The sequence below is a fragment of the Pseudocercospora fijiensis genome (assembly GCF_000340215.1).
Source record: "Pseudocercospora fijiensis CIRAD86 unplaced genomic scaffold MYCFIscaffold_3, whole genome shotgun sequence".
Taxonomy (NCBI): Eukaryota; Fungi; Ascomycota; class Dothideomycetes; order Mycosphaerellales; family Mycosphaerellaceae; genus Pseudocercospora; species Pseudocercospora fijiensis.
The window spans coordinates 4,539,897-4,654,830 of NW_006921534.1; the positions used below are offsets into that span (position 1 = coordinate 4,539,897).

Below are 114,934 nucleotides of genomic sequence, written 5' to 3' on the forward strand. Positions count from 1 at the left end.
AGCCTATCTAACAACAAAACGTGAACCCGCTATAGCTCTTATATATACGATTATCGATATCTTAGAGCGATGCAAGGACAAGCACGTATAGCTTAGCGAGCTTACGAGGCTCTTAAAGTGCAACTATACCGCCTAATTCTCGCTATCGAATTTTACATCCGCTATAAGAGTACTCCGAAGGTACGGGAGAGTAAGAACAACGAGAGAGGATCTTATCTATCTTACGGGAGTTGCTCTAGTTGCTAATAATAGCCCAGAATCTACGACTCCTAAGCTACTCTAAGATACGCATACCGCTAATATTAACGCCGAGCAAACTAGCAGCAGACTACGAGCTAGCATAACAGGTCGAAATAATAACTAGCCTTATATGCTGCGCTAGGTATAGTAGCAATCTTATATAGATATACGAGGTACGAAACGCGATACAGAGATTTAGGGCGAATTGTAGACACCTCCTAGAAAGAGGCAGAGGAGATTTGTAATATACGAGACACAGAGCCTATTAACACTTCTACCTAATATCCTAGGCATTATAGCCTCGTCTAACTATAGCACCTTGCTAGAGATTCTATAGAGCTCGCTAGATTAGATCTAGGAAACCCCGCCGTAGAAGCTAATACGAAAACCTACGGTAAAACCCTCTTAACCTACTTATAGAACATCTGCTATAGCTAGCAATATACTAAATGTGCCGACGAGCGTGCCTATCGCTCCTAGTCGTAATCGCACTACTATAGGCGGGCGTTAGTCTACTTAAGCATTATCCGATATAGTCGCTTAAGTACTCGCTCGGGCATTAATTGCACCTACGTAAGCTTATCGCTCTAATCTAAAGGCGTATACCAATTAGGCTAAGGGGGATAGTGTCGCTACAATTACTACACCTACGGAACATTCTCTATAGTACGAGCGACGTAAGCACATTAATATATTAGCGCTACGCGAGATATCCGTAGAAGACTTCGCAATAATAACTAACACACCGAAGTGTATAATATAGATATTCTTATAAGACATCGTATAATAGCGCTATAGAAGCTTTACCTAGTAATACTTTACCAATCTAGGCCTTAATCTGCAATAGCGTAGAGAGTATGCGATTATAGAGGCCGACTTCGAAAAGATCCAAACCTTCTGTTACGAATTTGGCTGTATGCTACTACTTAAGAGGGACGGGATAGCCGCTAAGCAGACTATAGGCAATAGATTAGTCTTCTCGCTATATAACTTCTATATATAGCCCCTCGACCTAAAATGCATTTGTAGCGGGTTTTACTCGCTAACCGCTCTAATAGCTAAGGTAATATAGATAGGGCTGTCCCTATATACAGCTAATGAAGTCTAGGATTATTATAAGCAATTATACCTATATAGGAACAATTGTTGTAGGAATCCATTCTACATTATAAGAGAGAGTTACAGCGAAAATCTAGATCGGAAGTACTATTATAATAGAAAGGGTCGCTCTCGTAAAGGAAAGGACTATCGCTATAACCCTCCCTATCTAGATCCATTATAGACAGGAGTTACAGGAGATACTAAATACAATAAAGCCCGTACGTAGATAAACCTTCTTATTATATAGCGTAGACTAGACTATCTCGAGTGCCGAGAGGAGGGCTACGACTTTAAAGGAGATCGGCTAGCATTTATTAGACATATAGTTCTTAATTACATTGTATCGGATGAAAGAGCAATCTATAATCGCAAAGCATTGTTTTGCGACAAAGGATGTAGTGCCGACCTTATACGATTATCTACCGGGCAATTAAGGAAGCACCGTACTATAAGAACTACTACTATAGCGAGAGATAGATATATAAAACATCGAGAGACTAGTTGCGATATAGACTTAGTGTTTAGAATAGGTAAGGAGTAACATCAAAGGTCTGAAATACTTGTAGCTATAGTTAGCATTTATTCGTAATAGTTCTTAGTAGTATAAGGGACGGTATTAAATAAGAGGTAGGGAGCAGCTAGCTACTATAGATTACAGTCCTACTAGCGCGTATATGCAATGCGAACCCCTATTACTAAGCAAACGGTTTCGTAGCGGCTTTACTTACGTAGATGCTAAATTAACGAAAGCTTACCTCGCTAATTTAGAAACTTAAAACAATACCGGGTCGCTACAACCGCGACAACTATACCTTCGCTTTAACAACCGTATACTACGGCCGCCGCTACTATAGCGGAGCCCGCTGCGACGCCGCTACTACTAGCTCTAACACCTTAGCGCCGTTACTTTATAGAGGACGAAATCGACACACTCGTTATATAGTTATTTGTTCCTAATAACGACGCGCTACCCGCAAATCATTCCGACTATATAGTAGGAAATAGCATAGCAAAGCGTTACGTCTACGATTAGTAGGGTCTCCCGGACGGGAGCCTAAAAGGGGACAAATAGAAAATTCTTAATCGCTATATAAGAAATTAGGGCCCTTAGAAGGATAATAACAATAAGAAGGAGCAGCATCGCGCCGCTATAGAATTTTGCCTCCGCTACCTAAGCAGCGCTATTAGTCTAGGTATATCGGACTCTAAGATCCGTAAAGGGTAGTCTGTCTTTATTAAGCAATAATAGACTAATAAAGATACGCCTAAGCGCGAGCCTAGTTAAACACCTACGCTATTATCTAGCCGCCGCCTAAGACCTATACTATTATTAGCGAGCTTATTAAAGACAACATCAAATAACAAGGCGGCGAGTAAAGTCCTTCTAATAAAAGCAAACCCTAGCGGCGGGGATATAAATAGCGTCTAGGATTAGGGTAGTCGAGACTTTACTACTAGTCGAAAATTACAAACATAGTAGCCGGGATCTACATTCCCTACATCTACTAGAAGACTCTAGACGCCCTAGGCTAGGAATACCTATACTATTACGCTAGCTGTAGTCGATCGGTTAGACATAGTGCTTATCGCATAGCTATTTGGCTAACTATTTTCGATACTATAGGTAGGATATCTTAGGTAAGCGCCCTCTACGACTCTAAAGAAATTTGTTTATAAAGGTGATTATCGATTGTTATACCTAGATTTGTCGTATAACCTCCTAGAGGATTAGTTAAGGTCTAAGTTTCATATTACTAACTAGTTAGACATCGTAATCGTAGTAGTAAACCTAGGGGAGGACGATACGAATAAGATTACCGATAACGGTAAGTTCGAAGCTACCGTTACTAAATACAGCATAGCCGGTAGATACGGCGCCGCGGGTGTTGAAATACTGCTATTTATCGGCTACTAACTAGAGCTACAAGAATACGAGCTAGATTTTGTCGAATAGGCAAACAAGAAATTCGATAATAAGGCTTGCGCGACATTTAGCCGAGACATTAATAGGCATATCGAGAAGAAGCGGAAAACGAATGCGAGTAGTCCGATCGCTATAGCTGCTATAGCTTTAGTAGAGTCGGAAGACTTATAGCTAAGAGAGAAGCTGCTATTTAGCCTAGAGATACAGGAGCGTCGTTATAAGTAGCGCCGATAGCGGTTAGGTCTCTAATCTAGCGAACTCTTACGTAGCGCCGCATTTAGTATCCCTCTATTATCGAGGGTATCGACACTGTCGCCTAACGATAAGCGCTCTATTCTATTCGATAGAGCTCTACCGAAGGTTATTAAGCTTAGAGATCTTGAGTTACTGCCTGCCCCTACGCCGGTATCTTTATAGCAGGCTTAAGGTTCTAGACTTAATATAAACAGTTATACGTCGACTATAACTACTACCGCGCCGAATGCTCTAGCCGTACCCTCTACGCCTTAAGAGAATGCTTAAGAGAATGCTTAAGAGAATGCTTAAGAGAATCCTTAAGAGAATCCTTAAGAGAATGCTTAACAGAATCCTTAAGAGAATGCTTAATAGAATCCTAAAGAGAATACTTAAGGTTCTAGACTTAAGGAAAATAGTTAAGAGAATGCTTAAGAGAATGCTTAAGAGAATGCTTAAGAGAATGCTTAAGAGAATGCTTAAGGTTCTAGAGTTAAGGAAAATAGTTAAGAGAATGCTTAAGAGAATGCTTAAGAGAATGCTTAAGGTTCTAGACTTAAGGAAAATAGTTAAGAGTCGACTATAGACACTACCGCGCCGGGAGCTTTGCCTAGGATCGTTACTCCCCGAGAAAGTTATCTATATCCTTTAGGTTCTTAGCGTTCTATAGATAACATATCGATGTAACTATATAGATCGAGTAAAGGTCTTAATAATAGTCTAACGAGAAACGGAAGAGGGTTAGATACTAGTAAACGTATACGAGATCCTTATGCTCGTACTAGGCCGCTCGACTCTAATACTAACTCGGAGCCTATAAGGAATAGCAGGACTGCTAGACGCGCTTAGCCTATAGTTAATATAGATACGTATACTCCGGAGCCGGACGACCTAGAGGAGTAGATAGAGGCGACCCCTTATATTCTAAGTTAGACCTATAAAGAGCTCCTCGACCGTATTAAGCAAACCTAGGCAGGGGATCTTAACTAGAGTTATACTGCCGAGCTAGAGCAGATAACGTACGAGTACGTTAAACGCATCTGCCTCTGTCTACGTCTGTCGCCTAAACTTTTCGTAGATCCCGAAACACCTATCGCCCTACCGGGCTTTAAGACAAAGCTATACGCCTACTAAGTATTCGGAGCTGCTTAGCTTATATTCTACCGACCGTAGTATACTCGAGAAGCCGGAGGAATCTTAGGCGACATTATAGGTCTCGGTAAAACTATAGAGCAACTTTTAATCTTCGTTTTTTATAAGCAGATTACCGATATACTTAAAGACTACGCTAAAAACAGAGATAATCTAGAGAAACACCTTCTACGGGGTACGGAAAATTCGAAATACCTATCTGCGAATAAGTTTTCTGTCCCCTATAGATATAAGTAGCGCGACCTATAGCGTAGTTTTAGGCTTCGTAAGGGCATTATAATTCTGTGCCTAACTACCGGTTTAAAACCCGATACTATAAAGAAATTCCTAGCTTATACGGACTTTAAGGAGCTAGGCATTAAACTATACAACTTCAACCCGCCTAATATAGATAATACGAAAGAGGAAATAGATAGTATCAAGCTCTTTAAAAGGGGAGACGTAATGCGCTTTACGCCTAATCGCGTTGCGACTCCTAAAGTAGACAAGTACCGGAAGGGAGTTAACTATCCGGGCTCTACGCAAAATCCAATTATTACTAAGGCGCCCCTCGGTCTATATAAGAAGCTCGTATTCGTGCTAAAGGGTCGTTTCTACGTATTCTACGAGAACTGGAATTTCTCTATCTCGACCGTATAGTTTAGGAGGACCTAAGAGGGCAGGCCTTACGCAAATAGCTCGACTAATTTTAAAACCGCGGCCTATAACACTCTACTAGTTAGAGCTATCGTAGTAGACGAGGCTAACGAGGAGTATAGAATATATACGAATAGCATAAGTACGCTTCGCAAGCTAAGCGTAAACTATAATACGAAATGTACGGTATATTTCGTAATAGGCACCCTAATCGCTAGAACGTAGAAGCCGATAATTGAATAGTTTAGAGTCTTCGACGCCTTAGCTCGCTATAATAACAGGGGGCGATCCGACCCTAACTACTAGAAGGACTTTAAAGCATAGAACGAGTTTAGAAGTAAGCCTCTAGGCGAGGGCTTTAAGAGGATAATCAATCGCTACGAGAAAGCTTTAGGCGGAGAGTATTAGAAAAAGGGTTCTATTAAGGAGCCTAAAATCCTAATAGCTAACTTACTTATACTAGTGTTAAGGCACTTTCTTATACTACGGACATACAAATCGGTCTAGCCGTTTAACGCAACAAAGCCCGAATAGAAGATGCGACTATTAGATAATACAGATAAGGAGCTAAAGAACATTAAGCTGCCTTAGGATATAATTAACGAATTGAATAATTAGGTAGAAAAGCTAAAGCGGAGCATTAACTAGAAGATCCGTTTAGGAAAGATTAACGCTAAGGCGGTTGCGTAGAGGCAGTTTTTCCTCGGCTCTTATAGGATACGAATTCGAACTACCCTATCGCCTCTACTATCTAAAGATAAGCGCGGCCTTACCTTGCCGACTCGAATAACCGACTAGGTATAGAAGAACTGTAGCAAGGCCCTTAATAAGTTTATTAAGGCAAGGAACAATAATCTAGAGCGTAAAGGCTACGCGCCGGTATCTGCTAAGGAGTAGGAAATAGAATTTACTATAAAGGAGATTAAGTCTTTCGGCTAGCTTTTTAAGCCCGATATAGACCTATATACTTACTTCCTTAACGAGCTTATAGAAAGCCTACGTATTAAGGACATTATCGCGGAGCTTAAGAAGCAGACGGCTAATACCGTTAAAGATAACAAGGGCCGTAAGGCCGTAGTAATAAGCTATTCTAACGTAGTAGCTTACACTATTAATCTAGTAAGCTCTGCCTTCGTAAATAAGAGCTAAAGCAATATACTAATACTTCTATCTAGGCGTATAAGAAGGCTAGTCTAAAGTCGTAGCTATTTAACTTAAGGGTGCCGAAGGACGCTAGCTAGCGATTATAACTAATCGTAGAGTTTAATCGGTCCTAGACGTCGGGCGTAGACATTCTCGTCTACTCTATAAGTATAGCTAAGCGTAGCTATAATATAGTCGAAGCGAACTTGTTGCTTATAGCCGACCTTAACTAGAACCTTATAGCGAGTAAATAGGCGAAGACGAGGGAGAATCGGGTAGGCTAGAAGCGTAAAGTAAGAATAGTTTAATACTACTCCTATAGCGTATAGATCGAGCATTAGATGCTAGATAAAGAAGAGCTAGGTAATACGGCTCTAAGATCCTTCGATACGAAGGTTAATAAGATACGAGTAAAGAAGGCTATAGAGGAAGATTCTATTATGCTCGACGATTCGGATAAGGGCGGTGCGGGCTTCGTAGGAGACTAGGATAATAAGCTTTAGTCCAGAATAATAACTCTAGGCGTCTTCAACACATCCTCCAAAACATGAAAATCCCGTACCAGATTTCTTTGTACAGTAGTGTAGAAGTGGCTCCAGACGTCTGGACCGAGTCAGATGGCATGCCGTCTTGGAAATGCCAAGACCTGCCCGGCCAACTGGGCCCATGGGGGACGAGAAGGCACAGGAAAGACCAGCAGTCATCGCACGTACGAGCGGCGTACGGAGTTTGTATAGGCCGCGCTCGAGAAGATACATCAGTGAGAAGAAAACGAAGCGTCTTCCTTCATCGCTCGAACTTTATTGGTGTCAAAAGATACATCGGAAACCAGCAGCGCCTCTCTCGCCGCCTTGCGCATCTACACCTTCTTCCTCCGCCTTTTCGACCTTCTTATTCTCTCGCTGTTGTATGACTCTCGACATATCTCTGCGTCATCCGGTATATACTGACGAGCTGCTGAGCTTGGATACATGGATGAAGCGTACGCTGAAGCGGTGTTGCCGATCATGTCCGCCATAGCTGCGCAAGCTGGACGGTCTCTTGACGAGTGGTCGTGAAAACGAGTTCGCGACCCACGAGACGATGGTATGCGCAGAGACGGCCCCCATTGGCAGGCATCGGGAACATGGCAAAGAACAGCGTTACCTGGATAGAAGCAGCTACCGATGAGAAAAATGGCGGCAGGAAAGGAAGGCGCTTCCACAAATCTGCGAGAAAATCAGCAGGTGTTGGGCATACGCAGACTCAGAGCGAAGCTATCCATCAACAGATTGGCAGAGTCAGTCAGCTGTGCGTCTCTGCAGCACGTAACAACGACCAAAGCGGTGACTGTGAATGTGTTGCTGCGGCAAAGTATAGAACTATCAATGGGCGAACTCTTGTAATCAGTATACCGTATTGCTCGGCAGCTGCATGAGCAAGCCAACGAAGAAGGAAGAAGATTCGTTGCCAGGTTGAAATCGGTGCCTTGTGCCAAATTCGGCCTGTTGAGGAAGTTGAGAAGATACTCTACATCACGATATCAGATCAGCAATGGAAGCAAGTGCGCCTAGACTATTGCAGGAAGCCGGCGCACGTGAATCGAATGTCAAAAGCCGACACAAGCCGACGGGGGAAGAGACATCATTCTACCGGCGCTGTCATCGTACAGCTCCGTGGCGTGTTGAATTGCGTTGGGGGCACGAGAGTTGAGATTTCTGTGGAAACTAATCCGCACCACAATCCCATTTACAACTCGGAAAGCACCATCTCCAGTCCGCACCCACCATCACCACACCTGACCATGAAAATCCTCATCACCGGAGCAGGAGGCTTCGTCGGCCAACTCCTCGCCGAACACCTCCTGAACGACGGCCACAAAGTCATCCTCACCGACATCTTCGAACCCCCAATCCCAGCCGCAGCCGAGAACCAAGAAAATGCCACCGCCATCCAAGCCGACATCTACGAATCCCCAGAATCCGTCCTCGCCACAGACCTAGACGCCATGTACGTCTTCCACGGAATCATGTCGGCCGGCAGCGAAGCAGATTTCGACCTAGGCTACCGCGTAAATCTCCACAGCACTCTGAACCTCCTCGAAGCAGTGCGCAAAACCGTGCCCGGCCTACGATGGATCTACGCGTCCAGTACGGCGATATTCGGCCAACCGCTTCCAGAAATTCCGAGTGAGGAGACGGTCCCGACGCCCCAGGGTAGCTATGGAACCCAGAAAGCCATGGTCGAGTATCTGATCAACGACTACAATCGACGGGGTTTCATCAACGCCTTCACGCTCCGCTTCCCCACGATTTCCGTGCGACCGGGGAAACCGACTCAAGCGGCGAGTAGTTGGATGAGTGGGATGATTCGGGAACCACTGCAAGGCAAGGAAAGCGTTTTGCCTTGTGATGATGATTTCAAGGCTTGGCTTTGTTCGCCCAAGACGTTGGTGAGGAATTTGATTCATGCTTTGACGTTGAAGAATGATGCTATGCCGCCGCATATTCGACAGGTTCTGCTTCCGGGCATCACGTCGACGGTGAAGGATATGCTGGATGCTTTGAGGGATGTTGGAGGGGAGCAGGCTGTGCGGCTTGTGAAGAGGGAGAAGCCGAGTGCGGAGATCAAGGCTATGCTCGATAGCTGGCCCACCACTTTTGATGTTTCGAAAGCTTTGAGCTTGGGATTTGTTGGTGATCAGAGTTTCAAGGGTGCTGTGGAAGATTTTGCCGCGACTTTGAAGAAGTAAAGCATTGAGTAGCTTGGGATGGATGATATGCAGCGAATATTATTATATTGCTTCCACGGTGCTGATCATGCCTTTCCACTGCTGCCAATAGCGTCCATCCACTTCTCCGTCAACTCTTGTATGAGATCCGTACCCTTCTCCATCAATTGTGTCAAAGGCACCTTGCCAGTGTTCTCCGCAACATAAGCATTGTACTTGTCGAGCACAAGCTTGTTGACATTGATTCGTGTCACACCACGATCGATGCACTTCGCCATAATGTCAGGAGGAAATTCGTTCGTACCATGCAGGACGATCTGCACCCGGCCACCAGCCTTCTTCTGGATCGTTTCTAGTCTGTAAGAGAAGTCAATATGCAGCACAGTCATGCTCCTTTGGTCGGCATCCTTACCGATCATAGTCCAAGTGAATATTCTCAACACCATGATAATCTCCATGGACATTCCCGAAAGCCGGAGCCAAAAAGTCGATACCAGTCGCAATGAAATCATCCACCTCTTCTTCCGTGGTCATCATGCCCTCCAACTCAGCCGTGTCCTTCACACCGTCCTCACCGCCTTCAATCCTCCCCGGCTCAGCTTCTGTGGAAATACCCCTCGAATGGCATAAAGCAACAAGCTCTTTCGTCTTTGCCAAATTCTCCTCTTTCTCGTAATGTGACATGTCAACCATAATCGAGTCGAAAGCAGGGGTACCATCAGCAGCTTTAATCTGTGAAGCTTGCTTGATGATCTCTGGATCTTGTGCATGGTCCATGTGCACTGTGACGGGGACTTTGGCTTTGCGAGCGGCATTGGCTGCGAGATCGACGAACAATGGCGAGTATTGTAATGCCCATGGGAAGAGGAGGATTTGAACTGGGGAGCGTTTCTTTTCTGCTGCTCGAATGACTGCTACTATGGTCTCGAGATTGTAGGATACGACTCCGAGTACACCATATTTGCCCTCTGCAGCTTGATTCAGCATCTGCACTGCGCGGTTGTTGGAGAGTTTGTCGAGCGTCATGGCAGCGATTCCGGTGATCTTGCGAGTAGAGGCTGGGTGTCTTCGTAAGGATGTGTGTAGGCTGTAGAGACTGGACGTGAACAGAGTCAATAGCTTCAATTACACCCACAAATTGCGTCGTTTCGAATCACTATCAGATGTCAGTCCATGTTTACACTGGTTCTCCACCGCCGGCGGGGCAGGTCGAGCGGTTTCGCTGATCTCGCTCAAATGCCGTCCGATGCCGAGCGCATTGGCTGTTCAGCCGGTTGAGGACGCAGCAGCATCATGCTGAGGCGGACTATGGCCATTTACTGCTCTGATGGTAAGTAATCACCTCCGTCTGCGTGGAAGCTGTCGTATTGTGTGGCAGAAATAGGCAACGATGAGTATGCCGAAAGAGATCTGAAAAGGAGAGGTCGGGTAATCGATCGAACCTTGATGGGCGCCGTGAATGCCAGCCACATTGCACTCAGCATCCACAATGGGTCGCTAGAGCCAAGAGCCAGAGAAGTAAGAGAACATGCCTGCTCTTGCAAGCAAAATGCTCGTTTGATGCATGCCGAATTTCCTGGTATTTCATTACTGATTCTACACACGATATTGGCTCCCTAGACGCCTTGATTTGTGGCGTTTTTGAAGTGGTACCGCTCTCGTATGGAGGTCCTCGATGCTTAGGTCGAAAACATTCAACGCAAACGTCTCCTTGTCCATCTGAAACTCATAGCTGATGTGACCCGTCGTACCACGGATTCGTCACCGACCTGATGCAGTGGCGTTCGGCGCCTACGCATCCAGGGCGGTAATCACTGGCGAAAGAGAGCTTGGCGATCATCGTCAAGATGACTTTTAGTTCTTTCAGCAGCCCAGCATCTGTCGAAATCCGAGGTCGCTCGAGGCTTTCTCTATTGCCAGTACGCGACAAGGTTGCATGAATATATGTAGGCCGAAGCTCCCTTGAACTTCCTGACTGTGAATCGCTGAAGCGAGAGCAGTCGCTATGGCTCCAACGACGTCTCTTGATGAGATTATAGTCCCTATATGGTACTCCGCTGTCGTTGCGACGATGTTTCTTGGGACTCTACCTCCTAGCACCTCCACCGCGATAGTGATCTCCTCTGATGCCACCTCTATCACCGCGGCCTCGTCCTCGGAAGCCACCTCTGGCTGGCCTTCGACCAAAAAGACCAAAGTCTGCGCCACCATCAACAAGCCGATCACCATCTTCAAAAGTGTATCTTCGAAGTTCGCCCTCGGCATAAAGGGATGGATCAGCTTGCCGATCATCCCAATCGCGACTTGTACCCTGAGCAAGCTCCTGGAGGCGACTCTCTACCAGCTCTTGAGCTACTGGCTGATAGTAGATCTTGGGCTTCGACTCCGTGAATTTGTAGTTTGCATCCAGCGAGTCGAATGACTTAGACTGAGCCGCTCTTTCTCGTTGCGGAGTCGGTGGCTGCAGTGATTGTGATGAATATCTTCGTGGACCTGAAGGCGCGTTTGGCATGCCGTCTCCATGCCGGGCTGGTGGTCGCATTGATGGAGGGCCGCCAGCATTTGAGGGCTTTCCACCAGGGCTAGCTACATCTTGGAGAGATGTAATCACGCCCGAATCGGAATCTTCATACACGACCTCCCATCTTACGTTTCGAGCTTCTCTGTTGACTTCAGTGTCGATCCATTCCTGCACTTTTTCGTTTGGGATGTAGTCCACCCATAAAGCCTTGCGTTGCGGCTCATCCGGCCACACCTTATCGTGAAGAGCGGCTCTTACTCGGGTAGCCGCTGACTTGGAGCCGAAGAGGACAAAAGCGTGCGTGCGGAGCTTATCCAGATGGAAGATCTCTATTGCCGAATCCTCAGAGGACGATACAGCGAGCAAATGCTCACGGAGATGTTCAGGCTTTAACGGGCGGACGAGGTTGTTGAGATATAGAGCGCGGGTAACAGGGTGTCTCGAAGGGGGCGATGAAGTATCCATTTCCACATCTTCATCTTCAGTGGCATCCGGACGAGGACGAGACTGCGTAGCTCCAGCTGCACCGACTGCTTCAGTCATGGCGGAGTCTGCCTCTGGCTCCTTCATTTCCACGACATCATCACTGCTGCCATATGGAAGCACTTTCCTCTCGGCTTCGGTATCTTGGTCCATAGGCACCGGGGCTTCGGCAGCGACATGTTCAGGTAGCTTGACAGGCTGCTCGTCGGCTGTCTTGAGCTTCTTGCTGACGGTCTCGTCGCTCAATGGCGGTGTCGCGCTTCGTCGCTTCCGCTTGTTCGACACTTCAGCATCGCTTCCACTGCGCTCATCCTCCGCATTCCCTGACTGTTGTTCCGCCGCAGTCGCGTTATTGCCGCTGCCATTTTCTCCTGCAGTCTCTGCCGGAAGCTCCGCGTCCGCCTCCTCTTCCGCTGCCGTCTCTACCTCTACCCTCTCGGTCTCAGCTGCCTGAGCTCCCTCTCCAGACTCACCTTGTGCATCTTCCGCTTGCAGCGCATCGATGAATTGCTGCTTCAACTTCAGGCCAGTAGAAGTGATGCCGCGCTCCTTCACCAAATCTTTCAGGTCAGCGACCTTGAGCTTGTCGTAGTCGGTCATGGCGATGTTGAAGGAACAATGGACATGGCCAATGGATATCAAGCTAAGCAGGCAGAGAAAAGATGCCGGAAGTGGTAGGGAGGTCAAGTGTGAGAAAAGACTTTAGACTGGAAATGGAAACAAGACGAGACGGGAACAGCATTGACGTACCCTGCAGCTGCCACGCGGAAGCTTAGCGGCAGCACTGGAGATCATTGCATGCAGGCGTCGGGAGCAGCCGAGAGTCATCAACATGCCATGCCATGCGTATCAGCTCACTTCTGCGCCTCCAGCCGTCATTATCGAAGGAAACATTATCGGCTTGGCAGTCGCTGAAAATGGATAAATCAAGGGTTACTACATAGACAGAACTGCTTTATTTCATACGTACCAGGTAAGACATTGTCCGGCTCCTCTCGGCGAAATGCTTGTCTTCTCGGCACTATGCGAAGCAATACAATGCGTCAACATACGCAAATGAACAAGACTCCAGCGCGAGCGATCTCACTCAGATCATGATGAATAGAGACAGAACTGTGATTCACTTCACCCTCACGCTCTGCAGATACCTCGAATTCCGTAGCAGCCATCCTCCCACAACAGCAGCTGAAGCAACAGCACCCATAAGTAAAGTGCGATCGCTCACAGTCGTCTCCTCCTTGACTCTTCCAACGTGCAGCGACTTCTTCTTGCTTACAAGATCCGTGGCTCCATCCGCCTCGAAGTCGTCATAGTTCACGTTCTCGACCATCTTCTGATACTCGACGACAGTCCTACTCCAATTGTTCGTGATCAAGCCTGCTTCATTCTTGTACCAGCTGTGACAGTTCGGATCGTTGAATGTGGTGTTCTGTAGTTCGCTCTGGATCTGCTTGTTGAATTCTTCCAGGACGTTTTTCTTCGGCCGCAGTGATAGTGCCTTGCCACTCTTTCTCGCGTCAAGGACGGGCTTGATCAGGCCATTGATGTATCGACTTTGAGCTTCAATCATGAGAATGATGCTGTTGTGGCCCAAGTTGGTGTTCGGCCCGTACAGCATTCCGAAATTTGGCATGTCTTCGACGACCATGCCGTATAGAGCCTGAGCCCCGTCTTTCCAGATGTCGGAGATCTCGCGGCCATTCATTCCAGTGAGCTTGATTGGATGCATGAAGTCGACCGTTTTGAAGCCCGTAGCACAGACTACGAGATCGTAATCACTCTCCGCATCGACGACTTGCTCGGGCCCAGCCGAAGAGTCAACAACCTTGACTGCTCGTCCCTCAATGCTGGAGATTGGCCGGGTCTCAAGCACGACGTTGGACTGGTTGATGGCCGGGAAATAGTCGTCGCTGATGATGATACGTTTGCAGCCTAGCTTGTACTTAGGCGTGAGTTTTTCCCACAGATCTGGTCGGTCTGGGATCTGAGCTCGCATCATTTCCTCTGACATTTGCTGGAACGTCTTGCCAACTTCACCATCAGGTTCACCAACGAAGCCGTATGTCCACTCGCGGAAATCCATCAAAGCCGCTCTCTTTCGTGCCAGGACACCTGGTACGTATTTGTATATCGATCTCCATAAAGGCGAGACTGGACCATCTTGACGAGGCACAACCCAGTTTGGTGTGCGCTGGAAGACTGTGACGTGCTTTGCGACTTTAGCAATCTCCGGCAGTATCTGCACAGCTGTGCAACCTAGATGTCGGGCATTGTCAGAGGCAGTACATCTCAACAAGGAGCCCGGATCATACCATTGCCAATCAAAGCGATCTTCTTGTCTTTCAAATCGTACGACCAATCCCACCTGGCAGAGTGCATCTTTTTACCTTCGAAATTGTCCAGCCCCTGTATGTTCGGCCATTGAGGCACGTTCAATTGGCCCACAGCACTGACGACGAAGTCGGCTTTGATCTCGTACTCTGGGGTGTACTCTGCCTCTTTCGAACCTGGCGCGGTCTTGACACTGACTTTCCACTTCTTCAGCTCATCGTCCCATTTCGCATCCTGAACCATAGAGTTGAACCTGAAATGTTGCAGAAGCTTGTAATCTTGAGCGACTCCCAACAGGTATTGCAAGATTTCTTCTTGGCCTGGATAGTCGCGAGTCCACGATGGGTTCTGGGCAAAGCTATAGCTGTAAAGCTGTGACCACACATCGCAGCAGCAGCCTGGGTATTTGTTGTCGTACCTAGGAATGGTTGTTCAGCTTCATGCGGTGCTTGGGGGTGTTGGGTTAACGTGAGCTCACCATGTTCCACCGAGAGATGCGCTCTTCTCTAGAATGATGAAGTTACGACACTTGTTCCTTCTGAGAAGGTCAATGGCAACGCACATGCCACTGAGACCTCCTCCTATGATCACAACAGCGGCGTTCGCATGATTCTGGTTTCCGATGGGAACCTCTGGCCAAGGGACCTCTCCAGTCATTGTTGCTAGATCCCTCCTCCCGAAATGTAGACTCAATAGCTCCACAAAGCCAAGCAAGCAGTTGTGCCGTCCTAGTCAAGACCTAGATCAATGGGAATGTACAGGGCAGAGAAGATCATACAAGGAGCTCGGTAGCAAGTGTAGAGGAGTGCCACTTACCAGCCCACGAGACGATACCCTCGGGTGAGAAGAACTACTCGTGTATCGTGACAGAGCTCTCGCGAGCGCCATGATGCACACACGCAACAGCGTGACCTGTGCGGGTTAGCTTGCTTGGTTGGTTGGTTGGAAGGGAAGAGCCGAAGAGGAGGTTGGCGGAGACTCCGGAGAGGTGGCTGCCAGGTTGTTGGGGAAATGCGGAGACCCGGATCGGATCTGATATCTGCGTTCGGAAAGACAGCGTCGAAATCACCCAAACACAGATGTTCAACGCGACCTGCACTCCCATACACGCGATCAAGGAGCTGTCGAACAGTCCACAAGAGAGACATGTCAATTGCGATGCTGCCATAGCTTCAAAATCCTTGCTGTCTATGCCACTTCGCTTCCCAACCAGGATAGAAGGGAGCTTCGTCCAGCGTCCTAGGCTGCCAATTATCCTCAATCAATCCCTTCTCTCTTTGCTCACGCTCACACATCTCAAGATACGGGATCACAACATGCTCTGTATGCCATGTGCCCTTGTACTCCATGAGATTCTTCTTCCCCTCCCTCAACACCTTCAACACCAAACTTGGAACATACGGTTCATCTCTAAACTCAGTCACAGGTGTGAATAGTGCTTTGAAGTTGAATACGACAGCACCAGATAGCGGCAGTCTTCTGAGAGTCTGCCAGTCCACTCGGAGATGGATGCGATCGATTCCATGTTCAGGATTCTGGCTCTCGCGATGCAATTCACGAGGGTCTCCAGGCGGCATGAATAAAGGCTTATCAATCTCTAAACCCCAGGATCCTCGCTGAATGGGCTTTTCTGTGGGCTTCTTGGAGAAGTATCGATCCATGGAGAACTGCATCTTCTCCTTGTAATCTGGAATCGGCGCATGGATCTCATGCAATTTGAGGCCGATTTTGCTTCCGAGAGTCCACCCCAATGAAGACATAATGATCCCGCCACGGAAGGAGTAGATGCCGGTTTCTGGATCTCGGATCATGATCGCGAAGTCTTCTGGGATGTTGTGGAGTAGCACCTGCATTGGTGGTGTGGACTGGAGATCGGTCTGTGTGTCGAGAACACGATTTCGGAGGACCAGGTTCGCAGCGTCTAAGGAGAAGTAATGAGGGTATCGGGCGCAGAGGAACTGCAGGCACATTTCCATGAGCTCCTTTGCTGCCATCTCGGATCCTGGAAGAGTCTGAATGACGGCTGGGCCATGCTTCTCGAAGAGCTCTTCTCGAAGGCGTATCGTCTCCCTGTAGTCTCTATCAAGTTCGAGCCACCAGTCGGACTCCATCTTTGTGAGCGCTATGGTCATGTCAGCACCATACTCAGGCATCTCGATGGCAAGCTTACACATGGTCTGGTGATATGCCCATCGAAATGGTCGATACGGTCGAGGCAACGCTGTGTCGATCCTGAATTCCTCGAAAGGCTCTGGAAGGGGAACTCCGCTCAAGGTAGCATAATCCGGAAAGTCGCCAAGTCTCTGGACATCACCCACTGTGAAGCCTGTGGCAGTGAAGTGATGGAGAAACTCATCCCTCGTTGGCGTCGATTTATCAGGAGTGAGGCGGCTGTAGTCGATAGGCTGCTCAGCAAGCTCTTTGGCCGATCTTCCAGGTCCCTTTAGAGCATCGGCAGCGAGCTTTGCGAAAATGTGCCTCCGGCTTGGGGGAAAGGCATCTCCATACGCTGGACTTGACGTGTCCAATGTTGTTCGGTTTGGAGGGAGTCCTTGCTTCTCTAGCGACAGTTCTCGAGGTGGAGTGAAGACTGTAGAAGGTGTTCGCGCTTGTGCGCCTAGCTTGGAGAGGAGCCCATTGCGTGCCTTTGTGTTCAGTATGAGGTAGACAATTGAGCCGATGATCGCAGCAGGCAACAAATAAAGAGGAAGCTGGAACATATCGCTCAAGGTCTTTCCAGCTCTGTTGTAAAAAGCGACGCCGCTTCTAACCCCAAGTTAGAAGTAGCTTGTATAACTTTATGGTACAACAAGCTCCACGGAGTATATCAGTTCTGAACTCAATATGTTTGCACTTGACAGGGTCATACATCAACCACCCATTGATTTGATTAGTCCTCTATTGATGACCTTGCGAGGATCACATGTAGGGAGCTCAATGGTTAGCAATTCATACTACACAGGACGAACTGAAAGTCAGGTGAGAGGACAAACCTGCCTAGGTCGGATGGTGAAGGGCTGAAGCTTCATGTGTTGTATCTTCTACTCCTCAGCTTGTCCAATCAGCGGCGTCTACACCTTGATAAGTGACGCCCTCACGCTATCTGTGCGTGCAAGCAATCTGTGGGGTACTACAGCTTGGCCGGCTATTCTCTGATTGGTAGTGCTGTCCTCGAACACGTGCTCTCTTGGCTTCTGCCTCATCCTCCGCTCAGCCTTCTGGATTGCCACCGAGGCTTCTGGATCAGCAGTCGCGAGCGCCGAACTTGTAGTTCTTTGGAGATGAGGGCTTGTGCCGACTCTTGTCCCTCAGTGTCTGCATGACACAGTGCTCGCATCGGCAGAAAGGTGCCTTCAACTTGGTAGCTTCGACAACTCCATCGTCCACCCGCAGTCCCATCTCCTTCATCTTCTTGACAAGCTTCTTCTTGACAAAGCGGAGTTGCTCATTCCGAGAATACACAATATGAAAGGATGTGATCTTGGAGGCGTTCTCAGGACCGATGGATTTCAGCCACCTCATAATGACACCTCTGTCCTTGGGCGTGTCAAAGATAGTTGCGAAGAAGTGGTTGCTCGCGTGGAAGATGCCCAGAGTCTCAGCTCTAACCGACTTTGAGACCTGGGCAATCGCGAGCTGGACGGATCTGGCAACGCGCTGATGGGAGTGGACGGCGCCGCGGCATGTGCAATCGTGGTGCGAAGCAGTCTTGCCTTGCCTATTGACCCAGAGCAGAGTTGAGCGATGCGCATGACCACAATGCCTTGTGCCTTTCTTCCACTTGCAGCAATCGCGTACGATGTATGGCCATCTGTAAAACTTTCGGGGTGGGCCGTCGGTCGTTCTCTTAGACAAATGCTCGTAATGGATTGCGCCGCAGTCACCAAAAACGGTCGTGCTGCATATGCGACATTGATAGACCTTCAAACAGCCGCTCAGATCGTAAATGCGGTTGCGAAGCTCGGCTGGCAGACTCATGAAGTTGACTGGTTCGTTTCCTGCAGCAGTAAGCACTTGGCTTGCCAGGAGCATGTCAAGAAATCACTCACTTTCTTGTCGCTCAATCCTGATATCCAGTCGGCGAAGCTGGGACAGCAAGTCTGCGCGTTGCTGCCGCAGCGCCTCTAGGCCGCTGGCATGTGGTGTCACGAACTCCATGTCTGGCAGAATATTGTTGGTCTAGCCTCGGAAGCCGATGGGTCAACGCAACAAGTCGAAAGTGAGCTGGTGTTTATTTTGTGCTAGGCTAAGTTCAGTGCAGCACCGTGAAGGTATGGCCAGGTGAGTCTTGGCACGCAAACAACGCACCTGCTCACTTCGCCTTCCACATCCTCGGCGCTTGCCTGGACAAGGGACTAGAAGTTGGAGGGTACACTACATAACAGTCCGTTCGGCTGATCTGGTCCAATGTTAAGATTCGCAGAGTCACAGAATATCACAGTCTCCAACACCCAGAGCGACAAGGTCTGCGTTGATGAGGGAAGGCTGTCGCGCGCAGTCGCATTCCGACTCTTGCAGGATATGAGTTCGATTCTCACGGTCAGCCATACATTTACTTACTTACATGCTTCTTTTTAGCTCCTTTCGCGTCGAATAGTCGGTATTTTGTAGCTCTCCCGCCTTGCTGAGAATGCCCATAGTCCAAACATGATCGGCCTGAAGCTGAGTCAGGATATACCAGTAATCCACAGGATTCATCTGCTGAAGCAGATATAAAAGTTCACTAAAACTCAGTCCTTCCGGTCGATCTGGTTCAACGGTCAGATTCGTGGGGTTGGTCCGTAGGCAGTTCAGAGAGACCTACGCGTCTGATGGGCTGCAGCGCTTTGTCGCATCTCGCGCCCACGGAATCAGAGTTAGAATCCCTGGGTTTGCCACCTCTTTTCGAACTTCTTTTTACTCTCGATTGAATATTCCCACGAAAACTGACTGCTTTGTTTTTGCTTCGTCGGTGGCTGATCAGCTTCAATGATAGAGCACCTGCTTTACTTCCCATCAGAAGGAGAGCCCTGAGGGGCACCAATTTCGTAAAAAGAGATGCGTGGCTCGACGCCCGGCGATCAGCAAGGACTTTTTGCTGGCCGGTTCATGACCATTCCACGACCCAAGTCGCGCCATATACAGGGCCTGCTAAATCATCTGCAATCCTGCTGCTCTCATTGCCATTTCCAATTTCTCGAGGTCACCGCAATCAGATACTCAAGACGCTCGATCGAACATTTGACCTCCGTGTCCATAGATTGTCACAGGCATAGATTTCTCGAGTCAGTTTCGCAGCTTTACCAGGCGCGTCCATGGTTGAGGTTCGTGTTTGGCGATCACGGAAGGCTCCAACGACAGAACAATCTGACGCCTTCATCCGATTGCTTCCAGCTTGAAGCCAAAACGTGAGAACGATATCATTGCAAGTGTGCGTGTGGAAGTAAGTTGTTCCGTGGAAAGTGAAGTGTGAAGTCATCTCAAAACTGCGGCTGCGGCCGATTTGCGGCCGCTCTCGACACACAACCGCGTCTCCGCGACACGAAACATCTGTAGCATCGGAACACACCCCAAGATGTCTTCGGACGAGGGCAGCTCTGGCTCAGAGATTGAAGATGTATCAACGACAGGTCTCATCGCCACGCGCACAAAGCGAGCCACAGCAGGAAATCTGTATGCAACTCTTCGGCATAATCTCGACGACGAGGAATTGCAGAAGGAATTACTGGCCGAAGATGAGGACGACGTCGGCGACTACGAAGGCTCCGATAAAGACGATGACGATGCCATGAGCTCGTCTGGCGATGAGGATGATCAGGGACCAGCAGCAGAAGGCGACAAGGAGGATTTGGAAGGAGAGAAGGAGCTGAAGAAGGCAGAGCGAGCACAGAACAAAAAGAAGCGCAAGCTGGAAGAGGCCAAGAAGCGCATACCAAACTGGCAAAAGAAGCGCGTCAAGCTGGCCGACGATGCAAAGGCGGAAGATGGCCAGCCTGCGAAGCCAAAGAAGAAGAGTGAGCGGTCCAACTGGCTGCCGACTGCTGCTGATGCACCGACACGGCAGTCTTCGCGTACCTCAGCTGTGGCGAATCGGGAGATGGTGCATACGAATCTGAAGGAGTCTAACGAGCGGAGCGAAAAGCAGAAGACGGTCATGAGCAAGCACAAGGAGAGGCTGAAGGCCAGCCAGCGAGCACCCATATCGCAGGAGGAGAGATTTGCTAAGGCAGCGAGGATCGAGAAAGAGACTGCGAGAGAATTTGGAAGATGGGAGAGAGAAGAAGCAGAGCGACAGCGGATTCGCGAGGAGCAGCTGGCAGCAAAGAGGAAGAGAGGCATCGATGGGCCGGTGATCAGACACTGGAGTGGCAGCGTGCTATGGGAAGGCGATAAGATTAAGAATAAGCGATTACGTGCCAGTCAAAATGTTGACGACATTGAGGACAAGCCGAAGGAGACAGAAAGCAGTGCGGATGCCGCAGATGGGGATGTGAGCATGATCGATTGCACTGCTGAAGGTAGCACCGAGAAGCCATCAAATGCTTCATCCGCCGCTCCTACAAATCCTCCGTCCACGCCAGTAGCCATGAGCGTCGCAACGCCTGGATTTGCTGGCAGTCAGCCTCTTAGGCCAGCAATACCTGCTCCGCATTCACAACCTGCCCAAACAGAGACACCATTCCAGCCGTCATGGCTTGATGGTATACATGCCTACGCAAATCAACCAGATCCTGCCGCATCGTCCTCGTCTGCTCCTCCATCGCAACCTGCTGTCACGGCGAGTCCATACACACCAAGCGCGCCCTCAATCAATGCTCCTCCAGACCAACCTGCACCACGGCTTCCACCACTAGCTCCACAGCCGACTCCTGGACCGTATTCGACCCCGTCACAACCATCCATCTATCATGGCTGGCCAGCAAGCACAGGATACGGTCAATTCCAGATACCTACCCCGTATCAGCAACCACTACCACCAGCTCCTCCGCCTCCACCAATCAAAGAGCAAGCCAGACGTTCTCTGATCATTCTAGAGCAGTTTGAAAACCTCGAGACCAACGACAAAGGCAAAAAGTCCGCTTCAAAGTCCAAAGATGCTTCTCTAGAGCCATCACAGACCGCCTCCACGCTCTTGCCAGACTCATATCCTTCCTTCAACCAAGAACAGACCCGCTATCTCACAGGCAAGCTGAAGCGACCCACGACCACGAATAAAGCTGCGGACATAAGCCTCTTGCCAAATGCCCCTGTCAAGCAGAATTGTGCTTTCACGCCCTTTCCTGCAAAATTCAGAGATCCCAAGACTGGCTTGCCCTATGCTGATATGCTGCAATTCAAGAATATACAACGTATCTTGAATGATGGGTGTCAGTGGTCGAGTCTGTTGGGATGTTGGGCTGGACCTCGGTATGGTAGTATTGGCAGGTCGGCAGTCGGCGTACCTGATGGTTTCTGTCGGCCGATAGAGGAAGAGCACGAGGTAAGAGCTACGGGACAGGATGTGATGAAGGTGGAGAATACTGGATGAAGAGTTATGATTTGTATGACTTGTAATGATTAATGAGTTGGACGCGCGACAGGGGTGAGGTAAACGATCCATCGTCCACACGCTTCTTTCTCTGCATGCTGCTACAATGCCCCTGCCTGGCTCCTGGATACCCTCGCCATCGGCTCAGATTGAGAGTGCCTTGCAAGAGTTACTCAATGATCAATGGATTGGATACTGGACCTGTCGAAGACTTACAGACTTTGCTGCTCCTTTCATGCCTATGTAGATCTGCAAGCTCGAAGCACTGGCGACACGACCAGACCTAGGTCGAGTTGCTGTTGTCTGCACAACTCCAAGGACTACTGCGATCGGACGAGTTTACAATCCCCAAAATGGCACCATAGGTTCCGCCAACGGTGATGAAAGAGCCGGCACCAATCATAAAAATAGACATGCCCAGACCAAAATACCATTTCCAGCTCCGCTCTGGCCTCTTGAAGTTATCAAAAAGCCACATCATTCCTGAGGGCTGAAAGCACGTTACCGTGGCAAGTAGTGCTCCAACAAGTGAAAGGAGTTGATCGAAAACAGGGATTCCAGATCCAATGAGGTATGCAACCACGGCGATGGTTGCTGTGCATGTGAGCCAGGCCATCCAATGAATCGGGGTGTTTGTCGTCAAGTGTTTGGTGCCTCGCATAAATCGCATGAAGATGGTTTTAGCAGGCATATGCACAAAAAGCATGCAGCTGGCTGTCAACCCCGGCAAGGCTATGCCATAGCAAATCTTCTTCATGAGAGAGCCTGCAGATCCAAGAGCCGGTGACGCAACATAAGAGCCGCAATAATAGTAGACTACGACGCCGATCACAAGGTAGACGACGGTAATGGCGCCCTGAGCGATGAGGAGCGATCTGGTGTAGTGGTGTGGGTTTCGCATCTCGGAGTTGACGGAGAAGAAGGCTGGCAGGCAAGAGAATGCGAAGACAATCGTTGACACAGCCGAGATAGCCTCAGGAAAGGTTGACGAGCCGAAGACCTTGAAGTCGGATTCTGTGACACCAGCAGGAGCATCTGCAGGCCGACCATTCACTCCTACAGCAATGGTGAGAGTGAAAATGGCACTCAAGATTCCGATAACACCCGCCCAGGCGATGAAAGAGACCTTGCCCAAGGTCTGAATACTGCCGAACAGGAAGCCGATCAGACAAGCAACAACCACGAAGATGGCAGTGCAGGCGCCATGTTCCGACAATGAGTTCAGGGCGATGGAGATGCTCAACATGGCTGAGGCCGCAAGGAACGTGAAGTCTGTCTGAAGTCAGCATCGATGTTGATTTGTACAGGCAGGTCGAGCTTACGAAGCACAAAAGCCCAGAAGAAGAACTCGCGACCGACTTTTCCGGCCATGATTCGTCCAGCATCGTCAATTCCATAGACTTGAGCATGCGTCAACTTGAACCGGCCCACCATCCAAGCAGCCCAAGTAGTCATGAAGGCAATGACAAGAATAGTGATAACTCCAGGCACCATGCCGAGGTGGTCGAAGGCACCAGGAATCCCGAGAACCCCTAAGCCAACTTGCGTCTTGAATAATAAAACAACCGTTCCCATCCAGCCGACCTGCTTGAACGTTGGCAATGGCTCGCACAGTCATTCGTCTCGACGATACACTCACATTCCGATAGTTCGGTCCATCTTTACGGAGCTCGCCGAACACAGCATCCTGCGTAGAGGTAGCATCCTCCGGCTTGACACAATCCTCTACCTCGCCCAGATCACTCGTCGGCACCGGAGCCAGATCATCGTCAGATTGCTGCTGCTTCTTGTCCCTGAACATCGTCGCAGATGGATGGCTCTGGAAACTCGGACAGTGCGAAAGTGTGTTCTCAAGAATTGCGGAGACTTGAAAAGAAAACCCACAAGGTGCGAGCGCACTATGTGGAATCTGTTACATGAGAATTTCATGACGGCCCATGGGGAAGGCTTCCATTTCGGATGATTGATCATTGCTTGCTCGGCTACCAACGGGTCGAAGAATGAATGGGACGTGCGAAATTCTCCACAGTATTGAATTCGGCATGTTTTGTCAGTGTGTGGACTAAGGCTTGGCAAAAGCGATTATCATCGTCTTGTTCATGTTTTCTGGAATTGTAGTGCTTTGCAAAGGTCTTGGCTGTCAATTGCCCAGCAGAGTGGTGCGTGTTGTTTCGAGAGAATTTCCAAATTCGCTTCCGAGAGAAAGACCGACGCTGGTCTTGCCGTGGTTGTGCCGTGAATCAAGCAATGCTTTCCGGTTCGCTTCGCGCCAAGAAATATATGGAACGAAGTTGCGCCTTCTGCCATGGCGCGATGATGTCTTGGCTTTCTTCACTAGCATCGGCATTTGAGAGCCAAGTGTCGACTCGATCTGTCAGCCGGCTTCTACAAAAGGCCCGCACACAGCCTTGTTCCCAAGCGAACTCCTTAGCAGCGAAGGCATGTTGACCGAGCCTGAGCCCATGCTTCTGTCTCAGTGCATTAGTTACTACCATCGGCAGATACAGCCTCTCCATTCTCAAGGGCCGGTCCAAAATACTCCTCCATCTGTGTTTGCCACCAGCCTGCCTCTCCTTGATCATCTTTACCGCGGAGCTCTGCGCCAATCTCGACCACGTCCTTGCTGTCCTCGTCTGTGGGCAAGATTATTCCAGAAACGCGGATCAAGCAATCTTCGGCAGAGATCCATGCTTTGGTCTTGTGCTTGGTCTCCAGAGAGCTAACGAAGTCGCGAACGCAGCCATCGAACGCCGGCTGATCATTCTCCTCATAATTCTCGGTCAAGACAATGTCGTAGTCGAATTCATCAGTGGCGGCTTTCTTGCTCAGTGCTGCATCGAGGAGATACCCGAAAGTAAGACCCTCTTTTCTCTCTGCCCAGGCATCGACGCGAAGCTTGACTTGTTCCAGCGCTTTTCTGGGACCAATTTTGATGACAATGGAGATCGATGCTCTGGTACATGGCGGATTACACAAATAGCTGCGCTCCCACGACTGCACTTCACCATGCAATGATCTGCTAAGTGAGTGGGTCGATTCTGGTGTAAAGGTGACTTCCTCACCTCTGTGATGCTCAAGATCGTGTAAACGACGATAGGACCAACCAGCAGGATGATCTCTTCTCTTGAAGATGGCCCAGTTCATTTCCACCTCCTTATAACATATGTAGGCGAGACCAAGGCCAGTCACAGGCTTCTCACGCACAAGGACAAGCTGCAAACGGTGGTCGTACCTGGGTGTGCAGGGCGCGCGCCGTCGTGACGTCTGCGTTCGTGATATGCGCACTGCCCATGGGGTTCGATTGTGCCTCGCTTCAGGGACAGGCTGATTGAAGATTTGAATCTGTAGAAGAGGCGACTCTTCCACCACATCCCGGAATTTTCGGCATACCATTTGGGACTTGGCAATCGCTTTCGATGGCAGGTGCAGAAGGATGTTTTCCAACAGCTCAGTCGTGGCAAAAACAGCGTTGCGGGCCGGAATATCAGTGTTTCGAGTCCGTCTCTTCTTGTTGGCGTTGGCTAGCGCAGGTGATCGTGGGCGCTTGCCTCGAGACTGCTTTAGCTTCGCCATGTCCTGGGCTGCGACGTGAGTCGTTGTTGTGGTAAAGGTCGAGAGAGCGATCAAAGCAGGGAGGGCCTACGGATGTGTATCGGTTGCTTGCGTGGTAGCGTGGCTTGTCTGCTAACGTGGAGTCGGTCAGGCTGGAATGTTTGTTGTTTGGCTGGAGAGACTTGCTTCATACAGTGCTGTGGACGGCGTTTGACGCCGCCTTCCCTTCACCTACACGGCTTCACTAGCATGTTCTACATGCGCTCTGAGCCGCTACTAGCTTAAAGCTTGCCGAAGCTCTTGGTGGCAAGCCAGCTCCATGAGCTTCGCGTCAATGCAACCTGCATCGAAGCACAGCACGGCATCGAGCACTAAGATGTCTGCCGACAATGCAGCATCCGCGGCGGAGAAGACACATCTCGCCCACATCTCCAAGTGAGCAGTGAGTTGCACAGCAGATAGCGAATCGTGACTGACAATTCAGCAGACTCTTCCACGATCCTCAGTATTCAGACTTGACCATTGAGTGTCAAGGCCGCCGATGGAGCGCCCACAAGTCCATCATCTCTTCGCGCTGCACTTTCTTCGCCAAGGCCTGCGACGGCCGTTTCAAGGTACTCAACAGCTGGCCAGAACTTGACGAGCGAGGTACTGACATGACGAAGGAGGGCCTTGAAGGTGAGATCTCGCTGCCAGCAGACGATCCGCACGCTGTGCATGCCATGCTGTCCTTCATCTACCAGTGCGACTACGACGACGCTGGTCCGGATATGGAATGCGATGCAGGCATGCCACCGATCTTACTGAACGTCGGTGTGGCTGTCATCGCCCATAAGTACGATCTTCCAGAACTCTCGTCACTGGCATTGAGAAAGTTCACGAATCGAGCTCAGACCGAGTGGCGCTCTCAAAAATTCGCAAGGGCTGTGCGTGACATTTACAACATGGAACAGGGCATCGACACGGCATTTCGCCAGTGCGTGCTCAAGGTCTGCGCCGCTAATGCCCAAGACATATTCTCGGGCAGCAGCGATGGCGGCGAGGACGGCAACCTCTTAGACACGATGAGGAACATCCCTGATTTGGGTGTTGATCTTGCGCAAGACCTCCTACACAGACGGAATCGTATATCGATCGTCCTCAATCCCAACGAGAAGCGATACAAATGTCGAAATTGCCCATACAGCTTCATAATGCAAGACCCCTCGAGTGGGCTTACCCCAATCCTCCTCTATTGCCCATACTGTGGCGTCGCGGACCGTTGGAGCATTTGGCGGGACAATAGAGAGATGAAAGGATGAATGGCGACATGCTTAATGGCCATGCATTCGATGTTACATTACCGCTCCGGGTTGAGGGCGCAAATGCAAGAGCTTAGAAGTGAGCCATCGACTGCGCCGGAACGCTTGGGCACTGGCGATCGCCGCTGCGATATTGGCACCGGCTTAGAATTTCTGCTACCGAACACGAAGAGTCGCTCGTTCACGGGCACCCGGCAGGGCTTGGAGGACGTGGCAGTGTGCTTGATCATCTGGTTTTGCCTGCATGAAGGCAGATGTTAGGATAGCCATCTCGATGCATTAAGGCAGTTTCCTCGTTTCAGCCGCAGCAGAACCGCCTCGCGTAGCACAAAAGAGAATCGCTGTCCAGACCCAGAGCCAGCATATTCGTGGCCTTGATTGATGTGAACCTTATACATGTGAGCAGCGCTTCGTCTGTTCATTTCATGGCCATCATAATCCACTGCTCTAATTCGCTAATGCTTGCCACGTGAGCCTTGGTTGACAAGCTTTTTCTTGAGATGTTTGGGCATCTTCTCCTTCCTCTTCTCGCGCTTCTCCTCCTTCACAGCCTGCTTGTGTGCTTTCTTTTCTTCCTTATCTTCGAACCGCTTTCCCCTAGGTTTCTTGTCCTCGAAAGTCCGCTCTCCACCGTCACTTTCTTCTGCGCTCGACTCGTCACTGTCCACGTCGTCCCCATTAGCATCGTCCTCGATATTTGACTTCGATGCGCCATTCGCCAGTAGCTCTTGATAAGGCAAATCTTCTCCCTCGCCACGCTTCAGCTTCTCTCCATCACGTTCGATGTCGTACACTTCGCGTAGAGTTTGTGGGATGTACTGCTGTCTGAAGACTTCGTCCTCTTCGTCCTCCTCATCTCCAGCTTGCGCCTTTGCTTCGAGCAGCTTTTCAAGACTCTCTTTCATCTCGTCTATATCCTTACCTCCTGTGTTTCCAGTCACAAAGCCAAAGGCCACTCGTTCTGATAGTGCATCCACACCCTTGCGCTTGAAAAAGTCACTGACATTCTTGATATCCATGCGCAGGAACTCTAGCGATCGCGGGTGATCATGCTCGACGCTTTGCGATACATCAATCACGTACAACCGATCCTTGTAGTACAGAGTGTTGTACTCTGACAAGTCGGCGTGAACAAGTCGACATTGCTGGTAGATTTTTCGCATGTAGCTCATCATATCCAGGTAGATCGTGTGCCATTTTGATGCCGCATCAATTGACTCGTCGAACTTGACATCTCGTAGTCGGGGAGCGGGTAAGCCTCGAGAACTTCCGATGAAGCTCATAACCAAGACGTGTGCTTTCAGATAGACAGGTTCCGGGCAAGGAATTCCAGCAGCATGGAGAATCTTCAGATTACGGAATTCCTTCTCAGCCCAAACTTTGACCATAGCTCGATTAGAGCTCCTGTTGTAGCCCTTGTTGAACCTGTGGTCGCCAGAGACGTACTTATCTCTGTCTTTGAATACCAATATGCTGGTCTTGTATATTTTGACTGCCCTGTTCAGCTTCATTGCCGATGCCTCGTCCTCGACTTCTTCTTGCGGTATTGTTGCAGCATGGTAGACATTCGCCTCCTTGCCTGTACTCAGCACACCATTTATCTCCGAGACAATATTACGATTCAGCATCTGAAGAAGAATCATCTTCGTCCTCGGGTCGAGCACTTGTTCCGAAGTCGCGCGATCGCTCTTCTCTGCGCCTCGCTGCTGTTTGGAAGCCACTCCAGCCTCTAAATCCGTCATTCTGAGCTTCGAGGTATGCTTTGCTAAACTCTTAATCTGGTCGTCTATTGCTGCTCTGGTGTTGAGCTGTGGGTTCGTCTTTGGCTTTTGTGATTCAGGTATCGAATTGTCATTCATTTTTCTCTGTCGGTTGTATGCTTTCGTGTAGTCGCCAGGGTTTGCTGAAGATATCTCCGTCTCTGATAGTTCGTCTTCGGATGGTTCGAATAGGTCATCGTAGTCTTCATCTTGGTCGAATTCATCTAGAGCTTCTTGAGAGACGGTGTGGTCGTGTGCACTGCCTGGCATAGCTGTCCTGTCTCCCACATATCCTTGATTCTCAACGTACTGCCTGGGCGGCTGATGCGGTGCTGTAGGGTGCTCCATGGTCGTCATACGGAGACCTTTCCCGTCAAGTTGGTAGTAGAGAAGGGGGCTCAGTAGGACTCGAGATCGTCAGGCACAGAAATATTCCACAGCACTGACGCCAACAACGTGGGGACCCCTGCAGATGCATGAGATGCAAGCGCCCGCGCCCTCGAAAGCGACACCGCAGAGCCGCCCTAGAACAATCGACATTCTCTACGATGTAGCAGACATCCAGGTGCGGGAAGGCGATGAGTGTGGCCGCCGGACGAACATCGTCAATATGCGTCTTCTGCCAAGCTCGTACACTTACACTTGGGCCAAGAGCGCGACCTTTCAGCAGCAGCTCCAGAAGATATGCCTCCCACCTTGAAACATTGGCCATTCCCCACGAACAGAATGGCTTCATACACGACGGCGCAGAGGCGGACCGGCAGGCAGCAACGTCAATGGAAGGGAAGATCAGAGAGAGATTGATAGCACTCAGAGAACGCAAGAAGTTAAGAGCTGCACAGGCAGCTGTTGCCAGGGAAAGGGATCGATTTGAATCGGAAGACTCGCAAAAGGCCAAAGAAGAACTGCTGGCCTCGCAACATAGTCATCTATTGGCAATCAAAGCTCAGATGAGGGCGGCGAGGCAGACGAAACTATCGTCACCGGGCGACCCGAGGGGAGATCTGGACGAACTGTGTGAGAACCGTGAAGCAAGATTACATACTATACGCCAACTCGGCAATCCTTACCCAGATCCTCCATCAGGACGCCAGCAATTCACTAGAGGGCATCCGAGTCTGTATGAAGTACCCGAGACGCCGATCTCACATGCAGAATTTCGAGAACGACTCCAAGAGGCAACAAGAGGTAGAGGATGGAGACTCGTCCGTGCCATTCTACGAGCACGTCTGCTCGTATGTGAGACGCCTAGAGACATACTGAAAATCGTTGCTGTTGCAATGCAGACTCCACAAGTGGCACAGAACTTGCTGCACCTGAACGAGCCGATCATGAGAGCATTGTATCGCTGTCGGGCGAAAGCATCCGACCCGGAAGTGCTAAAGACTCTCAGTACAATCGTCGCGCGATTTCGCATGTCTAATCTGCATGTTAAACCAAATTTGCTTTTCATGGCGCTGAAGTTTGCCGCCAGAGCACGGATTCTTTCATCAATGCAGAAATATCTGAGATTGATACGAGAGCAAGGGCTGGGGATGACAAGCAACGTCTATCGCAGCGTCATTGCAAAGTTTAGTATTGGACACCGCGGTCTTGGTGAGATACGTAATGGCAGATGGCGGAGATCCGAGCTCCGTCAAGTGTTGCTTGGTTTCGATGATTGCAAAGATCTGCCTCCTGAAAAGCAATACCATTTCGGTTCGTTCCTGGTCCGGGACGACTGGCAGTATCTTCACGGATGGGTTGCAGTTTTGGCACGCTGTAAGGAAAGCGAAGAAGTCTGGAAGGAGTGGCTTTTGTGGAAAGAGACGGACGCTTTCAAAAAGCCGAAGTTGTTGATCATAGATGAGCGCAAGGAGATGAGAGATTCTCGCGACACGCCAATCACAAATAAGTCCCGTGGCTCATACTGGTTCCTCGAGCAGATGTGTTATGCTGGTGACATGGCAAAGGCCTGGCAGATCCTCCAAGAAGCTGGTCTAGCTTTTCGCACACTAAAACCCAGAGTAGCGGACATACTTTTGGGATCATTAGAGCATGCTTCAGTATGGAACGAAGAAGTACGATCCGCAATGTTAGCCAAGTATGATCGCGACGTGGGAAAGATTGAACAGGCGCTTGGCGTACGATGGGTTCCTGGAGCCGATGAAGGGGAAGGCCACCACGAGCTGTTCATGGACCAAGAAGCGGCACTCGAACGTCTAAGCGAACAAGACTGGAAGCTGGACGATGATTTCGGCTATCCGTTGGACACGAGTCCGATAGTTTCTAGGTCCGAACAAACCCTCCATGATGCAAAAGAGAGCTTCCATCCGAGGTGATCCATAGAATCATGACGAGCACGATTCACGAGAACTACTGATCAAACACATGCAATCGCTCGCAGATAGTAGCACATCCGAAGATCTTCTCATTTGTAGTGAAGCGCTAATGCTCATCGATGTTCAGGCAATCCTCCTCCCGTTGTCAGTTGCCAAGATACAGCTAGTCACTCCACAATGTTTCAGGATATACAAATACGCTTCAGTGACGTCCTCGACCTTGACCAGCTCTTTTGTCAGAGCCTTCCCTTCCACACAATTCGACGTACTCCTGCGGCAGTTGCTTCAGAAGTTCTGTCTTCACCGGACCTGCGGAGACGAGATTGACTCGTGCTGGCGCAAGATCGACAGCCAACCCTCTGACTAAGCCTTCGAGGATCGTGGCAGCCATTGCGGGAACCGGTCAGCCTTTTACTTGACGATGACCAGAGTTGCCGTTTGTAAAGACCAGAGACGGTAAGGTGGTGTTGTGGAGACATCTCCCTGGCTCGCGCGATAGGATGGAAGCCAGAATCGTCGATGCATAGATGCGAAGTTTCCAGGATCCGGTAATATCTTCGACAGTTGTATCTTTGAATGCTGGGGCCGGGGACGCGTCGTCGGCGGTGAAGATGATGTGAGTTAATGGCAGACTCAGAATGATTTAGAACTCTACAGGAGACTTCTACTTCTACAACTGTATGAATGAGGATATCGTGACAACGTAGCGAGTCCTATGCAGATCAGAGAGGCAGAACTGATAAACGCTCAGCCATCATCTCGTTGCTGACGAAACATAGCACAATGCTCGGACAAGGATAGTCAAATGAATCAGCACTGATCAACGATATCTATCTATGCGTCTTCCCGCTAAGCATGTGATGCCGAAAATGCCGACCAACCCTAACCCTAAAAGTCCGCATCGCGTCTTCCTCAAAGCTGGCGTTGCGACTCTCTATTGAATATAGTATCCCACATATCCGAGATGCCTGCCGCCTCATCGAAACGCATCAGAGGCCTCAAGGTCACGCGTCATTTCATCATCGGCAACGAGGCGCATTTCCTCCCGCACCCAGACTACCCCGATCCGCCCCCAGATGGACACACGAAAGGCTGGAAAGTCTACATTCGCCCACTTCCAAATGGACCCGATGTCACAACATGGCTGAAGAAGGTGCAATTCAAGCTGCATAACACGTACGCCGAACCAAGCCGCACGATCGAAGCGCCGGGCCCATTTGAGGTGAAAGAGACGGGTTACGGCGAGTTCATAGTAGAGCTACGCTTGTACTTTGCACCCGAGTCGATTGAAAAAGCGGTCTACAGAGATCACATACTAGTGCTACAGCCATATGGTAGCGAAGAACAACAAGAGCGGCAAAAGCGCGAAAACAAAATCGTTGCGGAAAAGCTTGAAACGATCGAGTTCAACGACCCTACTGCAGACTTCTTCAAATCCCTCACGGCTGAGGAGCAGTTCAACTGGCTGAAGGTCAAGAAGGGAAGAGGGAAGGGGAAGAAGCCTGACTTCGTTTTTGAGGGCGACATCGAACCCACGGCGCAATTGCCTGACAGGGCGGATACTAATGGTGGTGGACTAGGAAGTGGCGGAGCTTGGAGCGTGCAGTACGAGAATCAGCTTTGTAAGCAGCTGGAGCAGAGCAAGAAGACGTTGGATGATATGCTGAATGAGGAGAAACGTAAGGCGGAGGAGAGGAGGAAGCAGATGGAAGAGATTGGTGCCAAGTTTTCGGCCAAGTAGAGGCACTGAATGGTGAGCGCGCTGTCAAGATGGGCTTTGAAATAGCGAGGAGTTGGAGGCATGCTTTGATATTATACCCACAGAATTCATGCCCGTGTGACAGAATGGACACTGCAGGGACAATACATTGATACCATCAGCGTTTTCGCCGGCTGCTGGAGTCGGCAGCTTCCAACCTAGGCGGAGAAGTATCCGGAACTGCAGACACGACATAGTATCCGCGCCTGCACGATAATCACAGCGACAACAAGATCTTCGAGCAAATGGCATCCACACGAGATTCAGTTTGCGGGGTCTGTCTGTGGAGCGCAGGATTTGGCGCTGCCTTGGCTACACCTCTGGCTCAACCAATTGCATTACTACGCCAGAGAGAGATGAGGAAGTCATTAGCCGATACGTAATTACATATAAACCGTGGATCGCAGCGAAAATGGCGGAGTCACAAGTCGCTTTTGGAGCCATGAGGCTAACAGGGCCTTCAGCAGCTGTTCTGACAGCTTCGAACCTCCTTGATGCATCTCCCTCATCTCACTGTTCAAGCAGGCAACTCTCAGATCTTGATGTATTCGGTGCCAAGATTTTAGCCGTAGATGCCTCTCCGCTGCAAAACTATACCGCGGCCACGGATGCAGGTACCTGGTCGGGTCTCGATATTTGCAATGTCACAGTCACATACACCCACCCCGGTCGAAACGATACGGTTCATGTGGACGTCTGGCTTCCACTAGGGGACTGGAATGGCCGCTTTCAAGGCGCTGGGGGAGGCGGCTGGCGTATGGGTCCTTCAATTGACAAGCTCGCATCCGCAGTTTCCCAAGGCTTCTCAGTTGCTCGAACCGACGGGGGTCACGACCTCAATACCAGATCTGACCCTGAGTGGTGGGCATTGGACAGCCCTGGGAATGTTGATCTCAGTCTTCTGCAGAACTTTGCCTCGCTAGCGCTGAACGACCTTGCCAACATCGGCAAGCAGATCACGGCCAACTTCTATGGCACTCCCGCCAAGAAGTCCTATTGGAATGGCTGTAGCACTGGTGGAAGGCAAGGTATTATGCTTGCACAGAGATACCCTGATGCTTTCGACGGAGTACTGGCAATAGCTCCTGCCATCAACTGGGCGCATTTTCTTGTTGCAATGTACTGGCCGCAGCAAGTCATGAACCAACTGGGATATTACCCGCCGCCTTGCGTTCTCGAAGCAATCAATCAATTTGCCATCGAGGCTTGCGACACTCTTGACGGTGTGGCCGACGGTATTATCTCTGATCCCAGAGTCTGCGACTTCGATGCTACGACCGCAGTAGGGAAATCTGTTAGCTGCAATGGAACCCAAGTATCGATCAGCAAAGAAGTCGCAATCATCGCCAATGCCACATGGTCTGGTGCCCGGGATCCTTCTGGTAGATACAATTGGTACGGTCTAGCGAAGGGCACACCCTTCTACAATGCCTCCGCTACCGATGGCCTCGTCGGCACAGACTGCACTGACAGTAGCGCCTCCTCCTGCAGTGGTGCTCCATCCTCTTACTCTCGTGACTGGATCAAATACTTCATCTACAAAGATCCAAATTTCTCAGTCGAAAATATGACCGATGCCGAATTCTTCGCCACTATGCACAAATCTGTCCAAGAATACGAGAGTGTCATTAGCGCTTCAGACCCGGACCTTTCGTCTTTCAAGAAACGCGGTGGCAAGATGATCACCTGGCATGGGCTCAGTGATCAGTTGATCTTTCCGGGTGGAACTGTTGAGTATTATGAAAAGGTACGAAAGTTAGATCCGGCTGTGAAGGACTTCTATCGATTCTTTGAAGCGCCTGGTGTCGAGCATTGTTCTGGTGGGATCGGCCCTTTGCCGAGTGGTGCGCTTTCTGATCTGATAAGATGGGTTGAAGAGGAGGAAGTACCAGAGACGCTGTTGGCAGTGGATCAAAATGGGGCAGAGATGAGGCGAAGATTGTGTCTGTGGCCTAAGAAGCAGGAATATGTCGGAGGTGATCCAGATCAGGAGGAAAGCTTCACTTGCGTATAACCGACTAATAACATTTGATCCGCTCAGCCTGGTCCCGGTCCCGCTTCAGCAGCGTACGTCAAAGCGTCATGCTGAGCCTTGCGCAAACAATCATAGAACGCACTCCTAATAACTCTTCGCCGGACGCGCAAGCTTCTCTAAGTCTGCTACGCGTCGCTTGTGTCAGCTATGGCCGAAGTGTGACCGTCTCAGTGGCTGGAGCTCCGACAGAATTTCCCGATCTGGAATGACAGCTGGAGAGCACGTTTCGGCAGGCCCCCGTACTCACCGTCAATAAAGCTAGGACTGGGGAAATTAGAGCATGTTCCATGCATACCAAGCATGATCCAACGTCAGCGTCTGTCTTCCGCGTATCATCCGCTGATCTTGATGAGCTCTTACTTTTCTTCAATTCGGTCTTGGCAGCCTGGTCACACAGCCAGAGAAACATCCCACCTTGCTGCAAAGTGGCCCTGCTTTGTTGCTGGAACGCGCGTAGACCACACCTGATCGCCTCTGCTAAGGATATGATGTTCTTTCGAGAGCGCATCTCGAAACGTGCACGGAAGACTTGTCTATAGATCCTTTCCTGTTCCCTCTTGGACACAACATCGAATAGTCATTGAACATGGAGCCACACGGAAAATGATCTGGAACTTGATAATGACGGGTAGACCAGCGAAATCTGGGCATTGTGGTCGTTATAAGCAAGTCACTGGTGCAGAATGTTAGAGTCTTGGGGAATGAGAGTACAGAACAATCAAGAGATCAATGTATGGATTCAAGGAGAAGCTTGGTCAGTGCTGAGATACAGCGTCATGGGCCTTTCGACTTGGTTGACACTGCCAAGAAGTCGTTGCTCCTCATTTGTTGACAGGCGAGTGTTGACAGGCCCTTCACGAAGTTCCCGTCCACCATATCCTGGACAGATCTTGCTTTGCAACATCCCGGATCTCGCCAACTGCCGGATCAGCCAAGCCCTGGCCAGTACGAATTGGCGGAACCCTATTCTCCGGCTCACATTGCCACAGCAGCGGGAAGTGCGTTCAATCGTCACTGCTCAGCTTGTGAGTAGCAGTCCTCTCTGTGCAAAATTGAGGGACCATCGTGGAGCGCTGGAAATGGTATCAGCGGACCGTGGACGACGACTTGAGCAAGTATCGATTATACTCACCATAAGAGATGGGCTCACAGACCGCCCTTGCATCGCCATTCTTCCTCTCAGTCCGGAGCAGTACAAGACCCCAAGCGCGCCATTCGCCTGCTACGGCCTCTTATATGTTCCCTCCGGACCCTCGCAGATCGCATTGACCGCTGGTGATCGTATTTGCTGCATTTGCCCGGACAAGGCCTGTCTTCGAAGTACGAGATGCCCACCACCAGCGAGCAAGTGCAATGCTGATTGAGGTATTCGATCTCGGTGTGGCCACAACTGTATTCTCTCGCAACTGCGATGCACATGACTGTTATGAGAAAGATGTACGAGTTCCATCATGGCGTGTAAATACATGCAGAAACCCCGGAAATAGCGCTGCAGAATTTCGTGTGTCTGAGATCGTGACTCGTGAGACATGTTGCGCCGTGGCGATAGACATTCGCGGCTCGAACATTTAGGTTGCCAACGGCGTCTTCAATGGCTAAACAGTGGTTGAAAACCGCGGACGCATTCTGCATGTTGCCAAGTATTCCCACGCCTCACGATCGGCAATGCAACAAGGCTGCTTGTTGACAGGCAAGCTTCAAAAGCTCTCCACCCACGTGTGGAAGGCTAGGATGATGTGGGCGCTATATATAGTCCAAGCTTCATACGTCTCTGGCGGACACATAGCGGCAGTCCGACTCATTGGAGGAAAATGAGAAGTACTCTGCTGTGCTTTGTTAATGAGTTGGGCCTGATGCAGTATAACTTCCGTTCCCAAAGTATGTCCGTGATCCTTCTCTAATCATTTCTGCCGAAGCCCATATATGCAGCACAGGCTTTCTGTTTGTGGGCGATGTGCACCCCGATAGCTAGGTCGTTGTGAAGATGTACTCGTCATAGCTCTGGGTCTGGTACTCATAGATAGGCCGACTGCTGATCAGCATCACCCAGCTTCCAAGTTCCAACTGATGCCAGGCATCGCAAGCCATTTCTCACATGAGCGTGTCGACTCATCTGGGTTGTGTGCGCAACTTGGTTGGCATGATGCCGATGCTCTTCAGCCATCTCAGGTCTTCCGCTAGCTTGGAGCTCGGCTTCCTCCTCAGCGTCGCTTTCCTGGTATCGCTAGCAGAGAACATTACCATCGACTTCTGGTTGTAAGTGCTATCCTCTATGAAACGCCTTGAGATGCTCATAGCGAGTATAGTCCAGAGGTCATCGATATCGAGAAAGAGCCCATGGTAGATCTTCCTTTGCGACTCGTTCCCACACAAATGTTGGCGACTTTGTGAGCTGGCGTTGCCAGCTGCCAGTCGTTTCCGCGACGATGGAGACTTGCACACTTTTTCGAATACCGCCATCTTGTCCATCACTGTCGTTGGCGTTGCCGCTCTGCAAAGGATCAGCAATTCATAATGTGATACTTCTGGAATCGCGCATCACCCACACTACGCCCAGCGTTCAATTCCGTCACCCACTTGTCCACCCAACGCTCTCTCTTCCTACCTAGAGAGACATAAGATGCGACCCGCGCGAAAGAGGGACAGCACATCGAAGAACACAAAAGCTCAATGCAAGTCAAGGCTTGACCCATGACTCCGCCGCCCGTTGACGACGACTTCATCCATCGCCTGCTCGAAAGTCATGAACGATTTTCTTTCCATCGTCGACGGCGATGGCAACGTCATGACCCTGTGCGAAGTCAGGAGTTCGACCACACTCAAAGGAAAGGATGGTCTTACCACCTCACAATAGCATCAGCACGCTCCGAATCAGCACTTGATCTCGGAGTCACCTCTTTGCTCTCTCCACTGGTTAAGTCATTCTGCTCCGCACTAGGGTCTGGATTGAACCTCGCGGTGGTGGTGAGATGGAGCTGTCCGGGTTCCAATTCTCTGGCATAGCATTCGATGCAGCGGCCAGGAGGTTGAGTAATTTTCATTCCTGTTCAAAGTGAGCAGAGGCTGCTTTTACCAATGCCAATAATTCGCCGACTCCAGTATATATTTGAGTTCAACGTACCTCTTGGCTCGCAGCAATAATGTGCGTCAACATCCCGCAAGCAGACGTTTGGCGTCGATACTACGTGGCCGCACGAGTAAGAGACGACATAAGTTCCGTAGCACATTGATCAATTGATGTTCATCAACATGAAGATTGGTTGCTCAAAAGTCACCAGATTGTCGGCCATTAGTATGTATCTCCGCCATTGAGGTAGACGGCTGAACGATGAGGAGGGGTGAAACTGAATCAGAAAGAGGCGCAGAAAAGCAAGACCGACGATGTCAAAATGTAAGCAGCCGGCGAGGTCGTACTGACGGAACGTTCCATCGTGAGACTCTGCCAATTGTTACTTTACGAATGCTGATAGCCGCATTGGTTGGTCCAAATTTTCACAAGTCCTCTGGTCCATGAGCCTCCTCTATTCCATTATCCGCAAGCAACGAGATCCCTGCATATCAAGTCAGGTTCGCCTGCTCACGGCTCAGTAGCGGTGAACAGCCAACAACCAGATGTATTTCCTTCGTAAAGCGCGCAAAAAATGTGTCGTGAGGTCACTGGCGCACACCGCCTCAAACGCGGCAGTCATTCCGGTTTGTTGATCACGGTAGCGTCTTAACTTCAGTAATGAAGCCGGCCTTTTGCAGGCGCTCCAGATACGGTTGGCCTAGGGTGGCGGGAGTGACGACACCTCCACCTAGCTCGTGCGCGAATGTCTTGTCGCGTGAGAGTGTTATCGCTGCTTCGGCAGCCAGCACTCCTGTGAAATTATACATACTCCCGTTCCAGCGGAAGCGCCCGAAAGCTCGTTTCGGGTCTGCAGGATCCGAGACGTCGGCATTGGCGATGGCGCGCCATTCGCAATGCTCTTTGCTGGCTTGTCTGGCACGCATTAATTTTTGGCCGATTTTCGAGATGCATTTTGACTTACTCTCTTGAAACACCTTCGCCAGGCTGGTAAACAAATTTCTTCAGTAGCCAACGCACAGGCGGGAACATCAATGCAGCGAAGCCGAATGTGAGCCCAAGATGGACCAGGAAAGCGTGTATTGAGCTTTTGGCTTTCATGTATCCGGTGACCCTGAAATTGCTGCCGTAGAATTTCCCGGCATTGTAAAGACTCCAAGAGCGGTTGATGATTGGGGTATCAGTTGGTCCTTGGAAACTGTCTGTGAGAAGGCCCAGGTCGGGATCATGACGAATTCCAGTAAGCTTCTCGCTCAGAGGCCGTCCAGGTGCTTTCACAGAAGGCGTGATGGTGGACAGCGAATATGGAGACATTGCCTTGGCCACCTGGCCAATACTGTATGTGTCGAACACTGTGAGGATAGTGTCTAGAGTTCCGCCGCTTGGAGCAGAGTTAAGATCCCACAAGATATATAGCAATTCGCTCAAGCCGGTATTGAGAGTCTTTCGTACGTGGGTAGCCAGAAGCCACACAGTCAAATCGGCTGGGGCACTTTCGATCCCACACTGCGGAATCATAATAGCACCGGTCCTTTTGGCCACAGCATCGTACTTCTGGATCATATCATATACCCACTGGCACATTATTAGCAGATGCTTCAGATCAGAAATGGCTCCCAGCTCAGAGCGCTTACAGGAACTTCTCCAGTGACATCTAGATAGTGTGTACCAGCCTCAGCACAAGCCTCGAAGACCTCGGAGCCTGGGATTTCTTAACAACGAAAACCAATGACAACTGATGAATGAGAAGCATTACCATATTTGTGATATGGACCAACAGTAGTGACCAGGACCTTGGTCTGCTTCGCAAGCTGTAGGATCTCCGCTTTGGTGTTCTGAGCGACTTCAATGGCAGGACGCAGCCGGTCTTTGTTGAGCGAATAGATATCGTCCGCAACAGCATTCAGTTTGCTTTCCGAACGACCCGCGATGGCCCATCGGAAGTCTGTTGGGAAATGCGTGGCAATATGCTCGGCCGCGTATTTTCCTGTGTAGCCCGTAGCACCGTATAGCACGCATTCATACTTTCGCTCGGCCGCAGACATGTTGATGAGTTGCGCAAGTGAAGACAGAGAGAGTGCGAGAGTATAAACGCTCGCGTTGGAAGACGCGATAGTTGTGCCAAGGATAGTTGTGCCAAGGATAGTTGTGCCAAGGATAGTTATGCCTAGGCAATTCGTTTGCCGGCGCATCTGCCATTCTGAGTGCTCAGCACTGCCGTGCTTAAGTTACTTGTGGCTTGTATGTACTGTGAATTCAAAGTTGCTTGTTATTACGGCCTCTTCCGTCGGCAAAAGGTCCGGTCTGTATGATGAGAACAGGCAGCTCCAATGACTTCAGATGCCCATCACCGAAGCTCGACGTCGCTTTTGCGACTCATACCATGCTTCCACGTGATAGATAACGTTCATCTCGCAGCCAAGGAGCTGACATTCATAGTGAGAAAATAATGCATTATTGGTGACCTGCGCAATGTGAAGCCATAGTTGCGCGACTGCGCGATCTTCGGATAGTTCTAGCAAAAGCAGTTTGTCACGTGATGAATGCCAAGCAGCGCTAGTCAATTTCGCCCACCGTCGACTTTGAAGCACAGCATAGCGACTCCAGCAGATTACTTCTTGCAGCGCACCCAGCGAATTCCGCCAATACCACACAACCGCCAAAATGACGAAGCGCACAAAGAAGGTCGGCATCACCGGTAAATACGGTACCCGGTACGCACTCCCACGAATCATCCTTCTCCCTCTGCGCGCCCGAAGAAGATAGAGGACGAGGTATCGCGGTGTGCTTGGGCAGCAGGGAGCAGGATATGATGGCGGACGGTCACGCAAGAGGCAAATTGGGACTATTGCTGACAACTACGCACAGTTACGGTGCTTCCCTCCGTAAGCAGGTCAAGAAGATCGAAATCAGCCAGCACGCCAGATACACCTGCACTTTCTGCGGAAAGGTCACTGTCAAGCGCCAAGCAACTGGCATCTGGAACTGCCGCGCCTGTGGGAAGACTATTGCTGGAGGAGCATACACAGTATCGTACGTAGAGGGAAAGTACGCGTACGATGGACAAGACGCTGACTGAAACGCAACACTAGGACACCTGCTGCTGCTGCGACCCGCTCGACCATCCGTCGTCTGCGTGAGATCGCCGAGGTTTAAGATGTTTGACACAGTGCATTGGGAGGTTCTACAATGGAGTTATTACATGGGCTGAAATGCTCGTCGCCATGGACAGGACGAGCCACGCTTTGCTAGGAACTCAAGGAATGAAACTCTCTGAAACGACCAAATCCTCTCACCATCCCTTTTTCTCGACCGGCGAACGCCAACGCCTCTCACGTCGTCGTCGTCACATCCGGACTTTCATTTCTCTTGTCTCTTTGTACTTCCTCCCACATTCTCCGAGCGCAGGTCGACCCGAACCAACCGATGAGCCGCGGCGCACGTGATCGTGATCATGGTCAGTTTGCCCAAGTTTGGGATACTTACGAAGCGTCATTATCGACTCACCCAGTTGCACGAATTACCACGAGCATATGGTCATTCACATTCCTGTCTGACTTAGCTTTCCGATCACCAGGCAGAGTTCGAAACGAGGCAGCAGATGACACAACCCTGGCTCAAAGCTGATTCGCCTACCGCTTACTTACTAGCGTCCGACCTCCCGCACCTGTGCTATAACTTAGCTCGCGGGCTTGCTTCTCTATCCTACACCTCCAGATCCTCGTGACTTCAATACACATGTCCGCTCTTCCATACACACCTCGCACGAACATATTGTCAATACTCAAGCATGGCAGAAACATGCATTGTCTGCCTCGGTGACCTTCGCACCACATACGACGAAGATCCTCCACCACAGGCGGGAACCGCTGCGCCAAGTGCTGATGCCAGCAAGGGCGCTAACGCCAAGACTACCATAATGTCCAATGCCAAAAGGTACCACCCTACGATCCTCTGAACGAACGCTGCCGCCGCTATGTTGCGAGCGTGCACGCTATTGGGAGCCTTCGTGGCCATCCTATACCGCTAAATCTCGAAACCTGACCTCCACTCTTGGACGGCTTGAAGATCGATACGATATTCGCCGGATGAGCTTGGAAGGTGAGGTCATTCCTAGCTTTGCATGCAAAGTTGCTGGACGCCTTCAGTAAGCGGATTCAATTGATCAAAGCTAACTCGATCGTACTTAGTATCGATGCCGACGACGAAGCAATAGCACATCTACTACCATGCAAGCATGACCTGCACAACTCATGTCTTAGGCCATGGGTTGAGCGAGCCAACAGCTGTCCGATATGCCGCACAACTTTCAACGTGGTCGAAATCAGTCGCACGATCGGCGGAACTGTGGTTGACAGCTACCCCGTCCAGGACAAAACGCAAGAGGCGGAGATCGATGCCAGTATGGTGGTGGAGGATGAACTATTTGCAGTCGAAGCATGGGAACCTTGCATCGTGTGTGGTGTGTCCGACGACTATGGCGCCATGTATTGCGACGGTTGCGACCGGACTGTACATGTATTCTGTGCAGGCTTCGACGACGCTCCTGATGTGTGGTACTGTGAAACATGTCTGGTAGATTTGGAGAATGATGCAGATCTGCCAGGTCTTGCATCGGCTGCTCGTGGTCGACGTCGAAGACAGCGCGGCGCACATAATAACGGTAACGGCAACGGCAACCGCGGCGCTCCTCGTCGACGCCGCAACAACGACGCAATCTGGGCTCGAGTATGGCAGGAAGTTTCACGCCGGCTTGACCTTGATCTCGACTTTCCTTTTGACGAGGAGGTAGAGGATCCTCGACGTACTGCCGAGAACCGGCGCGAATTCCGACGATGGCAAGAACGCTTCGAGGTTGCCAGCCGAGTGGGAGCAACGAACAGACTTCGAGGTATCGCCCAAGCCAGCCTGAACAGTAGTCATGTTCCACCGCAGCGCAATCCCGAATCTCAAGAAGAGATCCGCGCTTGGAATGCGTTCGATAAGGCACGAGATTCGCAAGATGCGCCGGTGAACCTCAGGCGTCGGAAGCGCCGCGCCACACAATCTCCTGCATCACCATCAGAACCCGAGCAACAGGCAGAACAACCTCAGCTTAAGCGGCCCAGATTAAAGCGACCACCAGCTGACAACCAAGCGGAGTCGTCCAACGCAGCGGCCAGAAGGAACGCGGAAGAACCGACGTTTCTCTCCTCGCTCCTCCGCGAAGTCGAAAATAAGCCAATGTCGGCATCTTCTCCCGCAACCTCGGATCACATCTATGAACAGTTTTCACCAGCACGCTCGCCAGAATCATCAGAGCCTGGAACGCCCAAAGCTGTCACGCCGCCACCACATCGACCTCTATCGCCGCCGCTATCCTCAGCTGTAGTTCCAGCACCGTCATCTATTGCGGCCACTTTCTCACCCTTCTCACCGACCACGACGCGTGACGATGTTGTTCGATCTCGTGGTCGTCGACGTCGGGAATTGGATGAGCGCGAAGGCAGAGACGATGATTCGGACCACCAACGTGCATCATCGCATTCTCCTTCGCGGGGTCTTTCCTACCCGGCTAAGCAAGAAATCCAGCGGATGGTGAAGCTTGCCTTAGGCAGTCGATACCGTGATAATCAGATCACCAAAGATCAATACACTGATATCAACCGAGACGTCTCGAGAAAGTTATATGAACTGATTCCGAGCGCAACATCACTTGCAGATCAGGGAGAAAGAGAGAGGCTACAGAGCGTAGCAAACGACGAGGTGCAGAAAGCAGTGACTGCGCTCTCGGCGGCCAGTCCGGCGCCTGAAGAAACGCCGCCGGGATAGAAACCACAGTCATTGGTTTGAGCTCGGAGTTAAATGGGGATGACTGCGAATAGATACCCTCTTACGACAGCGATGAAGCGACGGATTTTGCATTTCTGTAAATACCCTCAGCATGAGACACGAAGAAACATATTGCTGGGTCTGTCCATAGCGGCGACCAGCTCGCATTGCTGCTTGTCATTCTCATGCCATGGCGAGACTAACGGTGTGCCTATCAGTCCAGCTTCGGGTAATTCGGATCACTGCGCGGAGTAGATCCGGCATTCGGCAGACTAGTTCTACCACCTCTCGCCGGACTTCTGGTCTCTGCCATTCAACTTATTAAAGCTCCATTATTTCTCCAGAACACGATCCGCGGTTGTTACGCACACTGCACAATGGCTTCGAAAGCGCATGTTGTAGTGATTGGAGCTGGAGTGATCGGTCTGACGAACGCCGTGTTCCTCGCCGAGGCAGGCTACATCGTGACCATCATCGCAGCACACGTCCCCGGAGACGAAAGCATAGAATACACCTCCCCCTTCGCCGGCGCCCACTTCAGAACCCACGCCCCAGCCTCCCAACCCGAACTCTGCGACTGGGACATCCAAACTTTCAAATTCTGGGAAACCCTCCTCCTCCAAGAACCCCCAGAGACATGCGGGATCAAAATGCAAATTTCAAATCACTTCTGGGATACCACCGCGATCCACGAATCCCTCTGGTGGGCTCCGCACGTCCAAGATTTCGCCCAAATCCTTGAATTCCAGGATCCCGTTCGGAGCATTAATCTTTCTTCTCCGGCGCATATGCAGGTGAAGTGGGCTGCGACTTCTCGGGCGCCTTCTCTCGATCCGAATCGTTACCTCGTCTACCTCCACGAACGAGCGCGACGATCCGGGGCCATTTTCTTCCAATCGCGGCTTCCGATGGATGGAGGGTTTGCGAAGGCTTTGGAGGCTGCGGGAGGGATTGCGAGAGTGGTGAGACCTCAGACGTCAGGGCCTGAGGTTTTTGTGAATTGTACGGGACTCGGGGCGGGGAGGATTTGTGGTGATGATGGTATGTTTCCGATTCGAGGACAGACGGTACTGGTCAAGGGTGAGGCGCAGGCTACGAGGACGAGGTATCATGGTGGGGCTATTGGAGAGGGGGAGACGAGTTATTGTATTCCTAGACCGGGATCGGGGACGACGATTCTTGGGGGGACGAAGGAGAAAGGGGAGTGGAGTGAGGTGCCGAGTGAGGAGACTAAAAAGACGATACTGGAGAGATGTAGTTGGATGGTTCCTGAGCTTCTCACGGCGGAGGATGGCGGCTTTGAGGTTATCAGTACCCAGTGTGGTCTGAGACCTGGAAGGGAAGGTGGACCTAGAGTGGAAAGTGAGGTTATTGGGTCAAGAAAGGTTGTGCATGCTTATGGGCATGCTGGTGGTGGATATCAGTCGTCAATTGGAAGTACGAGGAAGGTCATGAAGTTGGTGGAGGAGATCTTGAGCAACGATGCTGCTGCAAGGCCAAGGCTATGAAAGTTATGATTGACCTCCTCGATCGATGTTGGGACTGCATTGAACAGTGACCACGCCCTGCATTCATCATGCTTTCATGCCACTGGTAGCGCCAAGAGCTGCTTGTAGAGCTCTGCAGGGATTGTGACGTTCTGAGAGATTATGCCTTCGAGTCCGTTCGAGGTGGCAACGTCTGGGTTGGGGTAGTAGAATGAGGCAATGGCGATGATGATGTAGACAATCTGCCAAGTGTTAGCCGTCCTTCTTCGGCACTGAATCATAACTTCTAGACTTACCACCAGCAGTGCGCCCTCGAGCCAATTGGACTCCTGATCTCGAAGAAAGTTGCCAACAACCAAGATTGAGAGGACGAGCAGGCCGATCATGAAAATTTCGAAGTTGAGGTCCATCTGGAAGGGTGCGTCAGTACTACTTACTTGTAGGCTCGTGGAACATAGTTGCAACTCACTGGTTTGCCCAGAGCCCAGCCGACCAGCACCACAAGCGGAGCGTTGAAGAGCGCTGTTTGAATCGAAGGACCGATGCAATGGTACAGCGCAACATTGATGACTCCATCCCAAGCCTCGTCAATAGCTGTCAGATGCTCTGCCGCCTTCTCGACAAGCGGCAGCAGGATCAAGCCGAGAAACTGATCGGGAACACCGCTGTCAACGACGTGCTCAATTTGTTCGACCAGAATGACGAGCAACAATGCCACGAAGACGATCGAGACAATGATTGCGACCAAAGTCTCGGTGAGCGTCAATTTCGGCTTGGCCATATCGTCGGCTCGATCAGCATCCCGATGCTCGTCCATCTCAATGACTTCGTCGAAGATCGAATGCGCCGAAGTGCAGCTATAGATGACGTAAAGGACATAAGCCACGATCAAAGCAATCGATGTTGCCTGACTGATCCTCAGGATATCTTGTTGTAGCTGACTCTTCGTGAAATGTTCGTGGAGCACCGAGATGGTCTCACTCTTCAAAGCGGAATAGAAAGCGCTCGGAATGAGCAGTCCGAAAGCCGCAACCAAAAGCAACCCGCTTCCCACTTCAGATACAACAGCATGGAATTTCTGATTCTCCCCGTGTTTCCGGATGCCAGCAGCGAAGAAGCACAGCCCCAGACAGAGCAAAAGGTTCGTCAAGATCGATCCGAGAATGGCAGCCTGAATGATCGGGATCAAATTCCCTTCATCCCCATTTCCCTCACCTTCTCCATCATCAGGCTTGTGCTTGACAATCAGCACAATGAAAAGGATAATCTCAACAATCGAGCCAAAAGTCGTCTCAATCAAGATACCAGCAACTTTCGGCATTTTGCGAGCAAATTCTTGACCCGCGAAACCGAGGAGGTTGGCTGCCGGGACCATACCGATATATGCCGTTGCGAAGATCCAGAGTGGTGCATTGGTGGTGAAGTGCAAGACTATGGCGACTATGACGAAGGGCCAGAGTGCGTTGACCGCCATTGAGACATGACTGGAGGAGCGGGCGACGATTTTGAAGAATGGAGAGAGTTGGAAGCCACTGCGGCCGCTCTCGCCTTCGTGAGCTGTGGAATGAATGTCAATGGAAGACGTCTTGGTCGTGGCATTGGGAAAGCGTGCCTATTCCATCCGCGAACGTGTGAGGGTTGTGATGATTATGAGATGACAGCAAAGGTGCTGACTCGCCGTCGCCGTGAGATGGCATGTCGAGCGTGATCTGGGGTCAATTTCTCGGTGTTGGTGGGAAAGAAAGTCGTTGATCCAGGAGTGGCGGTGGAAGTGAGATGCGGTGGTGCCGCTCTTGGCAGGCGTCTCTCCCTTCTTGGCATCTTGGCCGCAGCAATACATTTGTTAACAACATGTTTCGAAAGCACGGTAGTTCTATATGGCTCGATGGCTTGGCATGCTAGCACCGCTTCTTGGCTCTGGACTTGTTTGGACGGCATCTCTACAACATATGTTACATTGCTGAATATCTATATCTTCGTGTAGTCGCAATCGCCATCATATACCTCTCGCACTTAAACTAGTATGTCTGACAACGCACTCCCATCTGAATACGTTTCCTTCCTCGTCACCTGTATATACTTCCCTTGCTGCCGGCAGTACCGCGGTAACTGGCAAGGCCCTTCCACTTCCGTCCCTGTGCTCGTTGTGGTGTAGTCTCTTCACAAGTTGCAGATACCAACTTCCGTCGCTCAGGTTTGTGAGAGCCCAGACATTGGCTACACCATGCGCGTGACCCGTCAGAATCAGTTCTCGTTCCAAGTATTCACTGCCAGCACCTTCATAGAACGCACAGCACAGTATCTCCTCCTCCTCGCGATCGCATAACTTCTGCTCGACCAGAAGATGGCCATTGAGGGTGTACAGCAAGATGTTGGCTCCGCGGCATAGTATAATGTGACCAGAAACATTGCTGAGCCGCGCTGCTTGTACTGGCGGACGACCAGCGGGAACGAGAACCCGAACGCAATCGAATCGATTGAGCCCCCACAGAATGACTTGCCCGTCAGCCGAAGCAGAGAGGAGCGTGCTGAAGACACGACTTGCTGCAAGGACAGCAACCGCGGTACGATGTCCGAACAGATACGTTTTGGGGGTGATCTCGACAAGATCCCTGCTAGGCGTCACCTTCCAGAGTCCGATCGTGCAGTCCTGCCCACCCGTGACGAGAGTCTTGCTGTCAGCGAAGGTAGCAGCCGTGATTGGTCCTACATGTGTGTTTTCGTACAGCCCCAGGGCCCGCTTGCTATGCGAAGAAAAGAACCGTAAGCTGTGATCCGAGAAGCCCCATCGAAGAATGCGAGTGCAGTCTGGAAGCACGTTCAACGTGCCTGGTCCACTAGCTAGAAGTCTCCCTTGCCATGGAGCAACAGTGAAGTCGTAAACCTTCTCGCTAATGGTCATCTCTGCATCAGGCAAGCGGACAAGCGATTCGGCCAGCGTGTCTAATTTTGGTTCGGCCTGTCTCTCAAGCTCACGGTAAGCGTGAGGCTTCTGAAAGACTTGATGAGGTGTCTGTCCAAAGGAGTGAATGATGCCAATGGTCGCAATGTGCTCCACTTTGTTTTCAATCTTGTCCAGGTCTTTCGCTCCCGCGTAGGACAGGTGATTGAAGACATTAGTAGCTTCAACTGCCGCCTCTCCTCGTTGTTTATATCCGAAAATCAGATCTATCCAGTCGGGAAGGCGCCGACTAACGTATGGACTCTCTAAGGCTTCTCGATGCTTTTGGATGAAAACTTGAGGATCACCTTTTGCCCACTTTGGAAGCTTAACATCGCTCACTAACTCGCCTGTTACTTGCTTTGTGCCAAAGTCGTATTTGTTGATGTTGCTGAGAAACTCCGGCAGATAGAAGAACTCTGGCGTAAGTTCTCGGACATCACTCATGGTCTCCTTGGAAGCAGAGAGCCAAGCTCTCTCGATCGAATCGAAAAGCCTGTCTGCGTGATCGAATGCCCCGCCCTGAAGAAGCAGGTATGATTGCACGAAAGGTTGTAGTCGGATGAGATACGAGCTGACGATCATAGCCGAGGAGTAGTGGGTGCCGTAATGAAAAGGTGGTGCGTTGTCGTCTCCCATCTCGGCGAATTGCTTGAAGCGATCCTTGAACTCGGCTTCTCGTGCAGACGTTTGACATCCCATTGGCTTGGAGAAGTCTCTGAATGTCTTCGGATTTTCTAGATTCAGCTCCTCGCTAGTGTAATCTGCGAGCACCCACGGAAAGACAGGGTACTGCGTAAGATCATTGAACGTGCGGCCAGCCATTGTATTGACCAGCATGAGGTATTGAAAATTCGACATTTCACCTCGTTGCCATTTCTTCGTCGCCGTGTGGGTAGGTCCGTGGTTGAAGAGGCTGCCGAACTTTGAGCCGAGATTCTTTGGAACCTCGTCTGGATTGCGAAGCGTGTCTAAACGCCATGCGTCGTCACTTGCAACATTCGAGGTGCTGTGAACTTGCGGCGCTCTGCCAACAATCGCACTATGCAAATCGTCTCGCACCTTGGACGACATGCAGGTGATGAGGTAGCTGCGGCCATCTGTGAAGAACACCTCGATAGCAACATCCCGTAATAGGAACCGTCGCTTCGAAACGCTGAGAACCTCCAACCAAGTCCAGTGTCGTGTCTCCTGGTCACCTATACTATGCTTGGTTCGTGTGGCGCCAACGTCTTTGCCAGAAATAAGCTGCACATACGGGTCTCGCTCATCTTCTGGCGCTTGCGAGACACTGACGATTTCGCCGTCTGATCGCTGGAAGAAGTTGTCCTGCATGTACAGACATTTTTGCCCAACAACAAGAAGACCCTCGCATGCCTCGAGACCGATGATTCTTGAGATGTTGTAAAGTTGCTGCACCATGTCTCCACGTTGCAGACTCGTCATGACCTTGCGGTTCTTGTCTTCGAGCACTCCATCTTCATCCACCTGCGGGTCGTCAACCATTTCAAATCCACCCTCGAGAAGTTGTGAATTGGACACAGAGTCGCTTCTCCCCCGACCGACTTCTGTAGCTTCGCCTGTCCCGTCCAATGTCATGAGGGCCGGGGAGCCAGGTGTTGGTGGTATTGCGCCCATGTCATCAGACACAACCCGAGGGACAGAAGTGTTGACTGCCAGCTTCGTATCTTTCTGTGTCCTTTGAGAAGCTTTTCTTTTGGGCATGTAATTTGCCTCTTTCAACTCGGTGGTGTCCGGCACCAAGCGCATTCGCATACGGTTGACTGCTTCTGTCTCATCCAATTGCCATTTGGCCACGAAATCAGGAACGAGGCCACAAGGCTGTCGTATCTGCTTATCGACCTTGGCAAGCGCGATGTACAGATTGTTCACGACTTCTTGATGATCTTGCTGTGCGCGTTGCAGCTTCACCCGTTCTTGTGCGTGAACGTTGGATCGCCAGTGATTTGTGGAGATCTCGTATCGATGGATGAAGTCGTCCGCTGTGGACTCCTCCGTCTGCCATTGTCGAAGCTTCTCCTTCCGCTTGCTCAAACGAGTTTTGGCAGTCTCATCGGAGCTGCGGTTTTCGTTCTGCACAAAGTCTTCCCACGGCTTGCTAAGCGAAGTATGAAAGACAGTGTCCAGAATACCCCGGTTCCCGTCCACCCAGGCTAAGAAGTCATCGTCGTCCATTCCGATCAACTTCATGAAGCCGGTCGAGAGATGGCGTTGATCAGGGCCCATCGTATTTGTGAGTATGGTTGCTGTCTCCGTCGGCTTTTGAACCAAGACCATGCGCCAGAGGCGAGCAGCAGCAAGCCTCACGGACTGCACGCCAGAACATAGCTTGTGGTAGAGCAGGTAACAGATGAGCTTGATGAATAGCGTTTCCTGGTTCTCTGGAGAGAACAAGATGGTCTGCCAGTACGTCATCTTATTGAGGAAGTTGCCGACATCTGCCTCAGCGGCATCTTCATTCAACTCGGCCAGCCGCCAAAGCGTAGCTTTCAAGAAGACCACGCGAATTGAATTTGTTGACTGGCTACAAAGCCGAACTGCCTTCAAATTGGCAATCTCAGGTTGCTGCAGATGATCTAAAATTTCGCCGGTGAAGTCGAGAAGCGGTTGCGCACCATCAATGAACCAGCCTTCTGAAACGGCCTCGGCCATATGTTGGGCATAACGAGCAAGGTTAGTCAAGACTCTGGTTTCCACCAGGAATTGCTGGTTCAGGCGAAGGTGTGCACCAAGCTGGGCCAACGCATTGACCAGCACATACGACTCAAAGTATGCTTGATGCTCCTTGAAGCCTGGAGGCACTTTCAGAAAAAGTCCGATACCACTGAACTTGTCCTTGTAGCATATTTGGTCAATAAACAATGAGATGCAGAGCTCAAGCAGGCTCTCAACCAGAGAATTGGCAATGTTGATCTTCACTGGCTCCTTTGCTTCGGGGGCCATTGGTGCTTTGAACTGAGCTGGTGTGGCACTTAGGCGATCATTGACGAGGATGAATGACGAGATACGCTTGGGAGCCGCAACTCGATTCGCAGTCATAGGGGATGGGGTGCGATTGCCCGACTTGCCGCTGTTCAGGTCAAGACTGCGAATTGATGGCGGTCGTTCATCGAGGGAGTTTGAATGAGGTCGCATCTTGACGACTTCGCCGTTGAATGACAATGCTTCCGTCTGCAGCTCAGTCTCAGCAGACAGCCGGTCAGTGCCAGCGAGAAGTGGATACAGGACGAAAAGCAGCTCCTGCAGGTATCGGGAGTTGACGGCGAAATCTCGAAATGCAACACTTCGGTCATATAACTCGCCGAGAAATTGTATCACGTTTTTGAGAGTTCTCGTTTCTGCCTCAGCGGGAGGATCGTCACCAGCGACTTTGCGTAGCCCTGCCTCCAGCATCGAGAAGATGGCGGGTAGGGTCTCAGGATTCTGTATGCGTAGCGAATCGTTCACCCCAAGCATCTCAACCAAGTGGAATGCGCTGAATTCTTGATCAAGCCAAATCGAAGGAAAGTTGCGGCCGAAGAAAATAGCGAAAGTCATTGTCCAGACTGCAGGAGACTTCCAGAATGGCTTCAATCGATGCTTGAGCGTAATGAAACCACCGTTTTTGTCCATGAATGGCGCCTTGAATTCAGGCCCGAGCGAATTTATTGCCTTGGAGATGATGCCTAGCGTGAGCTCCACGACGCGAGCATCACTTTCAGCAAGGAGATGCAGAAGCCATCTTGGCGAGACAGCCTTAGCGAAACGTCGAATCGCGATAGATCTATCGTCCTCGACCGTCTCAGCTAACAGCTTCAGTACCATAAGTGCAAGTTCGAATCGTGGAAGGCCCGGAATAGGTGTTTGTCCCCCTCCGCCAGGCGTTGACGGTCTCGAGTTGCCTTGGCTCCTAGGCCATGAACCGACCTTTTGGCGTAGCGCAACAGTATTCGCAAAAGGAGTAAAGCTGCGTGTTGTCGTAGTCGGCATTGCCCTGGCATCATGTAGGCCCCAGGCCACATACATGGCGAGGTCCTTGTACGAGTGGCTTGATGCGTTGCTGTCCACTAGAGCTCTCAGAGATTCGATCATCATGCCAGCAGCTTCCTCGCTGACATCCTCAGACTTCAATGCTTCGATGAGTCTTTTCGTCACCCTCATTCGTGAAAGGCGCCTCAGATTGAATGCTGCGTTGCGGTTACCGGACACGAAATGCACAAATTGCGCGTAGTATAGTTTCTGAGTCGGTGTGTCACACCTCCGCCAAGTGTCGAAGTCAATGAGAAGCACACGATATGCCATCGGGTTGACTAGCATGGAATGTTCAGGCATCGACTTGACATAGCCCACAAAATCGAGTACTAGCTCAAGCAGGGCTTGAGGAAGTGTTTGGCGATCTTCGAGACTCAGCATTGAGGAAGGCTTTCGAGCAGAGCCATGCGTCTGGCCAAGCTCGAACCCCAGTTTCTCTCGGATGATTGTGGACAGTATACCAAACCCTTGGCCTTTCTCCATGGCCTCGCTGATTCGCCAATTGTCCTTGACACATTCAAAGAAGATCTCGGACGCTTGCAAGAAAGCATGCTTGGTGTTAGCGGACTGCAAAAGCTGCATCAGCATAGGCAAAGAACCAGACAGGCACCAAGTCGCATCATCCAAAGACTGCGGAATGACAGCTATGGGGTCGCCAGTCATGACACCCGTGCCATACGAGTGCTTGATGGCTTCGTTGATCGATGGCACAGCTGTATTCAGGGCGACGTGCCGGGTCTTCTGTCTCAGACGATTCCACTTCTGCGAAGCATGGTTGTCGAGCTCGTACTTTGACGATTGGGACTTGTTTGATGCCGCATCGAACTCGATAACAGCGGTAGGAGATATTCCGAGAAGCAGACGATGCTCTGGTACGACATCGCTACCCCGTCCTTCTGTTGCCAGAACAATGTCGGATTTATCAGTCTTCTCTGGGTGCAAGGTTTCGTTGTATCGGTTCAGCTCAGATGAAGCTCGATACGTGAGGAGTGGTCCTAGGCAATCCTGCAAATTGCCGCAATAGCGTGGTCCGAGTCGAAAGTGTACAGCCACGAACTCGTCAGTGAGCGGCACTGAGTACAGGTGTGCACTTGCCAACGACCATCGTGTGTGCACCGTATGTGGGACAGGATTGGCAGCGACACCGACGCCTGTACCGAAGAAAGCCTGAACCGCTCTGGCTCTCCTTTGAGAGCTAGCTGAAGATGCCGACTCATCGGGCATCTCAGGGTAATTGCATTTCCTCTGCTCTGCGAAATTTCCATTAACGAAAAGCGAGGAAATGCTGTGAGTAGGATCTGATGAGCTCTTGCGCTGCACAATGGCAATGTGGTACCACACTCCTGTCTCAAAACAGGTAGATTTAAAGCGTACACTTGGGTTGGGACTTCGGACGGAGGTCTGCAGAATGAGTTGATGGCTGTCCTTTTCCAGGTACACAAGGACGAAACATGTATGACTTGGATCGAAGGCGCCAAAAAGAGTGGTGTGTGAATTCGCGTCGAACTCATCAATACGAATCCATGCGGTCAGCGCATATCCGATGGGAGAAGGAAAGGTCGAGCGTAAGCTAGGGAGCTCGATGGAAGAAAAGCCGCAAGGCTCTAAGTCAAATTGTATAAACGCGGGCTCTTTCGAGCTCTGCAGCATCCGCAGAAGATTAGCCCGGGCATGTTCTGACTCGTGTGCTCTTTGGAAAAGTGTTGCCACATCATTGAGTGTGTTTAGACCATGCCGCCCAATTGACACGAGGGTGTCTTGAAGTGACGCTCGGAGTGAGTCTGGCAGTGCGGTAGAGTAGGCATTATTCAGAATGTCTGAAAGGATGCCGGTGTGCCAAAGTGCCCACGCATTGCGTGTATTACGGCTGGTGGCATCCAACGTGATGTTGAGGAGAGCTTGTAATAGTGCGCTGACAGCTCGACGCTCATCGTGCTCGCCAGCTGATTCGAGCGCCTGCAGCGCTAACTTGATGGGTGCGGAAAAAGCTTCTGGATGCTTGATTTGATATTGAGCAGATGCTGCGCTTGATGGAACGGAAGTGCCCGTGGCGCCATTCGCCTGATCAACAGCAGCTGGCGGCTCACTTGAGAGCTCAGAGAAGTCATTTCGGCGCAGGGCAAATGCCAATGCAAGATCGTAAAGTCTTGCAAGCTCACGCGGTCTCGCTCCCACATCGACAGTGCTGCATAGCGTTGCCTGAATCTTGCTCAAAGACTCTTGCAACGACTGCCAGCCGTCAAGATGATTGCTGAAATATCGCTCATTCCCGTGATGCTGACACAGCGCTTCCGACAGCAATGCCAGCACACTCTTGAGCAATGGGTGGCACGCTGCCGGTGCATCGCCAGCGTCTTGCGGCGAGGACAGCCGAAGATTGACGTGGCGAAGGACTTCAAGCACTCTCTCGAAGCCGGCGCCGTGCCGGAACGTATCCTTGGATGAGGGTTGAGAAGAGAGGTCCTGCCGCAGTTTCTCCGCAGTTTCTGACAGACGCAAGAACTCGAGGCGGTTCGAAGCACGCGGCTGCCAGACGAGATTTCGGATGAGTGCAGCGGTGTCGGTGCTCTGCTCATCTGGCGTCGTGCCTCTGGAGGAAGACCTCAGGCGGCCGACACGAGCGACGCGCAGGGCCATTCTTTCCTCTTTGCACCGTCGGAGCTGGGCAGGCGGGAGACACGCTGCGCGCTCATGCTTTCGATGCCAAGCGGACACATCGAGCCATGCGCAACACTGATCGGTCACCAGGCTGCTGAGGCGCGGCGTGGGGTGTGGGGAGAGGTGCGGATGGAGTGCTTCGGGGGTGCCTCGCCTCTGACTCTCTGAGAGCAGTGGTCCGTGGAAGAGATCCAGATGCCAAGATTGGGGTGCGAGGTCTGAGCGCCGTTGGGCTGCTATTTTGGGAGTCGGGAGTCGGGAGTCGGGAGTCGGTCACTGTGAAGTTGGCGTGGACGGATGCGGAAGCGGAACAGCAGAACATGCGATTGTATGCGTCCAGAAGCGCTGGAATGCACACTTGCGCCTGACTGCCGCAGAGAGTGCTGAGGCGAATGGTACCGTATGGTAATGGGCTAAGTAAGACACAAGCGCATCAGGCAGCGAGCAGGCGTTGCGCGCGGGCCAATGAGTGACGTACGGTGCTGTGGGAGGTGTGAAGGTGTGCAGGCGTGAGTAGTGAGTAGTCCCCGGGGTGACGGGGTGACGGGTGACACTGACGCTGCGTGCACATGATCCTCCTCTGTCTTATCGCGCAATCAGCTACCAGCTCGCAGCTCGCAGCTGGCACACGACCTCGGGCCCTCCCTCTCGACATCCTCCCTTCTTCTATCATCAACACCCTCCCATCTCTCTTGTTTGCATCGCATCATCCGTGTAGCCGCATCGACATCGACACGCTGCTGCACTCTTTTCCATCCCATCATACCCACCCACAGCCGCAGCCATGAAGGGCCTCCTCGGCTTGACGCTGCCGCTGCTGGCCGCCGCCTCGCCAGTCCTCGTCGACCACTCCATCCACCATGGAGAGGCGCCCGTCTTGTCATCAATGAACGCAAAGGAGATCCCTGGCAGCTATATGATCAAGTTCAAGAAGCATGTCACCCACACTCTCGCCGCCCAGCACCACGACTGGGTCCAAGACATGCACCTCAACACGCAGCAGGCGAAGACGGAGCTCAGGAAGAGATCGCAAGAGCCAATACTGGCCGACTTCTTCCACGGCCTCACCCACACATACAACATCGCCGGGAGCTTGATGGGCTACGCGGGCCACTTCGACGAAGATGTCATTGAGCAGATTCGCCGCCACCCAGATGTGAGTCTTCCCAAGGCAGCCATGAAGCTTGCACTTCCTCTTCCTCTACCGAGACCTCTACCAAGCTCTCTCCCGTGTTACATGAATTGTCTAGCGCATTTGCCACGACATGTACATGCGTTCCGACGATGTGACGAATTCATCGTCATGAGAAGCCCCCCGCTGACATGGCCTGTGTAACAGGTTGAATACATCGAGAAGGACCAAGAGGTCCACACTATGGGCGACGATGGCGAGCTGGAGAAGAACGCTCCTTGGGGTCTTGCCCGTATTTCCCACCGCGATGGCCTGTCGTTCGGTACCTTCAACAAGTACCTCTACTCGGCCGATGGTGGTGAGGGTGTTGACGTATATGTCATTGACACTGGCACCAATGTGGACCACGTCGACTTTGAAGGCCGTGCCTCGTGGGGCAAGACCATCCCAGCTGGTGACGCTGATGAGGACGGCAACGGCCACGGTACTCACTGCTCCGGCACTGTTGCAGGCAAGAAATACGGTGTCGCCAAGAAGGCTCATGTCAAGGCCGTGAAGGTCCTGCGCTCCAACGGTTCCGGCTCCATGTCCGACGTCGTTAAGGGCGTTGAGTACGCTGCCCAACAACACGCTGAGCAGGTCTCCATCGCCAAGAAGGGCAAGAGAAAGGGTTTCAAGGGTTCCGCTGCCAACATGAGCTTGGGTGGCGGCAAGTCCTCGCTCCTCGACCAGGCCGTAAACGCCGCCGTGGAGGCTGGTATCCACTTTGCTGTCGCTGCTGGCAACGACAACGCCGACTCTTGCAACTACTCTCCAGCTGCTGCCGAGCACGCCGTCACAGTTGGCGCTAGCACCTTGGCTGATGAGCGTGCTTACTTCTCCAACTACGGCAAGTGCAACGACATCTTTGCACCAGGTCTTAACATCCAGTCTACTTGGATCGGCAGCAAGTACGCCATCAACACCATCTCCGGCACCTCCATGGCTTCCCCCCACATTGCTGGTCTCCTTGCCTACATGCTTTCCCTCCAGCCATCTTCCGATTCTGCCTACGCAGTCGCCGACATCACGCCTAAGAAGCTCAAGGCCAACCTCATCAAGACCGGCACTCTCGGAGCGCTCAGCGATGTTCCAAGCAACACCGCCAACGTCCTCGCCTGGAACGGCGGTGGATCATCCAACTACAGCGACATCATCGAGAAGGGTGCCTACGAGGTCTCCTCGCCAAAGGAGTCCAAGCCAGTCGACCTTAAGGAGAAGGCGAGCGAGTACCTCGAGAAGTTTGAGGAGCTTGAGCAGAAGCTTGAGAAGGAAATGAAGGACTTCCTCCGCCAGATCAAGAGCCAGTAAATTGGGAGTCTGACTCAGGATAAATCTTGATACCCACGATTGGGGGATTGTATACTCGAACGGACACGACGACTCTTTGTAATGGGAGCCATTGCATAGACTGTACTGAAGCTTGGTCAACCACTGAGCGACGGTGCAGTACGTAGACGCCTAACAGGGTGGCACAAATCTCATTGCGTCAGCATTCACGACAGGCGGTTAGGTAGCATTATGGCCTAATGTCATGACATCAAACATAGTATGTCTTTCCGTTCCGTCTTACTTTCCTGAACATTTGACGACAGGTCTGCTACGACGAAGCGGCCAATAATGAACGGGATCGGCATCTGAGTCGGCGTCCAGCACATCCCATCTGAGATCCCACAATCTCTCCTTCCTCCCTCGAGAAATCATTCAAGCCTACTACTACATACCAGGACGAATCAGAGCACAGCAGAGTCATCATCATCATCTTCTTCTCCTTCTTATGCGGACAATATTTGTACAGGGTATCTATCTTTTATATCAGAGCTTGACCTCTAAACATCCCCTCCCTCACCTCCTTCACAATGTCTTTCCTATCCTGTTTGCCCACGAGCACAATTCCCCTACCTCGTCTTCCCATCCGTCCTACACGACCCAGTCGATGGATGAAATCTATGCTTGTGTGTGGCACGTCATAGAGAATCACGTGTTTGACGAGCAAGGTGTCGATTCCTCGCGATCCGATGTCCGTTGTTACGAGCACGCGTGTGTTGGACAACTTTTTGGGAGTGGATGAGAATGCTAGGTCGTCTTGGGGTTCTGGTTTGGTTTGGGATTTGTTTGCAGGGACGACTGGAGAGCCGGTGAAAGCTGCGAGAGTATCGGCTTGTTTGCGATCGTCGCTGTCCCGGGATAGAGCTACGGCATCGATGCCTTTCGCTTTGAGAAAGTTTGCCAGCTCGGTTGCTTTCTCGCGTTCGTTCACGAATACGACGATTTTCTTTTCGTGGCCATCTTCGCCTGCTTCTGCGGCTTCTTTCCCGATGTCCCAGATCGTTTGAGCGCAGGCGAGATCTCGGTTTCCTTGGTAGGGGACTTTTTCGATGTCGATAACGCTGAGTTGGACGCGGCGCGGGATGGCGTGAAGGTTTGGTGTGACGAGACGTTTCGTTTCTGGGTAGCGTTTCTTTAGGTAGGAGTCGACGCTGCGAGGAATTGTGGCGGAGCAGAAGACCAACTGCTCGAGAGAGGGTGCCGCTCGGTCGAGGAGACCTGATGTGATGGGGCTGAAGGAGCGGTCGAGTAGACTGTCTGCTTCATCGCAGACTAGATGGGTGACGCGTGATAGAATATGAGGATCGCTCTCGGTAATGCTGTTGAGCAGATGAGGAGTCGAAATGACAATGTCAACGCCGCCGGGTGCAAATACTCGATTGCGAATCACAGTGCCAGTGAAAGCAGCACTGATCATGGCAGATCGAAACTTGATGGTGTGTGATAGACTCTTTGCCACAGCTCCAACTTGGTTCACGAGCTCTGCAGTAGGCAAAAGGATGATGGCTTTGGGTCGGCCAGCATCGACTGGGAGCTCAGGTGCATCCAACTCGAGCATTCTCCCCTGCTGCTCTCTTCGCTTCATCTTCTCCGCCTCCTCTTGCTCTTTTCTCTTCTTATCTTTATATTCGGCCCTCTTCAGCGCATCAATGATGGGCAACAAATATGCCAACGTCTTGCCGGAGCCAGTTTCTGCTGCTAGTAAAAACTGCTGCATGCGCTGCTTGGCCTCCGCCTCGAATCTCCTCCTCCTCCGTCTCTTTCGATCTTCCATATTAAGGAGCGCTGGTATTGCGAGACGCTGAATTGGCGATGGCGCTACCTCTGTAAAACCCGCGAGGACTTGGTTCGTTACTGCCTCTTTCACCACGGGCAGTAGATCAAAGTCGTCGAAGCTCTCGCGCTCCATGATCTCCTGCTTGATCCGGCTCCGCTGTTCGTATGATATGCTCGATAGCCGACGCTGCATTTTGAGCGCTCGCATAGGATCTCTAGGCTTTTCTTCCCGCTTGTTCTTCGCGCCCGGTACTAATCTGGTCTGTCGTTTCCGCTCGGCGGCCGATATTTGGTTCTTCTGGAACTGCAAAGCTCTTGGGGCCTCGGTAGTGTTCATGCCGCCAAATGGACTATTTCGCGATGATCTTGGAGCTGCTGGTCGGCCTCCAGCAGTCTTCGATGGACTGCCTCGAGCCACCCTTTCTGACAAGACCATTCGCGATGGCTTTCGTTTCTGCAGGGTCGCTGCATTCCTTGAAGACTGCCATGATGGACTGAGCGCCGTTGCTAGAGACCGCAATTCGCAGAGAGGGCACACTGATGGCACGAGGCGTAGCATGGTGATACTGCCACTGCCACTTCGCAGGACTTCGTTCATTCACAGATGCAGATCGTAAAATCTGGATCTCCATTCGCGCTAGTGCGCGCGGCCATGCATCGGTTAGTTCCCTACCAAACGCTAACAAGGGACCGACAGCTGAGATCTTTCTACCGCTCGCTTTTCACTATCTGACTTTGGTATTTATGGCTCACACGGTTGCTCATACATTGCCACGGCCACGCTGTAGCTATCATAATTGGTTCGAATAAACAGGCTGAACATAGGTTGATAGAATATTGGTCTTGGCGATTGCGATGCATCGCCTAGCATGTGGGTCGTTGCTGTAGATACCGGCCCGTACCCCGCCGTATCAGCTTCCAAGGAAAGGACGCTCAGGGTGTTGACGCGCTGCGCAGTGCGCACTGCAGAATCATATCATACTACACACCAGCTTCTGCTTCAGTGCGAGACTCTTTTTCACCCACATTCGCTCACGCCGGCATGCTCTAGTCCTTTGCTACAATCCGGAACTGTACAGACTATATTCGCTTCATCTTCACCGTATTCCCAGTACCGCCCGCCAGCCGGCCCGCTATCAAACGGCGCCTGAGCGCATTCCGCTCTGTTGATCTTCGGGTCGCCGCAGACCATTTCTTGGAACTTCACGCGCATTCCAGCGTTTCGCTTCCATTGAGCATTGTCGGAGCGTGTGAGAGCCCGCGGCAATGGATTCTGTATGCGCAACACTCCTCTGATTGCGTGCTGCAAAGAAAATCGTTGCTCACAATGGTGCGCCAGGTCCAGCCGCAGCCGCTGCGCATCAGCAAGTCGGGCATTGGCACTGGCCATACGCCTGCATCCACGCCGAACAAGATGCCCGCCGGTCGAGCGCTGCAGGAGATTGGGAACACCTCGCAGCGTCGGAACTCACCATCCTATAACCAAGCGACGAGGGTAAGAGGCATCCCCACCCACGGTACCTGCTGTTTAAGTGCGAAGCCATACTGACCTGCCTTCCTCGCAGAAGATGATTGTCTCTCGCGAGTCGTCACCCTACACCGAGAACTCCTTCACCAAAGACTCGCCGCGTGGTTTCTGGACTGCCAAAGACCCCATGTCGCCCAGCTCTCGCTTGGGCTCAGACGAGAACACGCCTGAGCGCGATCATTCTCCCGGTGTGACCTCGCCTAAGCGTCGAGCCAGTATCGAGCGCCTGCAGAAGGCCGGCCGAGTCAAGTCCAGCAACATCTTCGCTCTGGAGTCGAAAGATGCCTACGATCCATCCAACATGCCCATCGTCGAGCGACCGAGCGCCAATCGACCGCTGAGCGGGAATTTGGTCAACAACAGCTTCACTAGATATGACAGCATGAGGAAAGAGAACAATCCAGTCACAAGCCCGCGCAGACAGGCACACAAGCGCACAAACAGCGAGGCCACCGTCCCTCTCATGAGCAGTCCACTGACGAGGCCTGTCCCGATTCCGGCAAAGCAGTCAACGCCCACCAGTTCACCTACCAAATCATCGCTTTCACGAACAAGTCAATTTGGCGGCTCCTTTGAGAATGAACCTGGACCATATGCAGATGGAGATGATCGCTGTCCGACCCCACGCGCTCGTGCTATTCATCGTCAGAATAAGAGTGTCACTTTCCGTGAGGATCCGCCTGTCATCAACGAGTATGAGAACCCGACCCCAGAACCATCAGTATCGGCTGCATCTGGCTCTCGCGAGGGAAGCTGGGATTCCGACTATTCCGATCCGGACTATAGCTTTGAACGTGGCAGCTCGCTTAATGAGCAACGAGATGATAGCTTTGATGCCGATCTGGAGAACGCAGACAAGACTCCGGTCGTCCTGCCAGAAGATTGGTCTCGCATGTCTCCAGATGACGCACGCACAGATCTAGTCGACGAGGGTGATGATGTTTTCGAGGGCCCTTCGCCAGTCTCAGAGCGGAACATGCTGAGATCTGCAAGTGTAACATCCGACGGAGAGTCCAGACCTCTCCCACCTTTGCCTGGACTCATGACAGGTCGCAGTGGCTCTGCCACTGCCCTTGCAGCCGGACGTGCCTCCAGCGGCCAGCGAAACTTGCCAAGCCCACCGAAGCGTGCCTCATGCAGCAAGGAGGACATTCTCAACATGACGCGTGACTCTTCTATGACCATGGAAGAGCGTTTGCATCTCATGGGCCATCAACATGGCAAGACCGAGGAGCGACCATCCTCGAAGCACTCGGAAGCTGAGCTGACAATCACGAACCTGGACACCGGTGAGAAAACGGACATGCAAGTGCACGCAGGTCAGGTCGAGGAGAACTCTGCCATCGCAGACTTGGCCGACTTTGACAACTCTCCACCCAAGATCTCCCGCGAAAGCATACTGCGAAAGGTCAGAAACTCCAAGTATGACTTCCAGGACGACGAAGAGGCATCCAACCTTGACGATAGTCCAGCAAGGCCGTCTTATGCAGAGCTCGCCAAAATGGATCCAGATGAGCCAATACCATCTCGAGAGAACAGCCGCGAGACCAGTGAGGCATATCTTGGCGAGTACATCCATGATCGCGCCGATAGCGAGCAAGTCGAGATCAAGGAGGAGCCGACAGATGACGATGGTATTGACCTCAACGCTATCCCGACCATTGACGAGCCTGCCCGGGACGGAACGCGCTCACCTTCGCGCATGGATGATTATGAGCGTCAGTCCTCGGTAATCCGCCACGATGTCAGCTCCACGAGCGATCACGATGACTCTGAGAGCCGCTACAGCTCAGTTGAACCAGATGCCGAGAGCACTGTCCTGCAAGCAGAGCACAAGGAACCATTTACAGAGCTGGATACTGGAAAGGAGACCCTTGAGGACGCCATGCAGCTTCTCAGTGTCAAGGACTACTCACAGCCCGGGCCAACAGCAGCAGCCGAAGCACCCAGGCAGAAGTCGATCAGTGGAGATTTCATGGGACTTCCGTCGTACCTTGCCTCCGAAGATTACGACTTCGGCATGGGAGAATACATCACTCCACCCCCGCCAGCTGCTGTCGACGATAAGGCAAAGCAACTTGATGTGCTCACCAACCCACCAAAGCTGGAACCGGCACGACAATCCAAGCCTTCGTTCAACGACTTGCCACGGCCAACATACGATGGTGCTGAGTTCTCGCCGCCAGGCACGCCGGACTCACTTATTCGTCGTGATAGCGAGGTATCCGCGTTAAGTGAGGAGCTGCCACCTCCAGCAGAGGCCGAGCCAGAACAGCCAGTGATTCCGGAACGACGAGCGACAATCAAGACGAATGGCCAGCTCAAGACCCGGCCCTCTGCGACACCAGCAGACCTGCGCGCAATGGCGAACCAGCGACGACTTGTTAGTGCCGAGCGTCCGGTCCCTCCAATCCCGCAGGCGTACCAAGCTGAAATGGCCGAAACCGTTGAAGAGGATCTCTCGCAGCACTCTTCCGAGGGCGATGATTCAAAGACCGATTCAGGAGTCGAACATAGCCCAGACACGGCCGCCCGTCGTCAAGAGGTCAAGAGGCAGATGAAGCTCGATCTCGAGATTCCTGCTCTCAACGCTGAAGTCGCAGATGATGGCCTTGGTCTGGAGTCCGAGTTCGAGCGTGTCATTCAAAGCCAGAAGGTGGGCTCACTTTTTGCTACATCCTTATCTTTAGCTCATCATCGTGACGCTGGTGCTAACGTATCTGCTCGCAAACAGAAGGGCTACTTGATGCGCCAGAATACGAAGCTCGTTGTGGCTACTAACCGCAACTTCTCCGGCGACAGCAACGGTACCGCGAAATCGAACGACATGCCCATGTCCTCAACGGCAGAAGCACGACCGACCTCGCGCGGTGGACGACCGGGAAGCAGTCCTCGCAAGCCTAGTGCTGAGCAGTTCCTCAAGACTGAGCCATGGAATGGAAAGGCCAGACGCAAGAGCCAGAGACAGGCATCGGCAGCACAACACAACATTGGGCCAGCACCACCGCTTCCCGGGCAGCCAAGCGCTCTCGGTGTTGTGGATGAGGACTTTGCAGCAGGTACGAGCAGTCTCGAGGATGACGTTGGTGAGGGTGTCGAGCGCGGCCGGCTTTTCGTCAAGGTGGTCGGTGTCAAGGAGCTTGACCTGCCAATTCCACGAAACGACCGTCTATACTTTCAGCTCACGCTGGACAATGGCCTGCATTGCGTGACGACGAGTCCTCTGGAACTGGGCAAGAATGCGCCAATTGGGCAAGAATTTGAATTGGTGGTGCTTAACGATTTGGAGTTCCAGCTTACCCTCAACACGAAGCTTCCGGAACCACCAAAGCGGCATGCCGCAGCAACGCCTCCCTCGCCAAACAAAGCTGCGCAGCACAAGAAGACATCCAGCCTCTCTCGCTTCCTGGCCAGTCCAAAGAAGCGTGCTGAGCGTGAGCGCCAGGAGCGTGAGGCTGCTGAGGCTGAGGAGCGAAGACTGCAAGAAGAGGAGCGTCGAAAACGAGCTTCAGTACAGCCAACAGCCTGGGACTATCTCCATGAACTCGTGAACGATGTCGATGGGTCCTTCGCTCGATCATACGTCAATCTCAAGGCTCACGAGAAGGAATGTTTTGGTCGTCAGCTCACAGTCGATGTTCCTTGCTACAATGAATGGGCCCAGGAGAGAGACGCCGCTGTTGTGAACAGTGTTCGATCGAAGCGTGGCAATGCTGGTCCTGTCCGACGACCACCTTACGTTGTCGGATTCCTCGAACTACAACTGCTTTACGTCCCAAAACCGGCTGGTGCCACGGACGCCCAAATGCCAAAGAGCATGAGCAGTGCAATGCGGGAGATGAACCGAGCCAGCGATCACGTCGAGGTTGTGCACGAGAGCTACCTGTCTCAGCAAGGTGGTGATTGTACGCACTGGCGACGCCGTTTCTTCCGTCTTCAGGGCCCGAGATTGACGGCATACCACGAGCACACGCAGCAAAAGCGCGCTGTCATCAATCTCAGCAAAGCCAGCAGACTCGTTGATGACAAGAACACTCTGGTTGCGAACCCGAAGTCAGCCAACCCAAGCAGTAAAGGAGGTCGTAGGAAGTCAGCTTTCGCCGAGGAAGATGAAGGCTACCAGTACGTCGAAGAAGGTTTCCGGATCCGATTCGCGAACGGTGAGACGATTGACTTCTATGCCGACTCAAGAGCGGAGAAAGATGAATGGATGAGTGTCTTGTCCCAGGTCATCGGCAAACCAGACCCAGGAAAGAAGGCAGCGAGCTGGACAGATCTCGTCTTGGCCAGAGAGCGTGTCGAGGGTGTGCCGCCACAAGTTCAGGCTGCTTCTTCAGCAGCTGCTGGCGTTGAGGTTAGAGACTTCACCAAACCGCCGCGACCGGAGAGGAAGCTTAGTGATCGAAAGCCAGTGACTGGAAGCAGGAGTGTCCCAACCAGTCCTGTAAAGCAGGGAGCAGGCTTCCCACCCATGCCTCCTCTTGCTGAAGCGGAACCTGGATCGAGGCCCAAGACTCCACCCATGAACCCCAGACGTGGACATCGATCAAGAGATGCCGTGAAGAGCATGATCTTCTAGGAGGATGGTCAAGACACGTCGGGTCGGATAGTCGAATGGCTGAAGACTACGCCAGATTCCACGCCGTTGAAGGGTGTGCCGTTCCGGGAAGAGGAACCGCAGAATCTCAGCTTGGAGAGTTGGGATGCTTGTGATGTGGACGATCTTTGAAAAGAAGTGTGCGCAGTCTCCTTGGTGCCGAAGAAGTTATCATCGTTGTGGAATTGTGGATAGGATGGACATGCTTATTGCGAGCATTTCGTATCTGTCTGTATGTGGTCCATCATCATCCTGTACAGTAACTTGTGCAGCAAATAAGTCGTCGTTGTTTCTGGCGGAGGCGTTGGTCGGTGGTGAGGAGTTTTGAGTTGTTTGTAATGAGAAGACAGGAATGAAAAATTGGACACACACAAAGTACATGCTTACTACTCACTGATCTCGTCATCATTTCAGTAGCTCATCGAACCGGATCATTTGCTTTTTCTGTGGCAACTCCCGAAGTCCGCGATGCCAGTCAGTCTCATGTTCATCAGAGAATAGTGTATGGGTGACGAAATAGGGGGACGTTTTACTGAGGTGAAGGGGTGTTGTTGTGGTCTTTGCACTGCTGTCGGTAGGCACTAGTGAGGGTGTGGTTGATATCTTGTTGTCCTGTGCTTTTGGCACAAGGTTGGTTGCACGTGCGGTCGACATGGGTTGTGTGGAAGTTGAGCCAGGGTGAGGACTTTCGCAGGAGGAGGGAGGAGGACATACGGATGCATGTTTATTCGAGAGATCTTGGTGATTTTCAATGCGAGTATCTCTTAGAATACATCCTCTTCAGTTTTTGTATATGTTTGGAAGAGATTTTCTGTATCATTTCTTCAACACATTCTGCTCCACCATGCCTGCACAAGCCTTCTTGGCTATTCCGAATGCATTCCCGCGCTCATCAGAGGCGGAAAGGGAAGTCAGTAGTGCTATATGTCTCTAGTGCTACTACGGATAAGAAAATTTCGCTTCATGAAAAGAAATGAAAGTCATCTCGGGCCAAAGATCAAAAAGACCCACCGAAGCAGCATGATATGTTTCTTCCTCAGAACGCCTGCACTTTCCCCAACCCTTTCGATCGAACACTGTCATTGGCAAAATATTCTCCCGTAACATCGCCAATGTCATCGAAAGCGAGATGAACCGGGATCATAGCGCCTTGTTCTGGAGTCTTTGGAGGTCTCTTTCCAACAATCACTCCCATATCTGTCGATACCCAGCCGGGACAACAGCAGTTGATGAGACCTTGTTGATGATGGCGGGAAAGAATTTTGGTGAATGCGCGCACGAGTGCTTTGCTCACGCAATATGATCTTCCTGTCGCGCCGAAGCCAGATGATTCTTCGGTTCCATCTCGGACCGCGGTCTATATATGGTGGGGAGCGTGTTAGTTTCGTGACTCTTTGATGCGATCTGGGAGAAGGGAATGATGTACCAGATAGTCCTGTGCTATTTGCTCGAGATCACCCAAAGTTTTGGCTTCTCTGAAGCGAGCTTGGATTTCGGGACTGTAGATCTTCAAATTAGATGCGATGGATGCTAAGTTGACGATTCGACCTGTCTTCGCAAGATGTGGGAGGAAAAATTGGCACATCTGCAAATGTCAGTACCGAAGCTTGTGGCAACGCTTCCAAAAGCAGGAGGTGCAACAAACCTGCAATGTGCCTCGATAGTTGACATCCAGTGTCTTTTTGGCATTTTCCAAGTTGTATTGTCGGTCGACATTGATACCTCCGTTGTTGATCAAGACATCAATAGTATCGGTGTGACTCTTGATGATGTCTTTGAAGGCGTGTATACTGTCTTGACATGAAATGTCCAGTTTGGGATAAACGACTTTTAGGTCGCTGCGTGAGCTGTTGAAGGCTAGGTCTTCTCCTTTTCGTGAAGTTGCGAATAATGTTAGAGGCCCAGGGTCCTTTCGTGATAGAATCACTTCGCAGATGGCGCGTCCAATACCGCGATTCTGGCGATTGCGTTAGCCATGAAAGACCTGACGACGACCGAGGTCATTTGGCCTTCTTACTGCGCCGGTCACTATGACTGTACGAGGAGAACCCATAAGGTATTTTTGTCTAGGAATTGAAGTCGTGGAGAAATGTTCAGAGGATAAAATCAATGGAAGCAGTCGAGGTCAATGTTGATGCAGGAACAGCGGGACCGGCTCAAACTTTAAGTGGCTATTCATGTCAGATATCGCGTCCATAACACTGACATTGCTTGCCACAATTGGGAACAGGTATATTTTCTTTCCTTAGCGAGTAGATACTATAGTGTTCTATTTTCACGCATGTAAATCGACTGACTACGTACTTCTCGCCCGCTCGATGAATCGTACAAGCTCAACTTATAATCAGAGCGGCACCTGTCCGCTATAGAACTTCGCATACAATTGTGGAAAAGCGCCCGGACTCGACCTTCCATCGACCAGAAGACAAGTATGACCTGGTCCGTTTCTCCCAGAGTAAGGATGACACTCGGTGACCATTCTAACATTCTGACGTGGCAGTCCAGAACCTGTGAGGATGCTGGTGAGAATGAGGATGTCGTTGAAGATACCAGTAGTGTCATGCTCATCCATTCTCGCTTCAATGGGAACGAAAGCCCATCTCGTTACACTCTCGCCGGTCGCTGAATCTCGTGGTTGATGCGAGCCCATCCGATGCACTACACGACTGGGTCGGAAAATCACAGCGAGCGTGGTGCCTTCGAAATGATGTCGTCTTTCGAGGACAAAGCGACGAAATGCGGTTGCCAAGGGCGTTTCGCTGATACTGCCTCCGAGTACTGTGCTCAGACCTCCAGATGAGAATTGTGCAACGACGCAGCATTTCCGGGAAACGATGATCAGACCTGTGCAGGTGTCAAGGCCTGTCGTCCCGAGCACTTTAAATTCTATATTGGAAGAAGTGCTAGTGTCGAATTCGGTGGTTGATGCTTGGCCTGCGGATGGATTATAGGTTTCGCCGGCTCCATTGCTCTTGTAGTGGAGAGAACCGGTTGCAAAGTCGATGAAAGACCAGCGATCGATTGACACATTTTGTGCTGAGCTAAGAGGCGCAAGCACCGATCTGATGTCGAACGACACATCAGAGTTGAGGAGAAGGATCCTGTCTGTCATGTCCATCGATCAAAATCTGACTCAAAGCTGATGGAGTTGAATCATTCGATGTTCCAGAGGGCCTAGCTTTTGTACCTTGCGAATATGTTGCCTCGATCATGATGGCGTTGGACGACTCCTTAGGTCGCGTCAGGCTGAGGCACGACCGTCCACCATGGCTTTTATAACACCGTCGAATAACGACTCGGATGAAATTCATCAAGTGTTGCAGAAAAGCCACATGTGAACGCATGATTGTCGTGTTGAGGCTTCAAGCATCTTCATCGATCGTCGACGTATTTCCTCATTGAGCATAATGCGGGCAATGCGGATATGGGCTCTGGAGGTCTGATGAAGTCATGAATGTAGCAAGTCTGAGATCAAGAGGCATTCTGGTCCATTGATTAAATTTGTGGTTTGCCACTTCTCAGCCAGGCTGTAAACAGGTCGCGTTCATCGAAGCTGGAAGCGCCACATCCGGATCTGGAAATAGGTGATTCTCTTTCTTGCACTGCCACACCTGGTATCAGTTGAAGTTGAATTGAATGCTCTTCGAGATTGGTTTCAAGACGGGAGAGCCCGAAGAAGAAAATGCAGTTTCAGAACTGGCTCGAGCTGCACACGTGCGTCAAGTCAGGCGTCTCACTCGCTGGGACATCACCTGTGAGGCCGGCGCATCTGATGCAGTACAAGCTCCTGAAAGTTTCGATGAGCAACTCCCAGAGAGCTGAAAGCTTGCGCTGATACTATGTACGTATAGCACATGCGTGTCGTGGTGGCGACAGCTGCTCAAAAATTGAGATTGGACCTCTGAGGGAGTCCAGCAGTTTGGCAACACACCAGCCATGACAGGGCACAGGATCTTATGTCAGTGGCATCCTGAGTAATTAGGAGCTGATGTGCAAGTGGCTCCTCGGTCTCGGTTGCTAGAGCAACATGCAAGCAGGTCGAGCGTTGCCAACGCTCTTGGCGTCATATGCGGACGAGACGAAGTCTCAGAGAATTTCGTTTGCTGATCAACCACAGCCATCGTCCTCGAAATGGCGTCGCTACCCCATCCTCTTGCGCTGGCCGACCTGAAGGGCTTTCACGACAACAAGCATCTTTCGGATGTCACCATCTGCTTTTCGGGCCGCAAGTTTCGCGGGCACAGGATCGTGTTGTGTCTCGCATCAGACTACTTCCAGATGACTTTCAACGGAAGATTCTTGGTAACGTCGAACGCCTGGACCATAATGAAGTTCACATCGGCTGATTCGCGTGCGTAAGGAGTCCAAGTCAAACGAGATCGAGCTGAAGGAGGATGATCCTGATGCCGTCGCCGGCGTGCTGAGGTACATCTACGGTCTGGATCCATTCGAAGCAGTCGCCGCTCCAGGAATTTATTTCGATTTTCGACTGTACGAGACGTCAGGAAAGTACTTGCTCCCGAGACTGCAAAGGAAAGCGGCTGCATCTGCAAAGAAGAAACTGGAGGAGAAGTGGGACACGCCCAGCTTTCCCGATTACGTCTACTCCATCTATCAGCACACGGCAACGCACAGTGGTGACCTGCGGGACATTGCCAAGACGATCTGTCGCGATCATCTACCGGCATTGATGGCCAGGAAGAAATTCAAAGAGGTCCTGTTGGAAATTCCGGAACTATCGCTGGACATCATGCAATTGGTTGCGAAGCAAGAGACGATGAATCGCGACTCGTATTGATCCACTTGCGCCACGTACGGCCACGACATGGAAAGAAGAAGCTAAGGCATTTCTGTTCCTTTGAGCCAGATGAAAGTGTGGATGAGAAGCACGGGCTACCAAAACATGATGGAAAGGCCAGTAGCTTATGATTACTGACGGAAGTGCTTGGTGCCTCAACTTTGTCGCGGATCACCATCATGATCCAACTGCGTCGTGTTGTCGTGCATGACTTGTTGTGCAAAGCTCACGTTATCTTGTCGCTTGGGTGGCGGCACCTCATCCTCGTCATGCTTCAGTTGGGGCGGATCCTGCCCAGGCTTGTCGGCAAACAAGTCCATAATAGCGCCTTTGCCGGTAGCGCGTTGATAGATGGCAAAGCTGGTCCCGAACTCGCGGTGAGCGCCAACCTGGATGGCTTTGAGTAGCTCTACGGCGAAATTCTGGCAATTATTGCTGATGAGGTTGTAGGCTGGCCGTTTCTCGCGCCTAGTATCATTGAAAGATTGGTAGTCTGCTCTTGAAAGCACGGCGAAGAACTTACATGTTATGAATGGTCATTCGACTTGCCTCTCGGACTGCCTGGTCATTGAAGCGCGTCTTGCCAACTTCAAATATGTGCCATTCTTCTCGCTTGAGCTCCTCGTTAATGTAGATGATGTCCAGATTGCCGTCCTACCGTCAGGAGCATCAGCGCATTGCTCTGTGGGAGTGATGTCACAAGGAGTTCAGCTTGCCATACCATCCAAAGCTGATGCACATAATCGCCGACAATTACTGCCCAATGCTGTGTTGGATCTGGATATTTGCCGATCTTTGCAGTGATCTGCTTGCCGATGCCGGTCTTCTCAGCGAACCATTTCCCTGTCGCACCTGCTACAGGATGCTGCTGTTCATTAGCAAGAGCAGCGAGTGCGGTATGAATTCTACGCCGCGGACACTACTCACCCAACCCAGCTCTACCGTCCTTGGCTCGCCGCTGACAAGAGCTTCGCCATCAGGAACGACATCCGGCCGGCTGCCGAGTCCTGCAGCCTTTTGCAGTTCCTTTTTGGCATCACTTGCTTCTTTGGCGGTCCAGGATTGAGCCTGCTGAAGGTATGGTTTCACGAAGGTGGTGACCTTGTCGGCCATTGAGCTCTTGGCATCCTTCTTTTCTTCAATATTTTCACTGTCCAGCGAGCGATGGTTGCTGCCTTTGTCTTTATTCCGCTTGAACAAGGTCATGATGTGGTGTCAACTTGTCAAGAGAAGTCCAGGCTGGTGGATTTTCTTGCAGGGTTCTCGGCCACAGCTGGTCGCACCTTGCTCTTGCTGGGAATCTGCTCCGACGTAGCTTCTCCCTGCCTCCTTCTCTGTGCTGTTCAGAAGCAGCGCTGGTGCATTTCGGTGTCAACGATGAGATCATGTTGGCATTCACGAGATTGATGATAGGTACATGTACCTGCCCACGCATGACTGTGTACGGATTCCGACGCGGTCCATTTTGCTTCCTTGAGAACGGCGGCTCGATGCGCTCGCTTAATTTTGAGTAGCGCGTCAGAGTCGTGTTCCTAGGAGGCTGCAGGGGAAGTGCGCGATTTGGGCAGTATGTTTTGATGGCAAAACGAGCGGGATGCATGGGAGACTTCAATGGCCGGCCAATTGAAGCTACACACGAAGCCATGGGTGGGACTGCTGATTAGTGATTACGACGACGGCTGCTCAAGCCTCATGCTCTCACGCAGCCATTATCCACACGTGGAGAAGAAAATGAAAAGTCCATGGCTGGTAGGTGTGAGGAAGTCTTCCAATCATGAACAACAAACGAGCATCATCATATTGGCATTATTATTGGTGCTCGAGATGATCCAGTGCAAAATACATTGCCGAGGCTGGGAGAGCCGCTGGGGTGCGATGGTGCGTCGCCCTGGTCGCGTTCCCCAGCAACGTGTGTTTGGTGACGCTAAGGAAAGCACGACCCAACCTCTCTCCACCGCACCAATAACTGTGCCCTTCTCCTCCTCATCGCTCCATCTCCTGCTTCTGCATCTGCATCACAATTCAACCGTCACTTGGCCACGTACAAGAGCTTGCTGCTGTCCACACACTGGCTTCCTGCAGCTCTTACGCGTAGTCAATTCTCCGAGCTCCTCGACACAGCTCAGCTTGTAGTCTTCCATCTCTCAGAGTCGGAAGACCTTCAAGTCGAGCACCGCTGCCAACCTGGATTACGACGCGAGAGTACCGTGAGTGCATGCATCCATCAATGGCCGCGCGCTGAATCAAAGTCCATCACTAATCCCGCCTCCAGAGTCCCGTTCAGCGTCTTTCCGTCTACCTACAAAAACGAGCAGACTCCTGAGACCACAGAAGTCAAGACCGACGAGCGTGTAACAGTCCAAGGCGCTGGACGGGAAGATCGACAAGACCCTTACCCTTCCCAAACCGGCCCTTCCCGTCGAGACGACCGCTACCGCGAAGACATCCGCATCACTGAAGAAGACCGTTTCCGCAGACAAGACCGACGTGACCGCGAGGACATTCGCATCACTGAGGACCGCCAGTACCCCGGACCAGGCCGCCACGCAGAAGCTGTCGATACTCGTGTAGAGATTGATATTGACCGCCACAAGTGAGTCTTCACATTTCTTCTTCTGCTGACGCGCTCGCACACTCGCAAGCCTCACTGTTTACCGCATTGATGCTCCTTGTCGAGACCCCAGCGCCTGAGGCCGCTCTGGCTCCACTCAGCCCCATGCACAAACACGACCACATCTGCCCCTGAGTGGCCCTTGGCAGACACGCCATGGTCCTAGCTCCTCTAGTGTGTTGTGTTGTCGTCCAAGCAACAAAGACCATCACTTCTCACCGCACCTTCCCTGTTGTCCATCACAGATCTTGGGCCTCTCATCACCACATCGTCGAGGCAGCTCACTAACATCTTATCCTCTGCAGCTACCGTGAGCCATACCAGCGTTACAGCGACGCTCAGATCAACGTCCAGGACCGCGTCTACGACCGCGAGTACCCCACTCGTCACACTCCAGCAACACAGATTGATCTAGACTCCCGCATCGACATTGCCGAGCGAGAGTTCCGTGATCGAACCACCCCATTCACTGAGGAGTACAGAGCTTCTCGTCGTTGGCAAGACAAGAGCACCCATCCACGCGAGTACCCGGCTGAAGGCCACCAAGAGCGACAGCCAGTGCGCTTCGACGACGAGAAAGTCGAAGAGCGCGTGACTGTCGAAGAATCCGCACGTCCTCACAAGCGTGATATGGGATATTACGACGAGGACGGCCACTACCACTCGTTCCGTCACGGAGTCCGCCGCGCTGCTGACAGAATTTTGCACCCATTCGAGAGTCACCACCGCCGCCACCACTCCCATCACGACACCGTTGTTGAGCGTGAAGAAGACGTTGTAGTCAAGGACCGCGAAGTCACCATGTCTGCTCCACGCGACGACGGAGGCCGCCGCTATGCTGGCCCACCAAACACCATCACGATCCCATGCCACCACATCCGCATTGGCGACCTGCTCATCCTTCAGGGCCGCCCTTGCCAAGTCATCCGCATCACCACCTCTGCTCAGACTGGACAGCACCGCTACCTTGGTGTTGACCTTTTCACCAAGCAGCTTCACGAGGAGAGCTCCTTCGTCAGCAACCCAAGCCCATCTGTTGTTGTCCAGAACATGATCGGCCCTGTCTTCAAGCAGTACCGTGTCTTGGATATCCGTGACGATGGCCACGTTGTTGCCATGACTGAGACGGGTGATGTCAAGCAAGGTCTTCCAGTCCTTGACCAGAGCAGCCTGCTGCAGCGCCTCACCGAATCTTTCAACAACGGTCGTGGCAGCGTTCGTGTGCTTGTCATCAGCGACGAGGGCCGTGAGCTTGCTGTTGACTACAAGGTTGTCCACGGCAGCCGTTTGTAAATCCGCAGATGTGAGTAGTGTCCTGCCCCCCATTACCCACGACTTTGCTGACGACTCCGTTCAGTATGAGAGAGAACACGAGTTGCATAGCGCAATGTCGCACCCGTAAAAGCCATTCTATGGTCAGTCGCGATTAGGAGTTTTGCTTCTTGCTGTACCTATAACGAGTGACTTCCACCAAAAGATTATGAGGATGCGGCGTCAGGAAAGTTGTGCATAGGAAAGACAGGTGGGATGGATGAACAGATTGTGCATAGCATGCAGAAGTTGCATCGAATTGTAATGATGGTACATGCTCACATACTTTTCCTTTTCTTGTTGCTGATGAAGGATACCTACAGTAGGTACTGTCTTGATTGCTGACGTCGGTCTGGGGTGTCCGATACTTTCGGCATCGATCAACAACCCTCCTTCAGTGTTTGCGGGGTAGTAGTGTAGTCGAGAAGTCGACGACCATGAACTTGACGTAAGATGTGCCGAACGGCGTAGGTATGTTGTTGCAGCAGTTGGTATGATTACCTCTACTTCTCATTTGTCTCAACATCAACACCGTTGTTCTATCCCCAGGCTTCACCCAAAAGTGATCTAACTGCCAAGATACCTTAGAAGAAGAAGTACACAGTATCAACTAAAGCATTCCGTCCTTTCTACCCCACGAAACAGCATCCAAACAACACATACCATGGGATCAATCACTCCTCCTCCAGAAGAAGACCAATCCCTAATCTTCACCCACCTTCCTCCCTTCCCGACCAACGTCCCAACCGTGCCCCTGCTCCGCCTCAACCTCTCCAAACTCCTCTCCAACGATGCGCTCGAAGAAGAAAAACTCTGGCGCGCATGTTGCGACCTAGGATTCTTCTACCTCGACTGCCGCGGCGGAAACGGAATCGACAGGACAACTCAAGTCAAAATCTCAGGTGACCATCTCCTGCATTCCGCGGACGAACTCTTCGATCTCGCCGAAGGAGTTTTCGACTTACCGGTCTCAGAGAAAGCGAAATACGACATGATGGGCGAGAATTCATATTTCGGGTACAAAGGTTATGGAGATGGTGTGATTGATAGAAAGGGAACGAAGGATCGGGTTGAGTTTTGGAATATTTCGAAAGATGATATTTTGGGGATTAGTGAGAGGTTGAAGAATCCGGAGGTTTTGAGGGGGGAGGAGAATCGAGGGAAGATTCGGGCGTATATGTTGGATTGTCATGCTGTTGTTACGATGATCTTGGGGAGGTTGGAGAAGAGACTGGGATTGCCTGAGGGGAGGTTGAGGGATTTGCATCGTTTGCAGGCTGTGAGTGGGGATCAAGTCAGGTGGGTTAAGAGTCCTCCGCAGGATATCGATGATCGGAGGGCTGCGTTGGGGGAACATACGGATTTTGGATCTGTGACTGTGCTTTTCAATCGGCTCGGTGGGTTGCAGGTATTGCCGCCGGAGACGGAGGAGTGGGCGTATGTGAAGCCTTTAAAGGGCCATTGTGTTGTGAATTTGGGGGATGCGATGGTGAAGTTTACCGCGGGGATTTTGAGGAGTAATATGCATAGGGTTGTGAATCCGCCTGGGGAGCAGGAGAATGGGACGAGATATAGTCTTGTGTATTTTAATCGGCCGGGGGATGAGGTTGTGTTGAAGGTTCTGGAGGGAAGTGAGATGATTGATGCGAAGAGGAGGGAGAACCCGCAGGTTGAGAGCGGTGAGGAAATTAATGCGAAGGAATGGATATTGAGAAGGGCGATGGGTAGGAGGGCCGGTGGTGACTGGGAAAAGGGACAGGGTACGGACAAAGAGAGGATGGAGAAGCATGATAGTGGTATTGCAGCTTCCTAGTGTGCAAGCATACACCCCGAACTTCAAGAGGCATCTTCGTAGTAGATGCTCTACAGTTTGCAGACTGTCCAGAGAATAACGATCTGTCTTCATCAATGAAAGAAGACAGTGATGCCGGTGAAGCCCAGGTCACAATAATCTCAAGAGTAAATCGTCGAAGAGCCAGACCCCCGCAGCCAGAGTCAAGGATGATGCATGCTGTATCAATCACGTGTTGCGGCCAACTCCTGGGATTCCTGGCTGAAGCCGTGTGCTCGAGGCAAAAAACCAAGAGTCTCTTGTGCATATCCAGGGTTCCGTCACACACTTTACGCCCGCTGATCGCGGGGTTTCTAGCCATACGTAAAATCGCTTTTTCTTAGTAGGCCACATGTAAAACTCGATAAGTGGTATATTCCAGTCCTATACAGACATCTAGGTAGGTACAATATTAAACCGCGAGTCTAAATATAATATTAGCTAGTTTATCCGAGCGTATAGTAGTCGTAGGACCTCGCTATCGCTATTTCTTATATAATCCTTAGCAGGCGCGTCCACCTCATTCTAAAGCGTGTATTCCTCGTATTCCTCCTATTTCTTATATTCTACTATACGGATCGTATATAAAACTTAGTATAGGGCGTAAAAGGGGTAAAAAGGTAAAAAGGATACGAGCCGAGCGGTTAACCGAGACGGAGAGGGCAGAGAGGGTAGTAGAACGCGTCGTTTCGAAGTACTACGAATTAGAGGCTAAATCGGATAAGAAGAAGGTTAGCATTCGAGCGCTTTATAAGAGTAAGAAGGCAACTAGCCTATATTCTCGTATTTACTAGCGGTTAAGAGGCCGTAGATCGCTATTTAATCGTCTATTAACTAATACTAAACTAGACGAGTCTTAAGAGCTAGCGCTAGCGGATTATTATCGAAAGAGGGACGTAATAGATATATTCTTACTAGTAGCGTTAATCGTTATTATAGCGATAGAGATACTAGTTAGCCTATTACTAGAGGGGACGCCGAAGGATACAATACCGCTATTTAGTATAGACTAGGCCGACCGCTTTCTAAAGCGCTATAGACTTAGTAAAGTTAAGTCTAAGCCGATTAAGGTATAGCGGAAGGAGGCTTACGACCCTTCTACGATAAGGAGTTAGTTTAACCGCTTTAAGGCGATAATTTCGCGACTAGGTATAAAGCCGCGGAATATATAGAATTTCGATAAGACTAGCTTCCGAGTTAGAATAGGTAGTAACGAGTATATCGTTATAATAGATACGAAGCGGCGCGCCTAGACCGAATATAATAGCAACCGTACGTATATAACTATCGTCGAGACCGTTAATGCCTTCGGTAAGGTAGTAGATTATTAGTTGATTATAAAAGGTATAATAGTCTAAGAACGGTAGGTGCCGAAGGAAGGTAAGTCTATTACTACTACCTAAGGCAAGAACGACGTTACCTACTAACTAATACACCCTCGTTCTTAGGCAAGGACAACTTCTTAATTACTGTTAATAAGTCTAGATATATAACCGACGACACTATAATGTACTATATCCGCTAGTTTAAGCGGAAGACAAGGCCTAAAGATCTAGAAGAATAGAGGGTGCTTCTATGCGACAATTACGGCTCCTACTACTTTAAGGAGTTTGTAGCCTTTATAAAGCGGCATAAGATTTAACTATAGGGCCTACAACTATACACTTTACACTTTATGCAGCCGTTAGATATTATCCTGTTCTAGGTATATAAACTAAGGCATAGGCAAGCAGTATTAGAGGCTATACACCGTAGTATTAGTGAATTCGGAATACCTAAGTTCATCGAGGCGCTCTCGGCTATTCGTAGTAAGACGTTTACCTCTTATAATATAAGGTTAGCATTTCGGAAGATAGGTATATTCCTAATTAATAGGGAGGTCCCTTATAGGCATATTCGAGATTAGTATAGAGCTACTAACTATAACTAGAACTAGCAAACAATTAAGGGCGAATTAGTATAGGAAGAAGTCCGCTATAATAAATCGCTAGTAATAGCGGAGGTCGCTTAGTAGGAGTATATCGCGTCGGTTAAGCAACAACGTTCTATAGAGCCTACTATTATCGATCTAGAAGGCTAGGCTTACGCTAATAGTCGCTACTACCTCGGGGATCTCGAAAACTTAATTACTTAGGGTATGCTATCGTTACCCCCTACGCTACCTTAGCGAACACCGATACCCGAACTGCCGCAATAGCTCCTTAATACTATAACTAGCCCTCGTACGATTAAGGCGTCTCGTAGTGCTATACAAGCTCGCAAGGACTTCCGACGTTCTTATCTAAAACTAGCCCCGTAGGGTATCGATCCTATATTACTATTATTTAACCTATTTTCCTCGTTACCTATAAAGCAAGTAGAAGAAGCCTATACTATCTTAGTTAACGCGGCTATTTGTAAAGGCGAGGAATACAAGCGTAAATACTAGTCTACGAGCATTATTAAGCGAGCAAAGAAGCGATAGAAGGAGTAGCCTAATCGGCTTATAAGGGTAGGTACTATCGAGGCGAATGAATTGCGCTTATAAGTTACGCAACAAGACAAGAACCTAGTTAATAATAACCGCTAGAAGATGTTATAGGAGGTGCAGAATGCTATTAGTAAGGCACGCTTATATCGGCTTAAGTGTAGTAAGGCCTTCTGTGTCGTATTTAATAACAATAGTAAGACTAAATAGATAGACGTTAACCTTTAGTCTATCGATAAGCCGCTACGGCGTATCTTCGACCTACGGCTTCTCGATAGCAATAATACCTCGAAGAAGACTAGTAATCTATATGCGACTATTCTCGGCGATTATAGGCGCCGTACCGATACAACTAATAGCGGCATAGTTACCTATAGCTAGAGTAAGCTAAGGATACTGCTATTGCCGACTCGTACCTATAACTATAAAGGCGATATTATAGTATAGACTATTAAGCCGAGGCGGCGACTAAATAGCCTATTCGCGTAAGAGCCTAACACTCGATTAGACTAGCTCTAGCAAGACGAGGCGCTGCTTAATAAAGATACCGTATACACTGCAATTTAGCCTTATTTAGTACCTCCTCGTCGCTGCTACGAGTCTATATAAAGCAAGCGATATTTCTACGAGCCTCCGAAGAAATCTAGTCGTTATAAAGGCGCGGTTGCTAGCAGCAAGAACAACCCTATTAAGCTAGAAGAGGTAGATAGTAGATATAGTAGCGGTTAGCTATTTACTTAGCAAGAAGAGGTAGTAGTTATATAATAGATATATAGGCCGACCTATAAAGTAATTGACTATATAGTTAACGCGAGGTATGCGCGAAAGCCGATTGTTAGCCTATTCTAACTACCTACGGTCGTAATTTAGTCGCTAATATACCGGAAATCTACTGCTTCTTAACCCTTATCGCACTTATATTCAATTTCCTATTATATGTGCTCTACAACATTATTGTTATCGAATTTTACGTATAGCCTACTAAGAAAAAGCGATTTTACGTATAGCTTGAATCCCCGAGCTAGGGCGAGGGGTGAAGTAGGCTAACGCAACTAGAGATGTAAAAACCTTAGTAATTGTAATAGTAATAGCAAATAGTAAATAGTAAAGTCAAATTGGCAATAGTAATAGTAATAGTAATAGTAATCCTACAGAGAATTCTATAGTAATCGTAATAGTAATAGTAATAGTAAAATTACTATAGTAATATTACTATTACTATAGTAATTACTATTAGACTATTTAGTATAGTAAATTGTATTCTATACGAGTCCTAGTATTGATTTTTCTAGAATATATTAATATATTTACTATAGATATATCTAGTAAAACTATAGAGATATTAATTTTTAAAATTCTAATAGTAGGTTCTTATAGAAGTTAATATCTTTATAAGTTTAATAGATAAACTATTAAAAAAATTATATATAGTTAAAAAAAGCGAAGCTATAGATATATATTACGCTCTTTTTATTAGTTAAGAATTATATATAATATTATAACTATACAGATAGTAGTAAAAGTATAACATTATATATTAATAATAATAGACAGTATATATTCTAATATGCTCTCTACTATACGTCTCTAATTATACTCGGATAGAAGTGGGAAAATAGCAGCGAACAATTAGAAGCGAAGGGAAGACAGTTAAGAAGGAAGGGAGGACGAATAGAACGCACTATGTGCTAGGGCAGAGGAGGTGCTAAAGGCGGAAGATAGAAGAACCCCTAAGAGGGCATATAGGATAATAATCTTAGAACTCCTTAGAGGACTGAAAGCAATCTATAACTAGGCAAGCTACGTAATTACAAAGGTAGCTGATACAGTCGCAGCAAAGATTACGAAGAAACAATAGGAGACAAGCCTAAACTACCGTACCTAGGTAGCAGTAGCTAGTTAGGAGGCGCTAAAACCCCCGAGGACAGTAGTTAGAGTCTATATTACGGACCTATAAGAGCAAAAGGAAATCTAAGGACTTATAGGGAAAGAGATTGTAGAAAGAATTACAGTTAAAGAGGTAATTAGGGCTAGGAACGAAGGTAAAGGGGTAATCAAGCTGTTTATAGCATAAGAACAGGACAAAAAGAAGCTAGAAACACAAAAAGAATAGACAACTAAGATAGGGAAAACAGCAAAGGTCTCCTAACAGCAATTTATAATTATAGCCTATAGTATAATAAGAAGCTTTAAGGAAGAGTAGGATATTAAGAGCCTATAGAGACAAAACTAAGCTATATACCTAGGCCTAAAGATTACAAAAGTAGTATAGATTAAAAGGAAAATCGAAGAGACTAAGAAGCAGTCTTCCCTAATTATCTAGGTAGGGAGTATAGAGCAAGCCAATATAGTGTTAGACTAGGGGTTGTTCTAGGACTTTAAAAGGTTAGAAACAGAGATACATAGAAGCAACTATAGGATAATGCAGTGCTTCAAATGTTAACACTATAGATACTTAGTAGCTAAGTATATAAAGACAACTAACACCTACTCCTATTATATAGGGGATTACTAGGTTAAAGAATATAAAGCATATAAGGGAGAAGTAAGATATATATACTATACTAAAAGACACCCCTCTTAGGCGAAGGAATACCTAGTAAGAATACAGGCAGCTAGGAAGGCAAAGGAAGCTAGAATCAATACACTAAAAAGATATACAATAAGCTAGGGCAGCTAGGTACAGAAGCAACCTAGCTAAGTGCTACAAAAGAGGTCTAGATAAGATAATGGGTTCACATTTAGGGCCTTACTAGCACAAGAGAGTTACTAACAACTAGGGAGACTAAGATACCTAGATATTATAGGAAAGGAAGCAGGGCAGACAAAGCTTAGTCAAATATTAGTCTAAAGTAAGGGAAGACTAAAGGAAAACTTATAGGGAAATGATATAGATAAAACCTAATAAATATAGCAACATTACTAAACATTATATAGTACAATGTCAATAAGAGTAAGGACAAGGTATAGAGGAGCTTCCTTTAAGCACTAAACCTAAAAGAATATTACATTATTGCAATCTAAGAGCCCTAGCTTAACCTATATATAAAGAGACTAGCAATAGTTAAAGACCTAAGATACTACCCAATTATCTACAACTAGGGAGCCCTAAGGATATATATCTACATTAGTAAGGAGATAGATATAGAAACCTAGTAGGCTATACTATAGGAGGATAGGGACCTAACATTAGTTCAAGTAGAGATATCCTAAGGTACACTCCAAGTCTACTATATATACAACCTACTACTAGACTTAAGAAGCAGTACCTAACTAAAAACCCTAGAAAGACTACCTAGAGTTATCTAGGGGAATACTTACTAAATCCTACTAGGGGATTTCAACCTCTACTACCCCCTCTAGGGCTTAGACTTTACCCTAGCTTACTACTTCCTAGTAGGGAGACTGATTAATATATTAGAGAGGGAAGGAATAGAAATTGTTACCCTAAAGGGACTAATTACTTAGGAGGCAAGAGGAAGCAGCAGCACACTAGACCTATACTTTGCATTACATTAGATTAGGAATAGGATTATAAGATGCAGGATCAACTAAGAACTAGAAGAATTATTAGACTACTTCCCGGTATAGATTAAGCTAAATATCTAAGCTAATTAGGAAAGGGAACTAGAGGAGAAGCTTAACTAGAAAGGAGCCTAATAGGGCAGGATTAGGGAGGAACTAGAAAGGGACCCAAAACTAGAGGAACTCTTAATAAAGCACCTACTAAGGCTAGAGGACATTAATAAGGCAGTAGAAGAACTAATAGGAATCCTAAAACAAGTGGCTAAAAAGTATACCCTAGTAAAGAAACATTCACTATACTAGCAACTATACTAGACTAGTAAGTATATAAGGAAGGTTAAAGTAGTAAGGAAGGCTAGGAGGCAGTAGATACAAACCTATACCTAGGAAGCATAGGACAACTATAACAAAGCCTGCTAGGAGAAGAAGATCTAGATTAAGAAAGACAAGATATAAGAATAGAGATCTATAATAGGAATAATAACAAAGAAACTAGAAGAGATATAGAGGATAGCTAAATAGGTAAGGAGACCTAAATAGGACAAAGATATGCTACTACAATTCCCGGACATTATAGACCAATAAGGACAAATGTAGACTATAATAGAAGGGAAAGTAAGAGCCCTAGGCTAACACTTCTTCTATAGAAAAGTATAAGCAGACCTATTAGACATAAAGGAGAAAGAACAAGAGACTCTACTGCTAGGCATACTAAGAGATACCTAGGTTAAACCCGAAACTATTAAAAGGATCCTAAAAAAAATTCTAAGCAATAAGGCACTAGGAGAAGACAAGATCTATAATAAACTTCTAAAAGTATATAGGAAGGGGCTAGCCCTAGCACTAGCTAATATCTTTTTACAAAGCCTAGCACTAGGACACTACCTAAGACTATTTAGGAAGTCCCTAATAGTAGTACTAAGGAAGCCCTAGAAGGAAGACTATATACAGCTTAAGGCCTATAGACTAATAGCCCTGCTTAATACAATAGGCAAGGTGCTAGAAAAAATTGTCGCTAAAAGGCTAACAACCTTTACCGAGGAAAGGAATATCCTTCCTAAAGGCTAGATAGGAGGAAGAAAGAAGAGGTTAACACTAATAGCTATAGAACTAATTATAGAACAGATTAAGCATATCTAGCACTATAGTTAAAACTAAGTAGTAACCCTCCTCTCCCTTAATATCTTAGGAGCCTTTAATAATGTCTCCTATAAAAGGCTCCTATATATACTTAAATAGAAAGCTATACTAAACTAGATAGTCTAATTTATCTAGTCCTTCCTATAGGAAAGATCAACATAGCTTATTCTAAGCAAATTCAAATTAGACCTAATACTAACTAAAAAGGGAATCCCCTAAGGATTAACACTCTCCCTAATCCTCTTCCTTATCTTTATAGCAGACCTACTCCTACTCCTAGAATTAAAAAACACATTAACATTAGGGTTTATAGATAACACAAACATCCTAGCCTAGTCTAAGACAATAGAAACTAACTGTAAGATCCTAGAAGAGAAGTACTAGGAGTATAAAAAATAGGTAAGGAGACATAGAGCAAAATTCGCCCTAGAAAAGTACTAGCTTATCTACTTTAGCAAGGCTAAATTAACCTACAATATAAAGCAATCAATTACTATCTAAGGCTTTAAAACCCAACTATTAGTAGAGCTTAGGGTACTAGGGATCTAGCTAGACCTAAAACTGAATTAGGGACTATAAATAAAGAAGGCAAAGTAGAGGGTAGATGCTAATATACAATCTATTAATAGGCTTATAGCCTCTATATAGGGGGCTATATTCGAGAAAGCCAAAGTTATATACAAAGCAATTGTTAAGCTAGCAATGCTATATAGAGTACAGATATAGACAGCTTAGGAGAAAACACTAAAGAGGATTAAGCAACTAATTAGTAGGTCCTAAACCTAAAGCCTAAAGAAAATCCTAGGAGCATACAAAACTATACTAACAAGGGTAGTAGAAATGGAATCAGGGATCCTACTAGTCAAACAATACTTTAAGGGACTAAGACACCAATATATAGCAAAGACAATAGGATACCTAGCCTAAAAGACTATCCAAAAGGCACTAGATAAGATAAAAGCCTAGTGCATTAGGACTAGGAGGCGAGACAGACTACAAATAACTCCCTAGAAAGTTAAAGACCTAGAGCAATATAGAGTCTTAACAAGAGAAATGCTAGAGAAAGAGCTTTAGGGACTAAATATAAGGCTAAAGGAAGACAAGCTAAAGGGAGAGAAACAAAGCCTAGTAGAATCAATCGCTAAATACCTATAGGAGCAGGAATAGAACAAAACACAAGTTAGACTAGGAACCCTAAAGGCACTAATCAAATTTAGTCAATATAACTACTAGCTCTATAAGGACCTAAATAGGGCCGAGGCAAGCCTAGCTATCTAAATCAGATCTAAATATATTAGACTCAGATCTTACCTATTTAGAAAAAACGTCCTAGGAATTGAAAGCAGAGCTTACTAATATAGCTACTAATCTTAGAACCCTAAGCATATACTGCTAGTCTACCCTTAATAGTTAGAAGGCAGAAGTAATTGGAGACTAAAAGCAATAGAAAGGGAATACGATAAGCTAATCTAGAGCAAAGAAGACCTAAAGAGGATAGTAAAGTAGATTATTAAATAGGGATTTGTATAACAATTCGCACTAGTAAGGGAAACTAAGGAGTAGATAAGAAGGAGGGAAGAAGAGGGGGAAAGAAGGGCAGGGTAGTAGGCAAGGTAGTTAGAGGGTAGCAACTATAACACTAATACACCCTAGAGGAAGGAAAACAAGGAAACGAGGAAGATTAACACTTATAAATAGGACAGGAGGGAGGTTTTTACTAACTAAGTTGGTTTCCTACCCAAAACAATATATAGAAACAGACCTACATAGGCCGAAAGGCACTACAACAGGCAAATGAAATATCTATCTATCTATATATTAATAATAAATATATTAATTTATAATAGTATCTTAGAGCAATATAATAATATGTTATTTTAGAATAAATATATTTATTTATTCTAGAATAAAATTATTATATTATTGTGCTATTTCTTGATAATATAATTAGTATATTATAATATACTTTCTTTCTAAAAAAGCTTAAGGCCGAATTCTTAACTTTTTAGAAGAATTTAATTATTTACTAAAGTATATTATATAATCTATAGATTAGTAGTCGAACTGTTTATTTTTATTTTGACTTTTTTTCCGTAAGGTACTCTAACTTCTTTAGAGTAGAACATATATTTTAAAAGCTAAGATAGTATACACAATATACTAGGGAACTATAGAGAAAGAAACTAAACTTAGGGAGAGCGAAGCCATATATATATATATTGCTCTCTCTACTTGAATTAAGGTTTATATACAATAGTATAACTATATATAGTAATAATGATATAATAGTATATTTGAATTTATTTACTTGTTTATAATAGTATCTTAGAATAATAGAATAATATATTATCTAATTTATCTTAGAATAAATATATTAATTTATAATATTATTTTAATATACTATTATAAATAAATAAATTTATTTAAATATATTATTATAATTTAGTAACTAAATATAGTTAAACTATTGTATATAAACCTTAGTAAAAAGGAGAGAGTAATATATATACTTCGTCCTTTCCTTTCTAAAGATCTTTCTTCTTTCTATACTACTTTAGTATACGAGACTATAACTAACTACGCTACTCTCTACTATGCTATACTCTTATAAGACGTCTATTCAATAGTAGACTACTACTATAATACGAAGTAAGTCTACTAATATAAAAGAAACTTCTTACCTAGTAATATACTAATTTTATTATTATTAGAATACACACCTTCAACGATACCTTATTAACCTCTATTACTTTTATTAATGAGTTTATTAATAAGAGTTCTATAGTAGCGTCTAGCCGCATAGACAAAACTATTAAGGCTGTTATTAATAGCTTGCTAAGTAATAGAGCTAAAGGAAATAAAGAAATCGTCCGAGTCGAATATCTGAATCGACTTCGTATTACCTACTTTATTAACCGGATTAAGCAGTACTATATTAAGGAATATAAGAGGATTAAAGGTATTATATCCTAATATATTAACCTGACGTATTATACTAATAGTTTTTAGCTTTTGTATTCTCTATCGATAATTTAGACGAGTTTAATTCTCGGCTAGATATTCGAGCTTATATCGACTCTTTAAACGATAATAATATCGTTTCTAGAATTGAATACCTTACGCTCTATATTCTAAGATACTCGCTATACTTTTAAGACTATAGTAAGTATTATATACTAGCCTTAAGATCTAGTAATATCTCTATACTAATAGATATTATAGCTTTTATTCGACTATTTCTAGATAGTAGTATAGTATCCCCCGAGGGCTATACTACTATTAGTACTAGTATCGAGTCGGCTAGAGATACCTATCTCTATACGGATATCTACGACGATATCTACTTTCTTAGTAGGCTTAACTTCTTTAATTTAGAGTATAAAGAGGAGGAAAAGATTCTTATAGAGGCCTATTTAAGTACGGCGGCCTTAAAGGAGGAGATTAAATCTCTAAGCTATAGTACTATAGAAGAGATTCTTAGTACTAGAAATAGTATCGAGATAGATAGTAGTAAGGAAGATAATAAGGACTTAGAGGAGATAGCCGATAGAGAGATAGACTTAGACTAAACTAACTAGCCTAGTCTTAGCTATCTAGGTATAATAGTATTATATATAGTAGTAGGAGTAAAGGGTATTAAAGGGTTTTCTTTATATAAATCGCTTTGAATTCTATTATAATCTAGACTTTGATTATAGTACTAGTATAACTATATTAGAAAGAAACCTTAAGTAATTATAGTCTATTAGATACTTTCTATAAGAATACCGGTATTATATTATTTTTAATATAGTAGTTTCTTTATTTAGGTAGATACTATTAATCTTTTATACCTATATTATACTGTAAATATCTATATAGTCTAGAGTACTATATAAGTAATCCTATAGCTAGTATAAATATAGAAAACATATATTAAGTATACGGCTATAATATAATAGAATTGTAACGATTATATAGTATAAAATAGATAACGGCTCTATCTAGCTATTAGAAAGACTGTCTATATAAGTATACCTACCCTTACTAGATAATAGCAACTATAGCGGCTAATAGTAGCGGCTACTATACTATTATATATATATTACCGACTATAGCGACTAGTAGTAGCCGCTACTATACTATATATATATACTATAGTAATATATATTTCTACTATTAATATTAGACTATCCTTAATTATATTATAGCATATTATAGTATATTATAGTATACTATACTTATTAAGTAGTTCTATAGCTTAGAATAGGTAGAAAAACTACTATAATAGTAGAATAGTAATTACTATTTTACTATTACTATTACTATTACTATTTCTCGAAGGTCCCTAGTAATAGTAATAGTGATAGTAATAGTGATTACTATAGTAATTTTACTATTACTATAGTAATTACTATTTACTAGTTTACTAAGGTTTTTACATCTCTGGACGCAACCCCGGATACAGGAACCAGAGACAAGACTGGATAGTGATCCGTGCCCGCCGTCCCTAAGATTCTAGACTTGTGTGCAAATCGCAGAAGACCTGCTTCAAGGAAAAGGGAAGGAAGCGCTACAAAGCGGCTTCCCATATGCACAACACACTCTGTAGGCGCATATCACTACTTCGAGAAATGGAAGTTGTTGTAGAATCGAAGCTCGGCGTGAGATGCATGAGTGAGGGGCTTTTTCAGGTCCATGTTCATCACCGTGCATAAGGTGTACAGCCGCGTTGTTTCATGCGCGCTTCTGCGGCGCGATGAAAACGTGTGGAACAGTACATGGTCTGGTCTGCACGCCGTCTACTGGCATTGCTGCTTGCTCCTTTTTACGATGCCCAATTCCAGATTGTCCAGATATCTTGCTGAGAAGCAAGCAATTGAAGAAAGTGCGGTGCCGAGCATCGAACAGGAGGTCTCAGCGACGCGTACAAGCAGAAAATAGAAATCGATTGGAGACTTGGCGCACAGGTCACAGCAGGGATCAAAATGAGGCGAGAGTTTTTCCAGGCCGCTGGTCACCATTCGGCAAACGGCAGCCACGAGCGGAGCTCTAGCGGAACCGGGGAACTGGACTCTAGCGCCAGGATCCCTGTTGCTCGGGCAGTCTAGCGTCTACTAGCGGCTCGCCAAACAGCGTCCTGATTGGTCGACGTTGTGGTGCTCCTGGCAGGCGCTGTACGTTCTTTGTTGTTGGACCGGATCTTCTCCTTACCACCTTCCCTGTGTTGGCCTCCGCACAACCACCAATATCGACAGATACTGCCACATCCTACCACATACCGTCGTACAGGCGCATGGGAGCGCGTCTTGCACAACGTCGACATCACTGCGGGCAGCATCAACTTGGAAGAAGTGAAACAACCCAGCCCAGAGACGTGACATGACCACAGATCGCACAGCGTCTGAAGCCCGACTCACCAATCACCACCGAATGCAAAGGTCGCATAGCTGTGACCGCAACCACCTTCACGGCCAATCACCGCATATCGACCAGTTCGTCACCGTCAGCTACTATTGATTCCATGAGCGGCGCCATGTTGCGCTGAGTACCCTCCGCCTGCACTGCACCTGCTTGACGTGCTGCTCGTCTGGCATGTAATGTCGCTCCACCAACATGTCGGCATACGAAGACGATATTGAGCGAAGTCCGCTCGGGGAGCGCGGACATACTGTCTTACCCACGTCGCAGTTGCTTCAGGAGCGTCTGCAGGAACGAAGGGCGAGAAACATTCGGCCTAAACGCGCGAGACATACCGACATTGGGCTCAGACGTGGTCGAGATGACGATATCTTTCTGGATGAGGCTGAAACCAGCCGACATACTAGAATGGCTGATAGTTCACCGCTGGTCGCGAGCATGCGTTCGTCGGACGCTGGTGGCCAGAGCAGCGACAGACGACGTCGCGCACCTGGTGTGAGGGACATGGATGACCAGTTGGATCGCCTGAATAAGGCAAACTTCGCACTCAAGCTGGAGCTGGATCACAGGAGAGAGCAAACGACCAAGCTACAGCAACAGCTAGACTCTGTGAAGGACAAGATTGAGCGCGCTTTGGTACTGGAGGAAGAGCACAAGGAGCTGCTGAGGATCAATTCTGAGCTGGTGCAGGAACTTGAGAAGCGCGACAAAGCGGTGGAAGAAGCAATGGACATAATTTGCGATTTGGAGGAGCAGGTGAACGATATGGAAGAGCGCAACAGTCATACGAGGCCTTCGACTGCGAACGCTGATTCTGGTTATGCTGGCACCGAGACGCATGACCAGGACCCGCCATCATCACCGCCAGGTACCTCGGTGGGAGCCGCGAATTCCGCAGCTGCTCTCAAAGCGCCGACCAAGCAAGCAGCTGCTGCATCGGAGAAATTGCAAGGACTTGTGAATGGTCAGACGCCGGCTAAGTCTAGGAGAGAGCCGATGATTCTGAGTTCCAAGAAGCCCAGCACAAATGCTTTGAGGACTGTTTACATGGAGAATTCGCGATCGTTGCATCCAGTTAAGAGCTTCCACTCGCTACTCTCCCGTCAAGAGGCGCGGACCGAGGAGGACGGTGAGGATGTGCCGAACTCTCCACGACTCAGTGTCCTGAGCGAAAGCAGCTTTCCATCTATCTACAGTCCCAAAGAGGTCGTGAGCCCCGATCGCTATGCCTGGGAGGGCGAGGACGACGATGCTCGCACCGCTTCCATTGGATCACATTCGCACATCCGGCAGGACAGCATCAAACGGGTGAGCCGATGGATTGAAGAGCGAGATGAAGCCGAATCAACACCATCAAAGTCGAACCACATATCTTCGCCGCTGACCGACGTGAGTCGTAGGATGTCTCCGCCACTTCGACACGAGGATCAGCAAGTGCATTACCAGTCGCTGAATGATGCTCTGTCGGCAGCTAGTCAGGGTGGTCTTGGTGCTGCTGTCGAATTGAAGCAACAGCCGCAATTGCGCCGCCTAGCTCGCTCGAAGCAGCAGCGCCCAACAAGCATAGCAGGTCCGATCTTTGGAGATCTGCTACCGCCAACGCCGGACAGTGCTAGCACGCGCATGCTTCGTGAATCAAGGTCTAGCATTATTGAGGACAAAAGCCTTTTGGACACTACTCCGGCTGTGGTAAAGGGCTTCAATGCGCTTGAGCCTGGAGTCAGAACAGCTCCGAGGCAGATGAGATCTTCGGTCGAACTCACGACTGCGTTTGCGAGCAACTTGCACTATCGCAGCACCAATGTTGATGGCTCGCAAGATATTGACAGCTCCGATGAAGAGTACACGGGACCTGATGTGGATAGCGACACTGTCAAGGATTTTGGGCTGGACTATGATGGCTTTCCAGATGGCAAGTCACTTCTCTTGGGCACGCCTAGCAGGTTTCAGCAGCATGGACAGCCGCCAGCTGATCTGATGTTCAACATGAACGAGCGCTCTCCAACTCAGCGCGTGGCAACGCAATCTCGCCGTCGCAGGTCTAGTGAGGAGCCAGTCACTAGCCCATCGAAGCCTCGACTCAGCCGTGTAGAAACCAGCCCATCCATGCGTGGCAGTACTAGCAAGATGGTAGGGAGTGGTGGCAGGTCGTCGGCGGAGACTGTGACGGTGACGAGTCCACGTTCTGCCCAGTCGCAGCATTCTGGGTCGTCTGGCAATCGCACAGTCGTGCAGGCTGATGACCAGTCCAGTCGTGCCCTGTCTCCGGAAGGCGCTCGCACAGCTTCACGACTCTCTTCCTCAATTGCGTCTCCACCCAGGTCGCGAGTTTCACCATCTCCTGCTAGCACCTTGAGTAGGAAGCTACCAAGTCTTCTGCGCCGGCTCTCTGGCAGCAAAGGCAGCGACAAGCCACCTTTGCCAACTCTCACCTCGACGCCTTCATCTGCCTATGTCAACACCGCCTCTGCGAGGCCGAACACCAGCCACACTGACCGCGCGTCAACAAGAAGCTCTATCATGAGCGGATCCACTCGTGCGCCAAGCAGTCGGGACAATCATCAGGCGAGCGCTGTAGTGAGAACAAAGACGGAGCCTGCTACTCAGCGTCCAGCCTCAGCTGCCGGTACGGCGACGGAGAAACGTACGTTCTTCACCAAGCGCAGCAACAGCGTCAAGAACCAGCCAGCCGGCACATCGGAAGCTCCAAATCGAGGTGCACCTTCCGCACCGAATCGCAGGGGCAGTCTTAGGGATGCTGTCACTACGCGGCGACCTTGGCGGTAAATTTTCCTTGTGTTTTCATTTCGGGATTTCCTTTCGCTATGTTCTGGCAAGCGACATCGCTAACGATTTTACAAGAGGCCCGTGATTCTGCTGGGAGAGCGACACGGGTTGACGAATTTACGAAGGCTTCAATGACCAGTGCTACTGTATACTAGACACGATTGTAATCTTAGCGAGCGCATTGTGTATCTGTGTCGAAGACATGGACCACGACGGGTTACCCGGGAAAGAATGGCAGTCTCTTTGCATAGCTAGCTCCAGAACGCAACGCGGCAGTTTTCTCTTGTATTCTGATGACCTCGTCGTCTGTTTTCACCGTCAAATTGACGCCGTGCAGAAGCGCAAAGATGTATCCTTTCGGAAAGGCTTGACCGATCTTGGACAGATATCCGACAGTCTTGGTGCAAAGCTTCGCATCGCATCGCAAAAGCCAAGGCAAAGCTACAACGCCTCTTTCCTGCACCTTGATGTCCCGACTCCCGACGTTGGACGTCTGCCATCACCCCACCAACGACCGCTGCAACGTTACGAACAAGCTTCAAGCTCTTCGGACATCGCAGAGTCGCATCACCTTCAACTGCCTGCTCGGCTTGGCTGCACCACCTTCTCTCTTCGCTTCCATGCAACGTGGTCGTGATGACGGAGACCAAGATCCCGTCACAATCAAAGCCAACGGGAACCCCATGCCGTTAAACTTTCCAGCATGGTCGCGCACTCCTGGGAAATTTGAGAGCCTCCGCTCCCGCATCTTGTTCTTCGTGCAGGTCTCACTGTTTGTGCTTGTCGCCATACAGTTCATTATGATGTACAAGAGCTATTTGTACGCCGCGGCGGCGGCAGTCGTTGGGCGGCCAGCGAATGCTCAGTCGCCCAGCTCGACCAGCAGCGATGTTCCGGATTACTACGTTACCGAGCCGGAGCTGCTTCCTGGTATACACATGGCATTGATGTGGCGTATCTGAGGCAACAATGTTGATGCTTGTTTAGGTCCGACTCCGACTGGCGCTGCTGCTTTCCTCGCCATGACCAATCCGGCTCCATTTGCAGGCGTGGTAAGCAGTGGAACAAGATCCCAGAGAAGAGAGGTCCTGATCTAATCCTCAGCCATACATCCCGAACTCTCCTCTCGAGACGCAGGTGCCTATCATGGGAAACACGGACAATGGCAACATCTTCCAGATGCATGGGCAGCTCAGCCATTACTTCCCTAACCCGCTTGGTTTCGGCGTAGACGAGTACTCTTTGCCCAAGAATGCATCGATTGTGCAGCTGAACATGTTGTCTCGACATGGCGCTCGATACCCGACCACAGGTGCTGGAGCGACGGTCCTTGTCACCAAGATCCTCAACTATACTACTGGTGTACTTGGCAACGTCAATTTCACGGGACCCCTGGCCTTCTTGAACTCCTACACGAACAAGCTGGGCGCGGAAATCCTGACGCCTGTTGGAAAGCAAGAACTGTTCGACTCTGGAACTCTCCACCAGATTATGTATGGTCACCTCTACCCCAACAACGGCTCCAAGATCGTTGCTCGATCGACTACTCAGGACCGCATGCTGAAGAGTGCCGAGTACTTCCTTGCCGGTTTCTTCGGACTTGACTGGACTCAGAACGCAACCCTCGTTCTAGCACGGGAGAACTCTACCGGTATCTTCAACAACACTCTTGCAGGATACCAAAACTGCAACAACTCCAACACATATGTCAACCAGGGCGGCAACAACGCCACAAAGGAGTGGGCCGCCATCTACTTGAAAAATGCTACAGCACGACTGAACTCGTACGGACCTGAATTCAACTGGTCCGTTACAGACACCTACAACGCTCAATCGCTTTGTGCCTACGAAACCGTTGCTCTCGGCTACTCTGCATTCTGTGGCCTGTTCACGTATGAAGAGTGGGAGGGTTACGAGTACTCGGTCGACATCAACTTTGCTGGCAACAACATGTTCCAAAGTCCCACTGGTCGAGCTGTTGGAATCGGATATGTCGTCGAGATCCTAGCTCGACTGCAGCATCACCTCATTACACAGCCCACTGCTCAGATCAACGTCACACTCGACAACAACACCGCGACCTTCCCTCTCAACCAAACCTTGAACTTCGACTTCAGCCACGACACAAACATTGCCGGTATCCTCACTGCTTTCGGCCTTACCCAATTCGCCCCTCTCCTGCCCGCCGACAAGCTGCAAAGAAATCGATCCCTGATTGTATCTCACATGGAGCCTTTTGCTGCCCGATTGGACATGGAGATTATCGAGACTCCACAACCACTTAGCGGCAACCGCAAGCACGGCAACAAGTATGAAAAGGGTGGCGCGACGAGATACATCCACTTCATTCTGAACCAGCGAACAATCCCTCTTGGCAAGAGCTTCCACCAATGCGGCGACCGAGATGATGGCTGGTGCGAGCTTACGACTTTCTTCGAGGTGCAGTCGACGAAGCTTCAAGAGGCGGAGTATGATTACAGCTGTAATGGCGAATACGCCGCCGTGCCGTATGGTACCATCACCAATGGTGTGCCCCTTGCTAGCAAGTCCTCATAAGGTCTGTCGCCGGCGCTGCAAGGCTTCGGGGCGTCGGGGAGGACTCGTACTGAGACTTTACTACGTTGGATCCGCTCCTTTCGGCTGGGCATCTTGCTCGACGAATGGCTCGATCGTCTGCAATGGCGAGGAGGAGTTCGATTTTTGCAATTGCGGCGAAGTCACCTGGCAGAAAGTACATAGCCGATGTCACTGCTTGCTGGGATGGGAATATTGTCACCATACAAAAAGTCCCGAGCATCATACGATTTGAAGATGATGATTGAATGCATAATTGTACATAGACTACATTAATCTTACAGACCAAATGATTCAAACATCTACCACCGAGCTGTCCTGTGATAATACTGGCCCCAGCCTCCGCTCCCATTCAATCCTCAAATCCTCCATCTGCCTCCACACCTGTCTCCCAACCTCCTCAAACTCCTCGCGGTCCTCTTTCGTAAGCTCCTTCCTCCCTCGATACAACCCACTCGTCACGCTCCCTTTGGGAACTTTTCCCACCTCCCCACAAAACCCCCACCCATCCACCTCCGTCCTCGCCACCCGTTCATCCCCAAACACCCCCGTCGAAGCCCCCCATTTCCCCTTCCCCTCCCCCTCCTCCATCTCCGGAATCTGCGTCGAAAGCACCGTAAACGCAGCGCTCACCGCTCCTTTATACGGTTCCACCGGATGCCACGGCGACCCGAGCCACCGAGCAAGATAAAACGCCGCAAGCATAAACAATCCCACAAACCAATTCAACCCGGCAATCGCCGTCCCACAAACTCCCGGATGGACCACGAACATTTTCGGGCCCGGGCCGGGGTTCGTAGTCGACGAAGGCAAAAAGGTGCTGGTGTATGGTTTGGTCGAATCCAATTCCGACGTCAACACCAGAAAATCCGTGACGCGTTTCGAAGACTCGTAGGACATTTCCGCTCGCAGACCTTGTAAGTCGGAGAGAGAAAAGGTGTGTGCGGAAGCACTGATGCTACCCATCCAAACGATCCGCGTGTCGATGTGGAAAAGTGGACGCAGCCAGTGCGTGAGCATGTAATGGCCGAAAACATTAGCGAGGAAGACTTGACCCAGCACAGATTCTTCCTCCTCTCCTTCACCAGTCTCTTGTTCCTGCTGCTCCGATGAAGGAAGAACCTGTGCGTTCGCTCTCAACCCCACATCACAAACCATATACTTCGGCCACGTCGTCGCATGGACCAAATCCGTACAAACATTCCATACCGCTTTCCCCCAATTCAAACCTTTCCAACCTGCAATTCCAGCGTTCCACACCACGGCATCGAGAGTTTCGTTTTTGTGAAGTAAGTTTTCGGCGAGAGATTTCACGGTGGAAAGGTTGAGGAGATCTACGAGGACGCCTTCGAGTTTGATTCTAGATTCTAGGAGATGAGGAGGGATTCCTGGGATTCTTTGGGCGTGGGCTTCCTGTTGTTGTAGAGTTTTTTGGAGGTGTGCGGTCAGGCGGGAGAGGGTTGAAGAACTTTTTTTGGAGTCTCGGGTTGAGAAGAGGAGGTGGAGGGACTGGGAGGGGGGTCTTGTGAAGAGGAATTCGTCGATGAGGCGACAGCAAAGGGCGAAGCCGAGACCGCTGGGAACGAAGTTAGATACGTGCTGAAGTGTTGGAGAGACAAGTCTACCTATTTGCGCCGGTGACGAGGACTGTGAAGGTTGGTTTCTCGCCGTGATTTGTGCTGGTTGGCACTTCCATTTCGATGTTGGTGTATATTCAATGGCTGTTTGGCTGTTTGGGAAAGGTGGGAAAATTAAAGTTTGGAAGTGGCGATTGAGTTTAGGCCTTGAATACCTCGCGCTCAATTATCCATAATTGAGGTGTCTTATCCATAAGACGAGTGGGTCCACTATAAGACGCGTTAAATACCTATAATCTATTCAATTGTAGATCTTGTCTATAAGACAGTCTAATTATCTATAATCTACCTCTTTAGATAGGCTAATTCTAAAAGTAGCCCTTTAGTAAGATAGGCTTGCTTTTATAATTGAACTGCTAAAGAGCAGGCGCCTATTCTCGTACGGATATATCTCTATCCGGTCTAGTATAGTATGTCTCGCTCTTTCTCGTAGTTGTCGTAGAAGTAGGTGTTTTATAGAGTATATAGCTAGAATAGACGATTTCGAGAAGGTAGAGGCGGATCTCGAGGACCTCGTACTATACCTGTCGGTCTATATAGTGCTTTAGATGCTTCGTTTGTTGCTAGACGAGACGGAGCGACTACGCTATCGACCGAAGGGTATAATATCGACTCTCGTAGCGCTAGAGTTAGGCTCGTAGTAGACGCAGATTATACTAATTAGACCGCCGGAATACTACTATAATGCGACGAGGCTTCGACAGCCTGTTCTTAAGGCGTTAGTAAGCACCCTTATAGAAGAATACGACCTTACCGGCGGTCCGCGAATTAGTCCGGCTAAATAGGTAGTTATATTCCTTAATATAGCGGCGTACGGTGTAACTTATAGTTAATTGCGGCGGATATATTAGCACTCGTTATTAAGCTATCGAAGAGCTATTCTTAAAATCAGTCGGTTGTTATATACGTTATTTCGAGATAAGTCGCGGCAACCTAATAGAAGCGAAGGCATACCGAGTAAGATATCGGACAACCCTAAATTCTAGCTATACTTCTTAGGTTGTATAGGTGCCCTTAATAGCACTTACGTACTATTTAAGGCCGTAAGGGTAGCTAATCTAGGCGTATACCGCAATCGTAAAGGTAGTGTTTCGCAGAATATACTTACTTACTGCGATTTTAACGGCTATATACTAGTAATATATATATTGCCTAGATAGGAGGGCTCGGCGGCGGATAGTACTATACTGCAAACGGCGGTTAGAAGAGGGTTGAGGATACCTAAAGGCAGGTTCTACCTCGCCGACGGTAGCTACTCGAAGAACCTTAAGTATATATTAGTTCCTTACTAAAGGACGCGATACTACCTTCGAGAATAGCATACCTCCGAGTTAAAGCCTAAGCGGAAGGAAGAGCTATTCAATCTACGCTATTCGTAGCTTCGTAACTATATCGAGCGGCGATTTAGTATACTAAAGAAGCAGTAGTAGTTATTTAGCTATAGACTAAACAAGGGCTATTCGGCGACTTAATAGGCGCGATTTGTCGTCGCTATTTGCGCCTTAAACAACTTTATAATCGCTTACCGTTAGGCCGAAATAGAGGTGTTTCAATAGGAGCCGCCGGATAGAGATACTAGCTTTAATAAGGATAATATTATCGAAGACGAGGTCGCTAAGATTAACCGTTAATCGATAGCGTTAAGGAGTAAAATAGCAGTTTATAGGGATAAGATATCGATAGTAGCGTAGCGAGAGTATTAGCTAAGACAGGCAACTAATACTCTATACGATAACGATTGAAGGTAGAAAGTAATAATTAGGGGATAGTAATAGTAGAGCGGCGGTCGAAATCGCCGCGTAGTTCGGTATATTCTAGTCTTAGCGGTTTTCCTTACCTTATAGCGCTGTTTCTACTATCTTCTAGAACTTTAAATAGATCTCGTACGCACTGTTATTATCGTCGGCGCCTATAGAAGTCGTTTAGTATCTAAAAGCGGGTACCTCCGCGCTTAGCGTTAAAATCGGATACCTATTGCTATATCGCAATTATCCCTATAACAATACCACTATTTTTCTCTCGTAATATATTGTTCTAAAAGTTTACTAGCAGGCGCATTATATAAAAAAATAACGAGGAAAATTGGTTAATGCATTATTAAGGAATATTATAGTAGGGCTCAATTCCGAAGGTTTAGCTAAGCCTCGAGCTTAGCTTTATATATACGTATACTTCGAGCTGTTTCTAGGGCGACAATATCTCTAAAAATGACCGTAACGGTAGCTCCTAAGTCTATACTAATATATTTACGCAAAAACTAATAACACCTCTATACAAATTTATAGTATAGACAAAGCTACGACATTCTAGCAAATGCGCATTACCTACGCCTAATTTACGACTACTAATATCTATATTAAATACTAGACTCTATCTCTTAGAGCGACGGCAATAGCTGCCCCCTATTTGCTTAATATAACTACTAACTAGGGTAATTAAACGGTATGTTCTAAGGCGCTATTTAACTTAGTATTTGGTGCGCTTAATTATTAACCTGCTTAGGGGCAGTCTAAGGCGGTACTTCGACCGCGGGAGGTTTAGCAACCGGCTCTAACTCGCTCTCGTCTACCTTGCTTCTCTTCTTTAATAGATACTTTAGCATTAGCTTAAGGTCCTTATTAGGACAACTAAGCATCCTTCCTAATATACCTTTATTCTCGAGGATATCTATAAGCGCTATACGAGCGCTAAATAGAAGCTTCTAAATGCCCTCGCAGTTTATAGCCTTACAAGTAGCGGCTATTATAATAGTGTCCTTTAGAGCCGCCGTAAACTGTCGGTTAGCGCTAATAGAAGCTATTACTCGCTAGAGTAGCTTCTCGAGGTTATTAATCGCGATACTAATATTATCGCGAGAGTAGACTCGAGTCTCGGATAGCTCGGACTCTGTATTCTTATTCTTCTTCGTTTTCTTCGAGAAAGCCGCTATAGCCTGTTTCTATAGCAATAGCGTGTCTCTCTTCCTACCTCTACTAATACTACTATTAGTGCTTGTCGAGCGACTAAGTAGTATACTCGGTATAATAGAAGCGCCTTCTTCTTTATCTAATTCTAGCTATTCCTCTTTATTCGCGACAACCTCGCCTTCCGCCTCTTCTTCTACCGTTAGTATCGCTAAGTTAGCCGCTTCTAACGCGCCTTCACTAGTCGCTAATTAATTACTAAATAGCACCTCTAACTAGTTATAGAAGTCCGGCAAATTCTCTCTAAACGATAGGCAATCTAGATATACCTCGAAGTAGGCGTCTTCTACGTCTAGCTCCGAGCGAGGCGGCTAACCTTACTATCTACTAGTCCTTCTAAGATGCCCCTTCTATCTCTTCTATAGCGGTCGGAAAGCGTTAAACTTGTTACGTACCTACTTCGAGGTAATTGTTACCTTATAATAAGTATTTAACTCCTTCGCGACGTCCGATAAGTTAGACTCTAGAAAGCCCTAGTTATTATTCTGCTTCGCTATACGCTTAATAAGTGCCCTTAGCATATACTCTACCTATTCTTCCGTCTAGTTGTAAGGCGCCTATCGCTAGCGCTTCTTAACCTCGCTCTTTGCCTTATTCGTATCTTCCGCCGTAGCCGCTATCTTCTTCGTCGATTTTGATGCCTTCGAGGCCTTCGAGGCTACCTTCGCCTGCTTCGGCGCTATAAGAATACGATATTATCTATAGTAAGAGGGACAATAATAGCAAGTAATAGTAAGAGATAAGGTTATAGTATAGTACTAAGAAGGCGGAAATCGATAATTAGGCTTAAATACTTATAATTAGCATAAGACACGCTATAATAAGACGAGGACACGAGATTTGCTGTCTTATCGATAATTCAACACTTATCGATAATTCAACGCGAGGTATTCAAGGCCTTAAGCTTCGTCAGATCGCACGCTCCATCGTGTCACGTGCGGGTCGTCGTACAATATCATATGGCTGATGGAAACAGATGCATTTGAGAGCCGAGCACTTCGAGTCTCTCATCTCTACTAAGTCTATGTAGTCTCTTTACTCGCTGGAATGGGTATTCGCAGAACGCTGCACTGCTCTGTCTCTGGCTTTGTCTGCCTCTGCCACTGCTTCACTCATCATCTCAGGAACGAACAACGACGCTACTACGCTTGCAATGCTTTCCACAAATCCTCGCGCACACACATGTCAGAACGCCATAACATCATCAAGATCGTTGAAAACCATCCCCTGCTACCACATTGCTTTCCCGCCAACCTGTACAGCGAGCACGAGTCGATCGGGTATTTTGATCGTGTCGCATCGGATCATGGCTTCGTCAGTTGCTCCTTGCGGAAAAATGTGAAGAAGCCAACGCAAATGCCGAGTTGGAAAAGCAAACATATCCAGAACCAAGGTTGTGAGAGGCCGTCGGACCAGCCGCCTGCGAAGTTAGGAAACGTGGGTCCAGGCCCTGTACTGTTGAGGCCGTCTGCTCTTGCAATGATGGTCGCGATGGCACCAATGCATTGGCCTGCCATCAAGACAAACGAGCAGTGAAAGCGGACCATTGTCTGAAGAAGGATCATGCCGAACCCAATCCCTGTATCAACGTCAGCGCTTGTTTCTCTTTGGATGAAAATTTTAGTCTTACCTTGAATGGAATCCAGAACGCCGAGCCAGCACCAGAGCACCCTGCCTAATATTGCAGAAGCGACAGGTCCGCCAGCCCACGGGAGATATTGGCCAATATTCGAGCATGACCACAGAATCTGACACCATCTGGGTGCTCCGAGGCCAATAGCGAAGATCGGGATAAACCAGCTGTGTGTTGTGGAGAGGTGGCCAAAGAAGAATAGCACGCCGGCCCAGACTACCACGAAGAAAAGGAGGATCAGGAGGACAATCGACCATCCCGGAGCGTGTTTTGAACTCCAAAGATAGGACCAGTTGCGACCGAACGGAGCTGAAAGGAAGATGTTCTGGACGAACACAGCGACCAGGAACCAGACGATAATCTTCCTGCGGAATATCGATGAGTAGAAGTCAGGTACAGCGCCGGGCTTCTGGCGGTAGAAATCAGGCAGGCCGAAGAAAAGAACCAGACCAACGGCCCAGAGGAAGAGCGCAATCGGTACACCGATCGCTGTCATCTTCCAGCCAAGGGAGGTAGAGTTGCCCATGGAGTTCAGGCTGGTGAGCTTGTTACCCCAAGCCCAAAGACCGACCACATACAGCTGCTGCGTTCCTTGGATTGCACATGCCCTGAACGCCCAGTCCTTCACTGGTGCTGAGCCTAGCGAACCAAAATTCTGAGCGAAAAAGAGCGAACCTGACGATGAGGCTGCGGCATAGAATCCTGTGGCGACATTCTGCACCCATCCACGCGAGAGGCTTGACGAGGCATATGGCGCAAAGGCCAGAAACCAAAATGCGAGCCCATAGAACACCCACGGCAGGCTCATGACCCAATAAGCTGCAAGACGTCGGAAGAGGTACCACCAGATCAGCGTCGTTCCGAGGTAGATGCAGGCGATCGCATAGAGTTGACCAGCAGTCTGTCCGACCTGTCCGCTTATAAGCGTGATCTGATATGAGTTGGCAGCGAGAATCTGGCCGAGAGCAAGCAATAGAGTATACACTGGCCAGTCGCCCAGCTTGTACACCAGCAGACGTCGGAGACCAGTCGGTGCTTGGTAGTTCTCGGGAAGCAAGAATTGCGCAAGAGACTCATCTGTTTCAACGCCCTCATAAATGGATCCGGCAGGCGTTGCAACCCGAGATGCACTCGGAGTGTTGTTCCGACTCATCTTTGCCTCGTGCAGTCGATGGAACCACTGCTTTTCGGACTTCTCAAGATACTCCTCGATGCAAAGCGCTCCCTCGGAGTTCTTGCCATTGAGGGTGTCGAGCTTCTTCTCGAACGTCTTGTAATACAGCCCAGTCGGGTCTGTGAAGAATGGCGTGAGCTCTTGGGGTTGGTCCTTCTTCTTCTCATCCATTACCTTCTCCGTGGACAATGGAGTTTGGGGTACGCTCGACAAATCGTCCCTGACCGGAGTGTGAGGACGTGCAAGGAATGGGAACGACTGGCGACTGGGAGTATCCAGTCCGCTGGGGGTCACCGGTGGGAAATATGTGGCGTCAGGCGGGCTAGGATTGCTGTGAATGGTGCCATCACGGAGAGCAAAGTTGAATTCATTCGTCATGGTTCCAAGCTGCGAGCGGCGTTTGGACTCTTCAGCAGCCTCGGGAGTGATGTACTCTTCGTCTTGAATGCCGCTCAGTCGTCGGCGTGGATATTGGTCGTCGAATGAGTTGCGTCGGGAGTTGTTCAAGCTCTGGGATTGACCTGACCTCTCAGATGGCGTTGATGGTGTTCCAGGAATGTGCCCTGGGCCGAGTCGCATGCCCAAAGATAGCGATGGTCCTCTTGAGCCCGTCGGTGTGGACGTTCCCGACCGATTTGGCGAGGACGGACGAGTATTTGGCCGACTGCCAGTAGGGGTAGCCCACCCACTTCGCGGAGTCATCCATCCAGGAGTGTTCCAGCCACTCGACGTACCACTCTTATCCTCAAGACCCATACGTCTCGCCGTGATGTGCTCCATGCGCTTTTTGTGTATCTTGATACAGGTCGACTGGAGAATCTCAAGGTCCTCTTTCCACTGTGCGACCGGGAAACGCTGCTTGGCCGAACGCGCCCTCATTGTGGCGCGAGTCTCGTAATCCGACTTGAGTGCACCGGCAATCGCCAGTTTAAACTGGTGCATTTGATGCTTGGTCGTAGACGACTCGATCGTATACCACCAGCCAGGCATTTGACCGAGACCGCCAACACGTGAACCAACGCCGAGCGCTCCTTTCCTTCCGAACTCGACAGCGACCAGACCGAAAGGCTCGTCTCTGCTAGGAATGAGCGCAAATTCAGCACCGCTAAATATGAATGGTGGGAGGGCGGTGAACTCCGGCTTCGAGTAGACGCGACCTGGATATTTCTGCATCATCTTGTTCAACTTCAGCGCTGCAAACTTGCCATAGAGGTCGATGGTCGGACCAACGCACAAGAGCTGCACATGTTCGTATTGCTCCAAAATGGCAGGAAAGACATCAGCGATCAGATCGATACCTTTCTGCATCGACCATCGACCCACGAAGACGAACAGGTCCGCGTCAGCCCGTTGATCCAGACCCGCCCACTCCTGGGCCTGACGTTTCAGACCGGCACGTCTACTTTCGAAAGCTTGGTCAATTTGGACTTCCTCTGGAGCTGTCAATCTCTTGTCCCACTCAGCAACATCAGAGGGATCTGGATTGGGCAAAGCACCAATCTTCTTCAAGCCCCAGAAGATTGGGTATCGAGCCCAAGACCGCTTGCCATACTTTTTGCTGACTCCAACAGCGCCAAAGCCCTTTTGATGAATACGGAGAATACTTGCACCGGCATGGAGCAGGTTGAAGACTTCTCCGAACTGCACATATCTTTGCACAACAGTCTGTGGCAAGTTGAATACCGAGCATATTTCCTCAACCTCGCGTGGATTTCTCATGGGCCACAATCCCTGGAATTCAGCATTGTGTAGCGACAATGCGCAGGGGATGGTGTCCGGAAGCAAGTAAAGAGGCGCGACAGTGCCATGGTAGTCGTTAATGTGGTAAAGATCGATTGGGAAACGACGCATAGCCTCGGCGATACACTGATTCCAGGCGGAGTAGTAGATGGCGCTGTCCAAGTCGTCCATGCGAGCTGGGTATGGCTCTTTTGCGTTCTGTCTTCGGAAGACAGGAGCGTCAAGAAGCATGTAGGTGATGTTGTTCAACTTGTGGTACTGTACTTGTACCTCGTACGTGCGGCCTAGAATGGTCACGTCAATAGGAAGGCCAGGAGTGTCGACCGGATAATCGAGACCGCCAGCACATGGGACCACCCAGATGAGATCCTGATGCTCGAGATTTTTGCCCATCAATTGTGCCATGACGCCGAGACCGCCAATCTTGATCTTCAGGTTCCAATCAGAGATGTCGTATTCCATGGTAGCAATAAGCACTGTACGACGCTTGCTATCAATGGTTGCTCCGGCGCCGAAGGTAGAGCTGCGAATGACGCCCGTTTGGGGAAGATCTGGAGAGGAGCCTGTTGTTGATGGTGTCGCAGTGTCGGCATCGTTATCCTTCTCATTCATCTTCTCGCGATTGAATATCTTGCCAACAGCAGCAATAGGAAGAATGCTTCTTTTCTCCGAGAGTCCGATTTGGTTGAACTTGACTCCGTAGAAGAAGTGCATGTACGCCCAAACTCCAACGGCAGCTGTGGCGACAGGAATGAGTCCCAGTAGGAGCCAGAGAGCAAGTTGAGTGTACCGATTGCCCACAGGAACCAGGTAATATCTCAAGTCGGCATCGTTGAATAGAATGCGCCAAGCAAGGGAAGGAGCGGGCGGTCCAAGATTGGTGATATTGACCACAGCTTTCTGCAATGACACTGGAGAGATACGGTCGAGGACGGTGTCGTTATCAACGTCGCCGAACGCAAACGACACATCAGGTTCGCCGTTGGAGGCCATGCCCCAGACGTTCACTTGAAATTGACTTGGCCATTCGGTCATAAAGTCGAATGCCCAGGTGCCATTGTCAAGTTGGAACATGGTGTTTGAAAGCCCATCGTCAAAACCATACTGATTGAAAGAACCGTGCAGGAACAGATGGGGAAAACGACGTGGAACAGTATCAGATCCAGCGAGATCGCCTTCAACAACATGGGCACTGCTCCCCGCCAACCGAGACCAGTATTGCACCTGAACATGATCGCCGGTCCACTTCTGCTCTTGCTTGTCGCCTCTCCAAGTCTGCGACGCCAGCGATGCATTTCCAGGGGTATAGTCGTACCACTCTGACCACACTGCACCGAATGACAAGGAGTATCGCCATTTGTCGGCTCCTGGAGCTTTGTGGTTGACCTTGAGTCCAGAGGTGGTGATCGAGACATCTCGCTTAGAGGACGTGTCATCCTTGTATAGAAGTGAGGTGCTGTAATTCGTAGTGGTCGGAAAGACCATAGGGTTGTCCTCCTTGCCAATCCGAATCATGAAATGATCAACAGAGTTGGTGAATACATCTCCGCTCTCACTCGACACGTTGTTGACACTGATTCTGTGAATACCATCGTAGAGATTGGTTAGCGCGAATCGAGCCCGCCATGTTGATGGGCTTGGTCCATAATAGTAAGCTTCAAATTCGGGCTCCATCTGAGCGCAGTCAATGTTGTTGGTATCGATATTGCCTGTCTGCCCTTCTCCTGTGGTTGAATTGATGCTCAGAGCCCGTGCAAGAGAAGCGCAGCTCATCTCGGTAGAGAAGCGTAGCTCGACGTCGACGGACGAAGGCTCACCATCTGAAGAGTTGGAAAGAATGCGGGCATCGTGGCCAGGAGAAAAGCCAGTGATGACTGGTGACGGTGCGCTCCAGTTTGCAATAGGCACGAACGCCTTGAATCCATACTTGGTCATGTTCATTTGTGAGAGGCAGCCGTTCGGATTGGTCGACCCTTCAATATTGAGCGTGAGCGCAGATTCGTCCAGTGTCCACTCGTCGAAGGGATAGAAGAGGTTTTTGACGGTGGTATTGGCATCAAAAGGAGAGATTATAGCATCGTCGCCGCTGCAGTCGGACTCGTAGACTCTGGACCCATTGTAATTGGAGTACAATAACCAGACTGCTTGGTTACCAAAGACGCCTTCTCCGCGGAGGTCTTGGATGGCCTCAACTCGTCCTCTTAACACACTCCAGAGACCCGTCTCTGTCGGAGTTCCGAATGAGCCGGGAAGGGTGTAATTGAAAGTCTGGTTGGAGAGCTGCCGAACCTCGAATCCATCAGTCAGCACGGGGTACTTGTCCCGCATCTCGAACATCTGCTTCAAGACCGTGTAGACCGGATGTGTGGAGTCTCTGTGGTCGAGGCTCACGGAGTCGTCTTGGCATCCAGTCAGACTGCTGTTGACAGGCCACTGATTGAGATTCGTATTCCCGACTTTGTAGCAGCCGTGCAGTTGCCATGCTTGTGCGGACGACATTGGTTGACGTCCGAAGATATAGTTGCTAGCGGTGTTGTCCAGCAAGTAAAACGCTTGTTCTTCTCCCCAGCTGACCATAGGAATACCTGGCATGAGCAGAGATATCACAAAATCGCCGAGAAGCTGCCTCTCCGTACCATTGATCAAGCCAGGCCACCTGAGCACGTCGTGATTGGAGACTCCGTACATGTGTCGGGGATCGAACTGACCCGTATAAGCGTTATTGAGGTCGTTGGTCTGAACGAAAGTCTGCCATTGATTTGCAAAATTGACCGGCGCGTCATTCGCTGCGAGCAGGTTGCCGTCGAGGCCCAAAAATCGCATGAGTGCTCGGTATGTCGAGTAATGGAAGGCGCCGGAGTCGAGAGCTTGGTGGCCATTTTCGCGGATGTATTGCGTGTCGTTGGAGGTCATTGCTTTGGTAGTATTGGAGACCTGCATGGTCGGTTCCTTGCCCCTCCCCAGGTAGATCGATGCATCAGCATTACCGTTCACAATTTCTCCAGGAATAAAGAAGTTGGTCTTGCCGACGGATGATGCACACTCCCGCTGGAAGTGAGACCAATTGCCTTGCGCGTCGACTGTGACTTGCATGGCCTTGTCGATACGGAAGCCATCGATATCCAAGCCTTTGATCATCATGCAGGAAAAATGGTTGATCTTGTCCAAGACCTGGGGCCTCCATTCTCGCAGGCGATCTTGGACGCCGTTGAATTTGGAAAGCTGTTTCTGCCACTCTGGGTAGACGCCAAATGCACCAACATCGCCAAACTGGTCAAATTCGCTGTCCATGCAGCCAACCATGGCATTGGTATTGTTGTCGATGATCTGGTGGCCGCCTTGGTCCCAGAAGCGTGGGAAAGGGTAAGGACAGACGTCGTGATATTCATTGCCGATGTAGAAGTCGCGGTAGACATTGTCCGAGGTATATTGGGTCTTGTGCTCGGTGAAAGACCAGTCGGCACTGGTATTGAGATAGCCTTCGAAGCCGAGAAGATTCGACATTGTAGCCATAGTGTTGTCGAGAATGACGTACATGCCTCTATCGTGAATCGCGTGGATCACGGTGCGCCAATCTTCGATCGTACCCAAGTGATGGTCCAGAATGGTGAGGTCGGTGGGACTGTAGCCATCGGCCTCCCAAGGCAAGTTGATCATGGGGCTACCGACAAGATAGAGTCCTCTAATGCCCAGGCCATGGAGGTAGTCGAGAGACTGCTGGACTCCAACGATATCTCCTCCATGGCGCAGCTGTGTCTGCCTGTAGTCTTGTTCCCAGTTGGTGCCATTGGCGTTGTCGTTCGTTGGGTCGCCATTCACGAACCTGTCTAGGAAGAAGCTGTAAAACGGGAATCTCCAATTGTCGGGACTTGAATGGTGCTCAAAGCCTGAAGGCCAGTCGGGAACACTGTACTCGAGAGGATTGGCGGCATTTTTGTTGACGTTCAAGTTCCACTCCGCCTCAGCTTCGTCGTAGTATGAAGCCGAGGCCAGGGCGAGTAGTGAGGCAAGATTCGCAAGACATGTCTTCCACATGTTGAAGGAGGTTCAGTAAAGCGATGGGGGTTGCCGCAATGGCAGCTTGCGCGTGAAGTGGCGTTATTCAATCCTCATGGGGGAGGTTGTCAGGGTGTTGGTGAGACGCTGAAGCTCGATGTCAGTGTGCTTTTGAAGCGTGAGTGATGCTGTATTGGTTGCTGTCTCTCGCTGACAGCAGAGGGACAGGCAGAGCGGGTTGTAGAAGTGTGTGTGTGTCCAGGAGAGATGGGGCACAGCGACTGCCGGTGGGCGAAGGGTCGAGGCGAGAAAGCGAATGACAGGGAGCAGGGCGAGTAGGGATGGATGAGGTCAACGGTCAACGAGCGTGTGGTGTGGAGAGTGACAGGTCAATCGAGAATGGAGCCGCAGTACGAGGCGTCGGGTCGGGACTGATGAGGGCCAAGGCGACGGCCAAGCAAGGCGGCATGAGTCGATAGTGGCACTGGCCTCCGCCGAGTGCGATCCGGTTGAGTATGGCCTGGTCGTCTTGCTGGGCGCGTATCAAGTGAAAACAGGCCGGGCGGCAGGAGGGTCATGGAAAAGCTCAAGCACCACGTTGTTCGTTGGCAGCATCTCATCGCCACATCGCCACGCTAGCCCCGCCCCATATCGCTCGCTTGCAGACGCCCAGCGGTTACATGTAAACAGGAAAGGCGACATACCTCGCGTTTCAAGAGATTTCCCTCCCCTTCCCGGCTGCAGCACAGAGGCCTGCAAGCGCGATCGTGAATGCTACATTGTGGGTCGTTGGCCTCGCTGCACACACCGGCCGACGCCGACACCGACACCGACACCGTCACCGTCACCGGCGCCGACTGCTGTGCCAGTGGAATCTGTACACATTCTTGCCTACGCCTGGGAGCACACACAGGGATCCAGTCTGGCCAGCCCAGCGTGCCCACCGCGCCGCCCTCCTTGCCCGCGCACATTCTTCGGCTCTACGCTCGCCGTCAATCTAGAATAGATGAAGAGATGATGATGAAGCAGGTGCGGTGGGACCTCGAAAGAGCCTGCATGCATATGCCTGTCTAGCGCGCCGCTCTGCCAAATCTGCGTTCCTGCATGAAGCATGACGGCAGCACCTTCGTTCCTTCCCGATCCACTCCCGCCGTGCATTCTCCAGCCGACATGCGTGCGACTGCGACAGCATCGCGTACTGGTAACTGAGCTGCTATTCGTGACCGACCACCCTCCTTCCAAGGTCCTGTTCTGTCGGTCCAATGTCGTGGCTCTACTATAATATAATATCGCCGTAGAACACGATATAGACTGAGCGTTCTGTTGTCTCTAATATCGTAGCGCTATATCGTACGTAGATATCGTCTCTTGTACGTATTATTGTAGGTACTTATTTAACCCTCGCTTAAGTGCCTTATTGCGGTATAGCGCACTAAATAGGCAATATCTTCTATACTATCGAGCGCCCTCTGTTAGGACTAAAGAGGTTACACGTAATTAGCATATAACCGGGCTCGAGTGAAGCTAGGGTCTCGATACCTTAGGCAGGGCTTGGCGCTTAGCAGTAGGCCAACTTGCCTGCCTTCCTCCCTCTCCTTCTAGCTCCTTATCGAATACTACTTGTACCTACTACTACCCTATCTACCTGCTAATATACCCTTCTTATATAGTATTCGATCCACCCTTTAAGGGTAGCAGCTAGATAGTCCTTATTTCAAGCTTTTAGCGGTACGGCTACGAAAACTATCGATTTGACTATATTACGCCCGAATAACGGGACCTACACGTGCTATTCTATTAAAACAACCGTACCAATTATTAAGCAAGGCCTTCTATACGGCCTATTATACTAAGTTAAGCATACTAAGCCGATACCTACTAATTCCGCTATATCCGTATCTTAGGGGCTAATAATACACTATTAGTGTCGCCCCTTATAATAGCCGGTTTATTACGAAACAACAACCGCGCTACCGCTAGCAGCGCTAGCAATAACAACGCTAGTAGCACAGTTCCCGCTAAAGCACCTACTAAAGTGCCTCCTACCGAAGAGCCTATTACAGGACCTGCTAAAGAAGAACCCGCAATTCTAGGTAACGACCTAGAATTGCCTGTCGACGACATTCTTAATAATATTGTTAACCGTCGATATAGCTAGCTAGCCTTTAGTCCCTAACTAGTAGCGAGACTTTAAGAAGCTACCTAAAACAGGCTTACTGCCTTGCGTTAAGAACAATAGCTAAAGGATAATCTTCTCGAGATTCGCCGCCTCTAGGAATCTCTAACAACTACTGCTAAGCTAATAGTAGGACCTTCTTTACTACCTATCTAAAAGAAGGATGCTAAACTCAAGGACTGTACCGTGTTTAATAGCTCTAGTCGAAAGCAGTACAACGACTACATTCGTAACTGTAAACTTAACTAGCGCAACGCACTAAGAGCGCTGCTAGACGACTATTCCTTAGTCGTACACGCTATGTAGTACATCAATAGCGACCTAAAGCGTATATAGGATAACTATTTTGACTCCCTTAACGATTAGACCGCTGTTTAGTAGCAGACCTATAAAACCATTATACTAGACACCCTTAGAAACCCTATACTAAGGCAACAACATGCTTAGGATTAGTACCTTCGAGCTAAGCAAAAGACTAATCAATCGGCCCGCTTATTCGAGGCCTATTTGAAAACCCTTAAAGACGACCTTCCGCCTAAGACTAATTCTATATAGATCTCCGAGATACGCCTAAAACTTAGATAGGAGCTTATCCTCGAATTAGACCGTCGCCGTGTGTTCGAACAAGCTAATCTAATACGCATTTAATTTATAGTCGAAGTAGAAACAGCCGAACGGGCTATTTAGCTCTAATAACGACTAGAATCGAGGATCCGACCGGCTAGTACTAACCGTAGCAACCGTAGCCGCGGAGGAAACTAAGGTTCCTACTAGGATAACAATGCTAACAATAGGAACAGTAACGATCGTAGAAGAGGCCGTAGCCGCCGGCCGTATAGAGGAGGCCGCGATAGGGGCCGTAGAAGGGGCTTGTATCCCTATAATGCTAACCGCTCGACTAACAATAGTAGCAACAATAGCTACGGCAACAATCTCCCGACCGGATTGAAGTGCTTCAATTGTAATAGTACTAGCTATCTACTAGGCTAATGCGACAAACCTAAGGACTAGGCCCGAATTAATCGTGCTTCCGCTAAACACCGAAAGCACCTCTTAGCAGCTAACGCTACCCCTGTAGGCTAACCTTCGAAAAAAGAGTAAGCGCCGTACTAACTGTTAGCCTTGTACGGCGTAAGACTATCGATATTGTACTAGCTATAACACGCTCCTGCCTTGTATAGGATACGAAGGGCACTACCTATTAAACTAAGGTTATACTAGATCTAGGAAATTTAGTTAGTGCCCTTATTAGCTATCGCCTAGCTAAGCAATTAGACCTTCGACAACTGCCGAAGACTGACCTGCTAACCCTTGCTTAGTTTAATAACGCCCGGCACTTAACCTATAGGGCCTACTATGTTCCTATAGCTCTAAAGGACGACCTCGGAAATAAGCGCTTGCTAGACTTCACTGCCTACGTAGTGGATATAGACAACCTATATAGAGGAGCCGCTATTGTTATTAGCAACCCTGTTCTTAAGTACTACGCTATAGCTATAGACCTAGGCCTCTAGAAGTAGCGATTTAGAATCGCTAGGAAAGAGGACATTAAATACATTGATGTTAGCGAGTGTCCTAATAATATTAGGGTCCTGTTTATTAGCAACCTAACACTAGCCTCCGCCTTAGCTAATCCGACTACCGACCTGCTCGGTAGTAATAACGATAAACTAGTGCCCCCTAATAGCATAGATCCTAAACAACTTAGGCGCATACTAGAACCTATTCGAGAGACCTATATTAATGTGTTTAAACACTACTTAGCATCGACATTACCTATATTCAAAGAGACAGACTATAAGATTAACATTATAGAGGGCAAGGAGGTTCCTTTTGGCCCCCTTTATAACCTTAGTAAGCGAGAGCTTGCTATACTACGTAAGTACCTAGAGGAAAACCTAGCTAATAGTCGCATTCGGTATAGTAACAGCCCTGCTAGTACACTAATCCTGTTTGTTCTAAAGAAGGATAGTAGCCTACGGTTATACGTTAATTACCGTAGACTCAATGCTATTACTATTAAAGACCGCTGTCTACTTCCGCTTATTAATGAGACCCTCGATCGCCTTTCTAGTACCTACTACTACACTATATTAGACATTAAGGACGCCTATTACCGCATCCGTATCCGTAAGGGCGATGAATAGAAGACAGCCTTTCGTACTCGTTATAGCTATTTCGAGTACTTAGTTATACTATTTAGCCTAGCTAATGCCCCTACAATATTCTAGTCCTATATCAATCGAGCCCTTTTAGGCCTATTGGACCATCTCTGTGTGGTTTACCTAGATAACATCCTAGTTTATATATATTTACCTAATATTGTAGAACACTAGGCCGTAGTGCGTAAGGTCCTCGACCGCCTATAAGCCTATAGACTGTATTGCAAACCTTCTAAATGCACCTTCGCTGCTAAAGAGGTGTTATTCCTTAGCTTCCTTATTTCAACTAAGGGTGTTAAGGCTAATCCTAATCGGATTAAAACCATTACTAAATGGCCTATTCCTACGTCTATTAAGGAACTTCAATCGTTCCTCGGCTTCGCTAATTTCTACCGCCGCTTTATTAAGGGCTATTTACGGCATGTGATGCCCCTAACTAAGCTTACTAAAACTAAGGCTAACCTAACTAGAGAGTTTAAATAGACTAATAGGGCACAAGCCGCTTTTGACGGCCTAAAGCAACGCTTTACTAATGTCCCCTTACTGCACTATTTTGTACTAAGCAAGTAGATCCGTATTGAGACTAACGCTTTACAGTTCGCTGTATCGGCTATTATATTATAGCAATCAGATAAGGACTATTACTAGCACCCGATCGCCTTCTTTTTACGAAAGATAATCGATATAGAGCGTCGCTACGAGACCTACGAGCAAGAGCTCCTAGCTATTGTCGAGGCCTTTAAGCATTAGAGGCACTATCTCGATAGTGCATAGCACACTATTCAGGTCTATATAGACTATAATAACCTCCGTAGCATTACTAAGGTTACTAGGGTTATAGGTCGACAGGCTAGATAGGCCGTCTACCTCGCCGGGTTTGATTTTAATGTGTTATATCGGCTAGGCGTAAGCAACCCTGCTAATAGCCTATCGAGGCGACCTAATTACGATAGCGAGACCTAATATATCAATTCTTTGTTTCTAACCCTATAGTATAAGATTGCTATAGCCCGTATTGTTAATAAGCAAGCGTAGGATAAGCGGACTTCCGGACCCCGCGGCGATAACAAATACTATAGCGGAGTTGTCGTTCTTTTAGTACACGTTAAAAGAAAGGACGTAGATCGCTCGAGCTATAATAACTCGATTGAAGACATTGCTATCTATAGTAATAGCCTATATAGCGACAGCACTATAGAAGAGGTTGCAGTAGTTCCGGCTGCTAGTACTATTAGATATATACAATGCATACCTCGTTCGATAGCACGGGTGCTATTAAATAACCTTGCAAATAGGGATGGTTAATCGTTTATAGATAAGCTGTTGCGTACTTAGTAGAGGGACGCCTTTGCTGTCGAGCGTATTAATAAGCTTGTAAGTAGACGGGCGACTCGATCTAGCAAGAGTAATAACTAGTCGATCGACGATAAAGGTCACTTGAAGTTCAAGGGCAGATACTATGTCCCCGCTAAACAATCGATTAGATAAGAGCTTTTAAAGAGGCACTATAATAGTAAGCTCGCTAGTTACTATAGTATAGAGAGGTCGCACAAGTTACTATCGCGTATATACTACTAGCTAAATAGTGAGCGGCATATAAAGGAGTATGTGCAGACCTATACAGTATACTAGCGAGTTAAAGCACCGAAGCACTTGCCGTTCGGCGAGTTGTCCTCGCTCCCTATTCTAAAGAAACTATTTACTAAGCTTACAATAGACTTTATTATAGGCCTTCCTCCTACTAAGCGTAGGGGCAGCAAGGATGTATATAATACTATCCTTGTTGTAGTAGATCGATTTACTAAAGGCGCTCGATACATCCCGGCGCGCAAGGATTAGACTGCTATTAATATAGTAGAGGCGCTATAGACTAACATCTTCTACACCTATTAGGGAACCCCTAAGGGGATAGTCTCCGATAGGGGCACGACATTCATATCGCACTATTAGAGCGAAATATGCCTACAGCTAAGACTAAAGCATCGGCTATTAATAGCCTTCTATCTATAGACTAACGGTTAAACAGAGAGGTAGAATGCCACCCTATAGCAGTACCTGCGCAGTTACATTAACGAGAATCCTAAGGATTGGGTTAATCTCCTATAGCCTATAGAATTCGTATACAATAATAGTGTACACTCATTAACCAAGGTTTCACTATATATAGCTATAATAGGTTAAAACGCCGCGTTGCTACAACATCCATTTACCTCACTCGAGGCCGAGCGTAAGGAAAGAGAAGCGCGTTAAGTACTAGAGACACTAGCGGCAATAGAACGTATCTAGAAGATGCGAGAAATCTATGCTAAGATAGCCGAGAAGTTGACAAAGGCTCAAGAGTACTAAAAGACCTACTACGATAAGCACTATATGCCGATAACCTTTAAACAAGGCGATATAGTTATGCTAAGCACTAAGAACCTCCGTATCCGCAAGCACCTATCACCTAACGGCAAAATAAGGCCTAAGCTCGCACTAAGATATATTGGCCTATTTCGCATCCGAGAACCGAAGGGTAATAGTTAGGCCTACTAGTTATAGCTTCTACCCTATTATACTATCTATAACACCTTCTATATCTCCCTCCTTAAACTATACTACTAGCGCGAAGGCGATAAAGCGCCTGCTAAGTTAGAAGACGTCTTAGCTAATAGTAAAGAGCTATAGTCTATAGAACGTATCCTGTAGCATCGCACTAGGCAAGGCAAGAAGGAGTACCTACTAAGATAGTAAGGCTATTCACCTAAATGGGACTCGTAGGAAGCTAAAGACTCTTTTAAAGACATAACTAAGTTGTTAGATAAGTATTAGACTAGTATAAAGAACAAGAAGAAGACTAAAAGCTTATAATGTTACTATTAAGGCCTAGGATTAATGCTACCCCCGGGGTGCTATTAGCTAACTAATCAGCTATAAGCAATTGTTAGCAACAAGAGACAATAAGACTACACTACTATAGTGAACGCGCACCGAGTGTTAACAAGCGCGCTACGACGCGTCAATTAATCGCATACTCTTCTAAGGAATCTACCTCTTTACTAACGCGCCCTATAGGTCCCCCTTTTGCTCCTTTATTCTGTCGAGGCCTTGAGGCCTAGGTAATCTACGAGGACGGCGCGCGCGTAAATAGCGATAGTAATAATAACGACGGCGCGGCCGGCGCGGCTATATTAGTAACGGTGTTGCCGAGTGTATTATTAGTCGAAGAGGGAAATCGAAAGCAAGGTAAAGTTAGCGCTAAGACGACTAGCGCTGCTATTGTTAATATTACTTGCTGTTGTCGCTGCGCCTACAGACACAACCTTACCTGTACTACGAGCCTAAGGCACCCTTAATTAAAACTTTGATTAAAGCCTTAAGCCTGTTAAAGGTTTGATTAAAACTTTGAGGCTAAGTTAAAACTTTAACTAAGTTAAAAGATTGAGCGACTAATAGACTAACTAAGGGCAAAACTATAGAGCTAAGCTAGCTAGGGTCGATCTTGCGGACAATAGGTTACTCCTCGATCTTTCCGACCCTTTAAGCGAGGCGAACCTCTACTACTGCACTTATAATAGCCTTTACCTATAGAAACTAGAAGAACTGAGTTTTTTAAAAAGATATAATTAGTTGACACTTAAAGGCTGCCAAACCTAACCAATTTAGGCTAGCGAAACTACGATAGTAAATAATAGCCCTCGTAATAATAAGAACAACCCTCGGAACGGACAAACCCTCGGAGCGGACATTTCTAGGTCTGTTAGAGTAGACGCAAAGAACTCGTACGACATCACTCAGAACGGAGGCAGTGCTACAATACCTCGTACGTCTACCTGTTATAGCAGGGAAGACGCGCTCGTATTATAATTAGTCGATAGCCCTCAATTCTTATAGATATATATTACTTTATAGTTTATTGTATG

General features: G+C 49.1%; 34 protein-coding genes across 34 annotated transcripts; 16 read left to right on the forward strand and 18 right to left on the reverse strand.

Moving 5' to 3' along the window:
* Window positions 1-8,112: 8,112 nt before the first annotated feature.
* Window positions 8,113-9,222, forward strand: MYCFIDRAFT_210954 (uncharacterized protein). Its single transcript, XM_007927136.1, has one exon. It carries the CDS (start codon window positions 8,214-8,216, stop codon window positions 9,159-9,161), a length of 948 nt encoding a protein of 315 aa, XP_007925327.1. The 5' UTR covers window positions 8,113-8,213; the 3' UTR covers window positions 9,162-9,222.
* A 4-nt stretch (window positions 9,223-9,226) lies between these two features.
* Window positions 9,227-10,166, reverse strand: MYCFIDRAFT_41352 (uncharacterized protein; the record flags this gene model as incomplete). Its single annotated transcript, XM_007926002.1, has 2 exons — window positions 9,227-9,497; window positions 9,553-10,166. 2 exons carry the CDS (start codon window positions 10,164-10,166, stop codon window positions 9,227-9,229), a joined length of 885 nt encoding a protein of 294 aa, XP_007924193.1.
* Window positions 10,167-11,226: 1,060 nt separating this feature from the next.
* MYCFIDRAFT_82807 (SAP domain protein) lies at window positions 11,227-12,744 on the reverse strand (the record flags this gene model as incomplete). Its single annotated transcript, XM_007926154.1, has 1 exon — window positions 11,227-12,744. One exon carries the CDS (start codon window positions 12,742-12,744, stop codon window positions 11,227-11,229), a length of 1,518 nt encoding a protein of 505 aa, XP_007924345.1.
* A 503-nt stretch (window positions 12,745-13,247) lies between these two features.
* Window positions 13,248-15,229, reverse strand: MYCFIDRAFT_53025 (uncharacterized protein). The gene is made up of 3 exons (XM_007926088.1): window positions 14,954-15,229; window positions 14,457-14,893; window positions 13,248-14,400 (listed from the first exon to the last, which is right to left on the reverse strand). Exons 1-3 carry the CDS (start codon window positions 15,130-15,132, stop codon window positions 13,265-13,267), a joined length of 1,752 nt encoding a protein of 583 aa, XP_007924279.1. The 5' UTR covers window positions 15,133-15,229; the 3' UTR covers window positions 13,248-13,264.
* A 418-nt stretch (window positions 15,230-15,647) lies between these two features.
* Window positions 15,648-17,195, reverse strand: MYCFIDRAFT_42017 (uncharacterized protein; the record flags this gene model as incomplete). Its single annotated transcript, XM_007926050.1, has 2 exons — window positions 15,648-16,599; window positions 16,648-17,195. 2 exons carry the CDS (start codon window positions 17,193-17,195, stop codon window positions 15,648-15,650), a joined length of 1,500 nt encoding a protein of 499 aa, XP_007924241.1.
* Window positions 17,196-17,718: 523 nt separating this feature from the next.
* On the reverse strand, window positions 17,719-19,310 carry MYCFIDRAFT_82809 (uncharacterized protein; the record flags this gene model as incomplete). The annotated part of the gene is made up of 5 exons (XM_007926155.1): window positions 17,719-18,473; window positions 18,525-18,607; window positions 18,784-18,818; window positions 19,040-19,131; window positions 19,280-19,310. The coding sequence occupies 5 exons, from the start codon at window positions 19,308-19,310 to the stop codon at window positions 17,719-17,721; spliced, it is 996 nt and encodes a 331-aa protein (XP_007924346.1).
* A 711-nt stretch (window positions 19,311-20,021) lies between these two features.
* Window positions 20,022-22,066, forward strand: MYCFIDRAFT_59867 (uncharacterized protein). The gene is made up of 2 exons (XM_007926113.1): window positions 20,022-20,944; window positions 21,713-22,066. Exons 1-2 carry the CDS (start codon window positions 20,030-20,032, stop codon window positions 21,980-21,982), a joined length of 1,185 nt encoding a protein of 394 aa, XP_007924304.1. The 5' UTR covers window positions 20,022-20,029; the 3' UTR covers window positions 21,983-22,066.
* Window positions 22,067-22,265: 199 nt separating this feature from the next.
* Window positions 22,266-23,783, reverse strand: MYCFIDRAFT_41529 (uncharacterized protein; the record flags this gene model as incomplete). Its single annotated transcript, XM_007926017.1, has 3 exons — window positions 22,266-23,230; window positions 23,338-23,566; window positions 23,622-23,783. The coding sequence occupies 3 exons, from the start codon at window positions 23,781-23,783 to the stop codon at window positions 22,266-22,268; spliced, it is 1,356 nt and encodes a 451-aa protein (XP_007924208.1).
* A 680-nt stretch (window positions 23,784-24,463) lies between these two features.
* On the reverse strand, window positions 24,464-25,555 carry MYCFIDRAFT_195697 (uncharacterized protein; the record flags this gene model as incomplete). Its single annotated transcript, XM_007927137.1, has 1 exon — window positions 24,464-25,555. The coding sequence occupies one exon, from the start codon at window positions 25,553-25,555 to the stop codon at window positions 24,464-24,466; it is 1,092 nt and encodes a 363-aa protein (XP_007925328.1).
* A 464-nt stretch (window positions 25,556-26,019) lies between these two features.
* MYCFIDRAFT_6915 (uncharacterized protein) lies at window positions 26,020-26,475 on the forward strand (the record flags this gene model as incomplete). The annotated part of the gene is made up of 2 exons (XM_007925988.1): window positions 26,020-26,148; window positions 26,200-26,475. Coding segments are annotated over 2 exons (405 nt in total), but the record flags the coding sequence as incomplete, so codon positions are not given.
* An 815-nt stretch (window positions 26,476-27,290) lies between these two features.
* MYCFIDRAFT_41739 (uncharacterized protein) lies at window positions 27,291-28,943 on the reverse strand (the record flags this gene model as incomplete). The annotated part of the gene is made up of 1 exon (XM_007926024.1): window positions 27,291-28,943. One exon carries the CDS (start codon window positions 28,941-28,943, stop codon window positions 27,291-27,293), a length of 1,653 nt encoding a protein of 550 aa, XP_007924215.1.
* Window positions 28,944-29,583: 640 nt separating this feature from the next.
* MYCFIDRAFT_210956 (uncharacterized protein) lies at window positions 29,584-31,045 on the forward strand. The gene has a single exon (XM_007927138.1). It carries the CDS (start codon window positions 29,876-29,878, stop codon window positions 30,914-30,916), a length of 1,041 nt encoding a protein of 346 aa, XP_007925329.1. The 5' UTR covers window positions 29,584-29,875; the 3' UTR covers window positions 30,917-31,045.
* Window positions 31,046-31,880: 835 nt separating this feature from the next.
* MYCFIDRAFT_16952 (uncharacterized protein) lies at window positions 31,881-32,417 on the forward strand (the record flags this gene model as incomplete). The annotated part of the gene is made up of 1 exon (XM_007925995.1): window positions 31,881-32,417. A coding segment is annotated over one exon (537 nt), but the record flags the coding sequence as incomplete, so codon positions are not given.
* A 700-nt stretch (window positions 32,418-33,117) lies between these two features.
* MYCFIDRAFT_42031 (uncharacterized protein) lies at window positions 33,118-34,689 on the forward strand (the record flags this gene model as incomplete). Its single annotated transcript, XM_007926052.1, has 1 exon — window positions 33,118-34,689. One exon carries the CDS (start codon window positions 33,118-33,120, stop codon window positions 34,687-34,689), a length of 1,572 nt encoding a protein of 523 aa, XP_007924243.1.
* Window positions 34,690-38,412: 3,723 nt separating this feature from the next.
* On the reverse strand, window positions 38,413-39,822 carry MYCFIDRAFT_42085 (uncharacterized protein; the record flags this gene model as incomplete). The annotated part of the gene is made up of 4 exons (XM_007926057.1): window positions 38,413-38,692; window positions 38,742-39,352; window positions 39,412-39,479; window positions 39,534-39,822. The coding sequence occupies 4 exons, from the start codon at window positions 39,820-39,822 to the stop codon at window positions 38,413-38,415; spliced, it is 1,248 nt and encodes a 415-aa protein (XP_007924248.1).
* Window positions 39,823-40,410: 588 nt separating this feature from the next.
* MYCFIDRAFT_88568 (uncharacterized protein) lies at window positions 40,411-41,060 on the forward strand. Its single transcript, XM_007927139.1, has 3 exons — window positions 40,411-40,491; window positions 40,646-40,810; window positions 40,870-41,060. Exons 1-3 carry the CDS (start codon window positions 40,442-40,444, stop codon window positions 40,931-40,933), a joined length of 279 nt encoding a protein of 92 aa, XP_007925330.1. The 5' UTR covers window positions 40,411-40,441; the 3' UTR covers window positions 40,934-41,060.
* A 507-nt stretch (window positions 41,061-41,567) lies between these two features.
* On the forward strand, window positions 41,568-43,758 carry MYCFIDRAFT_88569 (uncharacterized protein; the record flags this gene model as incomplete). Its single annotated transcript, XM_007927140.1, has 4 exons — window positions 41,568-41,713; window positions 41,846-41,878; window positions 42,040-42,239; window positions 42,309-43,758. 4 exons carry the CDS (start codon window positions 41,568-41,570, stop codon window positions 43,586-43,588), a joined length of 1,659 nt encoding a protein of 552 aa, XP_007925331.1. The 3' UTR covers window positions 43,589-43,758.
* Window positions 43,759-43,932: 174 nt separating this feature from the next.
* On the forward strand, window positions 43,933-45,117 carry MYCFIDRAFT_210959 (uncharacterized protein). The gene has a single exon (XM_007927141.1). The coding sequence runs from the start codon at window positions 43,966-43,968 to the stop codon at window positions 45,094-45,096; it is 1,131 nt and encodes a 376-aa protein (XP_007925332.1). The 5' UTR covers window positions 43,933-43,965; the 3' UTR covers window positions 45,097-45,117.
* Window positions 45,118-45,170: 53 nt separating this feature from the next.
* Window positions 45,171-46,633, reverse strand: MYCFIDRAFT_133675 (uncharacterized protein; the record flags this gene model as incomplete). Its single annotated transcript, XM_007927142.1, has 3 exons — window positions 45,171-45,317; window positions 45,372-45,485; window positions 45,545-46,633. Coding segments are annotated over 3 exons (1,350 nt in total), but the record flags the coding sequence as incomplete, so codon positions are not given.
* Window positions 46,634-47,071: 438 nt separating this feature from the next.
* On the reverse strand, window positions 47,072-54,893 carry MYCFIDRAFT_152935 (uncharacterized protein; the record flags this gene model as incomplete). Its single annotated transcript, XM_007927143.1, has 1 exon — window positions 47,072-54,893. The coding sequence occupies exon 1, from the start codon at window positions 54,683-54,685 to the stop codon at window positions 47,072-47,074; it is 7,614 nt and encodes a 2,537-aa protein (XP_007925334.1). The 5' UTR covers window positions 54,686-54,893.
* A 502-nt stretch (window positions 54,894-55,395) lies between these two features.
* MYCFIDRAFT_71004 (uncharacterized protein) lies at window positions 55,396-57,439 on the forward strand. Its single transcript, XM_007926146.1, has 2 exons — window positions 55,396-55,862; window positions 56,046-57,439. The coding sequence occupies exons 1-2, from the start codon at window positions 55,491-55,493 to the stop codon at window positions 57,186-57,188; spliced, it is 1,515 nt and encodes a 504-aa protein (XP_007924337.1). The 5' UTR covers window positions 55,396-55,490; the 3' UTR covers window positions 57,189-57,439.
* Window positions 57,440-57,687: 248 nt separating this feature from the next.
* On the reverse strand, window positions 57,688-59,541 carry MYCFIDRAFT_41978 (uncharacterized protein; the record flags this gene model as incomplete). Its single annotated transcript, XM_007926046.1, has 1 exon — window positions 57,688-59,541. The coding sequence occupies one exon, from the start codon at window positions 59,539-59,541 to the stop codon at window positions 57,688-57,690; it is 1,854 nt and encodes a 617-aa protein (XP_007924237.1).
* A 768-nt stretch (window positions 59,542-60,309) lies between these two features.
* MYCFIDRAFT_152941 (uncharacterized protein) lies at window positions 60,310-65,353 on the forward strand (the record flags this gene model as incomplete). Its single annotated transcript, XM_007927144.1, has 4 exons — window positions 60,310-60,477; window positions 60,548-62,326; window positions 62,402-62,893; window positions 63,245-65,353. The coding sequence occupies 4 exons, from the start codon at window positions 60,310-60,312 to the stop codon at window positions 65,087-65,089; spliced, it is 4,284 nt and encodes a 1,427-aa protein (XP_007925335.1). The 3' UTR covers window positions 65,090-65,353.
* Window positions 65,354-66,143: 790 nt separating this feature from the next.
* On the reverse strand, window positions 66,144-67,064 carry MYCFIDRAFT_41956 (uncharacterized protein; the record flags this gene model as incomplete). The annotated part of the gene is made up of 3 exons (XM_007926044.1): window positions 66,144-66,464; window positions 66,534-66,692; window positions 66,753-67,064. Coding segments are annotated over 3 exons (792 nt in total), but the record flags the coding sequence as incomplete, so codon positions are not given.
* A 218-nt stretch (window positions 67,065-67,282) lies between these two features.
* On the reverse strand, window positions 67,283-68,319 carry MYCFIDRAFT_173666 (uncharacterized protein; the record flags this gene model as incomplete). Its single annotated transcript, XM_007927145.1, has 4 exons — window positions 67,283-67,317; window positions 67,387-67,439; window positions 67,480-68,212; window positions 68,241-68,319. 4 exons carry the CDS (start codon window positions 68,317-68,319, stop codon window positions 67,283-67,285), a joined length of 900 nt encoding a protein of 299 aa, XP_007925336.1.
* Window positions 68,320-68,373: 54 nt separating this feature from the next.
* Window positions 68,374-68,929, forward strand: MYCFIDRAFT_173667 (uncharacterized protein; the record flags this gene model as incomplete). Its single annotated transcript, XM_007927146.1, has 7 exons — window positions 68,374-68,390; window positions 68,431-68,441; window positions 68,467-68,544; window positions 68,578-68,593; window positions 68,630-68,727; window positions 68,775-68,861; window positions 68,892-68,929. The coding sequence occupies 7 exons, from the start codon at window positions 68,374-68,376 to the stop codon at window positions 68,927-68,929; spliced, it is 345 nt and encodes a 114-aa protein (XP_007925337.1).
* A 309-nt stretch (window positions 68,930-69,238) lies between these two features.
* Window positions 69,239-69,905, forward strand: MYCFIDRAFT_41757 (uncharacterized protein; the record flags this gene model as incomplete). The annotated part of the gene is made up of 2 exons (XM_007926025.1): window positions 69,239-69,409; window positions 69,468-69,905. The coding sequence occupies 2 exons, from the start codon at window positions 69,239-69,241 to the stop codon at window positions 69,903-69,905; spliced, it is 609 nt and encodes a 202-aa protein (XP_007924216.1).
* Window positions 69,906-70,060: 155 nt separating this feature from the next.
* Window positions 70,061-71,018, reverse strand: MYCFIDRAFT_133906 (uncharacterized protein; the record flags this gene model as incomplete). The annotated part of the gene is made up of 4 exons (XM_007927147.1): window positions 70,061-70,373; window positions 70,429-70,559; window positions 70,627-70,770; window positions 70,833-71,018. The coding sequence occupies 4 exons, from the start codon at window positions 71,016-71,018 to the stop codon at window positions 70,061-70,063; spliced, it is 774 nt and encodes a 257-aa protein (XP_007925338.1).
* Window positions 71,019-71,920: 902 nt separating this feature from the next.
* MYCFIDRAFT_152946 (uncharacterized protein) lies at window positions 71,921-74,107 on the forward strand. The gene is made up of 4 exons (XM_007927148.1): window positions 71,921-72,112; window positions 72,178-72,498; window positions 72,822-73,819; window positions 73,874-74,107. The coding sequence occupies exon 3, from the start codon at window positions 73,147-73,149 to the stop codon at window positions 73,807-73,809; it is 663 nt and encodes a 220-aa protein (XP_007925339.1). The 5' UTR covers window positions 71,921-72,112; window positions 72,178-72,498; window positions 72,822-73,146; the 3' UTR covers window positions 73,810-73,819; window positions 73,874-74,107.
* Window positions 74,108-74,491: 384 nt separating this feature from the next.
* Window positions 74,492-75,640, forward strand: MYCFIDRAFT_41980 (uncharacterized protein; the record flags this gene model as incomplete). Its single annotated transcript, XM_007926047.1, has 1 exon — window positions 74,492-75,640. One exon carries the CDS (start codon window positions 74,492-74,494, stop codon window positions 75,638-75,640), a length of 1,149 nt encoding a protein of 382 aa, XP_007924238.1.
* A 14,315-nt stretch (window positions 75,641-89,955) lies between these two features.
* Window positions 89,956-91,263, reverse strand: MYCFIDRAFT_210964 (uncharacterized protein). Its single transcript, XM_007927149.1, has one exon. The coding sequence runs from the start codon at window positions 90,390-90,392 to the stop codon at window positions 90,108-90,110; it is 285 nt and encodes a 94-aa protein (XP_007925340.1). The 5' UTR covers window positions 90,393-91,263; the 3' UTR covers window positions 89,956-90,107.
* A 517-nt stretch (window positions 91,264-91,780) lies between these two features.
* On the forward strand, window positions 91,781-93,533 carry MYCFIDRAFT_134207 (uncharacterized protein; the record flags this gene model as incomplete). Its single annotated transcript, XM_007927150.1, has 3 exons — window positions 91,781-91,907; window positions 91,965-92,029; window positions 92,082-93,533. The coding sequence occupies 3 exons, from the start codon at window positions 91,781-91,783 to the stop codon at window positions 93,531-93,533; spliced, it is 1,644 nt and encodes a 547-aa protein (XP_007925341.1).
* Window positions 93,534-93,845: 312 nt separating this feature from the next.
* MYCFIDRAFT_82835 (uncharacterized protein) lies at window positions 93,846-95,247 on the reverse strand (the record flags this gene model as incomplete). The annotated part of the gene is made up of 2 exons (XM_007926156.1): window positions 93,846-95,127; window positions 95,177-95,247. 2 exons carry the CDS (start codon window positions 95,245-95,247, stop codon window positions 93,846-93,848), a joined length of 1,353 nt encoding a protein of 450 aa, XP_007924347.1.
* Window positions 95,248-99,455: 4,208 nt separating this feature from the next.
* On the reverse strand, window positions 99,456-106,733 carry MYCFIDRAFT_42029 (glycoside hydrolase family 13 glycosyltransferase family 5 protein; the record flags this gene model as incomplete). Its single annotated transcript, XM_007926051.1, has 2 exons — window positions 99,456-99,730; window positions 99,782-106,733. The coding sequence occupies 2 exons, from the start codon at window positions 106,731-106,733 to the stop codon at window positions 99,456-99,458; spliced, it is 7,227 nt and encodes a 2,408-aa protein (XP_007924242.1).
* Window positions 106,734-114,934: the final 8,201 nt, after the last annotated feature.

Bases quoted from the DNA above. Each gene is read 5' to 3' on its own strand.
- MYCFIDRAFT_210954 (XM_007927136.1), top strand. From the start codon at position 8,214: ATGAAAATCCTCATCACCGGAGCAGGAGGCTTCGTCGGCCAACTCCTC.
- MYCFIDRAFT_53025 (XM_007926088.1), bottom strand. From the start codon at position 15,132: ATGACTGGAGAGGTCCCTTGGCCAGAGGTTCCCATCGGAAACCAGAAT. The intron at 14,894-14,953 runs GTGAGCTCACGT...AACCATTCCTAG, and splicing joins GCATCTCTCGGTGGAACATG to GTACGACAACAAATACCCAG. The intron at 14,401-14,456 runs GTATGATCCGGG...CCCGACATCTAG, and splicing joins GATCGCTTTGATTGGCAATG to GTTGCACAGCTGTGCAGATA.
- MYCFIDRAFT_59867 (XM_007926113.1), top strand. From the start codon at position 20,030: ATGTCTTCGGACGAGGGCAGCTCTGGCTCAGAGATTGAAGATGTATCA. The intron at 20,945-21,712 runs GTGAGCATGATC...CCTGTCAAGCAG, and splicing joins CGGATGCCGCAGATGGGGAT to AATTGTGCTTTCACGCCCTT.
- MYCFIDRAFT_210956 (XM_007927138.1), top strand. From the start codon at position 29,876: ATGCAGACTCCACAAGTGGCACAGAACTTGCTGCACCTGAACGAGCCG.
- MYCFIDRAFT_88568 (XM_007927139.1), top strand. From the start codon at position 40,442: ATGACGAAGCGCACAAAGAAGGTCGGCATCACCGGTAAATACGGTACC. The intron at 40,492-40,645 runs GTACGCACTCCC...AACTACGCACAG, and splicing joins ACCGGTAAATACGGTACCCG to TTACGGTGCTTCCCTCCGTA. The intron at 40,811-40,869 runs GTACGTAGAGGG...ACGCAACACTAG, and splicing joins GGAGGAGCATACACAGTATC to GACACCTGCTGCTGCTGCGA.
- MYCFIDRAFT_210959 (XM_007927141.1), top strand. From the start codon at position 43,966: ATGGCTTCGAAAGCGCATGTTGTAGTGATTGGAGCTGGAGTGATCGGT.
- MYCFIDRAFT_71004 (XM_007926146.1), top strand. From the start codon at position 55,491: ATGAAGGGCCTCCTCGGCTTGACGCTGCCGCTGCTGGCCGCCGCCTCG. The intron at 55,863-56,045 runs GTGAGTCTTCCC...CCTGTGTAACAG, and splicing joins AGATTCGCCGCCACCCAGAT to GTTGAATACATCGAGAAGGA.
- MYCFIDRAFT_152946 (XM_007927148.1), top strand. From the start codon at position 73,147: ATGGGATATTACGACGAGGACGGCCACTACCACTCGTTCCGTCACGGA.
- MYCFIDRAFT_210964 (XM_007927149.1), bottom strand. From the start codon at position 90,392: ATGCTGCGACTGGGCAGAACGTGGACTCGTCACCGTCACAGTCTCCGC.